The sequence below is a fragment of the Pinus tabuliformis genome, chromosome 8 (assembly GCF_031772625.1).
Source record: "Pinus tabuliformis cultivar Carrire ecotype Pingquan chromosome 8, CPIR1, whole genome shotgun sequence".
Taxonomy (NCBI): Eukaryota; Viridiplantae; Streptophyta; class Pinopsida; order Pinales; family Pinaceae; genus Pinus; species Pinus tabuliformis.
In genome coordinates, this window is record NC_142294.1 from 1,609,584,856 (window position 1) to 1,609,729,034 (window position 144,179).

The 144,179-nt window shown below is 38.4% G+C and overlaps 1 protein-coding gene across 1 annotated transcript; it reads left to right on the forward strand.

Moving 5' to 3' along the window:
• Positions 1-6,248: 6,248 nt before the first annotated feature.
• Positions 6,249-109,589, forward strand: LOC149242198 (auxin response factor 19-like). The gene is made up of 4 exons (XM_089370790.1): positions 6,249-6,293; positions 28,373-29,665; positions 109,149-109,424; positions 109,497-109,589. The coding sequence occupies exons 1-4, from the start codon at positions 6,249-6,251 to the stop codon at positions 109,587-109,589; spliced, it is 1,707 nt and encodes a 568-aa protein (XP_089226916.1).
• The last annotated feature ends 34,590 nt before the right edge of the window (positions 109,590-144,179 follow it).

Genomic DNA, 144,179 nt, shown 5'->3' on the forward strand with positions numbered 1-144,179 from the left:
AAGTGTACAACTTCTGGTCTGTCATGCATTTCCTTTAGCACCCTTTCTGAATCAGAAGGATCTAGGCATCGTAGCAGGACACAATTAGGGTGCTTCCAATAAAGCACACCATGCACTAGTTGGTACGATAAATATTTAAGGTGCATTTCCATATTTTGTTTATTTGATAAATATGAAGGCAAGGTTTAGTGCTCTAATTATTTCTGTATATTTGAATACCAAGATGTGGTTGAATTCATAGGAAGAACTTGCTTAATATTATACATTTCTATTTCTTGTTCCCATCCTGAAAGATCTTCTTCTGATGAATCCATCGCTTCATCTAAGAGTTTACAAAGTCCATGGCCTTTGACAATATGAGAGGGATTAAACTCAAAATCATACTCTGTAAGAAGGTCATCTAGTTAGCTCTCCTTTCACCTAGTTCTTGTTGTACAAAAAATGTTCTAACTGCTAGATCAGGCACATAAATAATCGTATGAGCCTTCACAAGATAAGGCCTAAAATTCTTAACTTCGTTATAAAATGCATATGCTTGTTTGTTGATGGTGGGATAATTTAGTTTCGACCCTTGTAAACCAATACTCATAAAAGATATAGGCTGTTCATTTCCTTGATCATCTTTTTGTGTTAATATGATCATGATAGAAGAATAAAAAGAAAAAGTATATAACAGGAAATATTTGCCGAAATTTTGGTTTTACAAGGTTGGATCCTCAACTATAGCTTTCTTAATTTGGGCAAAAACATTTTTTTCCCTCTTGTCCCTTTTGTAGATAACATCTTTCTTCATGATCTATTTTAATGGCTTGACAATTTGGGCATAGTCAGAGATGAACTTGTGTAGGAAATTAATCTTTCCCAATAAATATTTTATTGCTTTCTTGTTCACGGGAAAATGGATCTAAGTAATAGCCTTGGCCCTTTTTATGTCAATCTTGATTCTTCTTTTAGCAATGATGTTTCCTAAGATATTTCCTTGTGACACACCAAAGATGTTATTTTTTGGATACAATGATATCCCATACTTGCGACATCTCTCAAAGATTTTCTTAAGATGACTAATGTAATTTGATCTCTTCTTTGAAAATATAGTTACGTCGTTCAGGTAGACGACTACACTTTGTTTGATTAACCCATGGAAAGAGATTTCCATAGCACTTTGAAAAGTAGCGCAGATGTTTATTAGTCCAAATGACATACGCTTAAACGAAAAAAATTCCCCACTTTGTCCTAAACATGGTTTTTAAGTGATTCAATTTTTCTACTAGCACTTGATTATACCTAGGAAAACCATCTAGTAGTGAGAACATTTCAGACCTAGATACTGTTTTGAATTTCTTCTCCATCGATGTCACGGGGTAATTTTCCTTATCGGAATCCCGATTGAGGTTGCAAAAATCTACACAAATGCGTATCTCATTGGACCTCTTTCTTATTGGAACCAGGTTGGAAACCCATGTAGAATGTTTGGCTTTAAAAATGATTCAAGCATCCAAAAAATTTCTCAATTCCTTTTGAATTATGGGTTAAAGTGTTAGATGCACTTTTCTAAATTTCTGTTGGAATGGATTTACCACTTCCTTAATGGGAATGAAATTTTGGATGATGCAAGTATCATATGTCTTCAATCATCATACGTCCATGCAAACACATCTCGATACTATTTGAAAATATGAATAAAATGTTGCCGTTCCTGAGGAGAAAAACATGTACTAAGGTTTACATATTTTAGATCTTCTTTGGTTCCCAAGTTGACTTGTTCATGTGATAACGTTGAGATCTGAGTCTTGGTGTTCATTGGTCCCCTAAAATGGTTTTGTAGGTCATATGGTTTCTCAAGAGATACTACACCCTTTGGCATTGGATTCCCTTTTGATGCTTGAGTTTCCTCCTGCAAAACCTTCTCGTGATCATCTTCTTATATTGCAGAATCCTTGAACACATTAGCATTGGCCATGAAATGTAATATCTGTTGGTCATCATTAAATACACAAAAAATAGTAACGTTATGAGGAACAAGTGATTTATAAATTATTTCAATAGAAAAAACATCTTTCAAAGGTGAAATTCAAGAACTACATTGGCTAATATGTCTGCAACGACATTACAAATCTTAGGGACATAAATAATATTAAAAAATTTAAAGAAAGAAATAAGTCACCATAACTCTTGTTGGTAGTTTTTCAATGTAGGTGAAACACAATGGATAATGTTTCGTACTTGATGGGTCACAATCTCTAAATCACCAATTATCTTGAGTATCACTATCTTGAGGTCAATGGATTTCTTCAATCCCAAAATGAATGCCTCATATTTAGTAGTGTTATTCGTGCACTCGAACTCCATGCGACATGATAAATTTTACCTTTTGTTTTGAGGGTCTATGAGAATGCAACCAAATTTGGAACCACCTTGGGTATTTGAACCATAAAAGTACAAGGTCCACATACTAGTAGTTTATGGGTTTATTCCTATACTATTACTATGTATATCTATATTACAAATTTCTTTTGTGCTAGTTGGACTGCAAGGAAGGATCTCCAACTGTGTATTTGATGGTACGGGTGAAGGACGCACTTGATAACATCCATGATCAAACTATAAGAAACAATTCCCAAAAATAATGTCTGCAAAGCCAACTGGCTCATTGTGTCCTTAAAGTGATGTCACAATATCCTTCATGTAAGGCTTTCTTTCCACTCAAATTTGGCTTTTTCTGCCCTTATACGGAATCCATAAATGTGTCCAGTCTGTTGAGAAATATCCTCATAGCTTACTGGACCAATCTCTACTCAGAAGCAAACCATAGGCTTCCGGGATGTCCATAATAATAATGTTAATGCATTGGTGAACTCAATTGTTTGATGACAGGTGGATGATAACATTGTTAATTTCACCAATGGCTTGGACCAAAGATCTATCCAATTGTATGATTCGTGCATTGATTTTCTCCCATTTAGCGTTAAATTTCTTGGAAATAGATAAAGGCATTAAATTTGCGGATGCACCCAAATCAACAAGAAAATTATGGACATTATAATTAAAGATTTCAAATGTTAAGAGAAAATGGGGGTAGAGAGTGTTAGTATTTAAATTTACAACATTAACTATAGATTCAAGAATACCAAGAGACTTACCAGACACAACTTGAGAAGCATAAACTTTGTCACCTGGTGGAGGCTGTGATGAGAATGTTTGGACAATCATCTCATGCTAGCCTGTTATATTTACGAGCTCAAATATTGAAATGTTGGCACGAGCTCTCTTTATATCCTCAATAATGTTATAATCGATACTTTCCTTCCTAATAGGCAATGCTAAAGTATTGGGTGGTGTAGATTTGTTAGAAACTTCTAGAGTGATGGAATTGTTCTTATTACTTGTGGAAGTGTTATTAGAAGAAGGGGCACTTCTATATTTGTTTTTCGTACTCTGAGTAGGATTAGTTGGTGGTAGAATACTTTTCAGCAATTTCCTTTTCAACTCTTACTCAGAAATTGGTACTTTTCTCCTCACATTATATCAGCCAGTTGTGGGTTGAGGAGGAGCTTCAATTGCTGGTGGTCCATCAAAAGTATTCTTATCAACATTGAATATGATATCGAATACATTAATTGGGTTTCCAACACCTGAAATTTCCTTGACTACGATAGGTTTTTTTGTTTCTTCAATTTTCTTAGACTGCTTATCTACTAGTAAGGTATCAAAAATATGGGATGCCATAGCATTCATGTTGAGATTCCATTGTGGGCATGTTTTCTCTGAATGCTTATCATGATGGGAAGTTCAATAGTTATCCATGCCTAAAATTTCAACATTAAACACAACATTTGAGCTCTATGCACATTTGGACAGTTTATTATTGTTATTTCTCTTAAGGAAAAACAACTTAGAAGACTTTCTACTGGTAGATGCCTCACTTGACTTCCTCTTTAATTCAGATACTTCATTAGTAGGCAACCTTAAAGATTTGGCTAAGCTTTCCATGTAGAAAGAATCCTTTTATTTGGTCTTGGTTGAAGAGGCTTGGGTTTTCTTACCAACATCATTGGAGTCTTTATAATCTTCATGATATGTAATTTCTCCAATGGAACACAAGTCCTTCTCAACTGCAATGGCCTCTACAAAGTTCAATGCCAAAGTATCCTTTGCAACTCTTTTAACAAATACGGAAATATTTGTAGGTAAGGCAATTGTGTTATAATCCTTCATGATAAAATCATGTGGTTGAACATCTACAAATAACTTATTCAATATAAGGGTAAATATTTGATTAAAATCCTTTACTTTCTCCTTATCCCCCATCTTTAGATTCCCGAGTTATTTTAACATGGAAATTTTTTTATCATTCACAAATTTTTCTAAGAATAACTTCTTAAACTCCATCCAACTATGGATTGAATTGGATGGAAGATTGTGATACCATATCGACGCTCTACCTTCTACAATGTATGGAAAAAGTCTACAAGCAACGTCATCAAAACGTACCTCAAGCATTCATGAATGTATTTAGAAGTCATCAAAGTGGTCCTAAAATTTCATCTTCTTGTTAGGATCAAAATTGGATAACAAATTTTCTAGGTGATTAGGCATATGATGAAGATTATCTAGAAGAAAATTTGGCCCTCGGGCCAGCCAATCCAATTTTGCATCATCCATGTCTTTTTCCCTTTCCTCATGCTCTCTTTCTAAATCCGAAGTGTCTTTTCCTTCACAATTCAAATCTTCTCTATAATCAGGTTGTTTTTCGTATCTCAACTATTCTTCCTCAGAGAATTGAAAATATTCCTCGCCTCCTCAATAGGTGGAAGTTCCTGTTATCACCCAAAGAAACTCTCCTAGGTTGTATATCAGAGATGCTCGGGAACATTACAAACTCAACAAAATGTTGGAAAATGGTGGATGAATGAAAGAAATGCTGCATATTCAAGCCAGATAACCACTTCTACTATGCTTAACCCCAGACATGGGTGAAAACCCCCACACTACAAGGCTTTAGACCACCAATTACTCACAATTTAAAGGAAAATGTGATGATGGAGAATACTGATCACATCGACAGATGCACAGGACCCTGTGATGGCCAGCTGCAACCAGTAAAGAGGTCTGTAAATCTATTTCCTAATGCACAGACAGGATGACAGCTCTTTGGCATTAAAACAATGAAAACCTGCATACAAATTCAATGATACAGCTAGATTCTAACACAGAGGTGGGATGATAGCCCCTCTAATGCTAAACATCAACAACACATGAATAAATGCATAACAGGCACAACCTGGAACAAAGAAGAAGAAGTGAAAGTGAGTAACTAACAACAAAAGAAGCTTGCATTAGATGGAAATGAAGACTAGAACCTGCAGGTTACACAATAGTTACAGTCTCCAGAAGTTGAAGCTTACATCAAAATAACATTCATCAACCTATTACATTCTGTCTTCTGGATATATATAGAGATCGATTACAAAATTGCTCTGCTGTGTTATATGAGGAAGGATCATAATGACCAACAACCACATTTACTATCAGATATGGGCCTCTGCTGCAATCTGAGTGTTTTAATGAACAAAATCGGCCTTTTCTGATGCTCTGCTGTCCTTCCTGAGCAGGTGGAATGATTTATGGATGAAATTCCATGCCTGATAAATGCTTTCAACTGCTCTTTTCCTGTACTTTTCTTCCTCGGCCATGCTGCTTGTTAAATGCGGTTGCTGAGATATTAACTGTGCAGGTACAGGGTGGCTGATCGTTCCGTCCTTCAGGAGCTCAAAACAGTCAAAGGAGTGAAGACAGTATGGTGGAGGCAGGCACAGGAGGAGAACAAATAATGGTCGTCAGATCCACGGATGAACGACAGAGATCACATCGGGAGGAGCTATCGGGAGTTTAGCGGATGGGCGAATGTGGGCCGTCGGATCGCGGTCGGGCAGATCCGATGGCGATCGGGCGGCAGAAGTGATCGACAGTTAACAAGTGGGAGAGGGCAATCGAGAGTCGTTAGATCTGCCCGTGGCAGATCCAACAGTTATCGCGCGGCAGAGAAGCGCAAACATTAACGAGCGGGGGAAAGCGGATTCGCGGGCGGGCGGTATTCCCCGCACCGCCTTTGGACCGACGGCAGTTTCCATAAATGAATGCACGATCCGGTAATAAAGCGCCACGTGGCAGCCCAAAACCACCGCCCCCGCGGGTTAACGGGTGCGCAGGTCGCACGATCGGGGGAAGCATCCACCGTTGATCTCGCGATGGATGGCCAGAAGACCGGGGACGCGCAAGAAGATTATCGTGCGGTAAAACAAAGGAGACCGTCGGATCGCAATGCGATCGACGGTGGGAATTAAAGCAGAAGGATAGCGGAGTAGGCGCGGGTTATGGGGGTTTTGGTGGACTATCGGGGTTTTAAAGAGTTATAAACAAAAACGCCCAGAAGCTGCGAAAAAGGTTTACGCGGGGTTTAGAAAGGATTAAAGAGGAAAATGGAGATAATGGGATTAAAGGAGGGTAAGGAAAATGAAGGGGAAGGAGGAAACGCAGGGAGCGAGAGTTATAAGGGAATAAGGAAAATGAAAGGGAAGGATAAAATAAACTGCTGCAAACCCTTTGCAACCCAAACCAGCACTGCCTGACCTGATTTCATCCACCAAATGTTGCAAACTGTAGCAGAGCTAACAATTCCCCTTGTTAATATGTTCCTTCAGTAGGATCTACTAACTCTTCAAGGGTGGAAATGACCAAATCTTCCACCGAAGAAACCACTATGCCGTGACAAGTTTTTTCCTTCTTAATTGGCTTATGAGGAAGATTAGCAACAATAGGAAGTAAGCTAATATTTTTTGAAAATTAACAAGTGATTGGCCGAATTTTCCATATTTGATCGTAAGTAACCTCAAAAGTAGGTTTCACACCTAGATGTGAAGAATATCCTCTCTTAAGAATGGGAGTTGGGGTTTGTGGTAGTGTTTTTGTGGCAATGGTGTACCAAAAGAAACCTCCTTGGCAGTTGGCTGTTCCCTACAAAGGATCATAGAGAAAGTTGATGCTGTTAATGAACAAACTTAGATAAACAAAGCATTGCAAATAGTGAAAAAAATGGATATACAAACATGAAATAAAACAAAGAGATAAATATACAAACAATGCTCAATGGAGCAAACAAGTCAACAAAATAATGGAAAAATATCCCTTTATTGACTGTTGATAGTAGAAGTTGAATACAGTAGATGAAAACTAAACACTTGAAGATAGTTATTTGAGCTATGGTGCTAAAACATGCTCAAAAGGGAGGTTCTTTTCCTTAATCTCTTTGCAAGCTTCTCCTCTCTCTCAAAGAAGTATGAAAACTCTCTCAATGGTGGAATATTCTCCTCTCACTAAGGTGATGGATTGCTTAGAAGCAATATGGCCAACATGCTAGTGCTCTTAATTTCTTTGTCTTCAACAATGGAATGTCGGTTTTCTCTGATAGAAATTTTGCCAGCATAACATTGTCTCATATTTTGGTTCTCCCATGGCCCGTTTATATAGAATTTTTGAATCCATCTTCCCTCTCTTGGTTCATGAATGACAATGAATCATGAGTAAGACAAGATCATTCCATTGAGGGTTTCATATCTTTAGGGCAACTAGAATTCGAATATCCTGGACTGAGATCCTATTAGGGAATCGCCTCCAAGTGTGTGAAGTGGTCCCAAATTCACTGAGTCATCCATTATCTCGACCACATGACTTTCGAAGAAAATTTCATGTGGTGCACGACTATCGAAGAAACATCTGCGAAGTCCTCAATTTTTTAACTTTATAAACTTTGGACCTTAGGAGAAATTAATTTTTTTAAAATTCATGATGTCTTCAGCTAGAAAATATCCACTTGTGCATTTTGCTAGACGTCTTTTAGCGTCTTCTGGATTGTGAAAACATGTGTATGATTTTCTGGTGTTAACAATTCCTCCCTGATGTATGAGGTTAGCAACAAATGTATAGCCAAAATACATCACTCTTTCTGTTCTGATGAAGAATCTAATCAATGTTTTGAGAGAGAGGATAACTTGTTATGATGTTGAGTAGGGAAACCCTTTGGCTGAGTATAAAAGATAACCATGCTCTGAAGAAAACCTAAAGAGTAAAAAAAGTGTCTATATGAGGCGGGAAGGTTCCATGCTCATTATGATGACTAGTGACGAATTATTACCATAAGACAAGAAATGGTTATGTCTAATCAACATTATGGTGGTTGGCATGCTGATGGATGATGATGATAACAAAAGACACCCTCAGGGGCGTTTCTTTGACAAATAGAATGAATTTGGTTCCCCCATGCATAAGAAAGGTGAAGCACTACTGAATGAGGTGCTGAGGTATGCATGGGTCTTCGACTTTGGGTACCTCCCCCATATAATGAGGTAAAACACTACTAAATGAAAGAGCTGCAATGGTCATTAAGTATGGTACAACCTTGACATGATAACTTGTGTTGGGTTCGAATGTCAAGGGGACTGATGACATCAGTGGCTAATACTGATTCCCATTGTGCCACTCGAGGATATCCCTTCAAGGGGGGAGTATCCAAGGTACTGCCTCGATCCTGCAATATAAGTGTTGAAGTCGATAGGAAAGAAACATCAATTGACCAACATGTCGAGTTAGGGAATCAATATAAGGTGTAAACATATTGTAATAGTTTGGGTTAGACAAGGAATGATAATGAGAGTTGGCGATATGACTGGATATGGACAACTAGCCCGAGGTCGGAGCTATTGTGAAAATGGTGGCAATCAAAATATTTTTGCTGATAGGGATGGCCCTGGAGTCAGTAGGATTTCTAGGGCGGGTAAAAGTATGTTCTGATTGTCGTGAAAATGGTAAATGTGTGTGGGTGATGTGCGAGCATCGACCAAGGGTGACTAGAAACTGCTGCCGGATAAAAGACATGAAAACATGGGTGGGAATATTTTTCCTAAAAACAATCCTTGTACACTTTCCAAAAGAATATGAAAGTTGTTTGGATGTATAGACACAAAGATGGGTGTCCCATGAGAATGGTGACCTATATGGAGGTGTGGTGTTTTTTTCTTAGGGCGAGGGTCCCATTGGTTGGTCTCTGTGTTGGGTTAGTGAGGTGGATGAAGTGATGCAGATGGTCTATTATAATATGGGTGAATGGTAGGTCAAATGTAGGATGCAGTGGTGAATTTGTCTTTATCAGTTGCAACATGTAAGGGGTGGCCCGGGAATGGGGTTGGTGAGTAATGATTAAAGAAGAATTAGTTTGATCTTAAATGCTTGCAATCTGAATTGGTTCCCGGGCTTGGGTATTATGGTCGTGGATCCCAATAGTATGTGGGGGTCTATATCCCCAGGTGATCCATGAGTGGGGAGGCTCTATCGACTGGCGTGGACGTTTACCATATGTAATGGGAGGTGATGGTAATCGTGGTCAAGATGATGGACCCTATGGTTCATTCAAGATAAATGATGTTAGGATATGTAAAGCTTTGTGGGAAGCCTATCATGATGAGCGATGAATGATACCTACTCTATTACTGGCCACTGGGGCATTGATCCTAGTAGGAAGTTTGTTGATGTGGCTACAATTTAAAAGCCAATACCCCAAGTGAAAACATATTTTTTGTTGATGATATAAATAATCTAAAAGTGATTGATCTGGATGAATTAAAAAGCAAGAGAAGTTACAATTGAAGTGGTACTCTGAGTGTGTGGCGGGTCCCAAAAATAAGTTTAGGGTTGAAATGGAATGGAGGGTGACATGATGAGGATGATGTGGTTATGATCCTTATGTCTTTAATGGTTTTGAAAACAAAGGTCTTGGGCTCCTATACTGAGCTCGAGAAGATGTTGAAAAGGGAGATATATAGGGCAATGTGGGCCTAATGCCACCTCATTTTCACTTTCTATTTTGGGAGTCCAGAGCTGATCCAGGATGTTCCTTAGCATTGTGGTTAGCTGGTGTACCAGGGTAGGGTATGGGGACAGTCAGGTTAGAACACTGAACCTTAACTTTATCAATTTTGTAGACTAGGTTAGGTAGGCCATACAGGGGTGCCCTGTATGACCTTTTTTAGGGTAAAGGAACCTAGATTGTGTGGGTGACTGTATGACAGTCACACGGTCTTTGTGTGTTCCCAAGGGATTCACGCGGAGACTCTGCAATAAAGGGCCAAAGAATTTCACCATCAGTGCCGATGATGGGCTTGAAGCCATGACATCATTGTTCTACTGATGCCATGCTTCAGTATCCCTAGGTCACACAATTCGCACATCTATTTTCATAACCGACATGCGGGAAATGCATCTGCTCAGCGAGCAGACGCATGGTCTCAAGATAGGTCTCTCTGTAGGTTAGGCCGTGACGGACGCACACACCTTGCATCTGTTTGATGAACAGACACATGGACTATGCGCTTGTGATGATCATTGCCGCATGATGGTTTGAAAAAATGATTTTTGACAGCTTCGAAGGCTGAAATTTTCTTTTGTATCCTTGTTGGCATGATGGGGATTCTCTAGAGAGAGAGAGATTGGCATCCATTATGATTAGCTGTGGTAGATGATCCTATGGTTAGCAGGACTTTGGCTCACTGGGGGTTGTTGAAGTTCCTTAAGAACTCCCTTTTGAGATCACACGATGAGTTTTTGCAATTTCTAATGTAGTTATGGGACGCGGAGAAACATGTCTTTATCGTTCGAGGGTCAGATCCGCTAATCAGTGCGACAGTGGATGTTTACTTTGTTACTATATTGGTACCTCGAGGAGAGGTTTTGCGGTATCCCCCGCCGACTGGGAGGGTGGACATACGTGTTGATAATTCAATAGGGTAATGAATATGTTAATTCTATTAACTTGATAACTGTTTGTGTTATATTTTACTTATTAGCTTTGTTCATTATTATTCCAATGTGTAATACATCAAACAACTACCAAAATAGTAAGAACAATGACACAATATATAGGCTGTAAGCTAGGGCCAAAATCCCTCCTCTTGAGGGGAAAACTCGTAAATATCTTCTTATCTTTCATATATTTCAATTGAATAATACCGTGACCTAGACTCAGATAAATAACCTCGAAGACCAAGTCTACCACGACCTCTTGTTGCAATATCTTCGACCTCCCAGTAGATCCAAAATTATGCTCCCCAACAACTGTTACTGCTTCTCTAGGAGACTTTGATCTCCCTCTAACAACCTTCCTCTTAACTTTGCTTAACTTGACTTGAGTCCTAGGGCTAGTAAGATGCCCTAAGAGACCTTCGCTTTACTTCCCTTCTCTTCTTCTTCCAAAATTGAACCCTATAAGTTCGAACATAGAGAACCCTAACTTCGATCTTCCCAGAAGAGTAGATAAGGCCCAGAAACACTTCGACTTCTTCGACTTCCTATTCTTCACACTCCATTCTTTGACTTCTCCTTCTTCTACTTCTTTGCATAAGAGATGAGTGAGTGATCCAAATGGAGGATGAATTCCTCTTATATATAGGCTTCTTCAAGGGTGGACGTGACTCTTCATGTAGGCTGACTTGACAACTCATTAAGCTTACTTGATCTTGGAGGTATTTTGACACTTTAAAGACAAAATAATTTTTTCTTTACAATTTACATTGTGCCCAAAGGGTCTTCAATATATGACAATGACTCTTATACCTAGGACAAACCCTAGAAGCACTCAATGGGTGCTTGAAATATAAAATAAAAGAACTTGAGCATGAAACCCATGCTCCAATAATAATAATAATATTTTTTTCTTTTTATATTTACAAGAATATATTTCATACTTATGCAAACTGAACCTAGTTACACATTTTTCAACACTCCCTCTTAAATATGGAGGTATTCATAAGAGGTACATGGTCATTCTTAATTTGAAGAAATCTCATAAGAAGAGTCGGATTGGTAACCCATCTGTCTAGCATCATATTAACCAAAAGGCCTTGACTAACATATCTAGCTCTCCATAAGATCAGAGCACAATGCTGGCAAGGCCAATTATGTATAGACGCCATCATCATTGTCTCCCAAGGTACATACTCTACTCGGGTGTTCACAAAGTATGACCTCCCATTGGACTATTCTTATCTTGGGTAGCTAATCCTCAAAGAATATCGGTCCATGATTACTCTTGCCTTGAATGCCTTACCATATTCTCAAAGAGTATCGAATGCCAGATGGTTACCTAATCCTCCATTCTTTCTTCCCAAGTGAAGACAAGAATGTAGTGTCTATCTCTAGGGAGGAAAAATCCACCAAACCAATCTTGTCCCTTGAGTATACAATCTTCTTGTTCGGAAGTGATTTTGTCAATATGTTAGCTACTTGTTCATCAATGGAGATATATTGTAGCTGCAACACAATTTTGTAATAGCTCTCGAATATAGTTATACTTGTTGTCGATGTGCTTTGTCTTTCCATGAAACACTGGACTCTCACAAACGAATGTCAATGGTGTTATCACAAATTATCACTAAAGGTTTCATCGATCCTTAAAATAGGTTGGATAACGACTTCCTTAACTATACTGCTTCTCTTCTTACTTCACATGCTACAACATATTTAGCCTTAACACTACTCAAAGCAATGATGTCTTACTTGCTGCTCATCCATGAGACCATGGAAGATCCTAAGATGAAACATCCTCCTGTAGTGCTTTTTCCATCTAGTTCACTACCTCCCCAATCATAATTTTTATATCCAATCAATTGGAAATAATTCCTTCTATCATATTTCAGATAATAGTTGATGGTCCCTTGCAGATATATCAGAATATGCTTTGCTGCTATCCAATGATAATTCTTCGGCTCCACTTGGAATTGACTGAGTACATTTACCACAAAACATATGTCAGGTCGAGTATTCACCAAGTAAATCAATGAGCCAATGAGTTGTCTATATCTGGAAGGATCCATAGGGCTTGATTCAGAAATCCTTAGTCTCTTCAAGTTTGTGATCATCAGATTGGTCATAGGTTTACAGTCCATCATGTCGAACTTGTTTAGTATCTCGATCACATAATTCCCTTGTCCTATATAGATTTCATTCGATCCTTGCCAAACTTCTAGTCCCAAATAGTAATGCGTCAGCCCAAGACCCTTCATGTCAAATTCTGCTACCAGTTGCTTCTTACATTCTTCAATTCGACCTTCTACACCTTTTAAGAGAAGATCATCTACATACAAAAGAATAATTATAGGTTCATTGTTTACAACCTTAATATAAAGGTTCGAGTCAACATACATTTTGTGAAGCCTATCCTTTGTAGGTATGCATCCATTCTAGCATATCATGCCATTGGTTCTTGCTTGAGGCCATATAATGCTTTCTTCAATTTGCAAACATATGCCTTCCTATCTTTGACTTCAAATCCCAAGGGTTTTTCTATATAGACTTCTTCATCTATAGTGGCATTCAGAAACACAATATTGACATCCATTTGGTGGATGTTCCATCCCATTGATGTTGCCAGAGAAACTAATGATTGAATAATTGTATATCTTGTTGTTAGAGAAAATGTCTCTTCATAGTCAATGCGTTCAATTTGAGAGAAACCTCTAGCCACAAATATTTCTTTATACTTGTCTATACTTCCATCAGCTGCATGCTTGATCTTATAGATCCACTTGGAAGTAACCACATATTTGTCTTCGGGTCTAGGTATGATTTCCCAGACTCCATTCTTCATTATAGATTGATACTCTTCATTCATGGCATCCTTCCATTATCAATGTTCTACAACCTCTTCAAAGGTGGATGGTTCTGCTTCTATTAATTTTGTCATGTATGCAACATACCCATAATATTTCTTGGGTTTCTTACTTTCTCCAAATGATCCTTGTGCTGACCCATGACCTTTTGCATCAAGTAGTGTAGATTTCAACCAATTAGGTCTTTTCCTTGTTTTTGGAATGACCACGAGTTGAACAGGTTCACTTGGCCCTTTTTCTTCATGGTGTGATCCTTCTCCTTCCTTTTCAACTTCCTCCTCAAATATCATAAGTTCTTCGTCATCATAAACTTCTTGAATTCTATACTCTCATCAAATATGACATCACGAATAACTTCAATGTGATGTACATCTTTCATATAGATTCTATAGGCCTTTGATGAGTTACTATAACCAACAAATATTCCCTTCATATCGGAAGGATCCAACTTATTTCTTTTGTCCTTTGCTATATGAATTTACAAAGGAAACCCAAATATTTAGAGATGATCTACAAATGGATTCTTCTTAGTGAACACTTCTTCCAGAGTCTTATTATCTAGAGATCTGTGAGGACATCGATTTTGAATGTAGACTTCTGTCTTTGTTGCCTCTCCCCACAGAAACTTAGGTAGATCTTAATCGTGTAACATTGCTTTTACACTTTCTTCAATGCATTTGTTCTTTATTTCTGTGACTCCATTTGGTTCAGGATTGTATGGGACTATCAACTCCATTTTAATCCCAAACTCCTTACATAATGATATAATCTATTTGGATGTATATTCTCCTCCATTATCAGATCTTAGTATATTGATTCTTCTTTCTTAAAGGTTCTCCACTTCATCCTTGAATTCTTGAAATATTATAAATACTTCATCCTTGGTTTTCATTAAGTAAAATTAGGTCTTTCTTAAATGATCATCTATGAATATGACATAGTATAGATGGTCTCCAAGTGATTTTGGAGTCATAGGGCCGCACACATCAGAGCGAATGAGATCCAAGTTTTATTTCGACTTCGAAGCACTGCTTCCAAATGGTCTCTTGGTATTCTTTCTCAATGCACATTCGTTGCAGATACCTTCATGATCCTCCTTCAAATTTTGTATTCCATCTACTATGGAACTTAAAGCTGGAAGTATTTTGAAATGTAGATGACCAAACCTTTGATGCCAAATTTTGCATGGACTAATCTGAGTGTGAACTAGGGCTTGGTTTACGAGAGATATTAATATGTAAATCCTTCCTTCTTGGATACCAATAAATTTTGCTTGATCTATACTTGATTATTTTCCCCAAACAACTACTTTTCCATCAATGAAGGCTACTCTATCTTATTTTTCTTCTAAAATTTAAATAGAATGTTGTTGAGGTAGATATTGCTTCCATCTTCGAGTTTTATGGAAGTTTATCCAATTCCCTTCATAGGATAGCTCTTATTGTCTCCAAGTTCCACAGAGTAAGTGACTTTTCCTTTTGATAAGGTCTTTATTTGGTTGGAGTGGCCAACCATGTGCTTTGATGCACCACTATCAATTACCCAGATGTCTTCGTCTTGGAATGTAACAAAGAGATACAAGAAGAGACCTTCATCATTTTCATTGATTGATGCCTTATTTGAAGAGAATAAGAAACTCCATGCTTCATTGATACATTTCTTGAGTTGGATTGAAACTTTCTTGAAGAACTTCTTCATTATAGAGGAGATATTCATGATGCCCTTAGAGAACCAAAGCTCTGAAACCATGTTGAGAATTCAATAGGGCAATGAATATGTTAATTCTCTTAACTTGATAACTTCTTGTGTTATCTTTTACTTATTAGATTTGTTCATTATTATTCAAATGTGAAATACATCAAACAACTACCAAAATAGTAAGAATAGTGACACAGTATATAGGATGCAAGTCAGGGCCAAAAACCATCTTGAGGGGAAAACCCGTAAATATCTTCTTATCTTTCAGATCTTTCAATTGACGAATACCATGACCTAGAATTAGGAAAATACCCTCCAATATCAAGTTTACCATGAGCTCTTACTGCAATATCTTCGACCTCCCAGTAGATCTGAAATTCTTCTCCCCAACAACTGCTACTACTTATATAGGAGACTTCGATCTCCCTCTAGTAGCCTTCATCTTGACTTTGTTTGCCTTGACTTGAGTCTTATGACTAGTAAGATTCCCTAAGATACCTTTGCTTGCCTTCCCTTTTCCTCTGCTTCCAAAATTGAACCCTAGAAGATCCAACTCATAAACCCTAACTTCGATCTTCCGAGAAGAATAGATAGAGCCTAGAAACACTTCAACTTCTTCGACTTCCTCCTTTTCGTACTTCTTTCTTTGAATTATCCTTCTTCTACTTCTTCGCATAAGAGATGAGTGACTGATCCAAATAGAGGATGAGTTCCTCTTATACATAGGATTCTTCAAGGGTGGATGTGGCTCTTAATGTAGGTTGATTTGACATCTCATTAGGCCAACTTGATCTTGGAGGTATTTTGACACTTTAAAGACAAAATAATTTTTTCTTTACAATTTACAATGTGCCCATAGGGTCTTCAATATATGAAAATGAATCTTATACTTAGGATAAACCCTAGAAGAATTCAATGGGTGCTTTATAAAATAAAAGAAATTGAGCATGAAACCCATGCTCCAATAATAAGAATAATTTCTCTTTCATTTTATATTTACACGAATACATTTCGTACTTATGAAGACCGAACCTAGTTACACATTTTTCAACAATATGGAGGTGGGAAGGGGCTCATTGTGGGCCCAACCCCATAGAGGATGGGTGTATCAAAGTACCATCCATCCTAGACCTTACTGAGCAAGTGATGCTTTCCATGATCATGCACTTGGCGAGTTCAGCAGCTGCGCACTGGGTATCAGGGCCTATGGTTTTAGTGCTGCTGAGGTTACATGTAATGAATTTTTTTGATTGGGCTAGTGTGGTGTAAAAGGGGATGGCCTCCCGACTGATGGAGGTGCTACAGGGTTCATCTAGGAGTTTTTCTTTTTTACGCTAGCATCATGTGTAGAATTTTGTATGAGAGGGTTGTGATGCTACGAACCTTTATAGCGGTGCCCCCAGGTCTGGCTATGGAGCCTTGGATGAGACGGTGGGTACTCGTGATGCAACAGGCTAGGGGAGGTGTAACAAGGTGTTACTTGAATGCTGAGGTGGAGGGTTAGTTTATTTCCAACCTTAAGATGATTTTGGAGTTCCCGTATCGTGGAGTGGACTTTATGGGTGACTCGGATATGGGGCTTCCCCCCGGTGATGCTTGGGGGCCAGCAAGTATGTGATATGTTTTATTTATGCTTTTCATTTTGTTGACATGTATATTTTATGATGCAATTTTGTTTATATGATGTTGATATTATGTCTTTGCTATTGCATAAATAATGGGTGTTCATTCAGTTTATTATGGCTAAAGGAATTTGGCAAAGGCTTTGAAAAGGAAAATTACATTTTTGGCACATTTATTTACGAAAATAATGGGAATTAGGAGAAAAGGAAGGTGAAAGGTCACATGTTGCGTGTGAGGAGGAAAATGAAGGAAAATAATGGAAATTGAAGAAAATAGAGGCCTCATTGATAAAAAGGCTTATGAGGATCAATTGACAAGCTTTTGCTCAGGTTTTGCATTGGAGCAAGAAAGGAAAAGGGCAAAGAGGAAGAAGAGATCAAGCATGGAAGAGCATGATCAAGCAACTACAACATGATTCTTTGCAGGTATCGATTTTCATGTGTGTTTTCCTTGCTAGATTTGGAATGCATAGTATTTCATGTGGTTCTTTTGCTGTTATGGCATGGGTTTTCCATGTGTGACAGTGTTTTCAGCCTAGCCTTTCCATTTCTATATAACCATGGTGTGATGGTGTTTTCATGCTTTGGTTGAGCTGGATTTCCAGATGGATTCAAAGCTAAGTGAGGTGGATCTTTGAATAATAAAACACATGGCCTAGTAACCCCTAAACTAGACTGTGGGTTGCAGTAAAGTCAGATTTTGTGTTGCCTCGATGGGCCTAGGAATCCTTTCCAGTGAATGTTAGGATATACGGTAAAGTCTAGAGGTGGTTGCCCTTGATTAGGCCTAGGAATATTTGGTGATGAATGGCGGGATATACGGTAAAACCTAGAGGGTGGTGTCTCAGTTTGGGGCCTAGTGATCCCTGGATCAGACTGTGGATTGCATAAAACTCGAGAGAATAGGAGAAAAGAAAATTCCTCATGCTATAGGTGGAGAAATTCGGTAGAATCCATGCTTGTTTTGGCCTAGTGCTATGGTGGAGATCACAGTAAAGCCTGTTATTACATTTTTATTATGTTGGCCAAGTGATTAGAGATGGATTACAGTAAATCTTGGTTTCTATTGATGAGGGTGAGGTGGTTTAAACTCAGGATGCCTTGGTTGGTTATTTTGGTTTGAGTCCCATATTCATTCTTGGAATATGGCACGAGGGTGAATGGCTGAAGAGATATTTGGCTCAACGATTCTATGGTCAGGTGGAATGTGGTCGTCCCATCTGGGGTTCGATTTTTCATTCATTAATAAGGGGTTCTCTCCTTGATATCTTATGTATAAATGTATTAGTTTATATGTGAATTTTATGGCTGATGTATCCTTGATATTTCTATTTTTATTATGTTGGTTATAAGCATGTATTATGACAATGATGATGTATGGATTTTCTCATGTTTTGATTTGTAAATGAATGAAAAATGTATCTATGACCTAATAGATGATAATGCAGCTAATGATATAAGGGAAAAATGCTTCTTAGCGATTCTCAGATAAGTATGAGACCCCTATGCTTAAATATGTTGTTTACACCTGTAGATTACATATTTGTGATATGTTTGACGAAATTCCTATCATGGCTAGTAGGGGTCCAATCAAGCTCTTGTTCAAGTAAATGCATTTTTATCACCATTACCTTGTTATATTTTTGTTATGAAGGTGTCATTTAATTCTAGGCAGTAACTTGGGATTTGGGCTTGAAAAAGTGGCTCAAATATTGGGGACGCTTGCACAACACTGAGAAAAATAATTCCTGGATGCTGGCATGCCATGTTGTGGGATCATCTAGAGCCCTTTGAACATTGGCATGCTCATAGCATGGTAGAGTCTGGGGGTTAATTGGTCTAAGAACTTAGTGAGACCCAGGAGCTGGTTGCTGTAAAGGTTGGGATGGTTCCTTGGAGCCCTGTAGCTGGTGTGGAATGTCTGTATGTCGTGTTTATGTTAATTCCACTTCCTTAAGGTCACATAGGAGGTTGAATCCCTTCATAGTAGCTTATTGTCACATGTTTACCCCAGTCGGATGGTTACTTGGGTAGATGTGGGAGGAGGATGTTACAGAGTGGTATCAGAGCATGGTTCACTCCTTAGACTGGGCACAATTTGTTGGTCATGCGTTCATATTGGTTGCATATGTGTTCCTTATGCTTGTAGCCCATGTACTTGTTGCATTTGCATGGTGTTCATCATGGTTGTAGTTATATCACCATGTGAAGGTTGATGTTGTTTTTGTGGAATGTGTCGTCATGAGTATATAATTGTATATGCATTTGTTATGCATGTCGCTGCATAGATGCTATTATGCATGCATTGTCATGGTTATAGTTATGCATGTATAATAGGTCAAAAATGCATTGTGAGGTCATTAGGTCATCATGATGATGTTGGTTGTTATGATGTTGATGTGTTGGATGAGATAGAGCAGAAGAAGTAGATCATCAAAGTGAAGTTTTAGCGTTGGACCTCAAAGCAAGAGCATGTCGTCATACATGTTTGTATGTTGGGCACACAGGTATGTAGGTTAAGGATTGTTATATGCATTATGTTTATGTGTATTCCTTTCATTATATTATTATTATGGTTAAATACATGATATATGCTAGTTGATTAGTGTAGTCATATGCACGTGTCAGATAGTCATGAATGATAGTAACCTATGGTTGTATGCTTTGCTATTTTTGTTGTTGTTGTTGTTGTATTTTTTGGTTATGTTTTGTGTTAGGTAACTTAATGATTAGGGTTATTACATTAAAATATTTATGTTCTATGTATCATACTAATTTCAGACGATCATGGTTACGACATTCAAGTCTGAGTTAATACATTGTGATATTATTTCATACTAATCTAGACCGACGATGCATATGTGATTGTCATGCATGAATAAAAATTTCTTATGAGCTTATGATGTGAACATGTTAGTTATTTATTGTTTTGGATATCAAGATCTTATTTGTGTTTGAGCTGATGTGTTGTGAAGTTATATCATGCTAACTAGATTGATTGTGTAGACAAGATAGCCTCCCATGAGACACATTAAGCTATGAGCTTGCTTATGTCATCTACTTTGTGCTTGACTGTTTGATTATGTCGTCTATTTGGTGTTTGAGTGTTTGGTGTCTATTATGTCATCTAATTGATTGATCTAACATGGCATGTTTATAATTTGTTTGAATGTTTGATTAATTGCATGATATGAGCATGTGTTCAAATGATGTTGTTTTAAAATGATTGTACTAACACATATGTGTTGAGGCAACTTATATGTACTTGAGTGTAACATTATGTATTATGACTGATGAATGTGAGTTGATTTTGATTATGACATGGTTGTTATACTTGGTGAAGGCTGATTTCCAAGTAATATATATGTTGCATTGATCTTTGGAACATGTGATTGGCATGCGTGAACAATTGTAGGAAACATGCTTGATATTAGCATGAAAAGGTAAGAGTTGATGTATTTATATAACTAACAGTTGGGTGATGTGACAACGCACAATAAGACACAATTGTAACTAGTAAAAAGGTAAAATAAAAGGAATTGGGCAAGAATTCCTTTGGCTATGTTTGGAAACCCTTATTTCAAATGAATGAGTGTTTTGCATACCAGAAGCCTTCTTAACCTTGATTTTGTTTGACATTATGTAGATATGTGCTATAGTTATGAACATGTATTTGACAAGTACATCAACTAGTTTCTAGTTATAGCTGGATCCATCAAAGGATTGGAGTCCCTTGAGAGATGGCTCAGATGTGTTCAACTACAAACAATGTGAATGGCACAACAAGGTAAGGTAACTAGTGTATTGTTATGTTTATTTATGCACTGGTAGTTACGTGTTTATGGTAGTACAATGTAGGGGATTGCATGGAAAGAGACTTCCATGAAATTCTGAAGAATGCTCAGGTTGAGATTTCCTTCAGAAGTAGTGGGAACCATGGGGATTGAGTCATGGTGTCTGTTTCTAGTTTTGTGCTTTCAATATTTTTGATTTGGTTGCGCTCGATTGCATCTTTGTTATGTCTAGTGCAAGGCCTTGCCACTTTATTTGTGGTGTCGTTTTGTTATTGGTTTTCATGATTTTCTATTGCTTTCTTCTTGGTATTTCCTTTTATGTTTTGAGAGTCTTGGGAATTGGTTGGGAAAGAGGAAATTTAATGGAGTTCGGGGAGAGTTTTGTGGTACCCAATAGGTGATGTAAGGCCTGGATGAAGCTTAGTGCATGTATAGGGGTAGATGAAGGAAAGTGTATGGAAACTAGTTGGATTGTTGGGTCCATTGAATTAAATGGATGGTGATAGGAAAATCATGAGAAGGGTAACTAAAAGGGTAAATTAAATGGATTTGAGGTTTCATATGTTCTCAATGTTGTGCATCCTGTGCATGGATAAAAGGAGTTATCTTAACCTTGGCCTTATGATATTTGGTAATTATGTTGTGGTCATGATTGCTTTATACTAATGTTTATATGAATATATATGTATGTATGTGTTATCTGACAGGGTCATCAGGGATCATTCTTGTGGGGGAATGATTGCTTATGCAGGTGAATGGCATGAAGAGGTTCTTGGTTCATGAGGAATCAAGTGGGAAGAGTGGTCATGAAAAATATATGAGGTCAATATCATGTGGATATGAATTGATATTATATGCTTGTATTATGCCTATGTTTATGTTATGACAGGTAAAGCTGAAGGATACCTTAGGGGAATGAAAAAATGTGCTTGTGGCATGCTAGGATAACCATGGATGACAAAGAGACACTAGAAGGTTTTCTGGTAGAGACAATGTGGTTTTGGATGTGCAATACTACTATTGTGCATATGTTGTATATGTTATACATGTTGTATCTATGATGTTGTGCGCATGCGGTGTTGTGTATATATAGTATGTGTACATGTGGTGTCATGTACATGTTGTGCATGTGGTACTGTGTACATGTCGTATTGTGTACACGTTGTACAAGTGGTGCGGTGTACATGTGGAATTGTGTATGTGTTGTGCACGTGGTGTTGTGTACATGTGATGCTATGCGCATGTTGTGTAGGTGGTGCAGTGTACAGGTGGTATATGTACATGTTGTACACATGGTACTATTGTACATGTGGTATTGTGTGCATGTCATACATGATGTGTTGCGGGAATGCAACACTATGTATGTGCATTGTGTATTCGCGGTATTGTGACATGTGTATTCGTTGCGTTGTACTTTGCGTACGTATTTGTGTTGTGTTGTACACAGGGTGTAGGTTGATGAGCCCCAAAAATGTACAATTATTTGGGCTCATTCAACCTCCTAATTTGGCTTAGTCCACCATTCTCATTTATTTATTGCATGTTTTTGATTATTTTTATGTTAATAGAGTGAATTTGGTTAGTCATTATGCCAACAAGTCTAATGGGTGCTTTGTGTAGCCTTTTTGGTCAACTTGGAGACAAAATGGAAGGTCTTAATGAGCACTTGGCAGCCAAATTCGTGGGAGAACAAGCTAGAGGATTTGTAGGAAGGTGTCCCCCTCATTTATGGGCCCTTACCTCGAATTCTCCACCATCAGCTCGGAGTTCAAGGGCCACCGAATCAATCAGCACAAGGGCAGCCAAGCAAGTCAAGTAGGACTGCTATTAACTACAAGTCTTGGGCAGCCAAGTCCCTAACTTTTAGGAGGACTGTTGGGTCCTCAAATTGTATAAATAAGAAGGCTTGGGGCCTCATTTAGGTTAGCTAGTTGGTAGCCAGTGTAGCCAATAGATAGTTAGTCATTTCATAGCCTTGTTGTAGTCATTTTGTAATTCGATTTGTAGGCAATAGATTAGCTTTGCTTTCAGCTCATGCTCAAGCTCTCCTTGTGGACAGTTTTGATGTAACTTTTCATTTCTTGATTAATAAAGATGGATCCAGCTTTGCACCAGCTCTAAATCTTTCATGGGAGGCTGTAGCTCTTGGGGTTGGGCCCATCTCAAGCGCCCAGTACCTCCCTTGTTTCTCTTTATGTGTGTTTGCTGCGTTCTTGAGAAAAAATCTGCTCTTTAGATTTAATTCATGCTTTGTTACTTAGGTTGCTTTTGATGGTTAAAGTAGTTTCTTATGTTTAAGATAGATTGCTAGGAGTTATTCATGCGTTTATATCTCTTTGATAATGTTTTGTTCAGAGGTTGTACGTGATTCTTTTCATGAATAAGGTTGCTGTCCACCGATTTCATTAACTTGTTAGATAGATCACATGATATTTCGATTGCATGCAAGATGTAGTTGGTTTGATCAAGTAACCACTATGCAGGGCATCTTCATCACCTCCTCGTTCATTTGAGCCTCGTTCAGATAAGCTCCTCCATCACCAAGTCTGTTCCCTCATCTCCCATCTTCTCTTTTGCCAAGTAACCTTACCTTCTTCCCCATTGTTGTCTCAACTACCTTCAAGCCAAGGCAACTTTCCACATCATCTCACCACTCCATCCATCAGTTCCTGGGTCACTTCAGACCCCCATCCTACCTCCATAACCATCCATGCATCTTCCATCAACCATCCATCCTCAAAAATCCAATTCGTAAACATCCTGTAGAAGAATTACAGAACATCCTGTAGAAACTTCCTGTAGAAGCCCCTGCAGACTTCCTGTAGAAGTTCATGAACACGGTTGCATGTCATCCAGACTTTGTGAAACTCTCAGAAAGAATACTGGGGATCCCTTAGACCCTCTCTGTACCATCCCAACCTTTCCCAAAGAATTTCATCCCTTGATCCATCCCTGCACAGTGGAAAACTAGTTAGAAGCACATGCATGATAATTTCAACAACTTAATAAAAAATACAAAAAGATGTTTTCTTCAGATAGTGATAACTTAGACACATGAATTTTACCTTCCTAGAAGTAATGGCATCTCTTTTCGTTGTTTGCATTCTTTCCTTTGCATCAGTAGGACTAGCTGGTAGAATTAGGGTTTGCTAGGGTTTGCTAGGGTTTGTGTTTCTTTTTGGCTTTCAGTTTCTTTTCGCAAGTAGATTAACTTCCTTTGAGTTAGCTTTCGTCCATCAGTTAAAAAAATTCTTCTAAGAGCCTATAGAAGTTGGCTTAAGCCCCTAGCGGACTTGTGCCAGCTGACTAAGTGACAGCTGCGGCAAGAGCTAGTACTTGTGCATACAACACCGTCGCTTCCAAGTTTGTTACGAACTACCGGGTTGATAAAATTAAAGAAGGGAGTTCCAGGAGTTGTAGCATTATTGCTACAATACTGGGGCTCACCATATTTTTGGCGCCGTTGCCGGGGAAGCGGCAGAGTATTGGTGATTGTTGCTATTCTTCTATTTTCTACTACAACTTTCTGCTAAGTAGTTTATTTCATTTCCATCCTGCAAAAGTAGCATAGACATTTCCTGCTTTCATAGATTAGCATTTCCTGCTTTCGTAGATTAGCATTTCAATTCCGCAATTTCATTTCTGCAAGCGTAGATTAGCCTTTCAATTTCGCAAGCGTAGCCTAGCATTTCATTCCTGCAATTTCATTTGAGCAAAATAGATTAGTCCTTCCCTGCTTTCATTTCAATTCCGCATTTTCATTTCAGCAAGATAGTTAGTTGCAGTTCAATCTATTTTAGTTTTGCAGGTAGAAGTAGAAAAAACAAAAAAAATCAACCAAAAATATTTCATTTCATGCTTTGTAGGAGTAGAAATAAGTTAGAAAAATGATTGCACAACACCCCCACTGCTTCACACAGCCAACGTTCTTCTTCGATGGCTGTGATGAAAGAACCCCTGGGTGGACATCAAGACATATCTGAAGAACCTCTAGGGGAGAAGAAGAAGAAACATTCCTCTGAAGCAAATGGCTACAAGCAGAAATGTTGGGAGCAGTCCCTTGTCCAAAGATGAATTTGCAAATCAGATCGAAGATTTCAAGAGTGATATGAGGCAGTTTCTTGCCATGCAACTAGATACCTTGCGGATCCAAAAGAAGCAAGAAGAAGCCAAGAGGGCTTTGGCCATTTTTTGTCCTAGGTGCACTAGAAAGCATCCTAGGAACGAATGTCCAATGCACCCTCTAGAAGTGTGTTTCATCTGTGAAGAATACCATCCTACAGATCAGTGCCCTTCCTTGCCCAGAATCAAAGCTACATATCAAAGAGCCAAGGGAGCCACTGAATCACTCTGTTATATGAACCAAAGGAGGCCACATGGACCCATACCCTACCAGCAGGAACTACAAGGGACACCCGAGACCTATTATGACCCTTACCAAGCCACCTTCATGCCTTCTTGGGGTCCCCCTGCTCATCCTTCTTGGTTCACACCTCCTCCTTATTCCTTCACAGATCCATATTATGCCCAACCAGCTGCTCATTCGTTTCACTCTTATGCTCAGCCACAACCTCAGTGGAATGCACCTTATCAGGAGTGGAGGCCCCAGTACAACTCTCATCCCGCTCATTTTCCTCCACCACCTGCTCATCCACAACCATCGCCTCCTCCTCCACCAAGGAAACCTCAAATGCCTACCCCACCACAATGCCATCCATCTCCATCTCAATTTCACACCTCCACTCAAATACCCGTACCATTTCCAAAGCCATACAATGGAGCAGCTCAACCCCATTGCAAATCTGAGGCACAACATGTGCAAATGATTCCTCGTGAGCCCAATGATCTTCACCAAAGCTCAGGAGGAGTGTTGCAAAAAAGAGAATCTATTGACAACATTGAAGGACCAAAAGCAAAAGAAGATTCCAAAGAGGAGATCAAAGAACCATGGGCTGCACTTAATGAAGAGAAGGGATCAGAATCAGAGATCGAGAGAGTTCCCTCATGGTTATCATCAGATCCTCCATGTATTCAAGAGAAAGATCAACAAAAAGAGGAAGATCAGAAGGTCATGATAGAAGGTGACATGAAGAATGATCCAAATCAGCAAGATGACCAAGGATATCAAAGCTATATTGAGATATGGTTTCAGAAGGTCACTAAGTTGCAGCAGTACTTTCTTCCTCAGCTTTGTTTGATCCCTTCAACGCCAGATCATTTGGTCTCTGAGATATGGGTACTTGTCCAAGCATGCATTTCGAGCCTTCACATCATTTTTTCTCTAATCTCGATGTGCACATGGCTCCATTGGAAGTATTCTTATACTTGAAAATGATTTTTTTTTTTCAAGTAGGGTAGGGTAGAAAAAAAAATGAAAATAAGAGAAAAATAAAAATCTAAGGTGAAAACCCCCTCGGAGGCGCCTTAGATTGGCTCATTGATTGAAAACCTCCATGAGGCGGTCAATGGGTTGGAAAGAAAAGAAAATAAAAGGGAATAAGATCCCTGGGTGAAAACCTTCCTTGGAGGCGCCCAGGGTAGGCAATTAGGGTGAAAACCTCCATGAGGCGCCCTAGTTGTTTTTCAAAAAAAAAAAGAGAAAAAGAAAAAAGAACAAATAAAACTAATTTCCATTGGCTAATTGCAGGTTGCAAGAAGGACATTGTAGGATAGGTGGATCACTCAAAACAAAGACAAAGGAGTTTTTGTGCCTTCTACAGGAAGTTTGGTATCTTCTACAGGAAGCTTACAAAAAAGCCAAATTGATCTCCGAGGAGGACTTGAAGGCTTGGAATATGTCCATGAGGCCTACCCACATCCATGTTTCCATTCCTCACCCCTTTTCCATCATTTTTTTTCATGTCATTATGCTTCTTTCCTCAAAACTGTGTCTTCTACAGGAAGCTCTGTATTTCTACAGGAAACATCCTGTAGAACCTTTGGACGAGCCAAATACAATTTCAAAAGTGAATCTAATGGTGGGAATCTGTTGATTAGGCCTACAAGCACTTGTGTGTCCATCCCTTTCCTTTCTCCATCATTCATCCACCTCATTGTGCTTCTCATTGTGCTTCTACAGGAACTTCCTGTAGAAATTGTGGGAAACTAGGCATGCATTTCAAAAAGTGGTTTGGCGAGCATGGTAGCTTCCTCAAGGGTTCAGAAGCCCTCATGCAATCTTCCAACTCCTCCTCCATCATCTCCATACCTGCATCACAGCCAAAATTCATTTTGTCATACCATGCAACCAAAATGCAAAGTGCCTTGAAGCAAAAACACATAGAGCAGAATTTGTTTATGCCATAACTTGAAAACCATGCATCCATTTGACAAACCGTTTTATGGGGAATTGTACAAGGTTGATGACAACATGCCTGAGCAGTTTCATGCAATTCCGGTGCACGGTTTCCAAGAAATCAGCCTCCATCACCATCAGCCATGTTTGCATTTTCTCCATAACCGTGCATCTGTTTCAAAACCTGTTTCATGGGGAGATTCACATGGGTGATAGTAGCCTACCCAAGCAGTTTCAACCGATTCCGATGCACGGTTTCCGAGAAATCGACCTCTGAAATCTTCAGTCATTTTCCATTTTTCTCGAAATCCGTGCATCCATTGATCACAAATTTGCTATGGGAGATGCATAATGATGGTAGGAACATGCTCCCCGAGTTTCAGATCAATCCGATCTACCGTTTGGGAGAAATGGCAAAAAGAAGTTCTGGTTTTGTGACCATGCAGCAGCAGCAGCTTGAACGGGCAGAGTTGAATGTGGAAATGATTGCATGCACTCAGATCCAGCCAGAGGACACCTGTACATGAAAAACACAATCAAAGATTAGCAGCCAAGCCACATGCAATCAGAAAAACTAAGCATGCAGCAGCAGAATCAGAGCATGCAGCAACAAGAAGCTTCACAAGCAGCCGTTTGATTTCAGGTACATGACTAAACCTTGTTCATCTGTTTGCATAGATCTAATCTAAAGCAATGAATGAATGAATGAGATGAGTGGATTCAGCCAAGAAGAGAGCCACGTTCAATTGCACTCAGCAAGGCAAAAATCACGCAGCATGATCAGTCATTCACGTGAGAAAAACACAGTTAGTGTCAGCTGCTTGAACTCCAGTGCAGCGGATCAAGAAGAAAACATACGGTTCATAAGTAGAACATGCAGTTCACAATAGCCTAACTGTCTGCATGGCCAACACATGTCTCTTCCACCTCACTCCAAAAATCACGCAGACATCACTGAGCGCTCGGCTGAAATCCAAAGACCGTTAGTCAACTTGCACTTGCATCATGTTCACTCAAAGAATACATCCTCTGCTTCCACAATCGGCTTAATCTATCGTCCTCCGCTGAGTTTCCTACCTATTTTCAAATTTCTCTAGTGCAGCGGGCTCACTCAAAGGCTGAATCACGCTCTACAGGCATTTCTACAGGATGTCGTCTATAGGAAAGGCAGAAAACAGCCCTGCAGAAAGAAAACGTGAGGAGCTTCTGTGGGTTGATGCTTCTGTTGGCTGACCACGGGATTTTTAGAAAAGTTCAAGCTCAAAACGAGGAGAAAGGAGGAGCATTAATTCTGAACTTTGGCATGCCTGCGCGGGACCTCTTGTTTCATTTCCACCACTAAATTATATGATGCAACCACCAGCTCAAGAACTTGTGGCCAGAGATTTGCATAACCATGCATGGACATTCAGACATATCTATCGTGGACAGCCCAAGAGGCATCTTCTAACAACAAGATGGGGTGTATTTGTGAGTGTGAAGAGACTTTTTGCTGGTGAATCTGTCCTTTTTTTTGTAAGGGATGAAAAATCACAACTACTTCTGCGTATAAGGCGTGCAAATCGGCAACAAGCAACTATGTCGTCATCTGTCCTGTCTAGTGACAGCATGCATATTGGTGTTCTTGCTGTAGCAGCGCATGCTGCTTCAAACCATAGCCCATTTACCGTTTTCTACAATCCAAGGGCAAGCCCTTCAGAGTTTGTCATTCCTCTGTCTAAGTACAACAAAGCAATCTATGGCACCCAGGTTTCACTTGGCATGCAGTTCAGGATGATGTTTGAAACTGAGGAATCAGGCGTGCGCAAATATATGGGTACCATTACAGGGATCAATGATCTTGATTCTATGAAATGGCCAAACTCACAGTGGCGTAATATCCAGGTTGGGTGGGATGAATCAACTGCTGGTGAAAGGCAGAATCGAGTTTCTATCTGGGAGATTGAGCCTGTTGCCACTCCATTTTTCATTTGTCCTCCGCCTTTCTTCAGGCCCAAGCGCCCACGGCAGCCAGGAATGCTGGGTGAAGAATCAGAAATAGAGAGTGCCATCAAGAGATCTTCACTGTGGTTTGGGGAGGAGACTGGTATTGTTAATTCTCAAAATCCTACAATGCCTGGTGTTGGTTTACTCCAATGGATGAACATGCATCAGAGACCTGATATAATAAACTCAGCCATCCAGCCAGATTACTATCGTCCTATGGCTGCTGCTACCTTACAAAAACTGGGGAGCAGTGACATAACCAAGCCTTTGAATTCAGCCCAACAGGCATTGCAGTCACATCAGTTACAATTCAGTATTCCACAGTCCCAACAGTCAGAATTGTATCAACCTCAAATTATGTGGCCACAACAGCAACACCACCTTTCCAATCAGCAACAGCAGCAGCAGCATCTGTATACTCAGCAGCAGGTGCCATCACAACAGCTGGATCAACACCATCTTCATATGCAACAGCAAAATCCTTCACAACAAGTGGAGCAACAACACAGTTCAAGAAGAAGGCACCCTCAGCCGCACAGACCAAAACAGCAGACTGTTTCTACAGGAAGACAGAGGACTGTTTCTACAGGAAGGCAGAGGACTGTTTCTACAGGAAGCCAGCGAACAGTTTCTACAGGAAAGTTTGAAAGGAGGGAAGCCAAAGGAGAAATCGGCCGAGATGCTAGCCAAGGAAGTCACCAGGGCCATCAAAGACAAGGGGAGAAATTTGGTTGCTCAGAGGATGAGCAACACTTTCAGTAGGGGGGTGGTGATGAGCCCCAAAAATGTACAATTATTTGGGCTCATTCAACCTCCTAATTTGGCTTAGTCCACCATTCTCATTTATTTATTGCATGTTTTTGATTATTTTTATGTTAATAGAGTGAATTTGGTTAGTCATTATGCCAACAAGTCTAATGGGTGCTTTGTGTAGCCTTTTTGGTCAACTTGGAGACAAAATGGAAGGTCTTAATGAGCACTTGGCAACCAAATTCGTGGGAGAACAAGCTAGAGGATTTGTAGGAAGGTGTCCCCCTCATTTATGGGCCCTTACCTCGAATTCTCCACCATCAGCTCGGAGTTCAAGGGCCACCGAATCAATCAGCACAAGGGCAGCCAAGCAAGTCAAGTAGGACTGCTGTTAACTACAAGTCTTGGGCAGCCAAGTCCCTAACTTTTAGGAGGACTGTTGGGTCCTCAAATTGTATAAATAAGAAGGCTTGGGGCCTCATTTTGGTTAGCTAGTTGGTAGCCAGTGTAGCCAATAGATAGTTAGTCATTTCATAGCCTTGTTGTAGTCATTTTGTAATTCGATTTGTAGGCAATAGATTAGCTTTGCTTTCAGCTCATGCTCAAGCTCTCCTTGTGGACAGTTTTGATGTAACTTTTCATTTCTTGATTAATAAAGATGGATCCAGCTTTGCACCAGCTCTAAATCTTTCATGGGAGGCTGTAGCTCTTGGGGTTGGGCCCATCTCAAGCGCCCAGTACCTCCCTTGTTTCTCTTTATGTGTGTTTGCTACGTTCTTGAGAAAAAATCTGCTCTTTAGATTTAATTCATGCTTTGTTACTTAGGTTGCTTTTGATGGTTAAAGTAGTTTCTTATGTTTAAGATAGATTGGTAGGAGTTATTCATGCGTTTATATCTCTTTGATAATGTTTTGTTCACAGGTTGTACGTGATTCTTTTCATGAATAAGGTTGCTGTCCACCGATTTCATTAACTTGTTAGATAGATCACATGATATTTCGATTGCATGCAAGATGTAGTTGGTTTGATCAAGTAACCACTATGCAGGGCATCTTCATCACCTCCTCGTTCATTTGAGCCTCGTTCAGATCAGCTCCTCCATCACCAAGTCTGTTCCCTCATCTCCCATCTTCTCTTTTGCCAAGTAACCTTACCTTCTTCCCCATTGTTGTCTCAACTACCTTCAAGCCAAGGCAGCTTTCCACATCATCTCACCACTCCATCCATCAGTTCCTGGGTCACTTCAGACCCCCATCCTACCTCCATAACCATCCATGCATCTTCCATCAACCATCCATCCTCAAAAATCCAATTCGTAAACATCCTGTAGAAGAATTACAGAACATCCTGTAGAAACTTCCTGTAGAAGCCCCTGCAGACTTCCTGTAGAAGTTCATGAACACGGTTGCATGTCATCCAGACTTTGTGAAACTCTCAGAAAGAATACTGGGGATCCCTTAGACCCTCTCTGTACCATCCCAACCTTTCCCAAAGCATTTCATCCCTTGATCCATCCCTGCACAGTGGAAAACTAGTTAGAAGCACATGCATGATAATTTCAACAACTTAATCAAAAATACAAAAAGATGTTTTCTTCAGATAGTGATAACTTAGACACATGCATTTTACCTTCCTAGAAGTAATGGCATCTCTTTTCGTTGTTTGCATTCTTTCCTTTGCATCAGTAGGACTAGCTGGTAGAATTAGGGTTTGCTAGGGTTTGCTAGGGTTTGTGTTTCTTTTTGGCTTTCAGTTTCTTTTCGCAAGTAGATTAACTTCCTTTGAGTTAGCTTTCATCCATCAGTTAAAAAGCTTCTTCTAAGAGCCTATAGAAGTTGGCTTAAGCCCCTAGCGGACTTGTGCCAGCTGACTAAGTGACAGCTGCGGCAAGAGCTAGTACTTGTGCATACAGCACCGTCGCTTCCAAGTTTGTTACGAACTACCGGGTTGATAAAATTAAAGAAGGGAGTTCCAGGAGTTGTAGCATTATTGCTACAATACTGGGGCTCACCATAGGTGTATGTATTGTGTTGTGGTGTACACTAGATGTAGGAGTATGCATTGTGTTGTGTTGTACACTGGGTGTAGGTGTATGTGTTTTATGTCAAGTGTAGGTTCATGTATTACATGTTGTTGTATGTCGTGTGTATTTATATGTGGGTCATTTACACTATGTGTATGTGTACATGGTTGAGGAAAAGGAATTGGGTGTTTTTCGGGTGTGGTGACCAATCCAGTGTGCATACATAATAAGATAAAAACTAAGGATTGATTAAAGGATAAGTATTAATATTTTATTTCGTTTGTATTAGGCATGTGATTTATGATTATGGTCTATGATGATTACATGTGATATATGATTCTAGTTTATGATGGTTACATGTGATTTATGATTTTGATCTATGATGGTTGTGTTTTGAGCTAAGTTGATGTGATATGCTTATACATGATGATTTGGTCAAAGATGATAGTTTGACTTATTGTGATAGGAAGCGAACATAATTGTAAATGTACCTTATTGACGAGCCACCAATGAGGTATGATTTGGAGTTATATCAATTTATTTTGAATCTAATATAAATTATGTGCTTGGTACAGGAAAGAAAGAAATGCCCGGTTGGGTGGTCGAAATTGATGACAAGAATTAGTAGCAACAGTGAAAGAAATTGGAATAGGTAGCAATATGTTGGTTAAGCACTTCAGGAGCAGGGCCATTGTGGGACACTGGTACCCAATAATTTCCATTTATTTCCATGAGCATGCTATGGCCGGTATGATGGTTTTGAGGCAGGTATATGCCTTGGTTTTTTGACCTTCCGATGCAAGGAAGCCTTGCCGAGGCATGGATCACTCGGGATAGGGGATGCCGAGGAACTTGGAAGGTGTGTGACTACACAAAAGAGGTGACTGAATTTCCTGAGCGACTGTGTAGTAGAGAAGGGAAGGTCGGGGATGGATTTTTTTTGGTCATTAGAATTATTAGATGGAACCAAATGCACATTGGGAGTGCGCCTTGGGAAAATGGGCCGGTAACTGTTCGCTGAGAGGACAATTGGCGTAGGACTGTAGTGCTGGATATTGGATGCAGCTTTGACTTTGTAGTGGATTTTGGACTTCCTGTGAAGGAGGTGAATCCTGGTATTACTTTGAGGGTGGAGGTGTGAGCCTATGGATTCCCTTGTTGCAGATGCAGGCATCATATCCTTTTATTTGTTGGTTGAGAAAATGTGCATATGTGTATATGTGTGTATTATTGTAAATACTGTATCGAGCTGGATTTATAAAGATCCATAGACAATATGATTATTTGCTGGGTGAATCAAATGTGTATGTGTGTATATGTTGTTATTATTGTAAATACCGTAATGAGTTGGGTTATAAATCTCCTGTAAATGATATGTTTGTCATGTTTTAGAAGATGGTCATTGTAAATACTACAATGAGCTATGTTATAAAGCTTCATAGGAAATATGTTTTGTTCTCAGTGGTTTTATGGTTTATAGGTGTCACTGAACACCGAGGACGGTGTTCCCCTAAGGGGGAGGGTTTTGCAATAGCCCTAGGTAAAAATTCATGTAAAAATATATAAGACCACGGTCATGGGCATGCATTCCAAGCTGAATGTTGGTAAAAACATCCTAATGGGTGTTCATTCAGTTTATTATGGCTAAAGGAATTTGGAAAAGGAAATGGCAAAGGCTTTGAAAAGGAAAATGACATTTTTGGAACATTTATTTATGAAAATAATGGAAATTAGGAGAAAAGGAAACTGAAAGGTGATAGGTTGCACGTAAGAAGGAAAATGAAGGAAAATAATGGGAATTGAAGAAAATAGAGGCCTCATTGATAAAAAGGCTTCTGAGGATCAATTGACAAGATTTTTCTTAGGTTTTTCATTGGATCAAGAAAGGTAAAGGAGGCAAAGAGGAAGCAAAGATCAAGAGAGGAAGAGCTGGATCGAGCAACTACAACAAAATTATTTGTAGGTATCGATTTTCATGTGTGTTTTCATTAATAGATTTGGCATGCATGGTATTGCATGTGGTTCTTTTACTGTTATGGCATCGATATTTCTAGGTGTGACAGTGTCTTCAGCCTAGCCTTGCCATTTCCGAATAGCCATGGTGTGGGTTCTCATGTTTTGGTTGAGCTGGATTGCCGGATGGATTCGAATCTGAGTGAGGTGGATATTTGAATAATAGAAAACATGGCCTAGTAACCCCTAAACCAGACCGTGGGTTGCGGTAAATCCAAACTTTGTGTTGCCTCGGTGGGCTTAGGAATCCTTTCCAATGAATGGCAGGATATATGATAAATCCTATATGTGGTTGCCCTTGATTAGGCTTAGGAATCCTTACTGGTGAATGATAGGATATGGGGTAAATCCTAGAGGATGGTGTCTTGGTTTAGGGACTAATGATCCCGAGATCAGACTGTGGATTGTGGTAAAGCCTGAGAGACTAGGAGACAAGAAAATTCCTCATGGTGTAGGTGGAGAAATATGTTGGCATTATGAGATAAGTGTTGTCCTTGATGGCAAACCACACTGATGACAAATCATAGTGCAGAAGGTCAGCAGCAAGGAATTGATGATCAGACTATAAGAAGAAGAGAAAGTTCATACACGCAGGTTCATTAAGCCCAAGTCGCGTATACAAGCAGGTTCACTATATACCAAGTCGCGTATACGCAGTTTCGCTATATACCAAGTCGCGTGTACACGCAGGTTGGCTTCAGTAAAAGCGCATGTATGTGGAAAACTTATCTTTGGTCCATGGCGGTTATTCCTTGGAAGTTGTGCCTATGGTTTTGGACCTTGGTGTCTCGACGGACGTGTTGATCCTTAGTTTTGAAGTTGATGGTATTGGATTTCTATGGTTTTGGCCCGTGGTATTGAGCAAGGCCTAAGGCTATATAAGGAGAAGAAGATCATTAGGCAAGGGTACCTGAAATGTCTTGAATATCTGAAGAAGTATGAGATCCAGTATGCAGGTTATGGGTTGATGATGCATTGCTTGATTTGAGCTAAGGAGGGATCTCACCGGCTGATTGAGAACAAGATCTAAGGAGAGATCGGGATCAAATGGTTTGAAATGAACTATCTTTATGATGCTTATTCTAGATCTACATACTGACGCATGTATTGTTCTATAAGTGTTATGAGTATGACTGATGTCTGGTACAGCTGCAAGTTATGAGAAATTATTTTTAGATCTGTACGCGGGTTGTCTTTGGCAAAAGCGCGTATACACGCGGGTTTGATTCATCGAAGTAGCGTATACATTGTAAAGCTTGATATTTGAAGTTTCAGATGGGTCTGATGGTTATTACAGAGTTCTGTGTCTGCTCTGTGTTCTGGTGACGGTGTTGTTAACAGGGTTTCAGTGATTCAGAGTTTGATGATTGTTTTGAGCTTCAATGATAGTTATGGGTCCAGTATGAAAATTGGATGAAAAGTGGCCTTTAAGATTATATGTTGTGCTTCAGTGTATCCAGTCTGAAAATTGATGAAACGTGGTACCTGGAGGAGAGAAGATTGTAGGCAAGCACCTACGTACTAGTATCTAAGCTAGTACAAAAGCTAAGGGAGATCTTTGGAGCATTGTAGCAGGTAGCAGCCTGTGTACTAGTAAATGGATCGGCTAGTACAAGAGCAAAGGGGGTTGTAGCTCCCGTACTGGTATAAGACTGCACCAGTACAAATATTGTAAAAGGATTTTCTTATTAAGAAGAAGATTGAGATGACTTGCAGCAGGTGGTTTTCACCCACATTGGGTTTCCACCTTATATCTTTGTGTTCATGTGTGTGGCTTTTGTGTGATGATCTGTTCTGTTATACTGCACCTGTTTACTGTTAATATGGTTAATAATGTTCTGATGCATTTACTGAAGATAAGCTAACTGAATCATAAGATTTCTGGATATACGCTAGTTGCTTTAGACACAGCAGCGTGTACACGCGGGTTCACTTAACTGAAGTAGCGTATATGTTTTTGAGCATTGAAAAAGTTTTAATGATCTGATAATACTGATTCACCCCCCCCTCTCAGTATTATTTCCAACAATTGGTATCAGAGCAGGTCCTTTGGTAGACGCTTGATCGCTTGAAGGAGATCCGTGGAACAATGGGAAAGAAGCTTAAGAAGAAAGCTCATAAGAAGAAGAAGACATCTCAGAAGATCTATGACAGTGGGAGAGTTGATTGGGGATTAGGTATAAGAAGTTCTTCAGATTCAGAATCAGATTCAGAATCATTATCAGGTATGAATGTGTTATCCTCTGATGTTCCTGCTATATTTCCTTGCGAAAGTGATGGAAGTGATAGTGAAACTACTGAACATGCTTTTATGGGTGAGCAAGAAAAGTATCAAATAGAGGCAGTATTTAGAAGGCTTGCAGAAAAAGTTAAAGATCAACAAGATCTATTGAACAAAAGGGAATGTGCTTTCAAAGAAGAAGTTACCAAACTAAAGGCCCAACTAGAAGAAGGAAACAAGGTAAGAAAGCTTCTCAAGGACAAGGAAGACCAATGTCAAAAATTGCAGCATGAAGTGACATCATTAAGAAAAGAAGTCAACGAAAGAAGCACAACCATCAAGAAACTCAAAGATAGATCCAGCTACTATGAAAATCTTGAAGCTACAATCCTCGCACTAAAAGGAGATCTTGAAGAATCAAAGAAGCAGAATATAGATCTACTCCAAGCTATTGCAATACAAGAAAACGAAGCCACCAGCTTAAAATATCAACTAGAATGTGCCTTCCGAGTTCGTCAAATGCAGCAGGATCTGAATGAAGAACAAGAAAAGGAGATTCTCAAACTAAGGGAACAAATGGAAGAAGGAAGGAAAGATGAAGAAGATTTGAAAAAGCAATCTCTTGAAAAGGAAGAACAGCTTCAGGTTGAGGTAAATATCTTGAAAGGTAAACTAGAAGAAAAGGATAGGCTTTTACGATTTCAAGATAGTTCTAAAGTCTTGGAAGATATTCTTAGTAGTCAAAGGTCTCCTGCTATCAAGACTGGTCTTGGTTTTCATGAATCTGTTGAAGGTGAATCTAGTTCACAAGGTGAGGCAAGGAACTCTAAAAAGAAATCTAAAATGATCAACAAGGAGATGAAAGGTCAACCCCATCAACAATCAAGGAAAGAGACTCCTCAAAGAAAATCTTTTACTCCTCCTATGAATAATGTTGAATGTTATGTATGTCATAATCTTGGACATGTTGCAGCTAGATGTAGAAGAAGAAGGGTTCAAGACCATCATGCAGAAAGATCATCACACTCAAGGTACTTTAATGGATATTGCTTTGCTTGCAATATGTTTGGTCACAAAGCTGCTGATTGCTACAGGAGGAACATGAAACATGTTAGATGTTATGCATGTAACAAGCTTGGACATATAGCAAAGGAATGCAGGAACAAAGGATGGACATCACACCAAAAGGAGAAAACCTCATCACACTTGAAGATATGGAGGAAGAAGGAAGTACAGTCAGCACAATGTACTGAGACACAGCACAGCACAGACATATCAGACTCAGGGGGAGCTGAAAGTGTAAAACTTCAGTGTTCTGAATCTCATACGCAAGTTCCTTAAAGGGAAGTCGCGTACATACGTGAGTTAGACACTGCAAAGTCGCGTATATGTCAGTCTGAGGAAAAGCAGTGGGGACAGGATCAGAAAAAGGATCTGATATGATTCAGTCTATTATTTGCTCTATTGGTTACAGTCTGCTGAGGATGTGTGGAAATGTTTTGTTACTTGTATGATGTCTAGAAGTGTTTTGATCCTAACTTGAGGATGATGATGTTTTGATGCTTATTGCTGATATATGCATGATCAGATCTAACAGATGGCACTGGTTGAGGGGGAGCATATGCCTTTAGTAATTCATTGTTGGCATTATGGTTAATAATCCTTGGTGATGATTCTTATATGGCTAAATGATATATCTTGCTATGATATGATGTTGTGAGTTGTCTATGATAAACTCTCATATGATTCTTGAAGTTACATAGTAGATGTTCAGATCAGATTTATGGTTGATCCTTTGATGATGCTTACATGGTGATCTTCATAAGGACAAGGAGAAGTACAAAGCTTGAATACACATCTTCCTCACTTGATGATGAGTCACTTATATACTGTTGTTGTCATATGCATAAAGATCATACAGTTATGATGCAGGCACTCATGTGGATAAGGATTGTTGCTGATAATGATATCAAGAAGCTTTGTCAAAAGAGTTTGAGCTCAAGATACATAGTGCTGATACATGGATGACTCCTCAAAGTCACTTTGTTGGAGACATGATGATGAGTTCGTGTCTATATGATGATAGGTTTATACTTACATATGTTGGTTGATGTAGATGTTCCCAAGTAATGATACTTGAATCATGTAGATCTTGACGTTGATGAAATGGCTATGGTGGTTTCACATGTAATGTGAATGATTTCATGATGATGTTTAAAAGGAGGAGTTGACATCTATGTTCAGACATACCTTGCTGCAGGACATTTACAGGTTGCTGATATGAAAATAGCTGTACGCGAGTTTCATAAGGCCTATCCGCGTATATACGCTTTTTTATGTGGATACAGACGCGTATATGGATTTTTGAAGGAAATCAGCAAGGACAGATGTTGGTTGCAGAAAGTATGATATGGGTCTGACAGAGATCATCTGGCACAGGTTCAGGGGGAGCAGATAATCTTCGAATGATGCATTGTTGGCATTATCTTAAAGCTTTTGGTTCTGGTTCACATTTGTTGTTGGTTTCAGGTGGAACAAAGGCGAAAGGAGAACAGAAGGATCTCTTGGTTGCTGATCTGAATGGTGATTATCAGATGCTGCTGGTGACTTTCATAAGTCTTGGTCTAGTTCTTTCGTCTCTATATCTCTTTTGTGGTATCTCTTTCATGGTGTCAAGGTCATGTAACGGCCTATTTTGGTTTCCCCACTATGCCTGGGATGATTGATGCAATATGATTGGTTGTCATATGTAAACTTTTGAAGTATCCCCACTTGGTTGGGTGGATGAGTCAATTTTTGTATAACCTCACTTAGTTGAGAGATGGATGTATGTATGAGTCTTTGGTGATAGGAAGGTCTTTTATGATGTATAGAGTCATGTTCTTCTTGAAGAACATCTTTTGCAGATCTTTCCTACAGTCAGGAAGAGCATGAACAGCACACTTCAGCAGTACAGAGACTTGGCATGTACTCAGGGGGAGCATTGACAGATTGGTACACTTTGGCATATACAAAGGGGGAGATCATTCAGAGATTTTAACAAATACTCAGGGGGAGTATGGACAGCGAAATGTTCAGCAAAAGAAGAGAACATCTTGGTCCACCCTTTGCCCTTGATGTCAAAGGGGGAGAGTGATTTGGTGTTGTTGCCATCAAGTCCAAAGGGGGAGATTGTTGGCATTATGATGCATGTGTTGTACTTGATGGCAACCCTCTCATAGAAGAATATCTCACTTATGTATAACTGGATGAATCTTCAGAAGAGATATCAGATGTGACTGATGGAGGACAACTCAAAGGAATCAGATGATAGTTCTAAGTGTGACAAGTTAGCTTTGCCATCAAGTCCAAAGGGGGAGATTGTTGGCATTATGAGATAAGTGTTGTCCTTGATGGCAAACCACACTGATGACAAATCATAGTGCAGAAGGTCAGCAGCAAGGAATTGATGATCAAACTATAAGAAGAAGAGAAAGTTCATACACGCAGGTTCATTAAGCCCAAGTCGCGTATACAAGCAGGTTCACTATATACCAAGTCGCGTATACGCAGTTTCGCTATATACCAAGTCGCGTGTACACGCAGGTTGGCTTCAGTAAAAGCGCATGTATGTGGAAAACTTATCTTTGGTCCACGGCGGTTATTCCTTGGAAGTTGTGCCTATGGTTTTGGACCTTGGTGTCTCGACGGACGTGTTGATCCTTAGTTTTGAAGTTGATGGTATTGGATTTCTATGGTTTTGGCCCGTGGTATTGAGCAAGGCCTAAGGCTATATAAGGAGAAGAAGATCATTAGGCAAGGGTACCTGAAATGTCTTGAATATCTGAAGAAGTATGAGATCCAGTATGCAGGTTATGGGTTGATGATGCATTGCTTGATTTGAGCTAAGGAGGGATCTCACCGGCTGATTGAGAACAAGATCTAAGGAGAGATCGGGATCAAATGGTTTGAAATGAACTATCTTTATGATGCTTATTCTAGATCTACATACTGACGCATGTATTGTTCTATAAGTGTTATGAGTATGACTGATGTCTGGTACAGCTGCAAGTTATGAGAAATTATTTTTAGATCTGTACGCGGGTTGTCTTTGGCAAAAGCGCGTATACACGCGGGTTTGATTCATCGAAGTAGCGTATACATTGTAAAGCTTGATATTTGAAGTTTCAGATGGGTCTGATGGTTATTACAGAGTTCTGTGTCTGCTCTGTGTTCTGGTGACGGTGTTGTTAACAGGGTTTCAGTGATTCAGAGTTTGATGATTGTTTTGAGCTTCAATGATAGTTATGGGTCCAGTATGAAAATTGGATGAAAAGTGGCCTTTAAGATTATATGTTTTGCTTCAGTGTATCCAGTCTGAAAATTGATGAAACGTGGTACCTGGAGGAGAGAAGATTGTAGGCAAGCACCTACGTACTAGTATCTAAGCTAGTACAAAAGCTAAGGGAGATCTTTGGAGCATTGTAGCAGGTAGCAGCCTGTGTACTAGTAAATGGATCGGCTAGTACAAGAGAAAAGGGGGTTGTAGCTCCCGTACTGGTATAAGACTGCACCAGTACAAATATTGTAAAGGGATTTTCTTATTAAGAAGAAGATTGAGATGACTTGCAGCAGGTGGTTTTCACCCACATTGGGTTTCCACCTTATATCTTTGTGTTCATGTGTGTGGCTTTTGTGTGATGATCTGTTCTGTTATACTGCACCTGTTTACTGTTAATATGGTTAATAATGTTCTGATGCATTTACTGAAGATAAGCTAACTGAATCATAAGATTTCTGGATATACGCTAGTTGCTTTAGACACAGCAGCGTGTACACGCGGGTTCACTTAACTGAAGTAGCGTATATGTTTTTGAGCATTGAAAAAGTTTTAATGATCTGATAATACTGATTCACCCCCCCCTCTCAGTATTATTTCCAACAATTGGTATCAGAGCAGGTCCTTTGGTAGACGCTTGATCGCTTGAAGGAGATCCGTGGAACAATGGGAAAGAAGCTTAAGAAGAAAGCTCATAAGAAGAAGAAGACATCTGAGAAGATCTATGACAGTGGGAGAGTCGATTGGGGATTAGGTATAAGAAGTTCTTCAGATTCAGAATCAGATTCAGAATCATTTTCAGGTATGAATGTGTTATCCTCTGATGTTCCTGCTATATTTCCTTGCGAAAGTGATGGAAGTGATAGTGAAACTACTGAACATGCTTTTATGGGTGAGCAAGAAAAGTATCAAATAGAGGCAGTATTTAGAAGGCTTGCAGACAAAGTTAAAGACCAACAAGATCTATTGAACAAAAGGGAATGTGCTTTTAAAGAAGAAGTTACCAAACTAAAGGCCCAACTAGAAGAAGGAAACAAGGTAAGAAAGCTTCTCAAGGACAAGGAAGACCAATGTCAAAAATTGCAGCATGAAGTGACATCATTAAGAAAAGAAGTCAACGAAAGAAGCACAACCATCAAGAAACTCAAAGATAGATCCAGCTACTATGAAAATCTTGAAGCTACAATCCTCGCACTAAAAGGAGATCTTGAAGAATCAAAGAAGCAGAATACAGATCTACTCCAAGCTATTGCAATACAAGAAAACGAAGCCACCAGCTTAAAATCTCAACTAGAATGTGCCTTCCGAGTTCGTCAAATGCAGCAGGATCTGAATGAAGAACAAGAAAAGGAGATTCTCAAACTAAGGGAACAAATGGAAGAAGGAAGGAAAGATGAAGAAGATTTGAAAAAGCAATCTCTTGAAAAGGAAGAACAGCTTCAGGTTGAGGTAAATATCTTGAAAGGTAAACTAGAAGAAAAGGATAAGCTTTTACGATTTCAAGATAGTTCTAAAGTCTTGGAAGATATTCTTAGTAGTCAAAGGTCTCCTGCTATCAAGACTGGTCTTGGTTTTCATGAATCTGTTGAAGGTGAATCTAGTTCACAAGGTGAGGCAAGGAACTCTAAAGAGAAATCTAAAATGATCAACAAGGAGATGAAAGGTCAACCCCATCAACAATCAAGGAAAGAGACTCCTCAAAGAAAATCTTTTACTCCTCCTATGAATAATGTTGAATGTTATGTATGTCATAATCTTGGACATGTTGTAGCTAGATGTAGAAGAAGAAGGGTTCAAGACCATCATGCAGAAAGATCATCACACTCAAGGTACTTTAATGGATATTGCTTTGCTTGCAATATGTTTGGTCACAAAGCTGCTGATTGCTACAGGAGGAACATGAAACATGTTAGATGTTATGCATGTAACAAGCTTGGACATATAGCAAAGGAATGCAGGAACAAAGGATGGACATCACACCAAAAGGAGAAAACCTCATCACACTTGAAGATATGGAGGAAGAAGGAAGTACAGTCAGCACAATGTACTGAGACACAACACAACACAGACATATCAGACTCAGGGGGAGCTGAAAGTGTAAAACTTCAGTGTTCTGAATCTCATACGCAAGTTACTTAAAGGGAAGTCGCGTACATACACGAGTTAGACACTGCAAAGTCACGTATATGTCAGTCTGAGGAAAAGCAGTGGGGACAGGATCAGAAAAAGGATCTGATATGATTCAGTCTATTATTTGCTCTATTGGTTACAGACTGCTGAGGATGTGTGGAAATGTTTTGTTACTTGTATGATGTCTAGAAGTGTTTTGATCCTAACTTGAGGATGATGATGTTTTGATGCTTATTGCTGATATATGCATGATCAGATCTAACAGATGGCACTGGTTGAGGGGGAGCATATGCCTTTAGTAATTCATTGTTGGCATTATGGTTAATAATCCTTGGTGATGATTCTTATATGGCTAAATGATATATCTTGCTATGATATGATGTTGTGAGTTGTCTATGATAAACTCTCATATGATTCTTGAAGTTACATAGTAGATGTTCAGATCAGATTTATGGTTGATCCTTTGATGATGCTTACATGGTGATCTTCATAAGGACAAGGAGAAGTACAAAGCTTGAATACACATCTTCCTCACTTGATGATGAGTCACTTATATACTGTTGTTGTCATATGCATAAAGATCATACAGTTATGATGCAGGCACTCATGTGGATAAGGATTGTTGCTGATAATGATATCAAGAAGCTTTGTCAAAAGAGTTTGAGCTCAAGATACATAGTGCTGATACATGGATGACTCCTCAAAGTCACTTTGTTGGAGACATGATGATGAGTTCGTGTCTATATGATGATAGGTTTATACTTACATATGTTGGTTGATGTAGATGTTCCCAAGTAATGATACTTGAATCATGTAGATCTTGACGTTGATGAAATGGCTATGGTGGTTTCACATGTAATGTGAATGATTTCATGATGATGTTTAAAAGGAGGAGTTGACATCTATGTTCAGACATACCTTGCTGCAGGACATTTACAGGTTGCTGATATGAAAATAGCTGTACGCGAGTTTCATAAGGCTTATCCGCGTATATACGCTTGTTTATGTGGATACAGACGCGTATATGGATTTTTGAAGGAAATCAGCAAGGACAGATGTTGGTTGCAGAAAGTCTGATATGGGTCTGACAGAGATCATCTGGCACAGGTTCAGGGGGAGCAGATAATCTTCGAATGATGCATTGTTGGCATTATCTTAAAGCTTTTGGTTCTGGTTCACATTTGTTGTTGGTTTCAGGTGGAACAAAGGCGAAAGGAGAACAAAAGGATCTCTTGGTTGCTGATCTGAATGGTGATTATCAGATGCTGCTGGTGACTTTCATAAGTCTTGGTCTAGTTCTTTCGTCTCTATATCTCTTTTGTGGTATCTCTTTCATGGTGTCAAGGTCATGTAACGGCCTATTTTGGTTTCCCCACTATGCCTGGGATGATTGATGCAATATGATTGGTTGTCATATGTAAACTTTTGATGTATCCCCACTTGGTTGGGTGGATGAGTCAATTTTTGTATAACCTCACTTAGTTGAGAGATGGATGTATGTATGAGTCTTTGGTGATAGGAAGGTCTTTTATGATGTATAGAGTCATGTTCTTCTTGAAGAACATCTTTTGCAGATCTTGCCTACAGTCAGGAAGAGCATGAACAACACACTTCAGCAGTACAGAGACTTGGCATGTACTCAGGGGGAGCATTGACAGATTGGTACACTTTGGCATATACAAAGGGGGAGATCATTCAGAGATTTTAACAGATACTCAGGGGGAGTATGGACAGTGAAATGTTCAGCAAAAGAAGAGAACATCTTGGTCCACCCTTTGCCCTTGATGTCAAAGGGGGAGAGTGATTTGGTGTTGTTGCCATCAAGTCCAAAGGGGGAGATTGTTGGCATTATGATGCATGTGTTGTACTTGATGGCAACCCTCTCATAGAAGAATATCTCACTTATGTATAATTGGATGAATCTTCAGAAGAGATATCAGATGTGACTGATGGAGGACAACTCAAAGGAATCAGATGATAGTTCTAAGTGTGACAAGTTAGCTTTGCCATCAAGTCCAAAGGGGGAGATTGTTGGCATTATGAGATAAGTGTTGTCCTTGATGGCAAACCACACTGATGACAAATCATAGTGCAGAAGGTCAGCAGCAAGGAATTGATGATCAGACTATAAGAAGAAGAGAAAGTTCATACACGCAGGTTCATTAAGCCCAAGTCGCGTATACAAGCAGGTTCACTATATACCAAGTCGCGTATACGCAGTTTCGCTATATACCAAGTCGCGTGTACACGCAGGTTGGCTTCAGTAAAAGCGCATGTATGTGGAAAACTTATCTTTGGTCCACGACGGTTATTCCTTGGAAGTTGTGCCTATGGTTTTGGACCTTGGTGTCTCGACGGACGTGTTGATCCTTAGTTTTGAAGTTGATGGTATTGGATTTCTATGGTTTTGGCCCGTGGTATTGAGCAAGGCCTAAGGCTATATAAGGAGAAGAAGATCATTAGGCAAGGGTACCTGAAATGTCTTGAATATCTGAAGAAGTATGAGATCCAGTATGTAGGTTATGGGTTGATGATGCATTGCTTGATTTGAGCTAAGGAGGGATCTCACCGGCTGATTGAGAACAAGATCTAAGGAGAGATCGGGATCAAATGGTTTGAAATGAACTATCTTTATGATGCTTATTCTAGATCTACATACTGACGCATGTATTGTTCTATAAGTGTTATGAGTATGACTGATGTCTGGTACAGCTGCAAGTTATGAGAAATTATTTTTAGATCTGTACGCGAGTTGTCTTTGGCAAAAGCGCGTATACACGCGGGTTTGATTCATCGAAGTAGCATATACATTGTAAAGCTTGATATTTGAAGTTTCAGATGGGTCTGATGGTTATTACAGAGTTCTGTGTCTGCTCTGTGTTCTGGTGACGGTGTTGTTAATAGGGTTTCAGTGATTCAGAGTTTGATGATTGTTTTGAGCTTCAATGATAGTTATGGGTCCAGTATGAAAATTGGATGAAAAGTGGCCTTTAAGATTATATGTTGTGCTTCAGTGTATCCAGTCTGAAAATTGATGAAACGTGGTACCTGGAGGAGAGAAGATTGTAGGCAAGCACCTACGTACTAGTATCTAAGCTAGTACAAAAGCTAAGGGAGATCTTTGGAGCATTGTAGCAGGTAGCAGCCTGTGTACTAGTAAATGGATCGGCTAGTACAAGAGCAAAGGGGGTTGTAGCTCCCGTACTGGTATAAGACTGCACCAGTACAAATATTGTAAAAGGATTTTCTTATTAAGAAGAAGATTGAGATGACTTGCAGCAGGTGGTTTTCACCCACATTGGGTTTCCACCTTATATCTTTGTGTTCATGTGTGTGGCTTTTGTGTGATGATCTGTTCTGTTATACTGCACTTGTTTACTGTTAATATGGTTAATAATGTTCTGATGCATTTACTGAAGATAAGCTAACTGAATCATAAGATTTCTGGATATACGCTAGTTGCTTTAGACACAGCAGCGTGTACACGCGGGTTCACTTAACTGAAGTAGCGTATATGTTTTTGAGCATTGAAAAAGTTTTAATGATCTGATAATACTGATTCACCCCCCCTCTCAGTATTATTTCCAACAATTGGTATCAGAGCAGGTCCTTTGGTAGACGCTTGATCGCTTGAAGGAGATCCGTGGAACAATGGGAAAGAAGCTTAAGAAGAAAGCTCATAAGAAGAAGAAGACATCTGAGAAGATCTATGACAGTGGGAGAGTCGATTGGGGATTAGGTATAAGAAGTTCTTCAGATTCAGAATCAGATTCAGAATCATTTTCAGGTATGAATGTGTTATCCTCTGATGTTCCTGCTATATTTCCTTGCGAAAGTGATGGAAGTGATAGTGAAACTACTGAACATGCTTTTATGGGTGAGCAAGAAAAGTATCAAATAGAGGCAGTATTTAGAAGGCTTGCAGACAAAGTTAAAGATCAACAAGATCTATTGAACAAAAGGGAATGTGCTTTCAAAGAAGAAGTTACCAAACTAAAGGCCCAACTAGAAGAAGGAAACAAGGTAAGAAAGCTTCTCAAGGACAAGGAAGACCAATGTCAAAAATTGCAGCATGAAGTGACATCATTAAGAAAAGAAGTCAACGAAAGAAGCACAACCATCAAGAAACTCAAAGATAGATCCAGCTACTATGAAAATCTTGAAGCTACAATCCTCGCACTAAAAGGAGATCTTGAAGAATCAAAGAAGCAGAATACAGATCTACTCCAAGCTATTGCAAGACAAGAAAACGAAGCCACCAGCTTAAAATCTCAACTAGAATGTGCCTTCCGAGTTCGTCAAATGCAGCAGGATCTGAATGAAGAACAAGAAAAGGAGATTCTCAAACTAAGGGAACAAATGGAAGAAGGAAGGAAAGATGAAGAAGATTTGAAAAAGCAATCTCTTGAAAAGGAAGAACAGCTTCAGGTTGAGGTAAATATCTTGAAAGGTAAACTAGAAGAAAAGGATAGGCTTTTACGATTTCAAGATAGTTCTAAAGTCTTGGAAGATATTCTTAGTAGTCAAAGGTCTCCTGCTATCAAGACTGGTCTTGGTTTTCATGAATCTGTTGAAGGTGAATCTAGTTCACAAGGTGAGGCAAGGAACTCTAAAAAGAAATCTAAAATGATCAACAAGGAGATGAAAGGTCAACCCCATCAACAATCAAGGAAAGAGACTCCTCAAAGAAAATCTTTTACTCCTCCTATGAATAATGTTGAATGTTATGTATGTCATAATCTTGGACATGTTGCAGCTAGATGTAGAAGAAGAAGGGTTCAAGACCATCATGCAGAAAGATCATCACACTCAAGGTACTTTAATGGATATTGCTTTGCTTGCAATATGTTTGGTCACAAAGCTGCTGATTGCTACAGGAGGAACATGAAACATGTTAGATGTTATGCATGTAACAAGCTTGGACATATAGCAAAGGAATGCAGGAACAAAGGATGGACATCACACCAAAAGGAGAAAACCTCATCACACTTGAAGATATGGAGGAAGAAGGAAGTACAGTCAGCACAATGTACTGAGACACAGCACAGCACAGACATATCAGACTCAGGGGGAGCTGAAAGTGTAAAACTTCAGTGTTCTGAATCTCATACGCAAGTTACTTAAAGGGAAGTCGCGTACATACGCGAGTTAGACACTGCAAAGTCGCGTATATGTCAGTCTGAGGAAAAGCAGTGGGGACAGGATCAGAAAAAGGATCTGATATGATTCAGTCTATTATTTGCTCTATTGGTTACAGTCTGCTGAGGATGTGTGGAAATGTTTTGTTACTTGTATGATGTCTAGAAGTGTTTTGATCCTAACTTGAGGATGATGATGTTTTGATGCTTATTGCTGATATATGCATGATCAGATCTAACAGATGGCACTGGTTGAGGGGGAGCATATGCCTTTAGTAATTCATTGTTGGCATTATGGTTAATAATCCTTGGTGATGATTCTTATATGGCTAAATGATATATCTTGCTATGATATGATGTTGTGAGTTGTCTATGATAAACTCTCATATGATTCTTGAAGTTACATAGTAGATGTTCAGATCAGATTTATGGTTGATCCTTTGATGATGCTTACATGGTGATCTTCATAAGGACAAGGAGAAGTACAAAGCTTGAATACACATCTTCCTCACTTGATGATGAGTCACTTATATACTGTTGTTGTCATATGCATAAAGATCATACAGTTATGATGCAGGCACTCATGTGGATAAGGATTGTTGCTGATAATGATATCAAGAAGCTTTGTCAAAAGAGTTTGAGCTCAAGATACATAGTGCTGATACATGGATGACTCCTCAAAGTCACTTTGTTGGAGACATGATGATGAGTTCGTGTCTATATGATGATAGGTTTATACTTACATATGTTGGTTGATGTAGATGTTCCCAAGTAATGATACTTGAATCATGTAGATCTTGACGTTGATGAAATGGCTATGGTGGTTTCACATGTAATGTGAATGATTTCATGATGATGTTTAAAAGGAGGAGTTGACATCTATGTTCAGACATACCTTGCTGCAGGACATTTACAGGTTGCTGATATGAAAATAGCTGTACGCGAGTTTCATAAGGCCTATCCGCGTATATACGCTTGTTTATGTGGATACAGACGCGTATATGGATTTTTGAAGGAAATCAGCAAGGACAGATGTTGGTTGCAGAAAGTCTGATATGGGTCTGACAGAGATCATCTGGCACAGGTTCAGGGGGAGCAGATAATCTTCGAATGATGCATTGTTGGCATTATCTTAAAGCTTTTGGTTCTGGTTCACATTTGTTGTTGGTTTCAGGTGGAACAAAGGCAAAAGGAGAATAGAAGGATCTCTTGGTTGCTGATCTGAATGGTGATTATCAGATGCTGCTGGTGACTTTCATAAGTCTTGGTCTAGTTCTTTCGTCTCTATATCTCTTTTGTGGTATCTCTTTCATGGTGTCAAGGTCATGTAACGGCCTATTTTGGTTTCCCCACTATGCCTGGGATGATTGATGCAATATGATTGGTTGTCATATGTAAACTTTTGATGTATCCCCACTTGGTTGGGTGGATGAGTCAATTTTTGTATAACCTCACTTAGTTGAGAGATGGATGTATGTATGAGTCTTTGGTGATAGGAAGGTCTTTTATGATGTATAGAGTCATGTTCTTCTTGAAGAACATCTTTTGCAGATCTTGCCTACAGTCAGGAAGAGCATGAACAACACACTTCAGCAGTACAGAGACTTGGCATGTACTCAGGGGGAGCATTGACAGATTGGTACACTTTGGCATATACAAAGGGGGAGATCATTCAGAGATTTTAACAGATACTCAGGGGGAGTATGGACAGCGAAATGTTCAGCAAAAGAAGAGAACATCTTGGTCCACCCTTTGCCCTTGATGTCAAAGGGGGAGAGTGATTTGGTGTTGTTTCCATCAAGTCCAAAGGGGGAGATTGTTGGCATTATGATGCATGTGTTGTACTTGATGGCAACCCTCTCATAGAAGAATATCTCACTTATGTATAACTGGATGAATCTTCAGAAGAGATATCAGATGTGACTGATGGAGGACAACTCAAAGGAATCAGATGATAGTTCTAAGTGTGACAAGTTAGCTTTGCCATCAAGTCCAAAGGGGGAGATTGTTGGCATTATGAGATAAGTGTTGTCCTTGATGGCAAACCACACTGATGACAAATCATAGTGCAGAAGGTCAGCAGCAAGGAATTGATGATCAGACTATAAGAAGAAGAGAAAGTTCATACATGCAGGTTCATTAAGCCCAAGTCGCGTATACAAGCAGGTTCACTATATACCAAGTCGCGTATACGCAGTTTCGCTATATACCAAGTCGCGTGTACACGCAGGTTGGCTTCAGTAAAAGCGCATGTATGTGGAAAACTTATCTTTGGTCCACGGCGGTTATTCCTTGGAAGTTGTGCCTATGGTTTTGGACCTTGGTGTCTCGACGGACGTGTTGATCCTTAGTTTTGAAGTTGATGGTATTGGATTTCTATGGTTTTGGCCCGTGGTATTGAGCAAGGCCTAAGGCTATATAAGGAGAAGAAGATCATTAGGAAAGGGTACCTGAAATGTCTTGAATATCTGAAGAAGTATGAGATCCAGTATGCAGGTTATGGGTTGATGATGCATTGCTTGATTTGAGCTAAGGAGGGATCTCACCGGCTGATTGAGAACAAGATCTAAGGAGAGATCGGGATCAAATGGTTTGAAATGAACTATCTTTATGATGCTTATTCTAGATCTACATACTGACGCATGTATTGTTCTATAAGTGTTATGAGTATGACTGATGTCTGGTACAGCTGCAAGTTATGAGAAATTATTTTTAGATCTGTACGCGGGTTGTCTTTGGCAAAAGCGCGTATACACGCGGGTTTGATTCATCGAAGTAGCGTATACATTGTAAAGCTTGATATTTGAAGTTTCAGATGGGTCTGATGGTTATTACAGAGTTCTGTGTCTGCTCTGTGTTCTGGTGACGGTGTTGTTAACAGGGTTTCAGTGATTCAGAGTTTGATGATTGTTTTGAGCTTCAATGATAGTTATGGGTCCAGTATGAAAATTGGATGAAAAGTGGCCTTTAAGATTATATGTTGTGCTTCAGTGTATCCAGTCTGAAAATTGATGAAACGTGGTACCTGGAGGAGAGAAGATTGTAGGCAAGCACCTACGTACTAGTATCTAAGCTAGTACAAAAGCTAAGGGAGATCTTTGGAGCATTGTAGCAGGTAGCAGCCTGTGTACTAGTAAATGGATCGGCTAGTACAAGAGCAAAGGGGGTTGTAGCTCCCGTACTGGTATAAGACTGCACCAGTACAAATATTGTAAAAGGATTTTCTTATTAAGAAGAAGATTGAGATGACTTGCAGCAGGTGGTTTTCACCCACATTGGGTTTCCACCTTATATCTTTGTGTTCATGTGTGTGGCTTTTGTGTGATGATCTGTTCTGTTATACTGCACCTGTTTACTGTTAATATGGTTAATAATGTTCTGATGCATTTATTGAAGATAAGCTAACTGAATCATAAGATTTCTGGATATACGCTAGTTGCTTTAGACACAGCAGCGTGTACACGCGGGTTCACTTAACTGAAGTAGCGTATATGTTTTTGAGCATTGAAAAAGTTTTAATGATCTGATAATACTGATTCACCCCCCCCTCTCAGTATTATTTCCAACAAAATATGGTCGCATCCATGCTTGTTTTGGCCTAGTGATTTGGTAAATATCATAGGTAAATCCTATTAGTACATGTTTGTTGTGTTGGCCTAGTGATCCAGGATGGATTATAGTAAAGCCTGGTTTCTATTGATGAAGGTGAGGTGGTTTGGCCTCGGGATGCCCTGGTTGGTTATTTTGGTTTGAGTTCCACATTCATGCTTGGAATATGGCACGAGGGTGAATGATTGAAGAGAGATTTGGCTAAGCCAATCTATGGTTGGGTGGAATGTGGTAGTCCCATCTCGGGTTGGATTTTTCATTCAATAATAAGTGGTTCTTTCCTTGATATCTTATGTATAAATGTACTGGTTTATTTGTGGAATTTATGGCTGATTTATCCTTGATATTTCTGTTGTTATTATGCTAGTTATACACATATATTATGAGAATAGTGATGTATGGATTTTCTCATGTTTTGATTTGTAAATGAATGAAACTTGTATTTATGACCTAATAGATGATAATGCGGCTAATGATATAAGGGAACAATGTTTCGTAGTGATTCTTAGATAAGTATGAGACACCTATGCTTAATTATATTGTTTACACTTGTAGATTACATATTTGTGATATGTTTGACGAAATACCTGTCATGGCTAGTAGAGGTCCAATCAAGATATTGTTCAAGTAATTGCATTTGTATCATCATTACCTTGTTATATTTCTTTTTTGAAGGTGTTATTTAATTATGGGTAGTGACCTAGGCTATGGGCCTGAAAAAGTGGCTCAAATCTCGGGGACGCTGGCACAATACTGAGAAAAATAGTCCATAGATGCTAGCATGCCATGCTGTGGGAGCGTCCAGAGCCCTATGGATGCTGGAATTCCCATAACATGGGAGAGTCGAGGGGTTAATTGTCTAAAAGCTTAGTGGGACCTAGGGGCTGGTTTGTAGAAAGGTTGGGATGGTTCCTAGGAGTTTTGTAGCTGGTGTGAAATGTTTGTATGTTGTTTTTCCACCAATTCCACTTCCTTAAGGTCACATAGGATGTTGAATCCCATCATAGTAGCCTCTTTTCACATGTTTACTCTAGTTGGCCGATTGCTTGGGTAGATGTGGGAGGAGGGTGTTACAACTCCCCTATTTTTTGGGACTTGTTTTTATTGGCCATGATCCAGTAGATGTACATCCATTTTTTGTACTTATATATTTTTGATATGTATATATGAGATGATATATTTTGGCGGCTCTTATGATGTGTCATATGCATCTATAATTTTCATGTGTTTCTGCATTTGTTTGATATGGATCTTATGCTTATGGTTTATGTATCTTGATGGTTATATATATGTGATGCATTCCAATCTAGGACTTGATTAGCTATGTGATCAACTATATGATTTTGATCCCTTGGTATATGTGTAAATGTGATATGATCAAAATGTCGAGCTAACCTTTTTGCATGTAGATACTTCTGGAAAAGCTGTGGATCATGAACTTGAAAGGTCTTGTTCAATTGTGATACAAATAGTTGGGAATCAAGGAATACATGTAGGTGATGGATACCTAAGTGGGAGGCATTGACCAAGAGACCTATGACGATGTCATATTCATCTTGATTGTTGGTGTCTGACCCGATACAAATTCCATTAGAGAGATGAGGTGTCTGGTCAGGAGAGTATATGGCCCAGGCTGCGACAATGAGGTTTTGTGACCATCGAGAGACACCATTAACAAATCCGTGATGATAGGCTGGAAGATGATCCATCTGTGACACATGATGAGAAAGTGATTTTAGAGTGGGTATAGGATGAGATGATCATCATATAAAAAATAAGTCATGGTGCATACATGTATATCCTAGGGCTCACTCAAGCATTTTTATGGGTGAAACTTTTTGAGGTAGAGACCATCGACAATATGTGTTAGGCAAGTCCCATTGGGACATGCCCCCTTGAGGAGTCAATGTTTGATAATGTATGGGTCCTTGCATAGTGTTTCAAACTTCTAGGATCCTATCTCTTCTCAAGCAACATTGTAGCAGAGGAATAACTCACCTTCGGTAAATGTCCAAGGGGTGATATTGTGATCGAATGATGCTCTGAAACTCTTTTTGTGTTCTTCTTATTCTAGATAGATTATTGTATACTTTCACCTACAAGATCCAATTGTACCAACCATTGTTCCAAAGGTTTGGTGTCACTAAGAAGCTCGATGGTAAAGTATAAGGTAGGGATCTCACACTCAATGGGAAGTACAACTTTAACCCCATATACTAGTTGGAAGGGTGTGAACCCTATAGATACCTTGACCGCTGTGCGGTATGCCCATAGGGATGAGAACACCATATGGTGCCAATTGGTTTTGTGATTGTTCACCATACATTGCAAAATTACTTTGAGAACCCTGTTGACAACTTCTACTTGATCGTTGCACTGAGTGTAGTACGGGGAAGCAAACTCGTGAGAGAAACCAAGGTGTTGGGATAGATCTTGAAAGATTTTGTTTTCGAAATGTTTACCATGGTCCGAAGCCAACTCCTTGGGAACATTGAACCATGTTATGGCATAGTTAAAGAAAACTCGTGCAACTATTTCTGCGGTGTTATTATATGTGGGCATTGCTTATGCCCATTTGGTGAAGTAGTCAACAACAACCACAATGTACTTGTGGTTGCTAGATGATGGGGGGTTATAGGTCATGAAGTTGATGCCCCATTTGTAGAAGGGGTCAACCACGATGATTGGATGTAGGGGAGTAGGTGGAGCTCACACCTTATGAGTGTATCGTTGGCATCACTCACATCTTTTGACTACCTATATGCAATCATGGAAGAGGGTGGGCCAGAAATAACTGACACAAAGGATTTTTTGGGTGGTGGCCATCCTAGAGAGGTGGCCACCACAAGGCCTATTGTGGAAATCATTTAAGGATTGCTCAACTTTTTTGTGAGTGAGGTACCTATGTATGATGGTGTTGATGCCTCGCCGATAAAGAACATCCCCCAAAAGGAGGTAATGGGGGCCTAGTGGAATATGTGCCTTTGATCGTTGCAGGTAAGCTTGGTTTTGAAATTTTGAGTTCATAAAAAGAGGAGGATGTCACCATATAGGGGGTCATCCATTGATACTAGAAATAGATGTTCATTGGGAATATCATCATTAACGAGAGAGCTTTGGGTCTCTATTGGGAGATCTGTGATGAACTCGTTGAGGATGAGCACCTTTTTTATTTTAGGAGAATTAAGTGTCGATCAAATTCTTGTAGAATAAAAATCCATCGAACATATTTGTGGTTCATCATACAATGAGTGAGAAGGTACATCATGGGGTTAATAGCTACTATTACGGTAGTGGTATGAAGGATGATATAATGTTGAAGCTTCTATATAGAATGTACGAGAGATAAGGTAATTTTTTCTTTTGGTTCATACTTCAATGCAGGTCTGGATAAGTTCTTGCTGATGTAATAAATTATGTGCTCCTTGTTATCTGGTCCGTCCTAGACTAACACCCCAGTGATGGCTACATCTAATGCTGATAGGTATAGGGTATAGTCTTTGTTGTGGTCGGGTGGGCTAATCAAAGGAGCTTGAGATAATGCATCTTTTAAAGCTTCAAATGATTTTTGAGCTTGATCATCCCAATGGAAGGGAATATCCTGATGAAGGAGGCACAAGAAACCTTGCGCACAAGTAGCGTAGTTGGGGACAAAGAATTGTAAGAAATTGGCCTTACCTTGCAAGATTTTTAAATGTTTCAATGTTTTTGGAGGTGGTACCTCCTAAATGGCTTGGAATTTGAGAGGGTGGACTTTGATACATAGCTGGGAAACTATGAATCCTATTAGTCTTCAAGCATTGACACAAAATACACACTTGAGAGGGTTCAAGCATAGGTTATATTATCGACATCTATGAAAGACTAGGCGAAGATCGTCCAAATGGTTAGCACACTTCTTGGATCATACTGTAAAGTCATCCATATATGCGAAGACAAGATGAGCTAAATCATGGAAGATCTAGTTCATGGCCCACTGGAAGGTGGTGCTAACATTTTAAAAACCAAAATGCATAACTTGGTATGCGAATGCACCCCAAGGGGTTGTAAATGTTGTTTTGTACTGATTCGTATGTCGAATTTGAATTTGGTTATACCCAAAGAACCTGTTCATGAAGGATAGGTCCTCATGATTGACACAAGCGTCAATGATTTGGTATATGAATGGTGTAGGGTAATTGTCTTTGGGACAAGATTTATTCATATCTCGGAAATGAGTACAAACGCGAATAGTGCCCTATTTTTTCATGATGGTTATAAGGTTAGAAACCCAATACGTGTAAGCAATAGGATAGATGAACCCAACTTTGTGGAGTTTATCGATTTCTTGTTTGATTGCTTTTGCCTTAGAAGGATGTAACTGACATTGTTTCTGCTTGATGGGATGGGCGTCAGACCACATGTCAATATGGTGTTCCACAATGGTGGGACTGATGCCTGGCATCTTAGAGTAATCCCATGCAAAAATATCCCTGTATTCTTGGAACAAGGATGTGTATGTGGTTATTTCTTCTGGAGAGCATGCTGCCCCCAGGGAGATCTCTTTGACTTTTCTAGGTTTGTTTGAAATATTCACCTTGATGGTAGGTGAAATATTTGACATGTTCCCTTCCTCAAACACATCGTGTTAGGTCCCTATAATAATAGTGTATCCCCCTTATTGTTATTGTTGCACCCTTACATTATTATTGTTATGTAGGATCTGATTATATTGTGACCCCTTAGACTCCTATATATTCAAAGGAGGTTTTGTCATTTGTATCATCCAATAATTGTTCATTTATGTAATGTAAAGGAGGTTTCCCCCTCAAAGAGGATATTTTTTAAGTCGTTAATCTATATATTTGTGAGCTAGTTGCATAACATAGGATTAATGTCTTCATAAGGAGTTTAAAAGATAACATGAAACATGAGGTTCACCTTTGGAAAACTGATTCATCGGAGAAGGCATTCAGGGTGGAAAGGAAAGTTGACAGCAAAATTATGGCAACATTGAATTCTAACACTCACAACTATAAATATGGAAGTGTTGTTGCTCCTAGTCTTCCACAACCTACAAGGTTGACACCGCAACAATTAGAGGAAAAAAGAGCAAAAGGGATTTGTTACAACTATGATATAAAATACATTAAAGGTCATAAATGTGTGGAGAATAAATTATTATACAAATATTATGAAGAGGAGGAAGAAAAGGAACAAGAAACATCAAGATAGGAGGATGTACACCAGGAACCAATCCCAAAGAAAGAAGAAATGAATCCGACCATATCTTGTAATGCATTGGCAGGAATTACCACTCCTTAAACTTTTAAGATAGAAGGATATATCAAGAAGAAAAAGGTAATAGTGCTGATTGATTTGGGTAGTACCAATAATTTTATTCATTGCAAGATAGTGGAGGAATTGAAACTTCCTATATCCAACCTTAGAGTGTCAAGTGATGGTTGTAAATGGAGGAACTATAAATTTCTCTTGAAAGTGCCATAATATCAAGCTAACCATGGGGGAATATGTATTGAATAGTCCAATTCTTTCCATTCCAATGGGTGGTGTTGATGTTGTACTAGGAGTCCCAATGGTTACAATCTTTAGGGACGATAACTTTCAATTTTCAAGAATTTTTATTGATTTTCTTTAGGAAGGAAAGGAAGTTGAATTAAGGGGCATCACAGGGAAACCAGGAAAGATAATCAACTCTAATGGCACAACAAATCTTCTGAATAAAGAAAAACAAGGTGTAATTGTACTATTATGCTCATTAGGGATTCAAACATTGAAATCATCTATTTCTTTAGATCTCCAAAAAGTCTTAGACAATCATTCAAAGGTGTTTGAGACTCCCAAATAATTCCCACCTATTCATTTTCATGATCATGCGATTCACTTGGTTCCAGGAAGTTTTCCTCCAAACATCAGGCCTTACAGATATCCTTATGCCCAAAAGAGTGAAATTGAAAGTATGGTTGTAGAAATGCTAGAGGCTGGTATAATTTAACCTAGTCAAAGTTATTTATCTTCTCTAGTACTATTGGTGCACAAGAAGGATGGATTATGGCATATGTGTCTAGATTATAGGGAGCTCAACAAGTTCACTATTAAAGATAAATTTTTAATTCCTGTCATTGATGAATTGTTGGATGAATCACATGGAGAAATTTACTTCACCAAGCCGGATCTTCATTCAGGATATCATCAAATTAGAATGAAGACTGAAGGCATGCCTAAAACATCATTCATAACTCATGAGGGTCATTATGAATTTTTGGTCATGCATTTTGGCCTTACTAATGAACCTTCCACATTTCAAGGTTTGATGAATTCCATTTTCAAACCCACCCTTAGAAAATCTGTGTTAGTATTTTTTGATGATATACTAATCTACAACAAGTCTTGGAAGGATCATGTTCAACATGTTGACATGGTGCTCAAACTATTGGAGGAGAAACAATTATATGAAAAAACCTCCAAATGTTTCTTTGGAGTACAGGAGGTGGAATATTTGGGTCATATTTTATCTCATGAGGGTGTTAAGGTAGAACCTAACAAAATTAAATCCATTAAAGAATGGAAAATCCCCACAACCATAAAGCATCTTCGAGGATTTATCAGGTTGACAGGGTATTATCGCAAGTTTGTTAAGAATTATGGGAGAATAGTGGCACCTCTAACATCATTACTGAAGAAAGATTCATTTTTTTGGAATATATAAGCAACGAAGGCCTTTGAACATCTTAAAGAGGTAATCTGTCAAGCATCGGTCTTAGCTACCCCAGACTTCACCATTTTTTTTATTGTGGAATGTGTTGATTCAGGTAATGGAATTGGTGTTGTTTTAATGCAAGAAGGAAGACCCATTGCTTTTGAAAGTCATCCAATCAAAGGAAAGTATTTACACGAACCTATTTATGAGAAGGAAACGTTGGCAATACTACATGCACTAAAGCAATGGTGACCTTACCTATTGGGAAGACACTTCAAGGTAAAAACAGATCATGATAGCCTTAAATACTTTTTGTAACAAATATTATCTTCAAAAGAGCAGCAAAAGTGGTGGCAAAGATGTTTGGTTGTGATTTTGAAATCATCTACAAAAAAGGGAAGCAAAATGTTGTTGCAGATACACTATCAAGAAAGGATGGGGATGTGGAAGTATTTCTTTATGCCATTTCTATTATCCAACCTCATAGGATAACCAAAGCAATGGATGAATGGAAGAATGATGAAGAGGTGTGGTCACTCATTCAAAATTTCCAGCAAGATTCCAGTACATTTGATACATTTAGTTGTAAAAATGATTCATTATGGTACAAACATCACTTATACCTTTTTAATAATTCCCAACTCAAACAAAATATTATTTTGGAATTTCACACCTCTCCCTTAGGAGTGCACTTAAGATTTTTAAAAGCTTACGATAGGGTCAAGAAGGCTTTTTTTTGGAATGGCCTTAAATCTGATATTCAGAAGTTTGTTGCAAAATGTTTGGTTTGCCAAAAAAATAAAGTTGAGGCAATTAAGACCCCGAGTCCGTTACAACCTTTAACCATTCCAAGTTAGTGTTGGGTGGAGGTCTCAATGGATTTTATCACAGCGTTACCCAAGTATGAAGGAAATAGTGTCATCATGGTGGTAGTAGATAAAATTACAAAGTATGCACACATTTATCCATTATCTCATGCTATTAAATCTAGTACATTTTCTACTGTATTTATAGAAATAATTCAAAAGCTTCATGGAAATTCAAAGATTATAGTAAGTGATAGAGATCCCATTTTCACTCGAAATTTTTGGACGATTTTTTTTTTGTGAAAAAATATTTGGAAGGATACCTTTGTTTCTTTGTATCTGATAAACAAACACAATGGGTCAAGCGATTACCTCTAGCTGAATGGCAATATAACACTTCCTTCCATACTGCAGCAAAAATGACCCCATTTATGGAACTTTATGGATACCATCCACCATCCATCACATCATATTTAAGAGAAAATTATAAGGTTCAAGAAGTGGAAGATCACATCAAGCATCAACAACAAGTTCTCCAACTCTTAAAGGATAACCTTACTCTGGCGCATAATTGAATGAAACAACATGCATATCAACATCGCAATGAAAGAGGTTTTGATGTAGCTGACTGGGTATTTTTACAACTACAACCATACAAACAAATTTCTCACATGCAAGTTAAGAAGGCTAATAAATTATCACCCAAGTAATACAATGCTTACAAGGTGTTGTAGAATAGTGGTACTATGGCATACAAATTGGAGCTACTTGCATCTTCCCAGAATACCCAGTTTTCCATGTTTCATGCTTAAAGAAGGTTATCAGTGATAAGATTCTAGTTCAAACAGTGTTTCCAGAACTTGACGAAGAAATAGGTCCCTATAATACTAATGTATCCCCCTTATTGTTATTGCTATACCCATGTAGCCCCCATATTGTTATTGTTGTTCCCCATAGAAGCCCATTATTGTTATTGTTGTGCCCTTACATCATTATTGTTATGTAGGCTCTGATTATATTGTGACCCCTTAGATTCCTATATATACAAAAGAGGTTTTGTTATTTGTATCATCCAATAATTGTTCATTTACGTAATGCAAAGGAGGTTTCCCCCTTGAAGAGGATAATTTTTAAGTTGTTGATCTATATATTTGTGAGTTGGTTGCATAACACATTGGGTGTTGGGATGAGATTTTTGAACCAATCAACTTTTCCTGGTGGTAGGAAATCTTTTGACTCTATGGCGCAAATATTGTGGGTTGGTGTGCTAGTGGGTACAAACATTTTTTCGGGTAGAAAAAATGAATGATGGTGCATGGAGTCCCATGGAAATTTGGGTTCCATCATGGCTTCTAGAATATCTTCATTTGAGTGAAAAATATTATCCAGTGTTGACTTGGGTTGTGCCAGGTCTTGAGGTTGGGGTTTAGACCTGGTTGTGCTAGTTGAAAAGAAAGAATATGATTCGTTGGTTGATGCCATAGAACCAAACGAGGTTGAAAATGTGCAGATGGGATGTGTATGCATCGTCCGTGGCGTAACCACTGGTGGGGTGGATTTTGTGGTCTCGACACCAAAAAATGATGAGCAGACAACACAAATCATGGTTCCTATGGATGAGGAAATGAATCGTATATGGTGTTGCATGTCATCAACATTAGGTGGTGGTAGAATTTTAGTTATGGTGGGTTGATGCCATGTGGGAGGAAGTTCTTGCAGTCTTGTTGGTGTACAAGGGGAAAAAATATCTTCCTTAATATGAGTTTGACACTGAATCCTAAGCTGTCAAAAATTCCGTAACATATGGCATGCCTTGGTGCTATAAGAGGTGCTGGTATAGATACTACACAACGAACTAGTACAAACTAAATAGATAGTGTGGGTGGAGGTATGGATCATAGTATGAGATGATGATGCCTAATTGACGTCATCAGGTGGGACATCCTGGGGTGGTAGCCATGTCTGGATCTTAGTATTGGCATGACGTGATTTCCTGGTGTGGGTTTGCCTCAGTGCTGATCTCTCTATGCGAAAACATGGAAGGTACTGACAATTCCTCATATGATGTGATTGAGAGAAGATGCGACAATAACAACGTGTGATTTTCTCTTGATTGGAGAGATGGATTTGTGGAATTTGGACCACTAAGAAAAAGATGTCATTAAACTTACTCAATTCACAACATTGATTTACCAAGTGGTTGGGTTTATCACATAGGGCACATGTGAGGGGTGATATTTTTTTCCAGATGACCTTAGATCATTTTTTTCCTGATCTAGATTGATGATGGTGAGGGGAGATGTAATGATGGGGGTCTTTCTGAACTGTTAGTGACCATTTCTCCTCAAACACACATAAAATGGACCTAGATGCTTCATTCCCTGGTGGTGGGGTATGATCTGATGGTTCGGTATCTGATCTGACTAAATCAAAATTCTCAGCGATAAATCACCACATGAATCCTAGCATAGAACATAATCAAGAAAGGTGGGGACAATGTCACACATTATGATTTCCTTCAAAAATATGGAAAATGTGATGTCTGTGCCTAGGTCTGGTGCTTTGAGTGACACAAGTAACTAGATACAATCGGTTAAAGTCCCTTAATTTGAGACATTGGCTGATTAAATAATCTGGTTCGTCGCATAAAGCACAAGTTGATGTTAGTAGGGGTGCTATTGGTTCGGGTTGCCTCTGATCATGGTGGGAGGTTGATGGACCAGACGAGGGATAGGATTAAGAAGTTTCTTCCCTCATGATGTAAAAAATGTTTTTAGATCCATCCTCTACTGGGAGTAATGGGGTATTGGTTTGGGAGAGTGCACCTAACGCATCTCGATATCAAGGGATTTCAGGGAAATGATGAGTGTAATTCCCATATTCCACACATATGATGCATGCATGGCTAGTGTGCAATGCCTTATGATGTGCGAATGTGCTCTTTTCTCTAGCAGGGGGGGGGTTCACTAGCACTTGTGGGGCATGCAAAAGAGATTTGAGATTGTTTAACTTGGGGAACCTATTGGTGGGGTGCCCAACTATTTCACACAAAGCACAGGGTTGAGGGACCCTAGAGGAGGGAGTGTTTGAAACTTCCACCTTTTTACCTTTTTTCTTATCCCTTATTCTAGCAATAATTGCTGTCGGTGTAGGCGCTGCTTATGGTGTTGTGCTATCCTGAGGAGGAATAGGACTAACGCCCATTGTAGTGATTCTTGAGCTTGCTGACATGGCCTAAGGGGCTATATACCAGACTGATATCGAGAGATCCATATGGGGCAATGAGAGAGTTGCGATGAATTGGTGCAAGACAAAACTAGGTGGGGGAATAAGAAGAGTGTTTGAGTGATGGAATATGGTAAGAAAGTAGGATCGGTAACAACATTGCTGTTGGTATTTGAAAATGGTTCTTAAGCTTTGGGGGTGTTTGATAAAGTTTTCATGCACATCGGTGTTCCTGTGGTCGGGGAAATTTCCTCTATCACAGGAGGGTCTCTTGGGAATGTCCCTAGGAGTGTTGACAACTTGAATTGGCCTGGGATGAGTTCAGTGTAAGTGGTGATCCATTCATGAGAAGATGAGACTAAAGGTAGCACACTGTCAGGTGCAGGTAATGTTTTCTTCTCATAATATGTGAGTTGATCTATTGTAATGATTTTTCCTTCATAGGGGAATATCATTACCATGAACATAGATGAGGCGACTGCTAACATCTCTTACATGTAACTTCAGCCCACTAGGATATTATAGTCCAATAGAGTGTCTAGTACTTTGAAATCTATTACCACAGTTTTTTCGGCTAGCTGTACTGGCATGCTAGGGTATAGGCCTATGGGGGCTAAAGGGTGTCCGTTGTATGCTCTAAGAGTGAAGTCATAAAGCTTGAGTTTGGGGGATCCTAATTTCTTCCAAATTTTTTTTGGACATTATACATGTGGATGCCCCTTCACCAACAATGCAACGATGGATGGTGATGTTTTGGACTGAGACTGGAATTTGGAATGAAAAGACTAGTGGTAGTCATGGGGTAGCTTTATCCAAGTCAAAGGAATTTGGAAAGAATCAATCGGGTAAATTGTGCCTAGAGAGGAAAGTAAGGCTTTCCATTAGGTTGGATATGTTTGCAGGATCTATAATGCTGACATAGCTGATGGCGATTGCGCTAAGTCATCGACTATGTTGTAGATATGAACAACTTTTGAGTTATGTCTTGATCAATGTAAAGGTCCTTTGACCATCTTTGGAGTAGGTTCTATAGGAATTCAAGGAATGGTCAACAACCCTGTAGGTACTTCCATGGTCAAGGTTGATGGGTTGGGCTCTAGGGGAGCTTCATAACTTCTATTTCATGTTTGAAGGAGAATATCTTCTTCTGTCATGAAAATCTCGTGATTATAATTATTATGGGGGTTTCATCCAAAAGGATGTGGATGGGATGATTATTGCTGAGTGTTAAACACTCCCTGATAGGGGAAAGGGTCTTGCATTGTTGCCCTCCTTGCCCCCTGTTACGCAGTAATTTGTCACTGTCACCTTGTCAGTCTCCCTACTGTATCATGAATTCAAAATAACCATGCTCATGCTCTCTGAACTGGCCAAATGACCCACTTTGCCAAAGTTTATTTCATCAGCGCGACTGTTATTAAAATAACCGCGCTGACTGGTGGCTGATAGTGTAACTGATGCGCTGCCAGCGCGGAATTACACGGGTTTTCTGCCCTGGTCGAATTTCATGACCCAGCGCATCCTATGCTTGTATTAAGTCGCGCTGACACAGCCTGCTCTGTTGTTAAGATGCGACGTCAGCGCACCAGTCCAGTTATGCACCCGCGCTGATCCAGTTTGGGCGAGTTTGTTCTAACAGCCGGCCTTCCAGATGACTCTAGACCTAGTTGTTGGCCTTGTGAATGTCGCCCTCCCTTCTATGGCATGTCTGTTCGTCATTTGAGCCACCTTCCTTGGAGATAAGCTCATCCTCCCACCATTCATGGAGACTCCTTCTCCTATTTTAGCCTCTACCATAGCCATGAGCAGCTAGTTTTTGATAGTTTTGGATAGTGTGGAATTCATAGTGCTTAGAGTGCTGCTACTAGTAGGTAGTTGGTGTGACAAGTGTGGATTTGCTAGAGGAAGCTTAAAGAAGGTTGTGAGTATTGCTTGTGTGAGAGAGAGTTTTGTCTTGGGAGAATCTACCTCCAAGGGTGAATGCTTAAGAGACTTGCTGGCTGGACCCTCTAGAGAAGGACTCAGCGTCAGAACTTTGGTTGTACCTTTCTCTGTTATTGATTAATAATAGATGACTACTGTTATGGTTCCATTCTCATTTGTCTTTGTAATGGTTAATGTGAATTACATCCTTTCTGACTGATGTATAATTGCATTTATTAGATTTCACGCTTGTGTTTGTGTTTCTCTTCGTGTGTGCAGGTATCTATCTATGGGGATCGTGGAAGATCGTGACCGGCCAAAGTGAAGGAGCGAGAACGACATCTCTTCATCAAACAACAGCGTTGGAATCCAAGTAGGTGTTCATTGCCTATCTTTTATTTACAATTAGGAACTTGCGTAGTAGCATTGACTGATTGTTGCTAGACCCATTCTGGGCTAGTAGGGATCGCCTCTATCCGTAGAGGGGATTTACCTCTCCAACAATTTGGCGACTCCGCTGGGGAGCTGGCCTTTGTCTCTTTTTGTTCATTCTTGTTTTTCAGTTTGATTGTTACTCTCTTTTCAAAATTCGGGGATTAGTTCTCTGCTTTTAGACTTCCTTGTTCAGTCTGGGAGGTGTATTAATTGTTTAAAGAGTTCTTGCCTTGGTTTGGGAGTTTTTGGCTTGTTTCTGCCTGTTTTTTAGCCTCAGCGCGGTTTATATCAAAACAGTCGCGCTGACAGTGCACAGCTGTCTCTTTGACTTCGTGGTCATCGCGCTTTTACGCCTAACAGTTGCGACGATCCTGGAAATTGGATCATCGCGGAAAAGACGTGTACAGTCGCGATGTTAGCGCCACTTGCTAGCTTTTTACCCGCGCTGACCTTGGGTTGCTAGCTTAATTCCCGCGACGACTGTGTTTTTCTACGATCAGCGCGGGTGGTCTGTGTAAAAATTGCGCTGACATCTCAGGTTGTCTGTGTAAAAATTGCGCTGACATAGTGATCATCGCGGGTTCTCAGTGTGTAACTTGTGCTGATTCCTGAAAAGTTGTTTTTATAACTTTATCTCCTAAATTCATCAATCTTTCTTATCCCCTGTTGTTTCTTGTCCCTCAATTAGCTTGTTTTGATTACTTTTGGTTAGGGGCACTCTCTCTTTGATTTCATTCGAGTGAGTCTTGTGTTTTTTAGACCATGTGACCTAGCCCTTTAGAAGTTTCATCGAGAAACCATTTGCTTAGGTTACTTGTCTATTCAAGGTTCATCCACAACCCTCTTATTGATTTGCTTGAGGCTTTTTCACTGCTTGTTGCTGGTTGATTTTTAGTGTCGATTATTGAACCACTTTTTATGTTGATTCGATTTCTTCACTACCAAGCATAGATCACAATTGTTTGGATCAATCAGTTCACACTTGCTTGGTTGTTTAGGTGATTGTTATTGAACTAGTCTTCGTATTGTTTCGATTACTTCTCACTACCCGGACACGGATTACAGTTGTTTGGGGTCAACCGGTTCTTTTCACATTTGTCTGTTATTATTTCTCGAAAGTTTGTTTAGTGCACTTTTCCATTGAAAAGAAAACAAACAATCTCTTTTGCGTTCAATAGTTAATTGGAAAAGGAGCGTTTCATTGATTTGTGTTCTCAAAAGAAAAAGTTTCATTCCTTTGCCATTAGCTGCATTAGATTGTTTGATTGATTGAGTTCATTTTGTTTGATTGAAAACTCTTAACCCTCTCATAGTTAGAATTCATCGAACGAAATGATATTCTCTGGCATGTAGTTTTCATCTAGGCAATTGTGAGAGATCATACGGTAGGACCTGGAAATTGAAACCTAATCAAAGATCAACCTTAAAATAAACTGAATAAACCTAAAAACGCATTGGAACTTAACGCAAACATCTAGAGGTCTAGGCTAGAGATGTGTTCCGGCGTCTTTAAACATAGTCACTATTGTTTCACATTACGGTTGGGTGATTCCTCCTTCTGTGACTCGATAGTGGTCTAACACGGATTGTGCTCCCACGTACCGTCGTGTATATAGGGAGACCCCACTAGGCTTTTATCCTTGATCCATAGGAAGCCGAGTCTGCCGCCTTGTGAACCGTAATGCAACGAACACAGCATTCGGGAAGATTGACTGCAGTACGGAAAGTCCTTGGTTCTCATACGATTGCCAAGGTGTATAAGCAGTTTTACGGATTGCTTGGTAAACCCTTTGCCTAGAGTCTCCAGAGCAGTCACTTTTGATCCTTTTCGGACTCCCTAAAAGAAAAGGTGCCAGTGAGCGTCTTGTCACTTTGTGCTCATTAAACATTCGAAGGAGACTAGAGTCATCTTTTCGTCCTTTTCTCGACTCTTGAAACATGAAAAGGTCAAGTTTAGTTCCTGTGTCTTAAAAGTTTATTTGGCCACGATTAACATTACCTGGTTAGATCTTGTGTGCGTTAGCTTGAGTAGGCTTCTTTTTGTTTGCCATGGCAACTTTTCCGGGGTTCACCAACCCAAGTTCCCCTCCTGACGGGAATCCTGGTCATTTCCCTCCTCTCGGGAATGTTGGTGCTCCTTATATGGCAACGTTATCCCTTCAGGGGTTAACTATCGGGTTGCCTATTTGGTTGTTTTCAACCTCTTTGGTCCCTGCTGTATCGGCTGCTAATCCATTAGTCCCTCCACCTGAACAACATCATGTTGATCCTAAGGTGGATCTCTCCACTTCGACGCCTACTTCTATGTCTTCCTCTTGTACTTCGCCTGGTGAAAGTCTCGATTCGAATAACCAGGTGGCTAAGAAGAAGAAGAAGAAGACCAAGAAGAAGAAGTCTCCTAAGGGAGAGGCTACAAGTATAACTCTTGCTCCTTCGAGTCCCCCTGAAGTCGGGCCACCTTCTGCTCCTCCGCGGAAGGTTAAGTTTCCTTGTCGATTATGCAAGGAGGACCATCTTCTTCGCGATTGTCCTGGAATTCCCAGGGTACTAGAAGTATGGTCTCGTGATCCGGCCCACCCCTCATCGTCCACTGAGGCTCACGACGATGTTCCCCTATCGACTCACAAAGGTAAGGGAAAAGGGAAGATTCGAATCCCCTGTAGACTTTGTGAAGGCAATCATCCCCTTCACCTTTGTCCACTCATGGATAAAGCCTCCGTTGTATTGGAGGGTCTTACAGCCCCTTCACCCCAACTTCCCGTTGGTTACCAATGTCTCTCTGCAGCTACAGATCCTCCCCCTGCTGACAAAGAGATTGCTTCAGATTCTTCTCTTGTCCAGGCCCCTCTTCCCGAACCCGGCTGTCCCCAGCCTGTTCCAGACCAACCATTGGTCAGAAAGAGTGTCGACTCAAGTTCACCACCCGTCGATCACTCTGTTTCGGATGAACATCACACCCATGTTCTTCTCGTCTCTTCAGATTCTCCTGAGTCTCGAAATGACTCTCCTAACCCAGCTGCTCCCAAAGGTTCTCTTTCGGTTCCTTTAGCACGTGGGGGCAATCATACGATTCCCCCACCAAGTAGTCTGGTCGCTTCCTTTGATTGGAATCGCCTGATCGCCGTCGCCTTCCATCCCATATGCCTTTCCAGATCACAGTACATGCCTGTGCTAAGGCAGTACCTGGCACTGTTTTGGATGAAGGGGCGTCTGTCAGTCTTATGCCGTACACTACTTGGCAAGCCTTAGGTTCCCCGCAGCTTGGGCCAGTCACTCAGAATCTGTTGGCCTTCGATGGAGGGGTCTGTCCATCTATAGGAGTTCTCCCGAAGTTCCCTATTACTTTGGGAGGCAAAACCGTCTATATAGACGTCTTGGTTACCCAAGGTGTTTTAGACTTTAGCCTTCTCCTTGGTCGCGACTATGTTTACGCCATGGGGGCCCTCGTTTCTTTGATTTTCCGTGTGGTTTGCTTTCCACACGATGGAAGAATTGTGACTATCGATCAATTGTCGTTCGTTAGTCCCCCCATGCCTCCTGCGCAGTTGTCATCCCCTCCTAGTTTTTATCCACCAGTTGTATCTGCCCCACCGCAGATCAACTACGTGGCCACCTACCCCGTGCCTGTATCCAGCGATGACACCGTCGTGCATAGTGTCCTGGGGGCATTAGGTCCTGACTTCCAAGATGTGGTCCTTTCACCGGGAGTAACACTCTTGGAAGCACCGACTTCCTATTCATTATGATGAAGTTCGGGCGGAGCATAGTTCCTTTCCTGTGTCAAGCTCCTTAAAAAATGAAACAAGGTGGTCGGAGCATAGTTCATTTTCCTATGTCAAGCTCCCTAAAAAATGAAACTAGGTCTGGTTGGAGCATAGTTCCTGATCTTGTGTCAAGCTCGTTAAAAAATGAGACAAGGGTTATGAGGATAGTTCTTTTACTGTGTCAACCTCATTAAAAAATGAAACACCTCCCTTTCCAAATCGAGTCTTTTGATTAAGATCTCGTAAAATACAAGTCGAGTCTTTCATAGATCTCGAGAGTGAACCTTCATTCCATCCACTTTGTTGAATGCAATGAAGCTTGGGGGGCATGTACCTCGATTTGCGTTATTATGCTGGGGGCATGCGAACTGATAACAAGCATAGTTTTTCGTTTCAAGCTTGTGTAAACATGAAACCGAATCCAAGCAGAGTTCTCCATGGTTCAAGCTTGTGTAAAAATGAACCCATACCTGATTTACATCTCGTGATTGCCTTTTATCTGCTAATTTATGTTAGATGAACCTTGGTTGTTTCATTCCATCGCCACCATCTCTTTGGCCGATCATATGCTCTCACTTGGTTGTTTATCCTTTCCTGAGGAACCGCAGCGATGAGTGGTTTTATTAGCCAGCCTCTTGACCATTACATGTTTTGAGTAGTTCCACCATTGTCGGAACCAGTTGCTACCTTTTATACCACTCGTTCCTCTAGGACGAGTCACCTTTAAGCTCTTTTCTGACTCGTAAAATGTGAAAAGATTGCCGAGTATTTTTCCCTTTTTGACTCGTTAAAGAGAATAAAAATGTAGGTCTGCTTTCAGCTCTTTTCTGACCGTTTAAAGATGAAAAGATTGCCGAGTTGTTCCTCTTGACTCGTTAAACGTAAATAAGAGGCGGTCGTCTTTAAACTCTTTTCCGACCGTGTAAAAACGAAAAGATCGTCAGACCCTTGTCGTTTCAGGTTCGTTAATGGTTACGAAACGACGTGATGTTGATCGCTTTTTTACTTTTTCAGGTCGATGTCACTAAATATGAAAAGTACTCCTCGATCGTACTGGTCGGGCGGTTCTTTCAAGCGTTGTTTTATACTTTTTTGGGCTCGAGAGACACAACTTTACGAAAAAGGACCCCCCTGGAGTTTTCTTTTCTGCTGTCTTTTCAGACTCTCTAAACAGGAAAAGACACCGAGTTCTTCCTTTGTCAGACTCGTTAAAACTTAATGACATCGGACACCGTCGAAATGACGCTTTTCAAGCATATGCTATCCCCGTCAAGCTTGTCATCCAAAAATAATCGGGTTACCTGCCAGAAATGGTGGGGAAAATGGAACTGTAATAATGGTCGTGTCGGCAGTATGTCGCTCTTGAACATGGCACTAGTTTGCATTCGTGTCTGGGTGGGGATTTCTCATCTTGTTTACACTAGCCTCCGTGGGTTTGGGTTATCCTATTTGACCTCTCATCTGCCCATTGCCTTGTCACCATGACCTCTGCTCATTTGATGCCAAATACTGCCAAACCCGCTGTCGTGCCGCCGATATGTTCAAGAGAAGTTGACCTCTGCAAACTTACCACCTCCCTCTGATGTCTCACACAAAATCTTTATCCTTCTTTGTCTCGTGTCGATGATGTGGGAAACATTATGGCCCACCTTCGATCAAGGTTACTTCCTGTCGACATCAGCTCATTATCCAGGAAGGTGACCTAGAGACTCCTTTCAGGTGCCTTAGAGCCTGCATGCCTCAATGGTAGGTTCTTCGTGTTCGACGCGAGGTTTTCATTATTGGCCTCCGATCGAATGATTCTGCGGGTGTTCGACACCAGCTCATTGATTCACACGCCGCGGATTGTACCTATAAGTACCTTGAGGACCATTGTCATTATTGGTGGTACCTCTCGCGTCTGTTAACAGTTTTCATTATTGGCTGGTAATCAGACGATGTTCATGCATGTTCGACTTCAGATCATGTATTCACATGCTTGGACTTGTACTTTGTTCGGGTTGGGATGGAGCGCAAGACCCTGGTTTTTGTCTGTTGCGAACCAGGCAGCGATTTTGTGGATTGTTATTACATGACTCATTGATGGATAGCTGAGCCCATACCTGAGTCTTTTGGGATGGCTGCGACCATACCTTATTATCACCATGGTCTCTTCAGTTGGGTGGCTGCGTCCATACCACAGACCATCTTCGTATGTCTTTTGGATGGCTGCGCCCATGCCTAGACTACATGTAATAGAGATATCAGTTGTATATATATGCAGGTTCTTCCTGGTGGTGTTCCAGTTCAGCGAGTTTTGTAAAGCATTTCAACCCTCCCACTCTCTCGGGCTTCATGCTTTAGGGGGCATCTGTTACGCAGTAATTTGTCACTGTCTCCTTGTTAGTCTCCCTACTGTATCATGAATTCAAAATAACCATGCTCATGCTCTCTGAACTGGCCAAATGACCCACTTTGCCAAAGTTTATTTCATCAGCGCGACTGTTATTAAAATAACCGCGCTGACTAGCGGCTAATAGTGTAACTGATGCGCTGCCAGCGCGGAAGCACACGGGTTTTCCGCGCTGGTCGAATTTCATGACCCAGCGCATCCTATGCTTGTATTAAGTCGCGCTGACACAACCTGCTCTGTTGTTAAGATGCGACGTTAGCGCACCAGTCCAGTTATGCACCCGTGCTGATCCAGTTTGGGCGAGTTTGTTCTAACAGTCGGCCTTCCAGATGACTCTAGACCTAGTTGTTGGCCTTGTGAATGTCGCCCTCCCTTCTATGGCATGTCTGTTCGTCATTTGAGCCACCTTCCTTGGAGATAAGCTCATCCTCCCACCATTCATGGATGTTGGAAATAATACTGAGGGGGGGGTGAATCAGTATTATCAGATCAAATAAAACTTTTCTATTTCATACTGGATTCATACACGCAACTTCATTTAAGGATATCAGCGTATATACGCGACTTCGTTAAGGGCAACTAGCGTACATGCAGTAATCTTATGATTCAATTAGCTTATCTTCAGTAAATGCATCAGAACATTATTAATCATATTAACAGTAAACAGGTGCAGTATAACAGAACAGATCATCACACATAAGGCACACACATGAACACCATGATATAAGGTGGAAACCCAATGTGGGTGAAAACCACCTGCTGCAATTTGTTTCTATCTTCCTTTAATAAGAAACTTCTTTTACAATGTACTGGTGCAGTCCTTTACCAGCACGCAGGCTACAACCTGCAGAGGGCTACAACCCTCTTAGCTCTTGTACTAGCCGATCCATTTACTAGTACGTAGGTGCCTGCCTACAGAATGCTCCAACCTTTACTCGTTCTCCAGCTGCTCCTGGAAGGGAGCTACAACCCCCTGGCTCTTGTACTGGCTGATATGTTTACCAGTACGTAGGCACCAGCCTACTGAACTCTACGATCTTCCCGGGACCACGTTTCATACATTTTCATACTGGATCCATAAAACAACCTGCATCATCAATCTCTGAATCACCCAATACTGAATCACTGAAACCCTGTCAACAACATAGACAACATAACAATAACCAGATCCAACTTCTTCTTCAAATATCATACTTCACATTGTATACGCTACTTGGAAAAACCCAACCTGCGTGTATACGCTCTTTTGCCAAAGACAACCTGCGTACAGATCTGCAAATCCTAACTTATAATTCTGCAGCTATATCAGACATCAAAACATACCCAGATCATAATAATAAACATGCGTCAATAGATCTAGTCTATCCACAGTCAAACCATATGAAGATAATCATTCCAAGCCTTGAGATCCCATTCCATAGTTCATCATCCTCCACATGAGTGAAACCATGGTTCAGATCACCAACCCATAACCAGCATTTGGATCTCACACTTCATCAGATATTCATTACTCACTCTCACCCTTTGGCCTAATGATCTTATCCTTATATAGGTTTAGGCCTTTCATAATACCACGGTCCAAAACCATAGTAAAACAATACCATCAACTCAATACTAGGGATCAACACGTCTGTCGAGATACTTTGGTCCAAATACATAGGCTCAAGTACCGAGGACTAACTACCACGGACCAAAAGTAAGCTTTCCGACACGTATGCTCTTTTCCATTCATGAACCTACGTGTATACCCTACTTGGTATATAGTGAACCTGCGTATACGCGACTTGGTATATAGCGAACCTGCGTGTACACGCGACTTGGGCTTAATGAACCTGCGTATATGAATTTTCTCTTCTTCTTATACTCTGATCATCAATTCCTTACTGCTATCCTTCTGCACTATGATTTGTCATCAGTGTGATTTGCCATCAAGGACAACACTTGTCTCATAATGCCAACAATCTCCCCCTTTGGACTTGATGGCAAAGCTAACTTGTCACACTTAGAACTTGATCTTCTTGTTCCTTTGAGCTGTCCTGCATCCCATGCATTTAGTCACATCTGTAGATTGATCTAGTTATGTGTAATTGAGATGTTCTTCTATGAGAGGGTTGCCATCAAGTACAACACTTGTCTCATAATGCCAACAATCTCCCCCTTTGGACTTGATGGCAACAACACCAAATCACTCTCCCCCTTTGACATCAAGGGCAAAGGGTGGACCAAGATATTCTCTTTCCTTAATAAACATTCTGCTGTCCATACTCCCCCTGAGTACCTGCTGAAATCTCCAAATGTGCTCCCCCTTTGTATATGCCAAAGTGTACCAATCTATCCATGCCAAGTCTCTGTACTACTGAAGTGTGTTGTTCATGCTCTTCCTGACTGAAGACAAGATCTGCAAAAGGATGTTCTACAAGAAAGAACACAACTCTATACATCATAAGTGACCTTCCTAACACCAAAGACTCATGCATACATCCTTCACCCAACCAAGTGGGGATCAACCTCCCAACTAAGTGGGGATACATCAGAAGTTTACATATGACAACCAATTACATTACATCATTCATCCCAGGCATAGTGGGGAAACCAACAAAGGCCGTTACATGACCTTGACATCATAAAAGAGATATCACAAAAGAGATATATGACATAGAGATGAAATATCAAGACTCTGCAAATCATCAATAACTACTATCAGTAGCATCTGTCAATCACTGTATATATCAGCAGTCATGTTCTCCTTCTGATCTTGTTTCTGCAACTGATCCACCTGAACCAAAAACAACTTGAGTACTAGAACCAAGAGCTTCTAAGGTAATGCCAACAATGCATTATTAGAAGATTATCTGCTCCCCCTGAACCTGTGCCTGATGGTCTCTGACATACCCATATCAGACTCTCTGCAACCAACATCTGTCCCTGCTGATTTCCTTCAAAAACCCCATATACGCGTCTGCATCCACATAAACAAGCGTATATACGCGGATATGCCTTATGAAACTCGCGTACAACCATTTCCATATCAGCAACCTGTAACTGTCCAGTAGAGAATAAGTCATCAATCCTATAACCAGGTATGTCTGCATCAATTCATCCCTTTGACCAGAATTCAGAGTCATTCACATTATATCATGTGTGAAACAACCATAGCCATTTCATCAAGCTCTACATGATCCAAGTATCATTACTTGGGAACATCTGCATCAACCAACATATGTAAGTATCAACCTATCATCATATAGATATGAACTCATCATCATGTCTCCAACAAAGTGACTTTGAGGAGTCATCCATGTATCAACACTATGTATCTTGAGCTCAAACTCTTTTGACAAAACTTCTTGATATCATCAACAACAACAATCCTTATCCCCATGAGTGCCTGCATCATAACTGTATGCATATGATGACATCATCAAGTGAGGAAGATGTGAATTCAAGCTTTGTACTTCTCCTTATCCTTATGAAGATTACCATGTAAGCACCATATATGCATCATCAAGGAATCAACCATAAATCTGATCTGAACATCAACTAAGTATCCCCAAGAATCATATGAGATTTCATCATGGACAACTCATAACCCTATCATAGCAAGATATATCATTTAGCCATATAAGCATCATCATCAAGGACTATTAGCCATAATGCCAACAATGAATTATTAAAGGCATATGCTCCCCCTCAACCTGTGCCATCTATTAGATCTGATCATGCATATATCAACAATAAGCATCAAGACATCATCAAGTCAGGATCAAAACACTTCTAGACATCTTACAAGGATCAAAACATTTCCAGACATCCTCAGCAGACTGTAACTATTAATCAATAGAGCAGATACTAGACTGAATCATATCAGGTCCTTTTTCTGAGCCTGTCCCCACTGCTTTTCCTCAGACTGACATATACGCGACTTTGCAGTGTCTAACTCGCGTATATACGCGACTTCCCTTTATGGAACTTGCGTATGAGATTCAGGGCACTGAAGTTTTATACTTTCAGCTCCCTCTGAGTCTGTTATGTCTGTGCTGTGCTGTGTCTGAGTACATTGTGCTGTGCCACATCTTTCTGACTGTACTTCCTTCTTCTTCCATATCTTCAAGTGTGATGTTGTTTTCTCCTTTTGGTGTGATTTCCGTGCTTTGTTCCTGCATTCCTTTGCTATATGTCCAAGCTTGTTACATGCATAACATCTTACATGTTTCATATTCCTCCTGTAGCAATCAACAGCTTTGTGGCCAAACATATTGCAAGAAAAGCAATATCCATTAAAGTACCTTGAGTGTGATGATCTTTCTGCATGATGGTCTTGAACCCTTCTTCTTCTACATCTAGCTGCAACATGTCCAAGATTATGACATACATAACATTCAACATTATTCATAGGAGGAGTAAAAGATTTTCTTTGAGGAGTCTCTTTCCTTGAATGTTGATGGGGTTGACCTCTCATCTCCTTGATGATCATTTTAGATTTCTCTTTAGAGTTCCTTGCCTCACCTTGTGAACTAGATTCACCTTCAATAGATTCATGAAAACCAAGACCAGTCTTGATAGCAGGAGACCTTTGACTACTAAGAATATCATCCAAGGCTTTAGTACTATCTTGAAATCTCAACAGTTTATCCTTTTCTTCTAATTTACCTTTCAAGATATTTACCTCAACTTGAAGTTGTTCCTCCTTTTCTAGACATTGCTTCTTCATGTCTTCTTCAGCTTTCCTTCCTTCTTCCAACTGATGCCTTAGTTTGAGAATCTCCTTTTCTTGTTCTTCATTCAGATCCTGCTGCATTTGACGAATTCTGAAGGCACATTCCAGTTGAGATTTTAAGCTGATATCTTCGTTTACCTATTTTTCAATAGCTTGGAGTAGATCTTTATTCCGCTTCTTTGATTGTTCAAGATCTTCCTTTAGCGAGCGGATCGTGGCTTCAAGACCTTCATAGTAACTGGATCTATCTCTGAGTTTCTTGATGGTTGTGCTTCTTTTATTGACTTCATCTCTTAATGATGTCACTTCACCCTGCAACTTTTGACATTGATTTTCCTTGTCCTTGAGTAACTTTCTTACCTTGTTTCCTTCCTCTGATTGAGCTTTTAGTTTGGTAACTTCTTCTTTGAAAGCACATTCCCTTTTGTTCAATAGATCTTGTTGATCTTTAATTTTGTCTGTAAGCCTTCTAAATACTGCCTCTATTTGATACTTTTCTTGCTCACCCATAAAAGCAAATTCAGTTGCTTCACTATCACTTTCATCTCTTTCACAAGGAAATATAGCTGGAACATCAGAGGATAACACATTCATACCTGATAATGATTCTGAATCTGATTATGAATCTGAAGAGCTTCTTATACCTAATCCCCAATCGATTCTCCCACTGTCATAGACTTTCTGAGATGTCTTGTTCCTCTTAGGAGCTTTCTTCTTAAGCTTCTTTCCCATAATTCCACGGATCTCCTTTAAGCGATCAAGCTTCTACCAAAGGACCTGCTCTGATACCAATTGTTGGAAATAATACTGAGAGGGGGGGGTGAATCAGTATTATCAGATCAGATAAAACTTTTCTATTTCATACTGGATTCATACACGCAGCTTCATTTAAGGATATCAGCGTATATACGCGACTTCGTTAAGGGCAACTAGCGTACATGCAGTAATCTTATGATTCAGTTAGCTTATCTTCAGTAAATGCATCAGAACATTATTAATCATATTAACAGTAAACAGGTGCAGTATAACATAACAGATCATCACACATAAGGCACACACATGAACACCATGATATAAGGTGGAAACCCAATGTGGGTGAAAACCACCTGCTGCAATTTGTTTCTATCTTCCTTTAATAAGAAACTTCTTTTACAATGTACTGGTGCAGTCCTTTACCAGCACGCAGGCTACAAACTGCAGAGGGCTACAACCCTCTTAGCTCTTGTACTAGCCGATCCATTTACTAGTACGTAGGTGCCTGCCTACAGAATGCTCCAACCTTTACTCGTTCTCCAGCTGCTCCTGGAAGGGAGCTACAACCCCCTGGCTCTTGTACTGGCTGATATGTTTACCAGTACGTAGGCACCAGCCTACTGAACTCTACGATCTTCCTGGGACCACGTTTCATACATTTTCATACTGGATCCATAAAACAACCTGCATCATCAATCTCTGAATCACCCAATACTGAATCACTGAAACCCTGTCAACAACATAGACAACATAACAATAAACAGATCCAACTTCTTCTTCAAATATCATACTTCACATTGTATACGCTACTTGGACAAACCCAACCTGCGTGTATACACTCTTTTGCCAAAGACAACCTGCATACAGATCTGCAAATCCTAACTTATAATTCTGCAGCTATATCAGACATCAAAACATACCCAGCTCATAACAATAAACATGCGTCAATAGATCTAGTTTATCCACAGTCAAACCATATGAAGATAATCATTCCAAGCCTTGAGATCCCGTTCCATAGTTCATCATCCTCCACATGAGTGAAACCATGGTTCAGATCACCAACCCATAACCAGCATTTGGATCTCACACTTCATCAGATATTCATTACTCACTCTCACCCTTTGACCTAATGATCTTCTCCTTATATAGGTTTAGGCCTTTCATAATACCACGGTCGAAAACCATAGTAAAACAATACCATCAACTCAATACTAGGGATCAACACGTCTGTCGAGATACTTTGGTCCAAATACATAGGCTCAAGTACCGAGGACTAACTACCACGGACCAAAAGTAAGCTTTCCGACACGTACGCTCTTTTCCATTCATGAACCTGCGTGTATACCCTACTTGGTATATAGCGAACCTGCATATACGCGACTTGGTATATAGCGAACCTGCGTGTACACGCGACTTGGGCTTAATGAACCTGCGTATATGAATTTTCTCTTCTTCTTATAGTCTGATCATCAATTCCTTGCTGCTATCCTTCTGCACTATGATTTGTCATCAGTGTGATTTGCCATCAAGGACAAAACTTGTCTCATAATGCCAACAATCTCCCCCTTTGGACTTGATGGCAAAGCTAACTTGTCACACTTAGAACTTGATCTTCTTGTTCCTTTGAGCTGTCCTGCATCCCATGCATTTAGTCACATCTGTAGATTGATCTAGTTATATGTAATTGAGATGTTCTTCTATGAGAGTGTTGCCATCAAGTACAACACTTGTCTCATAATGCCAACAATCTCCCCCTTTGGACTTGATGGCAACAACACCAAATCACTCTCCCCCTTTGACATCAAGGGCAAAGGGTGGACCAAGATATTCTCTTTCCTTAATAAACATTCTGCTGTCCATACTCCCCCTGAGTACCTGCTGAAATCTCCAAATGTGCTCCCCCTTTGTATATGCGAAAGTGTACCAATCTGTCCATGCCAAGTCTCTGTACTGCTGAAGTGTGTTGTTCATGCTCTTCCTGACTGAAGGCAAGATCTGCAAAAGGATGTTCTACAAGAAAGAACACAACTCTATACATCATAAGTGACCTTCCTAACACCAAAGACTCATGCATACATACTTCACCCAACCAAGTGGGGATCAACCTCCCAACTAAGTGGGGATACATCAGAAGTTTACATATGACAACCAATTACATTACATCATTCATCCCAGGCATAGTGGGGAAACCAACAAAGGCCGTTACATGACCTTGACATCATAAAAGAGATATCACAAAAGAGATATATGACATAGAGATGAAATATCAAGACTATGCAAATCATCAATAACTACTATCAGCAGCATCTGTCAATCACTGTATATATCAGCAGTCATGTTCTCCTTCTGATCTTCTTTCTGCAGCTGATCCACCTGAACCAAAAACAGCTTGAGTACTAGAACCAAGAGCTTCTAAGGTAATGCCAACAATGCATTATTAGAAGATTATCTGCTCCCCCTGAACCTGTGCCTGATGGTCTCTGACATACCCATATCAGACTCTCTGCAACCAACATCTGTCCCTGCTGATTTCCTTCAAAAACCCCATATACGCGTCTGCATCCACATAAGCAAGCGTATATACGCGGATATGCCTTATGAAACTTGCGTACAACCATTTCCATATCAGCAACCTGTAACTGTCCAGTAGAGAATAAGTCATCAATCCTATAACCAGGTATGTCTGCATCAATTCATCCCTTTGACCAGAATTCAGAGTCATTCACATTATATCACGTGTGAAACAACCATAGCCATTTCATCAAGCTCTACATGATCCAAGTATCATTACTTGGGAACATCTGCATCAACCAACATATGTAAGTATCAACCTATCATCATATAGATATGAACTCATCATCATGTCTCCAACAAAGTGACTTTGAGGAGTCATCCATGTATCAGCACTATGTATCTTGAGCTCAAACTCTTTTGACAAAACTTCTTGATATCATCAACAACAACAATCCTTATCCCCATGAGTGCCTGCATCATAACTGTATGCATATGATGACATCATCAAGTGAGGAAGATGTGAATTCAAGCTTTGTACTTCTCCTTATCCTTATGAAGATTACCATGTAAGCACCATATATGCATCATCAAGGAATCAACCATAAATCTGATCTGAACATCAACTAAGTATCCCCAAGAATCATATGAGATTTCATCATGGACAACTCATAACCCTATCATAGCAAGATATATCATTTAGCCATATAAGCATCATCATCAAGGACTATTAGCCATAATGCCAACAATGAATTATTAAAGGCATATGCTCCCCCTCAACCTGTGCCATCTATTAGATCTGATCATGCATATATCAACAATAAGCATCAAGAAATCATCAAGTCAGGATCAAAACGCTTCTAGACATCTTACAAGGATCAAAACATTTCCAGACATCCTCAGCAGACTGTAACTATTAATCAATAGAGCAGATACTAGACTGAATCATATCAGGTCCTTTTTCTGAGCCTGCCCCCACTACTTTTCCTCAGACTGACATATACGCGACTTTGCAGTGTCAAACTTGCATATATACGCGACTTCCCTTTATGGAACTTGCGTATGAGATTTAGGGCACTGAAGTTTTATACTTTCAGCTCCCTCTGAGTCTGTTATGTCTGTGTTGTGCTGTGTCTGAGTACATTGTGCTGTGCCACATCTTTCTGACTGTACTTCCTTCTTCTTCCATATCTTCAAGTGTGATGTTGTTTTCTCCTTTTGGTGTGATGTCCGTGCTTTGTTCCTGCATTCCTTTGCTATATGTCCAAGCTTGTTACATGCATAACATCTTACATGTTTCATATTCCTCCTGTAGCAATCAGCAGCTTTGTGGCCAAACATATTGCAAGAAAAGCAATATCCATTAAAGTACCTTGAGTGTGATGATCTTTCTGCATGATGGTCTTGAACCCTTCTTCTTCTACATCTAGCTGTAACATGTCCAAGATTATGACATACATAACATTCAACATTCTTCATAGGAGGAGTAAAAGATTTTCTTTGAGGAGTCTCTTTCCTTGAATGTTGATGGGGTTGACCTCTCATCTCCTTGATGATCATTTTAGATTTTTCTTTAGAGTTCCTTGCCTCACCTTGTGAACTAGATTCACCTTCAATAGATTCATGAAAACCAAGACCAGTCTTGATAGCAGGAGACCTTTGACTACTAAGAATATCATCCAAGGCTTTAGTACTATCTTGAAATCTCAACAGTTTATCCTTTTCTTCTAATTTACCTTTCAAGATATTTACCTCAACTTGAAGTTGTTCCTCCTTTTCTAGACATTGCTTCTTCATGTCTTCTTCAGCTTTCCTTCCTTCTTCCAACTGATGCCTTAGTTTGAGAATCTCCTTTTCTTGTTCTTCATTCAGATCCTGCTGCATTTGACGAATTCTGAAGGCACATTCTAGTTGAGATTTTAAGCTGATATCTTCGTTTACCTGTTTTTCAATAGCTTGGAGTAGATCTTTATTCTGCTTCTTTGATTCTTCAAGATCTTCCTTTAGCGAGCGGATCGTGGCTTCAAGACCTTCATAGTAACTGGATCTATCTCTGAGTTTCTTGATGGTTGTGCTTCTTTTATTGACTTCATCTCTTAATGATGTCACTTCACCCTGCAACTTTTGACATTGATTTTCCTTGTCCTTGAGTAACTTTCTTACCTTGTTTCCTTCCTCTGATTGAGCTTTTAGTTTGGTAACTTCTTCTTTGAAAGCACATTCCCTTTTGTTCAATAGATCTTGTTGATCTTTAATTTTGTCTGTAAGCCTTCTAAATACTGCCTCTATTTGATACTTTTCTTGCTCACCCATAAAAGCAAATTCAGTTGCTTCACTATCACTTTCATCTCTTTCACAAGGAAATATAGCTGGAACATCAGAGGCTAACACATTCATACCTGATAATGATTGTGAATCTGATTCTGAATCTGAAGAGCTTCTTATACCTAATCCCCAATCGATTCTCCCACTGTCATAGACTTTCTGGGATGTCTTGTTCTTCTTAGGAGCTTTCTTCTTAAGCTTCTTTCCCATAATTCCACGGATCTCCTTTAAGCGATCAAGCTTCTACCAAAGGACCTGCTCTGATACCAATTGTTGGAAATAATACTGAGAGGGGGGGGGGGGGTGAATCAGTATTATCAGATCAGATAAAACTTTTCTATTTCATACTGGATTCATACACGCAGCTTCATTTAAGGATATCAACGTATATACACGACTTCGTTAAGGGCAACTAGCGTACATGCAGTAATCTTATGATTCAGTTAGCTTATCTTCAGTAAATGCATCAGAACATTATTAATCATATTAACAGTAAACAGGTGCAGTATAACAGAACAGATCATCACACATAAGGCACACACATGAACACCATGATATAAGGTGGAAACCCAATGTGGGTGAAAACCACCTGCTGCAATTTGTTTCTATCTTCCTTTAATAAGAAACTTCTTTTACAATGTACTGGTGCAGTCCTTTACCAGCACGCAGGCTACAACCTGCAGAGGGATACAACCCTCTTAGCTCTTGTACTAGTCGATCCATTTACTAGTACGTAGGTGCCTGCCTACAGAATGCTCCAACCTTTACTTGTTCTCCAGCTGCTCCTGGAAGGGAGCTACAACCCCCTGGCTCTTGTACTGGCTGATATGTTTACCAGTACGTAGGCACCAGCCTACTAAACTCTACGATCTTCCCGGGACCACGTTTCATACATTTTCATACTGGATCCATAAAACAACCTGCATCATCAATCTCTGAATCACCCAATACTGAATCACTGAAACCCTGTCAACAACATAGACAACATAACAATAACCAGATCCAACTTCTTCTTCAAATATCATACTTCACATTGTATACGCTACTTGGAGAAACCCAACCTGCGTGTATACGCTCTTTTGCCAAAGACAACCTGCGTACAGATCTGCAAATCCTAACTTATAATTCTGCAGCTATATCAGACATCAAAACATACCCAGATCATAACAATAAACATGCGTCAATAGATCTAGTCTATCCACAGTCAAACCATATGAAGATAATCATTCCAAGCCTTGAGATCTCGTTCCATAGTTCATCATCCTCCACATGAGTGAAACCATGGTTCAGATCACCAACCCATAACCAGCATTTTGATCTCACACTTCATCAGATATTCATTACTCACTCTCACCCTTTGGCCTAATGATCTTCTCCTTATATAGGTTTAGGCCTTTCATAATACCACGGTCGAAAACCATAGTAAAACAATACCATCAACTCAATACTAGGGATCAACAAGTCTGTCGAGATACTTTGGTCCAAATACATAGGCTCAAGTACTGAGGACTAACTACCACGGACCAAAAGTAAGCTTTCCGACACGTATGCTCTTTTCCATTCATGAACCTGCGTGTATACCCTACTTGGTATATAGCGAACCTGCGTATACGCGACTTGGTATATAGCGAACCTGCGTGTACACGTGACTTGGGCTTAATGAACCTGCGTATATGAATTTTCTCTTCTTCTTATAGTCTGATCATCAATTCCTTGCTGCTATCCTTCTGCACTATGATTTGTCATCAGTGTGATTTGCCATCAAGGACAACACTTGTCTCATAATGCCAACAATGGAGACTCCTCCTATTTTAGCCTCTACCATAGCCATGAGCAACTATTTTTTGATAGTTTTGGATAGTGTGGAATTCATAGTGCTTAGAGTGCTGCTGCTAGTAGGTAGTTGGTGTGACAAGTGTGGATTTGCTAGAGGAAGCTTAAAGAAGGTTGTGAGTATTGCTTGTGTGAGAGAGAGTTTTGTCTTGGGAGAATCTACCTCCAAGGGTGAATGCTTAAGAGACTTGTTGGCTGGACCCTCTAGAGAAGGACTCAGCGTCAGAACTTTGGTTGTACCTTTCTCTGTTATTGATTAATAATAGATGACTACTATTATGGTTCCATTCTCATTTGTCTTTGTAATGGTTAATGTGAATTACATCCTTTCTGACTGATGTATAATTGCATTTATTAGATTTCACACTTGTGTTTGTGTTTCTCTTCGTGTGTGCAGGTATCTATCTTTGGGGATCGTGGAAGATCGTGACCAGCCAAAGCGAAGGAGCGAGAACGACATCTCTTCATCAAACAACATCGTTGGAATCCAAGTAGGTGTTCATTGCCTATCTTTTATTTGCAATTAGGAACTTGCGTAGTAGCATTGACTGATTGTTTCTAGTCCCATTCTGGGCTAGTAGGGATCGCCTCTATCCGTAGAGGGGATTTACCTCTCCAACACCCCCTATTGTCCTGTATCCTTTTTAACTTAGGGAATTTATGATAATGATGGGTATAATGACCATATTCCCCACAGATGACACATGAATGATTAGTCCGTAGACTTGTGTTCTTGTTTTGCTTCTGTGGGTTGTTGTTGGTAAATTCTTGGTTTTGATTCTAGTTAAGGTTTCCCCTTACTAGTACTCACAGAGGTTGCTGGTGGTTGTTGCCTCCCTATTCCAAGTTCTCCCCTTGGTTTTCTCTTTGGTTTTTTCTTAGCAACATTAGGTGGGTTAGATGGGTTCAAATACTACACCGATTGTTGCTATTGAGTGAAAGAAGGTTGCACTAGTATTTGGGCTCCCCAAAGGGGTAGTGTGTTGGGACCCTTGTGGGGTTATGAAGGGTGTGATTTGATGGGGAGGGGTCCCAAGAAAATATGCACAAATAAAGGAAGATCCTATAATGGTTGTTGCGTGATTTCCTCTACACCTAAATGGCAAGAATCCTGGCACACCTCCCGGTAATGAGGGGAGGTTTAAGAAGTGTCTAGATCAACGGGGAGCCATGGGGTCCCCTATGGTGTCGATTAGAGTGTGTGCTACTTTGTGTATGGTGAGGGAAGGAGATGATTCTTCAAATAAAATCAATCACATACATAAAACAAAGAAAAAAATAAAAATATTACTTTCCATTTAACTTTAGCCTATGTGATCAATCAAACAAAAAATGGTTTTCGTTTGTTTTTGTGTGTGAAAAAATATCCTAAGAAGACCTATTCATCCTTACCACTCTCAAAGTAACTGGGCCTTGTAGAGATATCTTCTGATGGGTCCTGGGGTAACATACCAAAAGAAATGGGGACGTCTTTCAGCAACCAAAGAATCAACCAAGGTAATGGAAATGAGGCTCAAGTGTTGCCCACACTGTCACCTATAGGGAAATGATTCCCTAGAGTTTTTCCACTAAAGTACCTTCATCCCACGTGAGCATTCGAGTCTTTAGCTTCTTGGTAGTTAGTTACCAATATTGAGCACTAGATGGGCCGCGTAGCCCCAAAGAGTACTACACACACTGGACCTAAGAGGAACCCCCTTTAAATTGGGTCTCTGCCATGCTCATGTATTCTTTTTTGTGGGATGATTGAAGGATTTTAAGCTCCCTAAAAAGTCAATGACTATGTTTCAAATATGTAACATGACCATGGCGGCTTATGGGATGCCTATCCCAATGTTCCTAACCTGAATTACAAATTTTTTGGTGGCCCTTGTGGGATATTTAGTTGGTTCAAGTTATGGTTGCTTTTAAGGGTATTACTTTTCATTAGGGTGTGATATATAAGAGAAAATAACATAAATATCAAAAGCTCAAGAAACTGGACTCCTTCTAATACAAATTTTATAGAAGCTTAGTGTGTGGTGTGTAATTGTGTGCAATTGATGAAATGAGCATGTAAAGTGTGAGAAAATGTGTATATTCGGTGATCTGTTCCAATATTCCCCTACTTATACTAGATTTCAATTGTTCCTTGCAAGAAAAAGAAGTGATATGTGGATAATGGGTCGCTTACTCGTTTTCCTGTTACACTATGTGAACTTCAAAACAGGGAGATGGAAATTCAAATTCTTTAAGAAAGTTTTCATATGCAAGCCAAGGTTTGTCTAAGAGATGCAAGGGAAGCAAATATTACTTAATTTCTCTAATAACACTTTCTCCTAGTCCCATAAATTGAAAGAAATGAATGCTTTGGTTAGTAACAAGATTTGTGGATGATGGGCCACTTACTCTACTAACTAAGCTATGTGAAGATTGTGAACAAAAAGCAAATATAATCTAATTATTCTACTGATTATGATTAATAAAGCAACTAAGCAATCTAAGTTAACTGTAAAAAATTTGCAGAGGTGAAGGAAATTCATTAAAGGTTGCCAATTACCTGAAAAATGTGAAATTACAAGGTATTTTTTGCTTTTTGAAAATCAGCACGCGTCTCACAGTGCACAAACGTGACGACACACTTGTTAGTGGAAAATATGCGGAGTGCATGTTGGTAAGAGAATAAGCCACAAAGTAAAAAGAAAATTGTAAATTAACAAGTTTCTTTGCCCACCACAAGCTTACATGGTCCTGTAGAAATTCCAGAGAGGTACTAAATGCCTTGTAGGTTGACTATGCAGAGAGAAGATCCTACAAACATAACCTTTAGATTAAAGAAAAGACAACAATATGGTCGCCATTCCTGTGGTAGTTTTTTTGTGGCAATGGTGTACCAAAAGACACCTCCTTAGTAGTTGGTCGTTCCATACGAAGGATCATAGACAAATTTGATTCTATTAGTGAACAAACTTAGATAAAAAAAGCATTGAAATTAGTGAAAACAATTCATATACAAACATGAACTAAAACAAAGAGACAAATACATAAACAATGCTCAATGGAGAAAACAAGTCAACAAAACAAAGGAAAAAGCTCCCTTTACTGACTGTTGATAGTAGAGGTTGAATACGATAGATGAATATTAAACACTTGAAGAGAATTCTTTGAGCCATGGTTCTAAAAAATCCTCAGCAAGGAGGTTATTTTCCTCAATCTCTTTGCAAGCTTATACTCTCTCAATGGTGGAATTTTCTTCTCTCACTAAGATGATGGATTTATTAGAAGAAATATGGCCACCATGATAGTGCTCTTACTTTATTTGGCTTCAACAATGGAATGTTGGTTTTCTTTGATAGCAATTTGGCCATCATAACATTGTCTCATAATTTGGTTCTCCCCTGGCCTGTCTATATAGAAATTTTGATTCCATCTTCCTTCTCTTGGTTCATGAATGAAAATTACACATGAGTGGGACAAGATGATTCCATTGAGGGCTTCATTTCTTCAAGGTGACTCGAATTTGACTGTCCTGGACTGAGATCCTGTCAAGGAATCGCCTCCAAGTGTGTGAAGTGGTCCTGAATTCGCTGAGTCATCCATTTTCTCAACCACACAACTTTCAAATAAAATTCTGCGTGGTGCGCAACTATCAAATAAACAACCACAGAGTCCTCAATTTTTTAACTTTATAAACTTTTGACCTTAGGATAAATTAAAATTTTTAAACTTCATGATGTCCTCAACTGGAAAATCTCCACTTGTGCATTTTGCTGGATGTCGTTTAGCGTTTTCTGGATTGTGTAAAAACGTGTTCAATTTTTTGGTGTTAACAAAGTTGAACTCAGACCATTATTTCCTTGCACAAATAATTCTATGTTGGGGTGAGGTGAATCATCAACTATCCTCCTTCTAGTGTAAGAATGTTGACACTACTAGATCCCGCTACTTAAATATTTTTCTTGGCTGCAGTAGTTAGTAATAGAGAGGAACACACATTTAATTTTTAATGAGAAAGTAAGTATGCCTTGTGAAATGTTCAATTACAAATATATCAAGGTTATTTTACTGAAAGGAAACAAAAGTGAGTCTTTAGGGGAAAAGTGATAGTCTATTCTAGTTAAGGAAAACACACATAAACAAGAAAGAATTGTTAGTTATCAAGTGAAATATTTCACATAGGCTCAACGATCATTATAAAAATCACAACAAACTTTCAATAAGATAAGCACCAAAGCCACCAAAATAGTTCAATTTCTTTAGTACATGTGAATTCCATCATATACTAAAAACATTCAAAGAATAGTCTTAAAACATCCATGATATACCTAAAAATGTGTTGGCTCAATGAGCTTCAAGTATTAAGCGAAATTTCCAAGATACATGAGTACAATGAATACCACTAGCTCCAATAGTGGAGCGTTGAGCCTCTACTCACTTTCCAAAAGAAATATCTCTCTCTAATGCCTTGTTGGAGAAGCCAAGGTTAAAATTCCTTTCTTTGAGTAATGAGGCTTCTTTTATAACAAGAGGAATGTCCCTTCATATCCCTATGACTCTTGAACTACCCTCATGACTCTTAGACTTCTATTAAATTTTGGACTTCTAAATGACTTTTGAACATCTTTATGTGACTTTTGGACTTCTTCATGTGGCTCTTTTGTCCATATGTGACTCTTGGACTTCCACATATTTACATTTACAATATTTATGTAATTGCATCATCATGTGATGACAACATGACAAGTCATTGATACCGATGACTTGTACCCTTGGTGACTTATACTTAAAGGTTCTTTAATAAGCGACCATACTACCACTATGTCCCCAATTGTTGTAACAAATCTTGCATTGTAGTTTCCATCTACCATCCAAAGGGTCTTAAGAGATCTTGAAGTCTTCATGAGTCATTTTGATAATCAAAATCCATGTTTTTTTCAACTATTGCAACATGGCACCTTTGTCTAAAAAATGATTCCTTGGGAAGCCATTCTTGTGAGATCCCTTCAAAAATATTTTCCATGCTTTATTAAGTAATTGCAACTATAGATCACTCATGGAAAGCAAACATTATCCCAAAATTATTCTAGCCTATCATACTTTATTGCAAATTTTTGACTGTGGTTTGACAATGTGCTGAGGGAAGGAAGAGAGAGCTTCTCGCTCCAAAGCACACTTGCAAGAGATAAGGAAAGACCTCACTATTCACAGATGATGCATTATGTGCTCAACTAAAATATTGGAGGAGGCCTGATGGGCACAAGGTGCAACAATAAGCAACAAGGAGCACAATTATTTGTTAGAGACTCACTATGTGCTGAGAAGGGAGATATAGGGTGCAGGGTGCAACAATAAGGCACAAGGTGGGCATAGGGAATAACAACAAGGCATAATGTAAGGTCTTACTACCCACTATGAGTGCGTAGTGCTCTCAGCTAGAGAAGAAGGACTCGACTCACACAGGGCGCAACAACAAGCAACAAGGATGGGTCTGGAGATTGGGAGTGCATAGTGCGTTGGAGAGAGGGATTTTTGGCATAGGGAATAGTCCCAACTAACAATAAAGGTTCCCACTCAGGCTTAAGAGTGTGTAATGCGCTCTTTAAGCCAAGAGGGCATACTTGCGAGGTAAAAAAATTTTCCAAGTCTGGGAGGGTGGAACTTTTGAAAACACACAAAGTCTTCAGAAAAATCAAATGCAACACACATTAAATCATCAATATAACTTATACTAGATCCAATACTAAGAATTATACACCAAAACACTAGTTTACAAACATTCCCCTAAGTACAATAGACAAACATAATGAAGTTGTGACCAAAAGTGTCATTATGACCCTAAAGTGCATTGCTGTTTTTCTTGATGATGTGATGACATGTAAAAAGGAACATGTACACTTGAAACATGTATAAGAACATGAAACAGGACTTGACGATTTATGAGGCTCGTCACTAGCTACATTATAAGGGTCATGATGCCATCCTCCAACTTTAGAACTATCTCTTTCTCACTTTTATTTACATTTTTTTCTTATATTATGCTTAGTGATAAGGATAGAAGATGTTTGTCATGTCATGTAGCCTAATATGGTTTAATTGCAGGAAATGGAGTAATTTTTGAGATGATTTCTATGCAGAGGCTCAGAGTAGACATCAAGGAGATAATATAAAGGGTTGTACGCCTCTTTAACTCCCTCAATCAACAAAAGACCCCAACACTCTCGCTCTCATCAGCTCGAGATCATTGAAAACCATGAAAGTGTAGGTAACAAGGTCATTGACAGACAAGCAAGTGAAATTAATGAGGAACAAGATCCACCATTCTTGAGTTGTAGGAGACACATATTCCTATTTTCTAGGGATCTGCTAGTAGCTATCCTCTTGTATAAATAAGCATGTAAAAGAGCTCATTAGGATTCAAGTTTTGTTTTCAGCTAGGTAGCTATTGAGCTCAGGAAATTGAAACTGTTATTTTGACTGTTATTTGATGTATTAGACATTGATTCAATGATAATGAGAAGTTGCTTATTGATTCATCACCGAGTTAGTTCCATAGGGCTGAGGCTCTTGGGTTTGGGCCCAACCCTAGTGGCTTAGGTCCCTCTTGTGTATTTGTATCTCTTTTAGTTTCAAAGCATTTCTTAGTTTCTTGCATTTTAGTAGAGAATAATCCATCAAAATTTGTGATTGCAACCTCTACCTCATCTCTCTCATGGGAGCATGAATAGAAGGATTTACAACCACAACTCAAACACATTATGTTTATGATTTCTTGGAAGAATATTTGTGTTATTTATCTTATTTTTTATGTGATTTTTGTAGCTTAGGAGTTGGTCTATTGATTAGATTAGAGTTCTGGCATAGATTAGATAATGTTTAAATTCAACTAATCTTTTCCATTACTAGCTGTTTCATTTTTGTCAATGATAAATGGGTATACGCATGTGATGATTGCAAGGATGTTTGGATCTGCAAGAAATGGCACCTTCACCACCTTCATCTTGGACTCCCTCACCTTCTCTTGTGAACCCAAAATTTTGTCCCAAAAATTTTGTTTCATGATATCATTTTTTTAGGGTTACCGAGAGCATCCATCCTAGTGAAAACAAGCCTTCAAAAGGTTCTGAGATTGTCTAGGGGATTTGACCACCCTTCACTCATCTACCTCAACCTCCATCCACCTTTCCATACCCTTAACCCATCATTTTCACCTCTTAAACCTTCTCAACAACCCTCCTGTAGCATTATAGGCCTTCCTATAGTAATACATGGTACCTGTAGCAGCCTGTTTCTTCACCAGTTTTGATCCTTGTTTCAATTTGGACTTAGTTTAGAAGGATTTTGACCCCCAGCTATGACTTCATGGTCAAGGGAAGCTCCTAGGCCACTCCAAACCCTCCTTTTCCTTCATTGCAAAAACAAAATAGTGTTAGTTTCGTTATCACACATTTGGCAGAAAAAGAACATTGATTTACATGCAAGTGTGAGCTAGTTAGATGGTACATAGAATATTTAATTATGGTTTGGTATATTGCTTCTTTTCTGCAAGTAGATCTAATAACTAGATTGATGATTGCAAGATAATGTAGTTTTCTTTCTGCAAGTAGTTTAGTTCTTTATTTTTCATGAATTGTTTCTATAGCATTTACAAGTTGAAGTTAATAGAATTTTCATTTTCATAGTTAGAGGTAGCTTCTAAATTGCACCTTCATTAGCTAGCTTTCATTCTAATTCAGTAGGAGGAATGGTCTTGGAGAACTATTGATCAGATGTCTTAGTTGAGGGTGGCATGAGTAGAATCCCATCTACTATGAATATAACACTGTCACCTCAAATTTTGTACGAACACCGGGTTGATAAATAGAGTTGAGGAGCCCTTGGGAGTTTCAACACAGTTGGTGCAATACCAGGGCTCACCAATGACCACAAGAGACACTTCAAATAGTGGAAGGTAGGCTCCAAAATTCAAATATAGTAAAATTTTGGAGGGTATTTTAGAAACAACAACACAAGTGTTGATAAATCTACACACTCTATTCTATGGAGGAAAGGCCCACTCCAATAAAATTTATTGATACATAATTTAGATAGTTCTCTTTTCTGGTTATGTAATTTAACTCCACAGTTATTTATTCACATAGAATATATTTTAGTTACTTTTGTAATTAATTGTTGGTTGTGTGATTTTATTTATGCAATTAATTATTCAAGCATGGTTATATATTTATTTATTTATCAATTTATTATTCATGTTTATTTCTAATTTTACATGTTTACATTTCAAATTGATTTGCATTCATTTACGTTCTTGAATAACTATGTTCAATGCAATTATTACATTTGGTTGTATCCGTAAAAACGTGGATAATCTTGGAAAGGATTAATCCTTTCATTCTTTTCTGCATGTGCGATTTATTTCATGCATGTTTGTTTTGTTCTACCTGTGTAGGTGGTTACAAAAATAATATTCCTAAGCCCACCAGGTAGAAGTGTGCTATTTCAATTATGCAAGTGTGTTTCTTTTATTTCCAACATGTGTGTTTCTATTTCCATATATGGTTCAAAGATTTTTGAGTGACCCATCCCTTTTTGCGAGTGTGATCTTTAATGTCCTACATGCATGTTAACTTTCCTCTTAGGGTGTTTACTTTCCTGTAAGTGTGTTTACTTTCCTACAAGTGTGTTTGATTTCCAAAAAATGTGTTTACTTTCCTGTAATTAGCCTTAGTCGCTTTACTTATAAATTTTTAGAACCTTTCCAGGCTTGTGAAATTCCTATACTCCATTTGCAAAATTAGTTATTGATACTACAACTACAAAACAAAACTATGAAACTTGTGAGTGTGAATTGCATATACAATGCACCGTAACTAGCAAGTTCCACATGAGCCTCAAGTTGACAATTAAATGAAGTATTTTGGTTGAGTTTTTAGAAATTATACGGGTAACTAAAATGCCCGTAATTTTTTATGCCATTGAAAGGGAGTTACCAAAGAAAAGGAGAATGTGATAGTGGTGGCTCTATCTCAACAATATGAAGAGGAAGTGTCCTTATTTTCACTCTTCTTCATTAAATAATTTTGGTTGAATGAGGTCCACAATGATTGGTTCGTATATCCCAAGATCAATTTCCTAATCAATAACTTTAGATAGTACCCCACACATCACAGGGTTACACTTGGAACAATGAAGAGATTAACTATAAATGGTTTTTATATTTGAGCAAAAAATCCACCTTTAAATTGACAATGTTCTCTGAATTCTATGCCTCTCTAATAATATGTCATTCTAACTTTAGTAAAACACATGAATAGATCAAACATTAATGATTTTGGGAAGGCGTGAAGAAGGACATCCATACTTTTTGTGGTAGAGTGCAACCTTTTCCAACAACACAAGGGAGAAATAGTAAAATATATAGGTGAATTACAACCTTTACATGTTATATGAGCTATATGGATTCAAATTTCTATGGAATTCATTATGGGGTAACCTAAATCTAGGTATAAATTAGTCATCATGGTTGTGGTTGAACACCTTTCTTAATATGCTCATTTTTGTGCTCTCCAACACTGATTTAAAGCTTCCATGGTTATTGAAATATTTATGGATACTGGATAATATATTTAAACTCCATGGTATGACAAAATTTTGTAGTAGTAGATCATGCCCCACTTTCATTAGCAATTTATAGCACGAATTATTTTGGCTCTACAACACTCAATTGCATCTCTCATCGCTTTCTACCCCTAGATTGTTGGTCAGACAAATTTTGTCAACAAATATTTGGAAGTATATTTGAGGTGTTGTATTTTAGGATGCAAGTTCCAATGTGTTTAGTAAATACCCTTAGCATATTAGTGATAGAATACAACTTATCATGAGGCCACTAAAATTTCCTCCTTTGAGGTTCTCTATAGCCAAATTTGCTCATTAGTTCTATCATATTTACTGAGACTCTCTAAGGTATACAAGTCAACAATAACCTCATAGCTAGGGCAGACATTCTTTGCACTCCTAAATATAATTCAGTCATGAATTAGAATAGGATAAAGCAATACATTGATCAACATTGCTTCAAAGGTCATTTTAAAGAAGAGGATAATGTGTTCCTTCACTTGCAATCTTATAAGTAGATTTCCCTAAAAAACCACCAATAGAATCTTGCTCCAAAGTTTTATGGCCTCTACAAGGTCCTCAATTGTATTGACCTACCATATTATAAATTATACTTCAATCCACTCTAAAATCCATCAATATTTAATGTTTCTTTCTTATGGAAAGTGGTTTGATCTCATTGTTGTGTTCAAACTATCCTTCTTGAATTGGATGAAGAATGTTAGGTCCCTATAATACTAGTGATTCCCCCATTACTATTGTCATTGTATCCCTTATTGTTATTATTTTCCCCATAGAATCCCACTATTGTTATTTTTGTGCCTTTATATTATTATTGTTAGATTGGCTTGGTTATATTGTGACCCCTTAGACTCCTATATATAGAAAGGAGGTTTTGTCATTTGTATCATCCAAGAATTGTTCATTTGTGTAATGTAAAGGAGGTTTCCCCCTCGAAGAGGATGAATTCTAAGCGTTGATCTATCCTTTCTATCTTTTTATGAGCTGGTTTCATAACATTTGGTATCAGAGCTTTGGATTCTAGGGTTTCGCTAATCCAAACAGGTCATCGTGGAATTTTCGCTATAACTTTTTTTCCGTGGCATTTCAGAGGTTAAAAAAAAAAAAAAAAAAAAAAAAACCCATTTGAGATGAAATATTGCTGAACCTTGGGTCCAAACTTCATATCTCGTCTCGCTATATTTTCAGTGATATGATTTGAGGAAGTTAGGGTTTTTGCAAGCTCCAGAATTTCATCTAAAACAGGTCATCGTGGAATGTTCGCTGTAACGCTTTCTCTACGAAGTTTCAGGAGCTAAAAAAAAAACCCAATTGAGAAGACATCGGTCTAAACCTCGGCTCCAAATTTCCAATCTTGTATCGCTATATTTTCGGAGATATAATCTGAGGAAGTTAGGGTTTTTGCAGACCCCTGAATTACATTCCAAACAAGCCACCTTGGGAAAATCGTCATAACTTTCTCTCTGAGCATCAAATTGAATTTTAGTAAGAAGTTGCAGAAATAGGATGGACTGTAGTTTTTTGGGTACCATTTTCAGAACCTAAGGTTGAAACAGTGACCCACGGCACGTCGTACAAGTTCTCTCTACTGAACAAGTCTATACTCAGGTCATCGTGGGAGATTTGGCATAACTCTTCATTGGAGAATCCAATCTTGATCAGACTTGCGAAGTTAGAAATATTACTCAGAGGGTTACTGCAGGAAGAAATTTCAGACCTTGGAGATCCGAAATTACAGAAATACATCAGATTCAATATCAAGATCCTACAAAGTGAAAAAAAAGGTGTGTATTTTTTTAAAATTTTTGCATAAGCTTGGTTTGAAAAATTAGTTTGAATGAATTCAAAGGGCATAGTGAAGAATTATTATCGGTAATTGATGCCCTGAAGAAAGAAAATGGAAACACCTAGTAAGCAACCTGAAAGCTCTAGCATGACTCATGAAGAAGAGGAAGAAATGAAACATGATATATCAAAATTACGAGACCAAGTGCAAAAAATGTCACTCGCACAAAAAGTAATAGAATCTAAGATGGATAGTTTAAGGAAAGACGTAGAAGCTAAGATGTATGGCGTGGAAGCTAAGATGGATGGTTTAAAGAAAGGCGTGGAAGCTAGGATGGATGGTTTAAAGAAAGGTGTAGAAGATAAGATGAATGAAGTGGAAGCTAAGATGGACGACGTGGAAGATAAGATGGATGATTTGAAGATAGATTTGAAGACAAGCATGGAAGATTTGAAGACAGATTTGAAGACATATTTGACAAAGTTTCTACAAGAAATTCTTACTAATGGAAAAAGGGTAGTAAAGGAAACTCATGATGAGAACAAAATAAATGTTAATCATGATTTCATAGACTCTAACATTGGATCGAAGAACCACCATGTTCCAAATATCAATATGAGGAAGTTTGATGGCAAGGATCTCGGAACATGGATACTATAGATGGAGCAATTTTCCGATTTCCATAATGTGCAAAACACAAAAAAGGTACACATTGCAACTTTATATTTGGAACCAAATTAGTTTGTATGGTATCGATGACTTTGCACTCGTAAACAAATTTTCACTTGGGCTATTTTTACAGATGAAATGATAGCACATTATGAGGATACAAAAAGCAACACTTTTTTTAGCCAACTGATAAATCTCAAACAAAAGGGTTCAATGATGGAGCACATTGAGGACTTCCAAAAAGTGAATATAAGGGTAAAAGATATTCCAGAGGAGCACAGGATTGATGTCTTCATAGGGACTTTAAAAGATAACATCCAACATGAGGTTCGCCTTTGGGAACCAGATTCATTGGAGAAGGCATTCAGGTTGGCAAGAAAAATGGAAAGCAAAATTATGGCAACAAGGAAGCCTACCACTCACAATGATAAAGATGGAAGTGTTGTTGCCCCTAGCCATCCACAACCTACAAGGCTGACACCACAACAATTGGAAGAAAAAAGAGTAAAAGGGCTTTGTTACTGTTGTGATAGAAAATACACTAAAGGTCATAAGTGTGCCGAGAAGAAATTATTTTACATATATTGTGAAGAGGAGGAAGAAAAGGAATAAGAAATGTCAAAAGAAGAGGATATACACCAGGAACAAACCCTAGAAAAAGAAGAAATGAGTTAGACCATATCTTGTAATGCATTGGCTGGAATTACCACTCCTCAACTATCAAGATAGAAGGGCATATCAAGAAGAAAAAGGTAATAGTGTTGATTGATTTGGGAAGTACCCATAGTTTTATTCATTTTAAGATAGCCAAGGACTTGAATTGCATCCTATATCCAGCACGAGAGTGTCAAGTGATGGTTGCAAGTGGAGGAACCATAAATTGCTTAGGAAAGTGCCATAATATCAAGCTATCCATGGGAGAATATGTATTAAATAGCCCAATGCTTTCCATTCCAATGGGTGGTGCTGATGTTGTACTAGGAGTCTAATGGCTACAATCCTTGGGTAAAATAGCTTTTAATTTTCAAGAACTTTTCATAAAATTCTTTACAGAAGGAAAGAAAGTTGAATTAAGGGGTATCACAGGGAAACCAGGAAAGATAATCAGCTCTAATGGAATGACAAAGATTCTAAAGAAAGAACAATGAGGCATAATTGCATAATTATGTTCGCTAGAGGTTCCCACATCGAAATCATCCATTTCTCCAGATCTCCAAAAAGTCTTGGGTAATCATTCCAAGGTATTTGAGACTCCCAAAGGCCTCCCACCTATTCTTGATCACGATCATGCTATCAATTTGATTCCAGGAAGTGTTCCTCCAAACATCAAGCCTTACAGATATCCCTATGTCCAAAAAGAGTGAAATTGAACATATGGTTGTAGAAATGCTAGAGGCTAGTATAATTCAACCTAGTCAAAGTTCTTTCTTTGCTCCAGTAGTATTGGTTCACAAGAAGGATGGATCATGGTGGATGTGTCCAGATTATAGGGAGCTCAACAAGCTCACTATTAAAGATAAATTTCCCATTTTTGTCATTGATGAATTATTGGATGAATTGCATGGATCAATTTACTTCACCAAGTTAGATCTTCGTTTAGGATATCATCAAATTAGAATGAAGACTGAAGACATTCCAAAAACAACATTTAGAACTCATGAGGGTCATTATGAATTTTTGGTCATGCCTTTTGGCCTTACTAATGCACCTTCTACATTTCAAGGTTTGATGAATTCCATTTTCAAACCCTTAGAAAATTTGTGTTAATATTTTTTGATGATATACTAATCTACATCAAATCTTGGAAGGATCATGTCCAACATGTTGACATGGTGCTCAAACAATTGGAGGAGAAACAAATATATGCAAAAACCTCCAAATGTTTCTTTGGAGTACAAGAGGTGGAATATCTGGGTCATATTGTATCTCATGAAAGTGTTAAGGTAGACCCTAGCAAAATTAAAACCATTAAGGAATGGAAAATTCCCACATCCATAAAGCATATACGAGGATTTCTCGGATTGATAGGGTATTATCGCAAGTTTGTTAAGAATTATGGGAGAATAGCAGCACCTCTAACAACATTATTGAAGAAACATGCATTCTCATGGACCCCAGAAGCAACAAAGGCCTTTGAACATCTTAAAGAGGCAATGTGCCAAGCACCAGTCTTAGCCACACCGGACTTCACAAAAACCTTTATTGTGGAATGTGATGCCTCAGGAAATGGAATTGGTGCTGTTTTAATGCAAGAAGAAAGACCCATTTCTTTGGAAAGTCGTCCAATCAAAGGAAAGTATTTACACAAAGCTATTTATGAGAAGGAAATGCTCACAATAATACATGCACTTAAGAAATGTCGACCCTACCTAATGGGAAGACACTTCAAGGTAAAAAAAAAATCATGATAGTCTTAAATACTTTTTAGAACAAAGATTATCTTCAGAAGAGCAGCAAAAATGGGTCACAAAGATGTTGGGATATGACTTTGAAATCATCTACATAAAAGGGAAGCAAAATGCTGTGGCAGATGCACTCTCAAGAAAGGATGAGAACGTGGAAGAATTTCTTTGCACCATTTCTATTATCCAACCAGATTGGATAAACGAAGCAAGGGATGAATGGAAGAATGACGAGGAAGGGATGAATGGAAGAATGACGAGGAAGTGTGGGCACTCATTCAAAAAGGTACAACAAGATCCCAATATATCTGATACATTTAGCTGGAAAAATGATTCGTTATGGTACAGGGATCGGTTATACCTATGTAAGAATTCTCAACTCGAAAAAAAGATTCTTAGGGAATTGCACACCTCTCCCTTAGGAGGGCACTCAGGATTTCTAAAAACCTACCACAGGGTTAAGAAGGATTTTTTTTGGGATGGCCTTAAATCAGATATTCAAAAGTTTGTGGCGGAATGTTTAGTTTTCCAACAAAATAAAGTTGAAACAATTAAGACCCCAGGACTATTACAACCTTTATCGATTCTAAGCCAATGTTGGGAGGAGGTTTCAATGGACTTTATCACAGGTTTACCCAAGTCCGAAAGGAAAGAGTGTTATCATGGTGGTAGTTGACAGACTTACCAAGTATGCACACTTTTGTGCATTATCTCATCCATTTAAAGTGAGTACAGTTTCTACTGCATTTATGGAAACAATTCAAAAGCTACATGGAAACCCAAATATTGTTGTAAGCGACATAGATCCCATCTTCACTGGAAATTTTTGGACAGAATTATTTTCTTGTCTTGGTACTCAATTAGCTCATAGCTCATCTTATCATCCTCAATCCGATGGGCAAACTAAGATATTAAAAAAATGTTTGGAAGGATATCTTCGTTGCTTTGTATATGATAAACAGACACAATGGGTCAAATGGTTGCCTTTGGTTGAATGGTGGTATAACACTTCCTTCCATACTGCAACAAAAATGACCCCATTTATGGCACTTTATGGATATCATCCACCATCCATCACATCATATTTAAGAGAAAAATCTAAGGTTCAAGCAGCGGAATATCCTATCGAGCATCAACAACAAGTTCTCCAACTCTTAAAGGATAACCTCACTTTGGCGCATAATAGAATGAAACCGCAGGCAGATCAACATTGCAGCAAAAAATGTTTTGATGTAGGTGATTGGGTATTCCTACAGATACAACCATATAATCAAATGTCCCTCAAGCAAGCTAAGAAGGATAATAAATTATCACCAAAGTATTATGGTCCTTACAACGTGTTGCAAAAGATAGGTACTATGGCATACAAATTGGAGCTTCCTGCAGCTTCCCGAGTGCACCCAGTTTTCCATGTTTCATGCTTAAAGAAGGTTATAGGTGACAAGATTCCAGTTCAAACAATATTGCTAGAACTTGATGAGGAAGTAAAAATCATATTGGAACCTGAAGCAGTCAAAGAAACAAGAAATTAGCAACTATGAAATCGATCAATTTCAGAGTATCTCATCAAGTGGAAGAACTTACCTGTTGAAGATTCCACATGGGAGGATGAGAATTTTATACAGAAGCATCTAGAATTACTCAAGAGTTGAGGAGAACATTTATTTTAAGGAGAGGGGCATGTTAGGTCCCTATAATACTAGTGATTCCCTCATTATTATTGTCATTGTATCCCTTATTGTTATTATTGTGCCCCATAGAATCCCACTATTGTTATTTTTGTGCCTTTATATTATTATTGTTAGGTCAGCTTGGTTATATCGTGATCCATTAGACTCCTATATATATAAAGGAGGTTTTGTCATTTGTATCATCCAAGAATTGTTCATTTGTGTAATGTAAAGGAGGTTGCCCCATCGAAGAAGCTAAATTCTAAGGCGTTGATCTATATTTTCTATCTTTTTGTGAGATGGTTTCATAACAAAGAAGGTTCCATTTGTTGCAACTTGAGCCTTCATCCCTGACAAGTGAGAGTGTTTTATCCATGGACACACTACCTAGGAGGTCTTGATATAATGAATGGATAAATAGCCTAAAGATGCCATGTGGGAACCCGTAGATATTATTTAGAGATTCCCTCATTTCCAGCCTTGATCACAATGCTTCTTTTTAATGGCGAGGACACGCTAGGGTCATAATCTCCCTAAAATTTAATTATATAAATAGGTTTCTATGTTTTTCTATGTATGGAAGCCATCTCTAGTAAATAATCCCCATGTAGTAGTGTAAAAGCAATAAGTGTAAGAAGGTTTACTAGAAGGTTCCTTCTTTATAATGTTTCTAAGAGGTAAATAATATTCTATGAAGAAGTATAAGGATTGTAAGGAGATGCCTTATGAAGTTATTTGTAATTGGATCTTTGATCAATTGGAGGTTGTTCCCTTAAAGAGGTAAGTGGACAATGTTTCCATTAATAAAAATATAAACTTTTGATGTTATTCTGCTTCTTTTTTGGCTATCGTGATTGCAATTTATCTTTTCTTGTAATAAATTTGAGTAAAATATGTTATTTATACTATATATATATATATATATATATATATTTGATAATAAATAACACCATAGTTTGATACACAAGTACTTGAAAATAAGCTTACAAGTCTTAAACAAATTTGATTAAAGAACTTGAATGATTTTTAGTCTATCTAATTCATTCCTACATGAGTAAATTTTTGCATGTATTAATAACACTCTCAAGATGATGTGTATAAAAAATTCATTAAGAGATTGTCAAGGTAAAATGTGTGAATTCTTAAGGGTTCTTACTCCACCTAAGTATCTTCTAGACTATAAAATTAAATTATGGGCAAAGGGAGGTATTTCACCTACTTTCTTTGTTCTAATTGGGCAAGATCATTTTTAGGTGTAAGGAAAAGCACATAATAGAGAGAAGGAGGATTTTAGGTCCTTCATATATTATTTGTGAAATACAACACAACAAAATAATTGAACTCTCATATATGCATCCATGTGCCATGACACGTAACGAATCCATCCACATATGTGCCATGACACGTAACGAATCCATCCACATAGAAAGATAAATCAACATAATTCATCCTCCTACCCACCAAGTTAACTAATTACCTAAACGAATGCAAATAAATAACGTAGATTTCAAACCTATAGTTCCTAAAACATCAAGGTACACCACCTAAACCTACAAAAGATCCTAATTATGACCTACAAATTATATTTAACTATACTTAAGTGAGTCTCTTTAGAGACAATTGTAAAGGTTGCGTGGAAGTACAATGTTACAAATTGCACAATGTTTGTGGAAAAATGTCACACAATGGTGAGACATAGAAAAGATTGAAACAAGGGTGCAAATGGTCATGCTCACGAAGAATGAAAGTCCGGAAAGAATAACCATTAAGGGTGGTTATTAATGGATGTATAAGTTGGTTATCATTTCTACAAGTGGCTAGAAGTTAAAAAGCTACGAGACAACCTAAAAAGTGATATATGGGATTATCTGAACTTGAGTGGGATTTTCCAATCATTTTTGGGGTCTTTGTTGCATGGGTGACCAAAATCTCTGTTCATATATTATGTTGAGTTAAACAATAGAAAATGGTTAGTGGGATTTTCCAATCATTTTTGGGGTCTTTGTTGCATGGGTGACCAAAATCTCTGTTCATATATTATGTTGAGTTAAACAATAGAAAATGGTTAGTTGTTGGAAGTGCACAATGACCAAAATCTCTGTTCATATATTATGTTGAGTTAAACAATAGAAAATGGTTAGTTGTTGGAAGTGCACAAGAGTACTACTATTCAAAATAAAGAAATGAAACATAAGTTAAACTAAATTATAAACTAAATTACAAATATATCATTCAAGAATTAAAATTTGCAAGGAAACAACAATAATTATATATTGGTACATTGGAAAGGCATGAGCATGAGCATGAGTAACACCACTTGTGACAATGTCGGATTTATATGAGCTCCAACCATGAATGGAGAAGTCTTTGTTTTTTAGGAAAGATTACATACCAAAATGGAGGGATGAACAATAAATATAAGAGAACAAGATAGATGAAATCCATTTTCATCCATACAACATACTTTTGCACTTATTTTGTTTTTCAAATGTTGCTATGAGGCGATGTGTGTTGACTATAATTAAAAAAGAAATGAATATGTTATAAAGTAATTAGAAATAAAAAAAATGTGTGAATCGGATGTTTAAGTCTGATACTTTTCAAAAATATTTCAACTAGAGATTTAAATAAACTATTTGAAGATCTACATGTTAACTAATTTATGTCGATTTCAATTTCATATATATTTATATATAGAAAAAAACTAAGTTTTTATGTCTAAATTTTTTATTTGGTCTTATATATACTCTATTTAGCATTCAAAAATGCAATTTAAAAAATGAAAAATAACACATTGTATTTACACTCTAAAAAAACTTTGCACGTGGGCTCATATTAGATCCGTACTTAAGATGGATCTACCCCGATTTAAAATAGAGATCCCAATGTTTTAAAAATGCTTTTGAAGGTCAAAGTACTAAATTTCATAAATGGAATGGGAGCTCAAATTTCCCCTATAAAAAAATTATGTTGTGGAGTAAGATCATTGTTAAAATGGTCATAATCCATTTGTAGTTGAGAAATTTGTTGTTTTGAGCATTAAAGTGATTTTAGCCCAGAGTAAATTAAAATTTATGTTGTGGAGTGAGATTGTTGTTAAAATGGTCATATTTCTCTAATTGAGAAATTTATTGATTTGACCATAAAGTGATTTGAGGAAAGAGTAAATTAAAATTTAAGTTGTGAAGTGAGATTATTGTTGAAATGGTTATAATTCATTTGTAATTGAAAAATTTATTGATTTGAACCCAAAGCAATGAGTAAATTAAATATTTTATTTAAATTTAAAAAAATTAAGTATATTAAAGTTCTAACAACTTAAAACAATGGTTGTATTGAGTCAGACCTCATTAATTAGGTCCACATAGTAATTAGTCCAAAGACTTTGACCAACACTAAAACTAACCCAACCCTCCGTTCCACTAGTAGACCTCTTGTTTCTTTTTAACTCTCTACTTTTAAAGCTTCCAATGGTAGCCAGCCAAACTGTTGTTATGATAATTGTACAATTATAAACTGCTATATAATGGTTATCATTCAACCGAACGTCCTTAGGATCCACCAGCATGGCATGCTTGTTTGGAGTGCTTTACGATGAATGGTTTTCACTGGTGGAATTCTGGTTGGCATCATTATGTTTTAGCGTTGTCATATAGGGATGATGGCATTGGCATTGGCATGGGCACTTGCTATGTAACTTCGCCTTTGGAATCATGGTAGGAATTTCAAAATCAATTATTTGTAGTATATACCATTTCGGTCTTAATTTTGTTTGTTTGAATGAAAAAATTGACAGTTGAAAGCAAATTTTAATTGTATTCGACGATAAAGTGACTTATGATGAATCTGTACTTAGAAATTGCAAACTACAAGTTTAAGCAGCATAACAACAATTAACTTTAGCAAAATCAACACTGAGATTGACATATGCGTTTGAACAATGTTGTTGGCTTTGATGTAGGCACTGAAATTTTGTCGTTGGCATAGGAACTACTTCACATAACTTTGATCACTCTATGATATTGTAAATATTTGATTGGTAGCTAAATGACTTCAAACGATAATAGGTTCATAAGATTAGATGATATCTTAAAGTGTTAAATAGTTAAATACTTTAAAGCTTTTTGTATGGGTAGATAATATTTAAAAGTATTAATTAGTTTTAATGTGTTTTTAAGTGATTCTCGTATAGATGTAGTTTAAATTTTTTATTGGTTGAAGTTACTTTTTATATATAGAAAAATTTATCATAATTTAGTTGTCAAATCAATAATGAGACTATTATTATTGATTATCATTAGCATATGTGGGGTGACTTATCATTGTTTTTCAAGGAAAAGCAAGCCTGGAATTACTCGCTTGTGGTCTTTAAAGGGGAAAACTTTCACTCTTACTAAATACCTCTAACTCCATTAACTTATTTCCTTACATCCAAAAAAATAAACTCTTAATCAAACAAACACGATTACTATTAAAATTACTTGTTATCACATTTCATATACTTCATATTTATTTTATAAAAATTAAAAAATATATACTACTCCACTAATAAACCAAACAACCATCTAAATGCCTAAGTGAATTAAAGCCTATCAAGAGTTTGAACCGTCATAATGAAAGCGTTCGTATGTAATTTTACTGAAACATATACAAAGTAGATTGGGAAGTGGCAAAGAGCACCCTACTCCTTTTTGAGATAGAGTGGGACGAATAAAAAGACCGCTGTGATGTGAAGAGCATTCACAACACGTCTTTGGTCTGAATGACATGGCATTTCATAAATTAATGCATCAACCAAAGAAAATATTTACTACAAGTCAGAATCGATTATTTGCAATGACAATGGCCGTAATCTTAGCAACAACATTACAGGGTACTGGAACGCAAGAAGGGGTACCAGAAGTTCGTGCCGTATAAATCTTCACAATGCAAATTATTACGCATACAATCAGATTAAAAAAAAATATGGTTGAAACAAACATATAAACTTATTTCAATCACAATTATTATATTTTAACAATATTAATAAATAATATTAATTATAATAATTATATTTAAAATATTAATAATAAATAGTATTAATAATATTAATATAAATAATAATAATAATAATAATAATTAAAAAATTTTATATTAAAAATAAATTATATTAATATAATATAATATAATATAACATAAATATAAAGGGTTTAGAGTGTTTTAAAATAGCGTCTTTTTGGTTAAGAGTTGGTAAAATAGGTCCTAAAAGTATTTTGCAGGAGTGAAAGCCTGCTCCCTTAGGGACCACCAGCGGGTTATTCTAGGTGGCATGGTTTTCCTTAAATAACAGTGATGATTCAACCTGCGTTCACGGTTAGCAGCTGCAGATAGTTGTCCTCGCTGCTGATTTGACAACTAAATTATGATAGATTTTCCCACAGTGTAAAATAAATATTAATAAAATAAATATTATTTATAATAATCATAATATATTAATAATACATTACAACTATGGTCAATAATAATTGTCATATTGTGATAAAGATTGTCTCTTGGTCCAACGTCACATTGTGACAACCATGGTGATCCATAGTCAACCATGGTACAACATCCTTGAGTTTATAATCCCCTGGCTTTTTAGTATTAATCCATTGGGTTTATAATATATATCTTAGGGTTTATATACTTTCCGTTTATAATATTAATCCAGGGTTTGGGTTTATTATTCCTTATGTTTATAATATTTATCTAAGAGTTTATCTACTTTGAGTTTATAATATTAATTTTTTGGGTTTAATATTATTTCCTTGGACTTATAGTACATTGGGGTTTTAGAATTAATCCATTGGGTTTATTGAGCCGAGAGACTCATTCTACAAGGTAGTATGAGGGGATGTGTAAGTTTGTCCGTTGGGGTTTTGGAATTAATTAATTGGGTTTATTGAGCTGAGAGACTCATTCTACAACCTAGTATGAGGGGATGTGTAAGTTTGTCCGTTGGGGCTTTAGAATTAATCGGTTGGGTTTATTGAGGCAAGAGGCTCATTCTACAACCTCGTATGAGGGGATGTGTAAGTTTGTCCGTCGTTTTACACCCCTTTAAAATAAAAATAAAAATAAAAAATAAAACTATGTTCTAAATAGAAAAATAATATAGGCTATAATTAAAAAATAAATAAATATGTTGTAAAGTAATTAGAAGTAAAAAAATGTGTGAATCATATGTTTAAATCTTATACTTTTCAAAAATATTTCAATAAGAAATTTAATTAATCTGTTTGAAGATCTATGTTAACTAATATATATATATATATATATATATATATATATATATATATAGAAAAAAAGAAAGTTTTTGTGATTAAAATCTTTATTTGGTAGTATATATATTCTATTTAGCATTCAAAAATATAATTTAAACAATGATAAATAACAAACTGTTTGGACTGTAAAAAAGTTTGCACGTAAAGAAATTGGATCCCTCTTACCTTATGTTAGATCTGTAATTAAGATAGATCTATACTAATAATATCAATCTAAGGGTTCATATTCCTAGGATATAATAATATTCATAATGTTTATAATATTAATCCTAAGGTTTAATATAAATTCCTTAGATTTAAAAAATAAATTTTTAATTAAATTAAATAATTTTGAGAGTCAATAAGATTTGACCCCAAAAACTATGCTAAATAGTAAGTTACGTGAATGTTTGTCTTCCAATTCTTTGTTCTCTACTATATTAATGTTCCATGCTTATTTACCCAAATTTAACTATGTTCTCTCCTATGTTAATATTTAATGATTATATATATATATATCTATATATATATATATATATATATATATATATATTCATATTCTCCTAATACTCTTCTCTCTATTATTAATATTTATAGATTATTTACATAAAAAAACTCATTTTAAATTTATTATTATTATTATTTATTAATATTTACAGATTATTTACGTTAAAAAAAAGTCTTTGTATTTTTATTTTTATTATTTTCTACCCACAATCAAACCTTATTACTGTTTCATGATCAGTTAAATATTTCCTTAATTGATTGGATTTCTACAAACGGTTAAAATACTGATATCACAACAAACTCCACCTTCATATGTTTGGCTTTACCATCATGAGCGTTGGTCAAAAACTCCACCTTCATATGTTTGACTTTACGATCACGAGCGTTGGTCAAATACATGTACCACTCAGAATATGATGAATTTGACTTGCCAAAATTTATTTCACGAGTCAATTTGTCCTTTTTCTTAGCTGTCCTTTTTCAAATTATATAACAGTAAGTTGACTGCAAATTGTGAAACATTTAAAAGATCTGCCAGTAAAATAAAATTGACTGTTGTTTACAGATTGCAGAATATTTTAGAAATTTGACAATAAAATAAAAACAATGTACTTAGAGAATTTACAATCAATATAAGGATGAGAGTAAGCAACATTTATTGACGTTGTGGAAACCAACTGGGTGGATCAGCTTAATTTTGAAATGGCTACCGCTTAACGTACGATTCTCAGCCACGCCCAAAACTTTTCCGTCCGGTAAAAGTTTAACGAGAATATATATATATATATATATATATATATATATATATATATTGGTTTGGTTAGGCCCAAACCTGTTCAGTCTGGTTAGGAGATTAACGATAAGGCTGTTTTTATTTTCTTTGGATTTCTTTGGCACATTTTGCTTGAAATTGAAATTCAGTTTAACAATTGAAAAATTATAATTTTTAAAAATTTTCCTAAATAATTAAATTTGTTAAAATTAATTGAATTGAATTTTATGTTTGAAAAAATGCATTTCCAATTAACATTATATTTTTTTCAGAGAGAAAAAACCAGATAGATTATATTAAGAGAATATAATGAAACACATATACATAGTTAGATATTCATGCCTGGATGAATCTCAACGTTCCTGAAAAGAAATAAGAAAGAGAGAAATGCAGATAATGGATAATGCATCCCAAACCGGCTGAAACAGATAATATGACATATAATCCTTATGAAGGAGGCAGGGACGACAAAATGTTCATGTGCAAAACAGCCCAGCGAAAGCCATGACTGTAGAAAGAGAATGAAATCAAAAATGTCATCATCAAAACCTGTAGGACAAAATCCCTACGAGAGAGGAGTGATTGAACATTCAGTAATTCGCATCAGTATGGATGCAAGAGGGGTTCTGTGATCTTGAAAAATACACTCATTTCTCCATTTCCATAGTAGCCAGACAACGTTACAAACAAGGAGCGCAGAGGAATACTTTGCTCACTCCACCACCTGTAGCCCTCCTGTACAGAAGCAAAAACTCGGTAAGGGAAACAAAAAGATAAAGACAATTCATACCAGATTTGTAGAGAGTTGGCGCATTGAAAGAACATGTGAGCATTTGTCTCGTGATCTGAGTGGCACATGGAACAGCGGCCCGGACCATTCCAGCCCCTCTTTTGAAGAACCTCCCAAGAGAGATTTCTGTTGGAGAAGACCAGCCAGGAAAATAGAATCATTTTGAGCGGGCATGTCACTTTCCATAGTGATAGAGGAAACAATGGAACAGAGCCAGCAGTGGGACCATCAATCATTGCATTGTAAATGTCTTTGACCCGAATCGGCTGAGTTGAGTTCTTTATAGTCCATACCAATTTATCTTTATTACCTGAGCGCTGAAAGCCTTTGCTTGATAAGTTCAGGATCACCGAAGCCCATAATGGTCTCATGTGAGGGGGCAGCGATAAGTCCTCTTCGTCCATCCATACAGGGGATGAGGATGTCCATGATTTTATTAGCCTGTCCCACGTGAATATGCCCTTTGATTGGAGGAAGGTTATCAGGCATCTTGGTATCATCAATTCCAAACCATTCACCATTGGGTCGATACCAATATAAATACTGGAACCCAAAAATATTCTCCATCAAAGATTCTCAAGAAAGAAAGACAGTATTTTCCTATAGCTGTTCCAAATAGCAGAGCCTGATTTAATACCAATAGAGGATCTACGATACCAATATACCAATTAACATTACATTACACTACCACACGATCGTATAACCGATCCCCAAAAAAATCCAATTCTGGCGGAATCAATTATAAAAGACCAAAATCAGACCTAAATCTATATCAAGCCCATATTAAATCACAGAGCGGTACGATGAATTATAAAGTTCTAATATCAAACCAAAACCTATAGCAGTCTATATTATATTATATTATATCTCACAAAATGTGGGTTAGGCGCAGATTATCTGGGTCGTCTTTTAGAGGCGAGCACAGACGCTCTAGTCCTTGTGTCATTGGCATACAGTTGGTTGGCTCACTGAATTCGAAAACTCCTGCAAAACGACAAAAGAGTTTAAAAGAATTTGGTCAAAGCAAAGAAAGAAGCCAAATCGGCCTCACACTTCTAACGGCGCACAATGCGTTATAGTGACATACGACAAAGGCACGAGACGCACAGAAAGAAGCCAGATCGGTCAAATCTCCAGCCACAGAGTCTAAAGGTTTTTTTCTCGAATACATTTTTTTTTTTTATAAAAAGAAAGGGCATGAGGAAAAGTTTTATTTTGAAGTTTCATTCTTCATCATAATATAAAAGGATCTCATGAGCATATGAGAAGAACGTTTCTCTTTTAAATAAAAAACGGTGATTTTTTTTAAAAGAATGATTTTAAAAAATGGGGTTTTGTTATATTTTTTATAAGTTTTTTTTTATAAAAACTTGAATTTGTTACGAGGGTATTCGATTTAATTTTGTTGTAAAAAAGGGGTGGTTGCGCATTTTTTTTTGGTTCAAACAAAAAAAACATTGTTTCAAGTTAGCCTTAGTGTTGTGATATTTTTATGAAAGCTGTGTGGAAGTGTCACTTTGGTAAAGAGTTTTTGGAAAAGCATTTGTAAATTTTTTATTTTTATTTTTTTGTGGAAGGCAAGCAACAATGGTATTTTTATTGCAGTTAGATGTGACATCTACAATTTGTTTTGCTTGTTGAGTTGTAGTGAGCCAACACGCAACAAATGGGAAAATCCAAGAGGCTGAAAAGGTCAAAGCGACACTCACAGATGTTTGATATCTTTTTAGATTCAGAAGTGAAGAGACAAAATGATGCCTTTGCATTAACAAGCATAAAAGAATATGTGGATGAAAGCATTCTTCCCTTGATTTCAAAAGCCAAGGCAGCCAAGGAGGCCTGTGATACCCTTGAGAGAAGTTTTGGTGTAAGGAGGAGCATTGATGTTGAAGTTGAAGGTGGATCTACAACAACAGATCTATAGCAAGATGAAAGTACTGTTGAATCACATTGTGCTCAGCCACAAGTGGATGATGTCTGTGAAGAAGTTGTAGAAATAGCAAAGAAGGAGCATGTAGATGCTACGGAACCCCACTGTGCACAATTACAAGTGGATGAAGATATGTTGATTCCAATAATAGAGCTTGTTGATGACAATATGATGATTCCAACAACAAAGCTTGCTGATGAAGATTTGGTAAATCTAGAAACAGAGCTTGCTCATGAAAGTTTGGTGAATCCAACAACAAAGCTTGCTGATGATAATGAAACTGCCATTGGAGCAGTCTATGCTAAGGTGAATCCAACAATTAATATTGTTGATATAAAATTTGATGAAGAATTGTTGGCTAATGATGAATTGCTGCAGGTGATAAAGCAAAAACATCATATAGACATGATGTTATTCAGTGGGAAAATCCTAATTGAGTCAGTGGAAGACAACTTGTTTGCAACAGCATAGCTTAGTACAGAAGTCAAAGAGACAAAAATAGAAACAACGAAAGAGGCAAAGAAAGAAGCCCACAAAGAGAAAACAGAGACAAAGGCAGAAGCAGAGCTCGAAGTACAACATAAGGAAGCTCTCATTACAAAGTGGAAGGAACATAACCAATGTGCTTCTCCAAATATTTTTAATTCTAACATTGATTTATAGTGTGCAGGTACACAAAACGATTATGAAGAACAATTAAATTTCCTTGAAGCGTGGCTTGCAACACCATGTCTTGAGAAAGTCTGGAAGAAGTTGCAGAAATGAACCTTGCAGAGAGCTTGGATGATGAACAAATTAATGAAATTTTCAGGTATTGGAGTCCTGAAGAAATATGTTTTTATATGTTGTAGCATATAGATGATGAAAATATCACTACCGAAGATAATATGTGGCAACAACCCACATACAACTCATTTTTTGAAGAAGTCCAGGATATGCTTAGACAACCTAGAAGAATGGAAGACCTGCACCAACAAATGAAGAAACTAAGGTTTGAAGGATACAACAAAGAGAAAAAGATGAAACAATTTAGAGGCTACAGAATCTGGAAGAAGAGAAGAAGAAAATAAAATGTAGTCGAAGTCAATTTTTTAAATTGTAAGCCTAGCTGAGACATAGACCAGAAGGTATCTTAATTGATTTTTTTATGTGGTTGTAATTAAGGGGGAGTGTTGGAGAATCTAATCCCAACCACCTATTAGGTGTCAAAACCGTCCCTCCAAGTGTCCTAGTTCAGTTTCACTTACTCCAGTTTAAGTCGAGTTTGACTCCAGTCATTTATGAATGATGTTTCCAATGTAATATTATTTAACTGATTCATAATACTGAGAAGAGAAAGCCCTCTACTCCACATTTTGTTCTCTTCAATTTTTGTCACAGTCAACTACAAGAGAAGCTCTTGAAGTTATATAAAGATACAGGGATATCATTTCATTGATCATTTAGAGAGATATCTGACGTGGAAAACAAGTCAAGCAATATTGGAGGGACATTCTTAACTCACATTGGGAACTCCACCAAAGCTAGAGTTTTCTTTTACACTTAGACAAATAATTTGATACTCAATGGGAAATCATCATATGTATGGCAAAATTTATAGAGAAAGTGGATAAAATTAACAAGAAAATCACACTCCTAAGTAAAAGATTGTGAGGCATGGATCCCTCTACATTAGAGAGCCTCGCTGCCCAGCCTGGAGGACACTTCTAGAGATGACAGGCTATAAATCACGGTGGCATAGTTGCAATTTAATTTTTATTAGCCTTTACATGATTTCTAGTCATTTTTATTTATTTTTTTATTTTTTTCAGAGGAAAAAAACACTTTTGACTTGTTATCACCTGGATTGAACCTCAGGCTGAAGGAAGGCAATGCCAGGGTAACCACAAACCACACTTAGCCAAGTAGCTAGCCCTACTAGGCCAGGAGAGGGCTCTCTCCGTAAGGATCTCAACCAAATTGACTGGATCTAGAAACTGATATTAGGCTAGGTATAGTAGCACAAGGTTTGATTTGATTTTGAAGGGGTTTTGTTGGATCAGGAGGAGGCAAACAGTTAGGGAAAGGAAATTAGGTCAAAATTGTAGGGTGTTTGATGGGGCAAGGTAGGCACAATGATTAGAACTTTAGGGTTTGATGGATGAGGTGAAAAGACAGGTGAGGAGCTAGGAAGAGCATGTAAACCTCATGGATTTTTCCTAAACTGAAGAAAACACAGACTGTGAAATGTCTACCCAAAACAGAGCATAAAAGTTATGGATTCTGCCTTTCAGACTTGTATACATTCACATAAAGAGTATGAAATGATGAAATGGAGTCAAAAATACATTTTAACACATGAAAACATAAGAAAAAATGAACTGAGCATCATACCACATGGATCCCAAAGAAATAGCTACAATTTTTCATTAATCTCCTGCTGTAACTGGTACAAAATGATGTCTATTAAAGCCTAAGCAATCCCACTGAATCCAACCCCTAAAAATGACTAGGGAAATACATAATATAGGCTTCAAACCACCCATCCTAACCTCAGGGGGTCGAATCCATGAGAAGAGGGAAAGATCCAAGAAAGGCTGAACTGATAACAAGAGAATAGGGTGGTCAAAGTGACTCATCCCTAATCCAAGCAAATTGATTCATTACACCTCATGAACTTGATTTACCTAATGTATTTACCCTAGTAAGTACTAGAAACATGATAATTACATTTAACTCATCATTTACATAGATAAATTCATGATTTTCCAAGGTGAAAGTGAAAACTGGGACGAAACAGTGAAAATATGGACAAAGTGTCAAACGCGCAGTACCAGTGCTAGGCGCGCCCTTCATCTTCAACTAAACTTTTGAGTGCCTTCCTGATGTCCAAATTGGGCCCAAAATAGCTTGTTGGAAAGCTCTTCAAGTCTACTTTCTAGAAAATATTGAATTTTTGCATTTGCAGTTCATTTTCCCTGTCAAAAGTCAATTCTCCCAACATTGCTCAGCGCACAGCACCCAGGCCAAAAAGAGGGCAAAAAGGTCATTTTTTGAGGGTTTTTGGCCCTTTTGGTCAACCAGTTCTGCTCCAAAACCTTAGAAAATGCATAGGGTGCATGTACTCATCATTTTGAATCCAAAAATGTTGACCATTTCCTCATTGGATGCCCCAAAAAGGAGCACAACACCTAAGGTGCTGCACGTTTGACCTCCATGACTGTGCTAAAAATTGTCTGAAAATCTCAGCAAGTAACTTCATTCCCCAAAAATGGTCAAAGTATCCAAAAATGTGTTTTTATAGCTGATCATATGTTAGAGGCATGGAGGGATGCCTCAATAATTTGAGGGTTTTTGGCCCTTTTGGTCAACCAGTTCTGCTCCAAAACCTTAGCAAATGCACAGGGTGCATGTACTCATCATTGTGAATCCAAAAATGCTGACCATTTCCTCATTGGATGCCCCAAAAAAGAGCGCAGCACCCAAGGTGCTGCGCGTTTGACCTCCATGACTGTGCTAAAAATTGTCTGAAAATATCAGCAAGTAACTTCATGCCCCAAAATGGTCAAAGTATCCAAAAATGTGTTTTTATAGCTGATCATATGTTAGAGGCATGGAGAGATGCCTCAGCAAGAATATCTAACTTTCTTTTCTCCTCTTGCTTAGTAAGTTTTTCAATTTTTGCTTGAGCTCTTTTGAGCTTGGCTCTAGCAATTTGGTTTCTCATGGCATAATGCTTTTCCATCCTCCTCTGAATGTCATTGTCCTTCTTAGTCTTGGCCAAGAGCTTCTCTAAATGCTCATTGACTCTATCAAGCCAATATTCTCGGTCTTGATTGATCATGTTTTCCCATTGTTCATCAACAATGAGCTGTTTAGCAAGCTCAACTTGTCTTTTCCTTTCTAGTTCTAGAGCTCTTTGCAACCCTCTAGTCCTAGGTCTCTGTCTTGGAGGCTGGTCCTCCTCATCATCAGGTTCACCATACTTTTCTAATGTCTCTTCAAGCAATACTTTAGCCTTCTCTGCTTCTCTTTGTGCTTTGATGCATTTCACTTCATCAATGAAGTGTTTGGTTTTCAGCTGCTTGTTTTCCTGCTCTAGGAAGTCAATAACATATCTTTCCCTATCAAGATTGGTTTGGAGCTCATTGATCTTAGCATCTTAACCTTTAATGACCATTTGAAGTTTCTGTTCATCCTCCATTGTGTCCAAGTCTATAAGTTCAAAATATGTTTCTTTCTCATGGAGGCCTTTCTCTTCCTACATGTCCACCTCTGCCATTGTGTAATTTAGAGTGAAAAACAAAACCCTAGGGAGGTGATGGAGGGGTATATAGATGAAGGGAGTATGTGGTAATGACACGGGGGTTTCACTGGGGAAGCAATACCATACCACGTGGGTTCATATTGGGGGATATATATTGACGAAAAAATGACATAATATATTGGGGGATATATAGGGGGTAAAGGGTTTTTATATTATCAGGTATAAAAAATGGAGCTCAAAGTTAATGGAAAAATATAAAGGGGTATAAAAAATGTTATTGAAAAAATGGATACGTACAATATCTAGTGAAAGTAGGAATTTTTTTTTTTTTAAAAATTGGGAAGGTGTATCGAGTTCAGATTGGTAGGGGGTTAAATAATGTGATTTTTAGAGGTATTTTCCAATATGTAGTCAAATTAAGGGTATTGTTTAATATGCCACGAACGCACGTGATATTTCAGAGGTTCATTGATTGAATCCCCTGTGGGTAATGATAGGGAATTTTGAGGGGATGGGAAGGATATTTGGACTGTGAAAGGGATGACAGGGAGGTAGTAGTGATAGGGGTTTTTAGGGATAGGAGATGTGAATTGGGGGTAGGGTTTAGTGAAGGGAAAACAAGGGATTTGTAGAAATGAAGGGAAATGAAGGGGATGGGGGATTCTAAATTCTTAGGAAAATTTTGGGAGGTAGGGAGGGATGTTAGGAAATAGGGGAAAGTGGAATTTCAAATATTGAGTGAGGGTAAGGGGTCCAAAAGGGAAAAACACAGGCCTAGCCTAAAAAAAGTGTCAAATTGTAACAATAGGCTAGGGTTTGTGGGAAAATGGTGAATTTGAGGGATATAAGTGATGGGAAGTGTTTAAGAAGGTCTATGAAGGGTAGGGGAAGGTATATGAGCATTAGGATATAAGTTTTGTTGATTTTTTGATCATGGGATTCATGGAACCAAGAAAAATTCCCTCAAAACCCTAGGAGAGGGAAATGAGCCTTAAAAGCACAACTGAGGCAACAAGGTATAAGATGACCCACTCACTTACAAATGATAGTTTGGAACCTGTAATAATGATGACAACTCTTTTAATGATGGTACACTCAGCTGAGGGGTGACATGGACCAGTACTTGGAAAACTTTGGAAGGAGTGAAAACAATCCTAGACCTAATACCCAGTGACCAAATTTTTACTTGAAGACTCATTGAAATGAAAAAATTTGACTTTGACACCCTAAGACCACTTTGTAAGAGCATGTTTGATCGCTGGCTGCAAGTACTGACACTAACATGACTTATATTAATAAAATTAGTTAGTGCAATTTACATAGTATTTCATTCTTTCTATGAAAGATCTTATTGTCAACCTTACAATATTTTTGTTACTACTATTCCTCCTATGATTCTTACTAGAAATATATTCCATAACCTTTGTTTCTTTCATCTAATGTCTAAAATACAAAACTATCTTTCTAACAACAATATAATCTAATTTTCTAATGTTCCTTACATTTTCCCAATAAAAGTACAATCCATCATACCACACAGCTCTAAGAAAAGTTTATGCTGCTAGCATTTGTCATGACTCCTTGTTCATATGAAGAAAAGTAAAACTTACCTGGTTCCTTATCAATTCCTCTCTTTGATAGTAAGTCTGTTGTCTAGTTCTGCTCCCTATAAATGTGATTGAAATTGATATGATGATAGGTACTTACCAGTGTCCTGATGTGTTTCATCCAGTTGGTTAGTATGGGAGGATTGAAACTATTGTATCCTTTCACCCAGTCTACGATTCCCTTTGCATCTCTGTAGATCTGAATGTGTTCCAAACCTAGCCATTTTGCTGTGATCAATATTCCCCATAGTGTAATGATCTTTGCTTTACTATTTGTGCTGTGTCCCTCTTCCCACCAGAAGTGGAAGAATTTACCTGGTTCTATGATTATATAGGCATTGCATCCACATTTCCTCTTGGAGCATGTACCATAAAAAAACCCACTAGAAATGTTTGCCAAATGTTTCTGCATTTTTATATTCTGGATTTGCTAATATTCTTGGATGGTCCATATTCATTGAAATATGAAACAATTTTAATGACATCCTCCCACACTACCAGATGAGTGTGTTGCAGCTGTGCCAGATGGACCATATAAGATATAAAGGAAGAAATCTGAATCTTTTATGTGTTTTGAACCAAATTCTCAAACAACACCTCAAAGTTGGATAATGTTGGAGTGGTGTAATGCAAAAAATGTCCATGACCCCATCCCAAAGTGCTTTTGCATAAGGGTAGTGAAGAAACAAATGAACATTATCTTCTGTGCTATTCTTGCATAAGAGGCAGATGCCTGGACTTGAGTACCCTCTACACTGTAGGTTGTTCCATGTCAATATACGGTCCAGGATAGCCAACCAGCTAAAACATTTAATTTTATTAGGAAGATTCCCTTTCCAAATAACTTGAACCCAACTTGGAGATTGATTTCCCTTCTCTATCCTAGGCATACTAATGTATATGTCCTTAACCATCGAAAGCCCTTCCTTGAGTATGCCCCACATGTCATCTGGTCCTCTTGGTTATTAAGGGATATACCTGCATTTATGATATTTGTGATATATTCATCCCATTCAAAAACATAATACATAGGCATCTGTAAATCACTAGCTTGTATCCATGTTTTTCGGTCAATACAGAGTGTATTATAATGGAAAATCTATTTAAGCAATATAATCTCTTTATCATGAAGGAAATTAAGGATATGAAATGATAATGAATGGTTTCCCACCACACCTTTGATTGCATCAAGTCCAATCTTGATCTTGGATCCATCCCCTACCTCCCAACAAACAAACCCCAAGAGCCAGTGTATATATTTCATCATACTTTTCCAAATGTATGATGAAATAATTTTCTTCTTAATCCCTCCGCTAATCCATGTAGTGAAATATTTCCCAAACATATACTTGTCCTTGATTATATGAGACCATATTCCAGTGCCAGATACAAACCTCCACATATTTTTAATGATCAGTGCCATGTTGAAAGCAGTAGGATCGATGATTTCCCATCCACCTTCCTTGGTAGGTCTAGCAATGAGGGACCATTGTACCAATTGAAACATCCCAAAAAGTAATGGCCCAACCCAAAAAAATCACCCGATGATAGATTTATCCTTTTATTTACTTCTCGAGGAAGAAGAAAAAGGTGCATCCAGTATACCACTATATTTTGTAGTACTGCTTTTAACATAATCATTCTACCTCCCATAGTCAACCATCTATGTTTCCAACAATCTAGTTTCTTATGGAACCTCTCTACTAGCCAATCCCAATCCTTGTTACATTAACCATTTGGCTTCATATTGAAACCTAGGTATGTGCAAAGAGAAAACTGATGTCCTTAATCTCTGTCCCTGTAATTTCATTATGTATTAGAATAGATTTAGATCCATTCATACATAATCCTGAAGCCTCTCCAAAGGACTAATAATGTTATGAAATACTATCCATTCTAAAATGGTAGCCTGTCCTCCAAATAGAAGGTCATCTACAAACATCAAGTGTGTAACATCAATCTGTCAAGATAATCTAACTCTAGAAATGAAACCTTGAACTCTAGCATCTCGCACTTTTCTACTCAAACTGTTAATAACCAAGAGGAACAACATGGGAGACAGTGCACAACCCTGTCTCAAACCCCCATGAGCTGAGAATAAATGGGAAGGAATCCCATTTATGATGACAACAAAATTTGTGGTCTTGATGTAGGCCATAATCCAACAAATATTTGTTTGGTACATCCTTATTTTTATCAAAATCAGTTAAGAAATTCTGAGTCAATGCAATTGTATGCCTTTGTTAAATCCATCTTAAGAAGGCATGAATTTTGTTTCCTGGTTTTAATAGAGTGTATAATCTCCTAAGTAATACCTATGGCGTCTTGAATCTGTCTCCCCTCAATAAACTTGAATTGATCCTCAGTGATATGTCTAGACAATATTGGTTTTAGTCTTTGAGAGATCAACTTAGAGATCAATTTATACATTGTGTTCTTAGGAGCGAGAGCAATAAATGTGGCATTAATAGCCCCCAAAATAAACCCTTTAATCATTAATTCCTCAACTACCGCCAAGAGGTATGGAATCATCAATTCTAAGAAGTGTATAAAAATTTCAACCCTCATCTGTCTGGATCGGGGCTCTTATCCTTTGCACTATCCTGCAACATCTCAATTAACTCTTCTTTAGTGATGGGATGACCCAAATTATTGTTATCCTCCACCGAAAAAATATCCGGGATGTGTGAAATAAAAATAGTTTGAGAGGCTAGGTCATGTTATTGATCTAAATAATGGTTCTTGAAATGAGATATGGATGCATGTTCTAGAGAATATTTGGAAGACCAGACATTACCTATTGCATTTCGAATAGTCCTCATGGATTTTATATTTTTTATATTTTATATTTTTTATATTGAAATGACGATGAAAATATTTTGTATTCTTATCTCCCACTTGTATCCATAATGCCCGACTTTTCATCCGAATGTCTGCTTCCTAGTTCAATAGAATCAAATTTCTAATGCATTCCAACTCAATAATCTTGTCCCTATATGTAACCGATAAATAAAGAGGATCAAAAGGATCATTAAAAAGTCTAATAGAATGATCAATCTCCTGCAAAGTTCTTATCTCCTCTCTCCTTTTATATAAAATCCACAAACGTGCTTCCTTTTTTAACATAGATAGCTTTGTGCATATAGCTGACAAACAATACTTAGCGGAAGGAAACAATGGTCTTTTCCAAAAAATATTAACCAAATTCTCGAAATCCTTCGTTTATTGACATCTAGGATTAAATTTAAAAGGGTATGATCTCCACAAATGCTCCTCTCCCCAGGATATCATAATCAGCATATGGTTTGAGATGAAGGTGAGAATAATCAAAGATTTAATGTTCGGCATATTATGGTATAGAGATTGGCTCACCAAAAATCTATCTATCCTCTTAGAAATTCCCTCCCCACCGTGCGCCCATTCCTCCAGCTAGGACCAAAGGGATTCGACATAATATCAACCAGTGCATGATCCTTCATCATGTCTTTGAAATATGCTGCTAATACATATTCCCACGCCTTGATACCTCAAATCTCTGACGACCCCAATGAAAATTTCAAATATGTAGCTAAAATAAGTGAACTCATCCCTAACTGTCCCGATTTAGACAACTGGTCCCAAAAGTATTTGCACCCAGAATAAGGTGCATAAGAATTAATAATCTGGATCCTCCGGAAAGAACACAACTTGTAATGGCCATAATGATAACTGCACACAAGCTATATGCCTTCAGTTCAAAGATATTGGGGTTCCACATCACCCCCAATCCCATAGATAGTCTGATAGCATCAGATGCACATACAAGCCAATGAGGACAAACAAAGAGCATAGCCTCCCATGCTTTCTCTCGCTCTGTCATGGTTTCTTGAAAAACTATCATGGAAGGATTATATGTACGAAAAAAACCCTGGAGAGAGAAAATTTTATGGGGCACTCCTAAACCCATGACATTCAAGGAGATAATGGTTATGGCGGAACCCCATGTTCGAGTGTTTCCCCTCTAAGGACCCAAGTACCATGGAAATGAGAGAGAAATATGCCCAATAGTGTATGCAATATCATGCAAAAAGGATTACCACTTGAATCCTGATCTAAGGATTGGGATAACACAATGCAAGTGCATTCAACCACCTTTTTGTATTTGGGATCCCTCTTTTTGCGATGTGTGACATTTTTCCGAGAGGGCATACCAGAGGGGGTTGCAGGATCTTGGAAAAAATACCTCTTAATGGTCAAAGGTTCCAAGGTCTCAGCAGAACCAATAAGATATTCTAGCTCGGCCCACAACCCACAATCCCAAGCACTTAACACAGTTGGAACCGTGTGCTTAGACTGAGTGAAGGAATGGAAAGGGGGCCAACCCCAAGGTCACCTAGAGACCATATAACTAGGAGCGTGGGCACAGAGAGGGCCAACCCCTACAGGACCAACCTCGGAAACATGTATGCCCATGCGACTTTACTGCATCGGAAAAGGGGCTCGAAGTTAGTGTTACAGGGAAAAGTGTCTATTTAGAACTGCTCTATCCCACTAAGGTGTGACAGCTGCCTTAGAAACAAACAGAGAAAAACTACTTTTGTATTTCCTTTATGAATTATAGACAGAGGGGAATAGAAAGAACCAACCTGTGTCTTGTGCTAATCCTTTGATTCAATCCCTCTCTTCTTTGATAGTCTCCAGCTACCTGCTCCCTTGCATGCCCAGCTTCACAAAGTACCTGTAAGATCACAGAAGAAGAGCACTATACAAAGACAAAGATATTTATTCATAAACAACTTAGGATCAGATTTAAGTTAACCACACAAAATGTAACAAGCATCAATGATACAAAAAGCATGGAGGAAAACTCAAATAGTTTTTATTGATAAGCAAGAAAAGATCCAGGAGGAGTTACAACCAGTGATTCCGACCCAGCATCAACCTCCCAGCAAAGAAGCCCCTCTTCACCTCAAACAAAGCATAAATCACCCAACAATCTGATGTATGTCTCTAGAAACCAACAACAATTCCTTACAATATGCAAAATTCCAGCCTCTGGATCTCTGGGATGAGGGATCCATATATAGATATGTGCAAGGAGGATGAGTCAGCTTATGATTTGATTAGTGTCTTCCCTCTGTCAGTTCTTGCTTCCACTTGGAGACTGAGGGCCTCTTACTCATCTTTGGTCGAACTCAGTGAGGCAAGTGTCACAGGAGAAGATTCTGGAAGCTTCCATTGCCTCTCCACCTCACGGAATGACACTGCCATTTGTCATTTCTCGCCCATCGCACCCTACAGAAGGAAGTTTTGAAATGCAACGCACCCTCACAGTGTATTTAGGTGCAATGCAACGCACTTAGCCAGTGGAGCAGCTGAAATGATCCTGTTTTGACCAATTCTGAGCAGTTTCTGGTGGAGAACTTCTGGGAGAAGCTATAATCTGTTGACCTTGTTCCTTTAGGGGTTAGAATAACACTTTTAGGGACTTAGGAGCCCTTGGTTTATGGACATTTCATGCTTGGAGTTGTAAGGCACAAAAATGTCTATAACAGTTGCCCCCTAAAGTATGAGGCCGTTAACCTTTTGGTGTCGGGTGAAATGCTTTATTATGAGGATCCGAAGTTCTTTCAATGCTGGGAGGAGACCTGTAATAAGATACAATACAATACATTATCTTCATACTGTTTTCATGATCTAGCTGAGGCGGGCATTCCCATGCTCAGCTTTATAAATTCATTTTCATGTACATAGGACAGACAATCGTCTGAGTGTAGACTGATGATTCTGATAGAGCCATCATCCTTTTGGTAGGATGATTATCTGTGCTGCAATGATGTACATTTGATGTCTTTATTTCCCTGAATATATATCGCAGCCCGGATGGATGAAACTAGATCCGGGGTCTTCAATCTCGTCTGATCTTTACTCGAAGTACAAGTCGATCCATGTGAGAAATGTTTTGAAGTCGAACATGGAAAGACATCGCTTGATTACCAGTCAATGATGTAAACTGTTAACAAGCGCGAGAGGAATCACCGATAATGATAATGATCCTCAAGGTACTGCAGTACAATTCATGTGGTGTGAATAAAGGACTTGGCGTCGAACACCACGCAAAATCTTTCGGTCGAAGGCCATTGATGTAAACCTATCGCCGGAAGTGAGAAACTTGCCATTGAGGCATGCAAGTTTCAAAGTACTGAATGGGGTGTCCCTAGATCAACTTCTTGGATAATGAGCTGATGTCGACAAGAAGTGATCCATCACAGGAGGGCCTTAATGAATCCCACATCAATGACACGGAACGGAGAAAATGATTTTGATGGAGGTGAAAACGATATGGTGATATAAGGTTCAGGGTGGCGGTCATGAAAGAATGGAATATAATGTATGGTAGTGGGTGAGACACAGGTGACTTCTCTGGATGACTTCTCTTGAACATATCGGTGACACTGATGTGATGGATTGGTAGCATTAACCCCAAATGTGGATGGTATGGCGTGACCATGGTGATGTGACCGGTGAATGAAACAACCCAACCCAACTCGGACACGGAGTGGAAGTGTCATGTTCAAGAGCGACTTGCTACCAACAAAGCTTCTTTGAGTTTTCTTCCCAATTTTTCCCCAGTCATTGCTGACCAGTACCTCTTTATTTTTGTCAAGCTTGAGGAGGATAACATATGCTTTTTCTATAATTTTCCCTTCGGGCAAACCCATCGCTATGTTTTAACGAGCCTAGCGATAGTGAAACTCGTTCTCGTCTAAAGACAAGTTTGTCGCTATTAATCTTTTTAACGAGTTTAACGACAAAGATAACTCGGTCCTTTTCAATTTTAGAGAGTCTGAAAAGGAACGTAAAGGTAACTCCAAAATTCCTTTTTCGTCATCTAATCCCTTAAGTTCGAAAAAGTATAAAACAATACAGAAGGGATGAATTTTCGATAGTTTTAACGAGCCGAACAAAACAAGCGCTCGATTTTTTTTTGTAATAATCCCTCAGGTCCAAAAAGATTAAAATCTAGAGGAGGGATAGCACTTCCTATCCCTTTAATGAGCTGGAGAGGCCAATGGCTCGACAATCTTTTCATATTTTACGAGTCAGTTGAAAAGAGCTTAAAGGAGACTCGTCTTTTGAGGAACGAGTGATAAAACAGCTAGCAGCTGATTCCAGGTAAGGTTTGGAATTTTCCAATCACGGCAGTGTCACAAGGATGGCTAGTGAGATCACTCTTCGCAGCTGTTCCTCAAAATGGGTAAACAATCCAATGGAGGTGAATGATCGGCCAATGAAAAGTGGAGGTGACGGTGCAAACACGACCAAGGCTTTAACGGTTGAAGTACTACATTCACGATGATTATTTACCGGGGAATAGTTCATTTTTTAATGAGCTTAAACGCGGGTGGAAACATTTGCTCATGTCTTATGTTTATTTTTTAACGAGCTTGAACTATGTGCTAAAACTGCTCGATTAATCCAGTCTTGTGATAAGAATGTCTCACATAAAAATGGCAACTTTTAGAGTTTTGCCCCACATCCTTTCTTTATGCAAGTTAGGAAACGACCAATCCTACGAGTTTAAAGGGTTAGAGGTCCTAAAAATTTAAAAAATAAATAGTCGCTCTTCGCTTGCATTCCAAAAGGTTTGCATGCCCCTAGGTATAAAACAGAGTTTCAAGGTTACCCCTTCTTTAGTCCGTTAAAACATTTGTTTTACCGAGAGAGGCCTACCTCTTACAGGTTACCAAAGATAGTTCTATTTACGGCATAAACAAAACACTTCTCTGGCGATGTCTACCGAAATAAACAAAGGTGAGCGGCGATGCCCGCCAACTCACATAACTTTGACAAGAGAATCTTGTTCTAGAATAACCCCTCTTCCAATCACGGACGGGGGTACAGACTAGTCATATTCTCCCGCGGAAACCTACCCTATACCTGAAGTTTTCCTGCCGAAGCAGACCAGGGTGCATGCCCCCTGGGTTTCAGTCATGTCCCTCCGAATCACTCGCGCTCATCGGGAGGACGGACTGGAGATTGAGACATTTCTTGCGTGAAAAGACCATTCAGGGATGGTATATGACTATTTGCTATGCGTGATCCGGGAAATGAAAGCTGGTCCACGAGCTTGACCACTCTTCCTTCGTGCGGAAAACACATCACTCTAAAGAGTGATGAGACAATGGCTCTCATGCAATAAATATAGTCTCGCCCAAGGAGTAGATTGTAATCCAGGGGTCCTTGAACTACCATTACATTCATGTGAACGGTTTTCCCTCTCAATGTTATGGGCACATCGGGAAGGATCCCTAACGGTCGACTGGTTCCTTTATCAAAGCCTGTCAGATTTCTCATCTCAGGCAAAAGCGATGGCGAACCAAGCGCTTTCCAAGCAGTTGAGGAAAGGATACTCACAGAAGCCCCCTCATCTATGATGGTACCAGCCATAACCATTCTATATATTTGAACAATAATTCGGAATGGTACACTAGCTGGTAAACGGGGTCTACCTAGTTGATTCCAGTCGAAGGAGACAACTAGGTTGCTTGGAGGTGGGACCGAATAGACGGCCGGGTACGACTCTGACGAACTTCCTTCCTGCAGTAAAGGAATGGGTAAATTTCCCCCATGTTCATTGGAGTCTGTGCTTATGAAAAGAATTTGGACGGTGTCATCCTTGTTCTCTTCAGTGATTGTATCATCTGAAGATGGAACCTCTGAAGGCAAGACCGGGTCAACTGTCGCCTCGACCTTTTGACTTTCGTCTGGTATGGATTCAGATGGTTCATCTTCAATGACAGATGCTTCGGCCGACCACCTGAGCGGGTCAGCCGGATTTTCGACTAGTGACGGACTCGGCAAGAGTTTTTTATATCCAGGAGGAAGTCGTAACGGTGAAACCGGACGATCATCCAAAACTCTTTTAGCTTCGTGTAAGAAGGGACAGCGGTGAACGACATGATCGCCTTCACACAGTTTAAAAGGAAATCTATATTTTCCTTTTTGTCTTGGGGCTTCACTTTCACTAGTTGACGGTGTGTTTTCAACATGATCATCAGAGGTTGACGACACCGGGTTGTGCAAACGAGGAGACCAGTCCCTTAAGATCCGAGGGATGCAAGGACAATCTCTGTGAAAGTGGTCTCCTTTGCAAATGACACAGGGTGATTTAGGCCTGGTCGGTGCAGTGTGTGGATTTTCGTTAGACGACACCCGTTTGCCCCCATTTGCTTTCGGCTCCTTCTTCTTCTTCTCTTTCTTCTTCTTTTCCTTCTTCTCCTTAGGAACTTGACTTTTGGCTTTACCAACCCCATCAAGCGAAGAGGGAGGAGGAAAGGAAGAATTAGAGGAAGTAGAAGGTTGGTGGGTAACTTTGGACTCGTCTAATTGCTGATTCGATTGTTCAGGAATAGTGGTGTTCTGAACGACAGAGGTTGAGAAGAGCCATACAGGCAAACCAATTGTCAGTCCTGGAAGCAACAATGTGGCCATATGGGGTGCACCAACATCTCCCCAAGAGGAGAAGGGACTAGGATTTCCTCCAAGGGGAATTCCTTGGTTGGTGGACTCCATTTTCTTAACCCAAGATCAACGTAGGAAAGGGGTAATGAATATTCCGTTTAAAATAAATTTTTAGACGCTTTGACACAACTTGTTTTTTCAGTTTTTAAGAGTCGAGAAAAAACAAAAGATGACTCTAGTCGCCTTCGATTTTTAATGAGCCTGAAGTGACAAGTGCTCAGATGGACCTTTTCCGTTAAGGAGTCTGAAAAGGAACGAAAGGGACTACTCTGGAGATCTAGGTAGAGGGAGTACCAAAACAATCGCAAAACTGCAGAATACTTTTTACAGTATGGCAGTCAATCTTCCCGAATGCTGTGTTCAGTGCATTGCGATCGATAGGGCGGCAGACACGGCTTCCTAAGGATAAAGGATTTAAGCATATAGGGGTCTCCCAAAATATACTCGATGGTACGTGGGAGCACAAGTCCGTACTGGCACTTATCGTCTCAAAGTGGAGGAATCACCCAACCATCAGTGAGGACAACAACTACCAGGCTTTACGACGCCGGAATACGTCTCTAGCCTAGACCTCTAAATGTTGTGCATTAAGTTCCAAAGTGTTGTTAGATTCATTGAATTTATTTTAAGTTAATCTTGTTTATGAAGTTTGCCTTTCGGGTTCACCACGAGATGTAGATGTAATTCCTAAAATGCAATCTAAAGATGATAAACAAACTTTTATCTCTTTTGTGCAATGAAAATCCTAGCTACTAAGGGAAAAGAAAGACACAATCTTTTCACAAAGAGCAAAGAGCACACCGTAAATGCACTTTCCTAAATCAAGCCAAACAGACTGTCTATATGCAAATGCACATGCATGTATTTGTTTTTCGACTTTCTTAGTATTGATGCTAAAAAGAAAGTTGATGTACAAATCTGAATTTCTTTTCAAGCGACAAATATAAACAAGCTCTTTTTCGAAATCAAAAAACAGAGATGATTACGACACCTTACGATTTTGAAATGAACACTTGTTCTTGACACTAGAAAATCACAAATTCAGACCAAAAGCAATAGTAACAGCATAATCGACCATCAATAGCAACTAAACTTTCTCCTATGATCGAAATCGACACTTACGACAGATTCAAATCAAAGGACGACAGTACGACTATTCTACTTTTGTAATGGAAAACTGTAAATGACTCAACAAACACATAAAAACATCTACAGTTATTTTGTACAAAGGAGGCAGAATAACAGTAAGGAAAAGAGGCTTCAAACAGGCATATACTGATCACAGGCAGCAAAATTCAGGGATAGAACTGGAAAGAATGAAGCACAGGAACCACAGCTGCACAGAGCTAGTCTGATCAGCGCACCTGTAACACAGAGAATCTGAAATGCAGCGTAGGTTGCCCCTTCGGGAAGTGCGCTGAAATTCAGGATCTCTGAACAGTACCTGCGCTGGGCCAGAAACGAGGTTCTGGGTCACAGTTTGCAGTTCAGTCCTTGGTTTTTGGCCGAGTAAAAAGCAATCAGTAGTGCAACAATCAGGGGTAGATCTAAGGAGGATCTAAGAGCTATCACAAGGGCAATCAGATAGTCTAAGCATCAGCTGTTTAAATCATAAACAGATCCAGTGAATGGATTGAAGCAGCAGTTATCTACTTTGCATTTGTTATGGCAAATGCAGTTCGAGAGCTACTTATAAGTTTATGAAACAAACAACAAAGAATGATACACAAACAAACTAATTAGACATTCCCCAGTGGAGTCGCCATTTTGTTACAGGGAAAAGTGTCTATTTAGAACTGCTCTATCCCACTAAGGTGTGACAGCTGCCTTAGAAACAAACAGAGAAAAACTACTTTTGTATTTCCTTTATGAATTATAGACAGAGGGGAATAGAAAGAACCAACCTGTGTCTTGCGCTAATCCTTTGATTCAATCCCTCTCTTCTTTGATAGTCTCCAGCTACATGCTCCCTTGCATGCCCAGCTTCACAAAGTACCTGTAAGATCACAGAAGAAGAGCATTATACAAAGACAAAGATCTATATTCATAAACAACTTAGGATCAGATTTAAGTTAACCACACAAAATGTAACAAGCATCAATGATACAAAAAGCATGGAGGAAAACTCAAATAGTTTTTATTGATAAGCAAGAAAAGATCCAGGAGGAGTTACAACCAGTGATTCCGACCCAGCATCAACCTCCCAGCAAAGAAGCCCCTCTTCACCTCAAACAAAGCATAAATCACCCAACAATCTGATGTATGTCTCTAGAAACCAACAACAATTCCTTACAATATGCAAAATTCCAGCCTCTGGATCTCTGGGATGAGGGATCCATATATAGATATGTGTAAGGAGGATGAGTCAGCTTATGATTTGATTAGTGTCTTCCCTCTGTCAGTTCTTGCTTCCACTTGGATACTGAGGGCCTCTTACTCATCTTTGGTCGAACTCAGTGAGGCAAGTGTCACAGGAGAAGATTCTGGAAGCTTCCATTGCCTCTCCACCTTGCGGAATGACACTGCCATTTGTCATTTCTCGCCCATCGCACCCTACAGAAGGGAGTTTTGAAATGCAACGCACCTTCACAGTGTATTTAGGTGCAATGCAACGCACTTAGCCAGTGGAGCAGCTGAAATGATCCTGTTTTGACCAATTCTGAGCAGTTTCTGGTGGAGAACTTCTGGGAGAAGCTGTAATCTGTTGACCTTGTTCCTTTAGGGGTTAGAACAACACTTTTAGGGACTTAGGAGCCCTTGGTTTATGGACATTTCATGCTTGGAGTTGTAAGGCACAAAAATGTCTATAACAGTTAGGCCCTAGAATCTCGGCCCCCTATGCGGTCATATGCATGCCACATGACCAAGATTTTCAGAACTGGGGGCTCAATGGGAAGACTAACCATCCTACAATTTCTCCCACCGGATGGGATTGTAGGTTAGATTTGTTCACTAGTTCCGGGTTTGGGGTGCTCAAGCTAGGTTTAGGCTGAATTGGAGGATGATTAGCTGTAAAATTGGGGAAAAACTTGAAACAATCATAACTTACTCAATTTTTGGCCAAATGAGGTGCATAAAGAACCAAAATGGGTGTTTTTGACAGTTCTAGATCCATTTGAGACATCATTTTTTATGTTTGAGCTATTTAAGAGCATCTAAAAACAATTTTTAACACTTAATGAAAGATGCTCTGCATTGGAAGCTGGACCAGGAGATGTAGCCCGAGGGAGGGGTGAACTCCTTTATCATGTTTTGTGTTATGTGTTTTAGATATGATTATTTTGTCTCTGTTTGGCTGTAAATTGTGGTTAAATTCACTTGTTTTATGTGTTTAGTAAATTGATCCTCTACCCAAAACACATATAATTTTCACTTGAAAATTGTTAAAAATCTTCAAGTTTACGTATTCAGATCATTTTGGTATCATCCTCATCTTCAACTTCTTCTAACCTTTCACAAACACCTCCAAATTCCCTAATAGGTCATGGTAAAACTCCTTCGTTTAATCTTGATATTAAGTTTGAATTTCTTATGTACAATGGAGAGGTAGATGCCAAGAAATTAGATAATTGGGTTCGTCAGATTGACGTGTATTACAAGATACAAAGAATCAAAGATGATGAAACCAAGATTCAACTTGCTTCTCTTAGATTGGAAGGCACAACACTTATTTGGTGGGAAGCCAAAACCCAAGAGGACATGAGGAAACATGGTAAGGTTTTATCCTCTTGGAATTATTTTGTTGTTGCAATAAGAAGGTAGTTTTATCCATTAGCATACATGAAGAAAGCTATTATGGATTGGAAAAAATTTAGACAAGCTAAGGGGAAAAATGTTCAAAGCTATAATAAAATTTTTAGAAAAAGGGCTTTGATTTTGGGCATTTATTTGTCTTCTCAAGATACTTTTCTCAAATATATTGGAGGATTGCATAGTTATTTGAGACACACAATTCTCATGTTTAACCCTAAAAAACTAGATGAACTTTGTGTACATGCAACTCATTTAGAGGCAAGAGGGAAAAATGTTTCTGAAGAAACTAGTGAGAGTTCCTTTGAGTCTAGAGAAAAAGGAAAGGGTAAGTTCAAAGGAAAAGGGAAGAAGAATGCTGCCATCAAGATGGAGAAAGAAAAACTTACATGCAAACATTGTTCCAAAGAGGGCCATGATGAAGATAATTGCTGGAAACTTCATCCAGAGATGAGATACAAAAAGTTTAAAAACAAGGAGAAAGAGAAGACAACTGCAACTACACAACATGACTTAGGCTCTGATTCCAGGGATGAAACAAAGATCACAACCATGGGTTTGAAAAGCACTAGTTCTTCAAATTGTCTCAATGAAACTCAATATGAAAAAACAAGAATAGAGATTTTCCACATTAGAGTTATCTCAAAATATACCAAGATAAAGGCACTGTTTGATAGTGGTTTACAACCAAACCTCATATTATAAGACATTTTCAAGAAGTTAAACTTGGAAAACATGCCAAGTTAAAGTTAGAGGATCAGTTTAATAAACACATAAAACAAGTGAATAAAACCACAATTTACAACCAACCAGAAACAAAATAAGCATATTTGAAACACATAACACAAAACATGATAAACAAGTTAACCCCTCTCCTGGGCTACATCTCCTGGTCCAACTTTCAATGCAAGGCCTCTTTCATTAAGAGTTCAAAAGTATGTTTACATGTTTTCACATAACTCAAACAGAAAAAATGATGTCTCCAATGGATCCAGTAATGTCAAAAACCCCCATTTTGGTTCTTTTTGCGCCTCATTTGGCCAAAAATTGAGTATGGTATGCTTGTTACAAGTTTTTCCCAAATTCTACAGCTAATCATCCTCCAATTTGGCCTAAACCTGGCTTGAGCACTTCAAAACTGGAACGACGTACAAATCTAACTTACAATCCTACCCGACGGGTGAAATTATAGGATGGTTAGTCCACCTATTAAGCCCCCAGTTCTGAAAATCTTGGTCACTTGGCACACATATGACCACATAGGGGGCTGAGATTCTAGGGCCTAACTTTGAGCCTCTTTTCCATTGAGGTAAGGTCACATGGGCACACATATGTCCAGGGTTGGTCCCCTCTGTGCCTACGCTCCTAGTTCTATGGTTCACCAGGTGACCTTGGGGTTGGCCCCCTTTCCATTCCTCCGCTTGGTCTAAGCGATGGGTTTCGACTACGTTAAGTGATTGGGGTTGTGGCCGTGGTCCGGGCTAAGTCCTAGCACCTTGGTGCCCCCATCTGTGGTCACACGGGCATAAGGGTGGTCAGGGGCTAGGGCTTAGCCCGACTCCCTCCCCAAATTATGTGCCAACGAGTCTTTAAATCAAAGCCGAATACATAGTTTAATAAGAAACATATGTGTGGTGCATTATTGAGGTCACTTTTGTTGCTTAGTGAGGTTATGGGTTTGAATCCCATGGCTTCTGTTCGACCCTTAACAAATTTTTAAGCCATCCTTTGGAGGCCAGGTGGCCACCATTGGTTGGCCCATGTTGCTCTCCACAATTTGCTCTCAAATGCCCAGTCAACAACCAAATTAATTAAAACTTCGAAGCTTAAGAGACATTAGGAAGTTTTTGAACCTCAATTTTATTTTTTATTTTTTGACCAATCTAGTGAGGCAATGTCACAACCTGCCATTGGCCCAAAATGTCCAACCATCTGTCCTTTTTGCTAAAGTTTACCTATTTAGCAATTCGATAAGAACATGATATCGAGAGCATACGATATCGGTTTTGAGAGAAGTGAATTGCGTTGGATTCAGATCACCGAGATCTATCCAGTCGTTGAATTTCGAGCTTTGTTGCACACTTTGAATTTTGAGCACTAATTTTATCTCTTGGATCAATCCTCCCCATTGGAAGCTTTTGGACCTCCAAAAGTTATTTATCAGTCAATAATTAGATGAGAGTACAATTCCCTCACCCTTCTAGTAGCAATCCACTTAACTTTATTTGGATTTTTCACTTTGAGCTTCTCATGAAAGTACATCAGTTTCCTAGATTTTGGAGTCCTTGTCTTACTCTCAAAAATTACATCTTGCAACAATTTTTCAAGATATGCAGAACAAAATACTACCTTTGAAGGAATATGCACATTCCCTCCTCAATCTCCAATCAATGGAAATTTAAATAATTTAAAATTCCTTTCACCTTGAACACTATTGCAATAATGATGCTTAGTATGTCTAGCCTTGCACTTGGCTCGACTCTTTACCAAATGTGATCACCATCACCATGCACCATCCTTCTTCAAAGCCAAAAAATTATGAAACCCACAAGAAGATGTTTTGGGACCAATGTCCTCTTTGTCAAATAGCCTTTGCATTTTCTTTTTGACCTCTGCATGCTTTAACATTGGCATCTTGTTCACACCAATGTTCAACAATGATGCATCCTACTGCAAATTCACTTCATTTTGTTTTCCTCTTTTTGGAGGCAACATGTTAGACTCCTAAAACATCTTATCACATGAATTAGAAACCTCAATGAAATCAGATTTCAAACTTGATTCATATCCTTGAAAGGATTTAGATTCGTCAACATCTTCATGTTTGATAATTAATAGTGCAAAGTTTTGACTAGCATTAACACTCCTCTTCATTTGTCCCACATTTACAAGAGATGCATTCAACTTCTTTCTATGTGCTCTAACAATATACTCAATCCCATTTTTAAACAAATGATATTTGTTCTCATGGTGATGAAAAATAACTCTCCTATCATATAGATATGGGCTTCCCAAAACAATACCACATATACCAATTGAAATTACATCAAGTTCTACCTCATATAAAAAGTTTGCAGTGATTGAAAATTTAAGTTTACATCTTTTTGTCACATGCAATTTTGCATTGTCACATATGCAACCTAGAGGATAAGGTTTTGGATGTGGCATGGTTTCCAAGTTTAACTTCTTGACAATGTCTTCAGAAATGAGGTTTGCTTGTGAACCACTACAAAACAATGTGTCTATCTTGGTATGTTTTGCAACAACTCTAATGTGTAAAAGCTCTATTCTTGTTTTTTCATATTGAGTTTCATTGAGACAATCTGAAGAACCAGTTTTTGCAATGCCCTTACCTTTCAAAACCATGGCTATGATCTTTGTTTCATCCCCAGAAGCAGAACCTAAATCATGTTGTGTAGTTGCAGTTGTCTTCTCTTTCTCCTTGTTTTTAAACTTTTTGGGTCTCATCTCTGGATGAAGTTTCCAGCAATGATCTTCATCATGGCCCTCTTTGGAACAATGTTTACATGTAAGTTTTTATTTCTCCATCTTGATGGCAACATTCTTCTTCCCTTTTCCTTTGAACTTACAATTTCTTTTTCCTTCAGACTCAAAAGAACTCTCACTAGTTTCTTCAGAAACATTTTTCCCTCTTGCCTCTAAATGAGTTTCCTGTACACAAAGTTCATCTAGTTTTGTAGGGTTAAACATGAGAATTGTGTGTCTCAAATAACTATGCAATCCTCCAATATATTTGAGCAAAGTATCTTGAGAAGAAAAATCTATGCCCAAAATCAAAGCCCTTTTTCTAAATTCTTGAGTATAGCTTTGAACATTTTTTCCCTTAGCTTGTTTAAAGTTTTTCCAATCCATAATAGATTTCTGCATGTATGCTGATGGATAAAATGACCTTATTGCAACAATAGAATCATTCCAAGAGGATAAAACCTTACCATGTTTCTTCATGTCCTCTTGAGTTTTGGCTTCCCACCAAATAAGTGTTGCACCTTCCAATCTAAGAGAAGCAAGCTAAATCTTGGTTTCATCATCTTTGATTCTTTGTATCCTGCAATACACTTCAATTTGACGAACCCAATTATCTAATTTCTCAACATCTACCTCTCCATTGTATATAGGAAATTCAAACTTAATATCAAGCTTAAGCAAAGATGTTTTACCATGACCTCTTGGGGAATTTGGAGGTGTTTGTGAAAGGGTAGAAGAATTTTAAGATGAGGATGAGGATGATTATGAAGGTGAAGGTGGTGGTTTGTCACCATTGCCTCTATTCCCTTTTGGAGGCTTGTCTCCTTTTCCGCCATATTCTTTTGGAGGTTTTGAGCTTTCTCCATACAACTTTACATTTCTCTCTTCATAAAGAACCTTTACCATTTTAGACATCTCAAAGAATGATTTTCTGAAAGTTCTTTCATCTTCAAAATACCCTTTAGGACCTTCTTCATGTGCCATGACTCTTGAAGCTTGAGGTGTGTTTGTTCTCCTTGAAACAATTTGAGATCTTGGCTCCATAAGTTCTCCTTCTCCTCTTTTGAGCTTCAACCTTGTAAGAATCAGAAAAACACTTGCAAACAAATTAAACCTTCATAATAACCTGTTGCTCTGATACCAAAATGATCTAAATATGTAAACTTGAATATTTTTAACAATTTGCAAGTGAAAATTATATGTGTTTTGGGTAGATGATTAATTTACTAAACACATAAAACAAGTGAATTTAACCACAATTTACAACCAAATAGAGACAAAATAAGCATATCTGAAACACATAACACAAAACATGATAAAGGAGTTCACCCCTCTCCTGGGCTACATCTCTTGGTCTAGCTTCCAATGCAGGGCCTCTTTCATTAAGTGTTCAAAACTGTGTTTACATTCTTTTACATATCTCAAACAAAAAAATTGATGTCTCCAATGGATCCAACACTATCAAAAACCCCTATTCTGGTTCTTTCTGTACCTCATTTCGCTAAACGTTGAGTAAGATATAACTGTTACAAGTTTTTCCTAAATTCTACAACTAATCATCCTCCAAATCGGCCTGAACCTGGCTTGAGCGCCCCAAAATCGGAACTGACATACAAATCTAGCCTCTAATCCCACCCGACTGGCGAAATTGTAGGATGGTTAGTCCACCCATTAAGCCCCCAATTCCGAAAATCATGGTCATGTGGCGTGCATATGACCACATAGTTGGCCGAGATTCTAGGGCCTAACTCCGAGCTGCTTTTTCGCTGTAGTAAGTTCGCATGGGTGCACATGTGTCTGGGGCTAGTCCCCTAGGGGTTGGTTCCCTCCATGCCTATGCCCCTGGTTTTATGGTCTGTCAAGTGACCTTGGGTTTGGCCCCCTTGGGTTGACCCCCTTTCCATTCCTCCTCTTGGTCTAAGCGTTGGGTTTCGACTGCGTTAAGTGCTTGGGGTTGTGGCCGTGGGACGACCTAAGGCCTAGCTTCTTGGCCCCCTTGCCTGTGGTCTCATGGGCGCAGGGGTGCTAGGGGCTAGGGCTTAGCCTGATCCCCTCCCCCAATTATGTGCCAACGAGTCTTTAAATCAAAGTTGAATACATAGTTTAATAAAAAACGTATGTGTCACACGTTGGTGAGGTCGCTTGTGTTTCTTGGTGAGGTTGGGGGTTTGAACCCTGTGGCTTCTGTTCAACCCTTAATTTTTTAAGCCATCCTCCAGAGGCTAGGTAGCTACCATTGGTTGTCCCACATGGCTCTCATTAATTGGCTCTCAAATGCCCAGTCAACAACCAAATTAATTAAAAATTCGAACCTTAGTAAACATTAGGAAATTTCTGAACCTTTATTTTATTTTTTATTTTTCAACCAATATGGTGAGGCTATGTGGCAGTCTGCCACTGGCCCAAAATGTCCAATCATCTGTCTTTTTTGCCAAAATTTACCTGTTTAGCAATTCGATCAGAACTTGATATCGGGAGCATACGATATCGATTTTGAGTGAAACAAATTTCTTTGGATTCAAATCGCCAAGATCTATCTAGTTGTTCATGTTTTGATCTTTATCGCACAATTTGAATTTTGAGCACTAATTTGATCCCTGGATCAACCTACCAAGCGAGATTGAAGATGATGGAGAAGCATTACCGGGAGGAATGAAAGAGGAAGTGACGCCATTCGCGCGAGGAATGAAAGAGGAAGTGAGACCATTCGCGCGATCATGAGAAGAAGAGAAAGTCACATGGTGAGCATGAGCAAGAAATATAGTCTCGGGGCGATCAAATGGGTCCATAGTTGCCATAGAAACCAATTGTCCAACCGAAACAATAAGGAGAGTATGGGGAGAAATCCTCGTCAACGAGGTAGTAGGAGTGGGATAAAAAAAAAAAAAACATCATGCAAGTATGAGTCAATGATTTTCAATTACCCGAAATTGGGACAGGACAATCTTTGCAATGTTCAAAAGAGTCATTACAATGTTCCAATATACCTAGAGATGCAAAGATATTGAAAGGCGGGTCGCGAACTAGTGCCCCATTGTCGAGTCCCAATGCCTTCCCAAATCTCGTGCCCTCTGCAGAGTCATCCCTTCGAGTGAAACGCTGAGTAGAGAAACCTTGAGTCTGGTCCCGCGACCCACGAATACATAAATCCTGATTCGCCAACCCCGGACAAGATACAATGAGGTGCCCGATTTCATGACAGTGTAGGCACTTGTATGGCACCCTCCAATAATCAACATTAAAAGTGATCGAGAAACTATTCCAGTTAATATCCAACTCAACAATCAATTCCCTGCCCAATTCCACCTCCACCAACACCCATGCCATCCTCTTATCCAATTTCCCAAATGAGCTCTCATCGCAGTAGTAAAATAGCCCTATCCTATTTGAGATTTATCCAATTTCCCAAATGAGCTCTCATCGCAGTAGTAAAATAGCCCTATCCTGTTTGCAATCTCAGTGACCGCACCAACATTCCACAGTTCAAGAGAGAGTCATGGCAATTATGCCCAAATAAAATTTCTCTGAGGCGTCTAAGCAAAAGGGTCAAATCCTGCCTTCCATCGCTGCATGATCAGAAAACCTCGACCCTTCACCCACGGTTCCTTCAATATCTCTTATGCATCCTCGTAGTTCAGAAAATGGAATACCACCCATCCGTTAAAAATAATACTAACTTTGGGTCAATATTTTAACAACGGAAACCATTGCTCTTTCGCCCATTTTTTCAGCTATTATCCCAACATGTGGAGATGATACCACCTTCCCATCAGCACCTTGTGCGTTAGACGTTCAATGCTCTCCCAATATGAACCTACGCCCAACATCAATGGCAGTTCCCCCCTCATCGCCTGAAGTGGATGCTTCTTTAGCTTTGTTAAGCATTTCCTCCCTGAAAATTATACGCATACAGGCAACCACCTTCCAGGTTCTGTTGCACATGGTCATTAGGATTAGGGCTTTGATGAAGTTTTGACATAGCCTCCCGTTCAACAAGGATAGTAGCCCCAATCGATTCCTCTGGGGACGGAGACATGCGGTCCTGCATGTCTTCCATGTGTTTGGACAACACACTAAGACATGCTTCAGTCAATGTGGTCCCGTCGGGAGAGATATAAAAGCGTAATGGAGAAACCCAGGAGTGTACAAATCAGCCGCTCGACAATCAGAGAAAGGGAGACAAATAAAGTACGCCGATGAAGGAGAGAATAACAACAACGTCGGGTCTTAATGACCTGTCCACAGAGGCCTTTAAATACTATATAATCATGACTCATATCGCACTAAGCCTAGTGGAATGGGTGGTAGTACCATCCAGACATGCAGAATAAATGAAACTCACCAGAAGATAAACTGAGAATATAAGCCTCCTGATCTGCACAAATCCTAATGCAGATACTATATTTGTGCTATAAATGGTGCAATACAGATAATAAATACACCTAACTACTCCATGCACCTATTCATGCCTGGGAGTAACAATACCCCTCAACGATGTAATCTCGACCACCCCTGAATCAATGAGGGGGAATATGAGAGCCCAAACCAGACAATACACTACACAGAAAGTGTCCAATGCAAAGTAATACTGTGATCAGAATCCATTGTAATGAAACCCTAGGATATAGACATACACCATAGAGCGACCTCACCTCCTCCTTAAAAAAATCCTCAGATTCATCACAGGATAAATAAACGATATTTAAATAACTCCGCAATATGCTAATAATTCATAAATATATCACCAAGGATCTAATGATGCTTCAAAACGCCCACTCAATGCCAAGCACCGTAATGAAACGGACAAGATCCATCACCTCTATCATTTGTGAAACATAAACTAGCACAAAAGTATATCATGCCTGTCAACGATTGACACTAGAACCTGCATAGTATAACTCCCAATATAAGCCATAAAAACCCAACAAGGTACTGACGACTGAGATTGATAAATAATTTTAGTTGGAGGAAGCACTCACGAAAGTATATCACACCTGTCAATGCTCGACACCAGAACCGGTATAGTATAAGTCCCAATATAAGCAATAAAAACCCAATAGGTTACCGACGATTGAGATCGATCAGTCAGTCCAATCAGAGGAAGCACTTATGCGAACCCATCAGGGGCTACATTAAGATGACATTATGAGTGTATGGAAAGCGAGCCCTTCATGGCCGAGAGTGCCAACTTGCTCCCAACTCGCACCCTGGTTCTTCACTTCTTTCTGAGGCCCGTGTTTCCTCAACCTTTTTCGGGTGCCATCCACTTTGTGTTCCCCTACAAGGAGCTATCAGAGAATCCACCCTATGGACCACATCCAAATATGATTTCTAGTCTTATCTCTAGTTTCCTATATAACACTCTATACAATTTTTTATCATAAACTCTCATATTAAAAATAATATAAATAATCACAAAATTTTATGCCTATACTATTGGTCCGGTTTCCCAATTAACAGAACAATAGCTACCATCACTAATAGATATTCATTTTTTTTTAATCTTAATATACATATTTTTTTTCTTCTAAAAACCAATAAAAAAATACACTACCCCCTATCCACTCAAAAAATAAAAAATAACATTATTAACATTACAATATCACAAAATAAGCAATCTTAAAAAATAAAAATCTATGAACTACAATTATACCAACATAGATCCATCTAACTTCGGATGCCAAGATGTATCAGATCCCTAGAAGTGCAAATCTTCTTTTTGGAGTGTAGAATTTAAGGAAAGCTTTGCACCCGGACTAAATGGATCTAGTCTGGTTTATATTTTTATTTATTTACCATCGTTCTTTTATTTAGCATGGTATTTGACTCATAGACTTGGTATATAATTAGATGTTGATTTCTAATCCTATTTGATATATATATTTTTATTTACCATATCTCTTTATACCACTTTTATATTAATTTATTTACCATACATCTTTTTATAAATATCGTATTTGGCCCATAAACTTTACTTACTTTTTTTTTTTTTTCATGAATATAAAGAGTTTTATGGAGTAAATATAAATTTTTTTATTATTTATTTACCATATTTTTAGTTTATTTATATTTTTATTTATTTACCATACTTTTGGAATAAGTATAAAAATAAGTTTTATTTACTTACTATATCTCCACTTTATTTATATTTATTTATCATATCTTTTTTAAATGTTCCTAAACCTTTTTATATTTTTAATTGATATTGTGTGTATATATAATAATAATAATAATAATAATTAGATTAATTTTTAAATAAAGTCAACATGAATAAGACTCATGTAAATTATTCCAAACACCAAAACTCTTACATTAAATTAAAAATATTAAATGTTTGAATTGACGTATTTACTTTTATAATACCTAAATCTTTATCAAACCTATATTAAATCACAAACTCCGCGCAACGCCGGTATAATGATTATAAAGTAGTCCATATTATATTATATAGCCGCATTTGACTTACCAGTTCACGTTAAATTCCACGTCTTAGCCTGCGTAATTTTCTCAGTCAATGACTCAGACCACCATATGTTCAACGCGTTAACTTCCGCGTTGAATTCAATGATGTTTTATTGAAATAGCTCTTGGAAGCCTTGAATTGTTGTGTTTCTCCTCTCCTCTGTTAGTACGTACAGAGAAGGGTATCGGAGTTAATTCAACTTGGATTACTAGGCGAACAGCAGCAGCACAGAGGGAGGAAGGTTAATAATGATGGGTTGCAGTACTGTAATGGCCTTACTTCTTTGCTCCATTGCACTGCTATTTGTTGTTACGTTCGCGGGTTTACCCGCCGAACACTTAGGGTTTCTTCTATCATTGATAATGATAATTGTTTTCCATCACTTACAAGTATGATGGTATTTAGTTCCAACGCTCAATTTTTATAATAGAGTTTAAGCTTCTGTGATCCATATTAATTTAGAGAGATTTTTCGGCGAAAATCACATGGAATACCACTTGTCGACGCGTTTCGAAGCAACAAGTGTGGTTCATCGTCCTACAACTTGTCCTGAGGATGAACCACACTTGTTGGTTAGAAATGCGTCGACAAATGGTATTCCACCGAAAAATTTCTCTAAATAAAAATTTTTATCTCTAATATTTTGATATTTAAAATTAATTTACAAAAAATTGCACCCATATTTATTATTTATTCTTTCAATTTCCTCTAAAAATAAATATTCATAATAAATTTTACTTGCAGAAGAGGAATCAAGAGATAAAATAAATGGAAGGATTCTTAGGCGTACACCACTTGTGCCGAGCCCTCCCATTCCAAACCACCATCATACACCAGATAGACGGGGAGGGAAGGTTCCGTCGCCCCCAGCGATACAGAGATAACGCCCCGACAGTCTTCAATATGATTCGAGGGTTTTTACTTTTGCCTATGGCTTCCATCATATGTGTTAACCAGCAAAACCGAGCTATTTCTATAGGATGATATGTACACAGCCATGCAGGCCATAATGATGATTGACAGCTTCGTTGCAGATTAAATTTGTCGCTGGCTTGAGAATTCACATTTGAATTGGATACTCCAACAAACGTTGGTCAATGCAGTAGGTTTATGAAATTTAATTTGAATCTGGTTATGGTCAATGCAGTAGGTTTATGAAATTTAATTTGAGTTTGGTTAATTTATTAGCAATTTTTTGGCTTTATGAGAATTCATGTTGTTTTTTTTTTTTTTTCTTCCCTTGATATTTATGCCATATTTATTTATGAGAATTTATGGTTTTCCCATGATATTTATGTTATATTTATTTCTCATATAACCCTATTTATCTCTGATATAATTGTTTATTTAAATGATATTTATGTTACATTTATTTCTAATATAACAGCTTATTTTACTTTTTGCTGGGAGGATATAATGTATTTAGTTTTTCATTGACTTTCTATTAGTTTTTCTTTGATTAAACAAATTTAAAATCTATCCAAAGTTTAACTTTATTAAATTAAATTTATTATTTTTAAATAAAATTTATTTCTATTTATCTCAAATATGATTGGTTCAAATGTCTCCCTTCTTATTGTAATGATGGCAAGAATTGACTTTTGTGTGGTCTATTATTAATTACTATGTAATATATCACTAATTACTATGTACAATAAATATAAATAATTTGAAAAATAACATTATATATTAATTACTATGTATCATAAACACAAATGGTTTGTAATTAAATTCAAAAATTTCATTTTTTCATTGGTGTAAAGTAATGAATAGAATTTCTTTGGATTTTATTTTTTAATTTACAAAAAAATAATTTAAAAAATATAAATTTGAAAAAAATATGTAAAAATAACATGTGTACAATTTGTAAAACTCTCATTATATAAATCTATGCTCTAATGACATGACATGTGTACTATAATATAAGCATTATATAAAAAAAATTGCCATCACTCAAAATATATATATATATATAGCCTTTATCTACCAAAAAATGTTTAATTATATTAAAAAAATTAATAAAAAAATTGTTAAATAAATATTCATATAACCCATTTTACAATTTTATTATTGTTTGGAGTATATACAACGCATCAGAAAATTAAAATATTTTATTAAATTAAGTGGGATGGAATGCTAGCTATGCAGCCTTGTTTAAAGGTAAAAAAAGATCTTCTTAACCATTGAGATTCAAAACAATTATGTTTTTATAAACACTACTGCTTCTCTCAATATTTCTTAACCCTAAATACAAATGAAATGTGAATATAACGATATTTGATGTTTTGGAAGACAAAATCTACCCTAAGACGCATTAATGCTGTAATATTCAAGTTTTTTTAGACAACCACTCTAAATACGTTATCCCATAGTTTTGACGAAAATTAGAAAAGGTAAAGATATGTTGTATCTTATTAGTACCTCGCAATGGCATGGGACTATAGTAATCGCTTTTTAGTCATTTGACATTACTTGGTCTTCCATTTTCGAAGCTTTTTTATTTCATATTCGTTATTTACCTTTTCATTCAACTTGATAGTCTTATTTGGCCTCTTCCCAAGGTGGAAGAGGCTGGACTATATGTTATTCTGGTTTTAGGTTGTTCATTTTTTAAAAATGTTTTGGACTGTCGAACTAATGTTAACATTAGTTTGAGTTGCTTGCGAGTTACTTGCTATGGTTGCAGGTAGTTGCATTTTATTTGGCTTTGGCTTATTGGTTGCAGTTAGTTGCATGACTATGTCACAAGTAATGGTAGTTATGTGTATGCAGGGATTACAGGTGTATGTGTGCATGCAGATCTAGGTGGAAGATCTGCGCCAAAAAACTATCTTGAAATAGTCTAGGCACTTCCTAGATGCTCTGGTCTTCCTCCTCAAGTGTGTTGAGTCAATCTCTGTATTGGCTCACTTGTATTGCATCCCACCGCCCCCTAGAGTTCCCTTTTTTCTGAATCACCATCTTCATCTAGTTGCAACTCTGGGCAAGTAAACCCTCATTACCCAACAGACCAAGAGGTTTACACAGGGAGGGGCCTAATCACAGGGAGGACTGAACTAATGTTAACATTAGTTTGAGTTTCTTGCTATGGTTGCAGGTAGCTGCATTTTATTCGGCTTTGGCTTATTGGTTGCAGTTAGTTGCATGCCTATGTTGTAGGTAGTTACCTGTATGCAGGGATTACAGGTGTATGTGTGCATGAAGATCCAGGTGGAAGATCTGTGCTAAAAAACTGTCCTGAAACTATCTAGGCACTTCCTGGATGCTCTGGTCTGAAACTGTCTGGGCACTTCCTAGATGCTCTGGTCTTCCTCCTCCAGTGTGTTGATTCAATCTTTGTATTGTCTCACTTGTATTGCATCCCATCCCCCCCCAGAGTTCCCTTTTGATCTAGGTTTTCCCCATTTCGAATCACCATCTTCATCTAGTTGCAGATCTAGGCAAGTAAACCCTCATTACCTAGCATACTAGGAGGTTTACAAAGGGAGGGGCCTAATCACAGGGAGGGCACACCCCTACTGCAAGAGGAAGAACCCTGAGGCATGTTAAGGTCAGGTCATCGAATTGACATGACGAATCGAAACAATCAGAGCGTTGTTGTTGGTGAGTTGTCAGTTCCTCTTCTACTAAAAAACTACAAAAATAAAGCTAGATAAATATGTCTATACCCTCGACGGAAGCAGAGACTTTGAACTCCTTCAGTCTGTCCAGGGATAAGAGGAAGATTTGATCACCTCTCGTACTGAAGACATTTAGGAGCATGTGGAATTACATTTCAGAACGCCCCTGACTCCCCTTCCATCCATATAAGCCTGGGTTTATTCAGTTCCTCCAGGAACTTGGGAAAGATTGCTTGATTTATGGAGTTGCCAGCCTTTCCACACCCCCAACAATATTTCATAGGCTAATAAAGGAAGGAAATATGATATAAGGAAGGAAATACTTACGAGTGCAGAAAGCCATGAGGTTGAACTGCCAGGCAAATCTTTAAGGCTCGATGAGACACAACGCAACATGCCATAAAGTTGAAACTGGTGCACCTGGAGCGGGCAGTTGGATTATCCTTCTGCCTCATGTATTACTACTCCTCAATCCTTTGACTTAATCAATACTTCTAGGGTAGACGTCAAGGCACAACTTCTTCCTCATTCATTGGGGCTAGGAAATACGCTCCTTTCACCGTCTGAGGTCTAGGGGGGAGCTAAATAAGCATCCGAAGTATCCGATTGGAGAGAAGAAACTTGTCAAATTGTAGGGTGTTGGGTCAATAACTACGGGTTCAGGAGCAAGTAGCAGGTGTGTCCAAAGTTGAAAACTAGAGTTTATTAGGCCCGAAACCCCGTCTGCCCTAGTCCTCACCTTCCACAAGAAATCATATGCAACCAAAATTTGTTGGTCTAGCTCGATACACCCTGCATGCTATGTTATAAAGAAGGAGTCCATTGCAGTTGGATTATCCTTCCTCCTGTATTGACATATTGACATATGAGTAGACGTATTACCATGATACAATGTTAAGTGGCATGGTTTACGCCCTACATGCTATGTTATGGAGAAGAAGTTGAGGCACGTGACGCTCATGGGAGGGCCCAGATGGTCCATGGAGGTCTTTTTATTCTTATATATTTTTTAAAGCACTTTAATGATTTTGTGGACTTTAACTTTCAGCTAATTCTTATTGCTGCAGAGTTGGTTTGAAGTTCTTAGTATTAGAGCTACCAGAGAAACAATGGTAGAATATTGTGAGATTTCAGTGTGGGGAGACTTATTTTTATCTGATGTAGTTCTATAAACTCTTTTTGTAATTCGTTGGTTGATCCGACATCTGGCCAGGGCACCACCACAACACCAACCAACATCAGAAGTGCAGGAGGAGGCGATTATTATTATGACCCAGAAATGGGTGCCACAGGACCTACAGGACTGCTTACGCGACAACGATATTCTCCAAGTTATTCAAGAAACTAGAGCCACTAAGCTATTCTACAAGCACCTCTATCGTAAGTCATCGTGGAAGAATTTCAGTGTTCATCATATAGGTGTTAAGTTCCGACTATGTGATGCCCATAATATTCTCTCTTATTTTTATAAGTTGGAGCTTGCCATAATCTAGAAACCCACTGAACAGAGAAGTCATTCGTGGCATATTTTTCCTGATAAGGTTCCATTTTTTCTTCGAACAGTTGCATGTCCTGCAAATCTCTTGCACAGTTTTGCCCCAGTGAAAAGAATGCAATCCTTATGTTTAACCTGTTCAAAATTCCATAAACTGAGATTCATCTAGGTCATTATTAGGAATACAGAAGATCTAGTGAGTATAATTCAAGCCCTATGAACTAGACTAGTTGATGAAGTCTTAGCCCTATGGACTATTGTAGTTCCATTCAAGTCGGATACAAAAAGCGGGGGTCCATTTCATTCGATGGAAACAAGCCTTAATAGACTGCGCCTCTTTATTGATCGAGTATAGTTCAATGTATATATCCTAGTCCAGGTGAAATGTATAGATGCTACGATTATAGTTGAGTCGTTTTATGTTATATTAGCTCTCCAACTTACTTACTTAATGGATTCTTCATTTGACATCCTTCTCGCAAATTTCTCTTTCAAAAACATAAAGAAATTTGTATGAAAATCCCGCAAGGAAGAGAAATTAAAAGGGTCATGGGTTATTAATACATAAAAAAGATTTATGTTTTGATCCACCGTGAAAGCTTTCAATAGAAGCCTTAAAGTCAAGCCAAGGCCTTTTGCTTTTATAGGGCCTACATGTCTTTAAGCCCTAGCCAGGGACTACACACTCTAGCCTTACCTTAAAGATGGAACTAGAAGCCTTAAAGCACTCCTACAGATAGCTTATATACCACTGCTCCTCCTCTTGCTGCTGCTAATATTCATAGATGAAACGGACCACGCCTCTAGCATTTGAGGAGACCAGCTAGAAGGAAGCTCCACAAGCGCAATCCCGAAATCAACCAGTGGTTAAAAACTATTCTCGTTCGTTT

Excerpts from the sequence above, each read along its gene's own strand:
- LOC149242198 (XM_089370790.1), top strand. The coding sequence starts at position 6,249 with ATGGATGGCCAGAAGACCGGGGACGCGCAAGAAGATTATCGTGCG. Across the intron at positions 6,294-28,372 it reads CGCAAGAAGATTATCGTGCG|AAAAGTTCAAGCTCAAAACG; the intron begins GTAAAACAAAGG and ends CGGGATTTTTAG. Across the intron at positions 29,666-109,148 it reads ACAGACCAAAACAGCAGACT|CCACAAGTGGATGATGTCTG; the intron begins GTTTCTACAGGA and ends CATTGTGCTCAG.